Genomic DNA, 144,179 nt, shown 5'->3' on the forward strand with positions numbered 1-144,179 from the left:
TAAGAATGATCTAAATAAAAAGCATCTTCTGGCTTAATTAATAAGAGCGTGTAAATATCTGATCTGCAGAAAGAAGAAAGAAGCAGTGAAGGAATCATAGCTCTCCTGCTTTCCTCCATATTCCGTCTTTTCCTACTTGGTGTCAGGAAATTTGAGCAGCACAAAGGCAGCGCTTGTTGACATGTGTCTGCTAAGAGGTAAGGCAAACATCTGCTTCCTGTCACAAACCTTCAACATGCCTGTTTTCTGCCCAAGCAGCAGCGATGGGAAACCACCTTTCAGTTCAGAGATGACACTACTTTAAAATCTCCCAGCACCAAAATGAGTGAATGGCTTGAAGTGGAATTGAAAATGAACTTCTGGAGACATAGAGGGAGTTAGGATCAAATGTTAATTAACTCTATTTAACTCTACTGTTTTCAGCTCAAAGGCCACCCAGGACCTAATCTCTTTCAGTGAACGTCAGTGCAGCTGGACAGATCAGTGCAGGGAGTCCGTGGTCCATCGTACATCTGCTCCGTAAATCAAACTATTTTCTCATCTTCCTGTCCCTGGCTGTATGCACATTCCACTAATCAACCTGTGATGGGAAGCTATTGTTTTCATTGGATGGGCACTGGCAAGTGAATGAAATACTTCACAGATAATTTTTCAGGAATCTCCTGTTGCTGTAATGTGAATTTTTTTGGCAAAAATAATAAGAAAAAAAAAATGGTAAGAAGCTTTTCAAATACAACGTTAAAAAAAACTTACAATGTAATTTTATTGGTATATGGTAAAAATTTCTTTCTTTTCCTTTCTCTTAAAAATATTCACGTTTTTAATCAGAAGGGACCAGGGCCAGCTGTCTATCTAGAAGTTTAATAGCAATCTACTGACATTTTGGAAAAGCAATTGCAGTTCCCCATAAGTGGACCAACCTACAGGTTTCAGGTTTAACAGGTTTTCTGTTTTCCACACTTCTTCGTGTTTAAATTTAATTTTACATGTTTGTTCTTCAAAAAGAAAAAAAAGCCGTACAAATAACCCTGAATTAGTTAATTAACTCGATTAACTTCCTTACATGTGAACCAGAGTACTTGCAATTTTAATATAAAGTTAATCCTTCATTTATGCTAAATTTAATTACAATAGTATACAGCCAATGAACGTCTAAAAATCTTGGGGAGATTTTTCAACAGAATCAAATTGGAGCTCTGTATTGTGAAAACGTGAAGTGTTGTGCTCAATCATAGGAATGCCTCCTCTACCATTTTAGTCTACACCAAAAGCATAAACCACAAAACTTAATGCTAAGGATTATGTTTGTTCACAGAGTCCTGTATGCAAGCATATCAAAGGAAAGTTGAGTGGAAGCAAAAAGTGTGGTCCCAAAACATGCACAAGGAACGTAGGAAAGCACAGCCTTAACCACAGCCATTTAAGAGTTTTGGTGTGTGAACTGCAGTGTATCGACAGAGTGAACTACAATTGTGGCGTTCTTTGTGTTGAGCCACTCCAGAAACCAAGACAATGTTGGTTGTCTCATTCCTTTTCTCACCTATTTTTTTCTTCCGCTCAACTTTCCATTAACATACTTAGATATAGCTCTTGGTTTGCTCTTTTTGTGGTGGGTGTCAAAGACTTATCGGGAAAGTCTTCTATAATATTATGTAGGACATAGTGTGAAAATTACAAAATATTTCTGTGCTTCTGCATTTTGTTTGCAGGTATTATCTAATATTCTAGCTTTCTTAGAAACAGGATTTGAAGTTTAAGTTAAAGTTGTAGTCAACAGAATAATCAGAAATTAGTAGTTGAGAAATGTCACTCTGTGAGTTATGAATTTGTATCACTTATGTTTTGCCTTTTACCATAAATTCTTAAAATAAATAAACTTTTTGATGACACTAAATCACTGAGATGCACCCGGCATTTCATCAGGAAACCTCACAAGAGAACAGCCGCTTTATTTATTTATTAATTAGTTATTTTCAGAAATAAGCATCTGTACAATCACTACTACTGAAATATTTTTGTCAGATTAAGTTATCTTTTGTCTTTAAAATAAAAATTTTAAAAAAGTACAGTCTGAAGTTTGTGCTTTTCCTTGTGATGCAGCAATCTTTGATCAAAGCTGCAATGTTTTGTCACAGACTCCACCCAGACTTATTTATTCCCCTCTCTGCGATCACATTACTTAAGTGATACAGAATGCATTAATGGTTCCATGGCTTTCGAGCTTTGCCTGTGGTTTGGTGCAGTAGTCGGAACGCTTGCAAATGGAATCACATTCTACAAGAAAAAAAAACAAAAAAAAAAAAACAATATGTGACTGTGAACTTTTAGTTTAAACTTCACAGCAGTCTAATCTTGTATTAGTGGGAGGCAATTACAGCATTTTACGTTTTAATATAAACAATCACTCTATTTAAAGGTGGTGTAACATGGGTCTGTGAACAATACACTATGAGCAATAAATCAAACCGTGACAAAAATTACATTATATTTAATCTAATATGAACCCTACCTTAATAATATAAATGATATCTTTCTCTAATTTAATTGGCACTAGCTTGGTGCATATTGCTAATATAATTCTGAATTTCCATATTTAATGATGCATGCTTTTCACTGTGAATTTTACTTAGAAAATGTCGTCCTTAATGAACCTTGGAAAAACCTCTAATGGGCGTAATCTAGGAAAATGTAACTTCTTTATTCGAAAAGGTTCTGAGAGCAATTCTGCAGCGTACACCGCTTTGAATCCAGCAGTCCAGGATGTTGGGAAGCAAATGTATTTATTAAGAAAAGCAGGATAAGCAAACAGGCAGCAATGCAGCCAGCATGGTTTAAATTTACATTTTTTTAATTATTCCTGAATTGTCTAGATAGGAAAATATACAACCTGGTCTCTGGCAGACCAGGTTGTATATTTATAAATACATAAATAATGCATGTATTTATATTAAAAATAAATACATGCATTAAAAATATATTGACAATGAAAGTTATACAAGGGGAGGCAGGGGGAGGGGGGGACAATGTTTTTTAGGGTATTTCAAAAGCAGCAGAGTATTCCTGTTTAAACTGCCTTGTGAAAAATGCAGCTGGAGATCTGAAGCACGGATGTGTAACATTCAGGATAAAGATATGATTTCAAGAGAAAGGTGTTCAATGAAGTTCTGCACTGGTTGAGTGGACAAATGTGCTCTCCCGGGAAACCGTCTGTGCATTGCGCTTGAATTAAACTTGTGCTGTTACATCTCTTTTTCTGCTTTTCCCCCGCCGTCACGTTTTAAGATGAAGCCACATGTGTGCATTTGCATGTTGCTCGTCGCGAGAGGCAAAGTCCTATCTGCAGGAGTGGATTGTTTTTTTTTTTGTTTTTTGTTTCCTTTTTGACTAAAATTCAAGAAGGTCCAGGAATGAGTGACACAAACTCAGGACACAAGCTGAGAAGGGAAAGAGATGGGAATGGAGAACGCCGCTGTGAAAATGAGAATAAATGGATGTCAATTTCCATGTGGAATTGCTAACCAATGATCCATTAAGCCAGCCTTTTCACAACAGACGAACAAAATAGCCTGAATTAGAAGTGTCTGACATTTCAGTTAATTGCACTAACTATGTCAGCTAACCGTAGCTTCCTACCAGATCCTCATCCTCCATTCACACAAAGCATCCTCACACGGCGCCTCGCGAAAGTATTCACACCGCATGAGATTTTCTGCCCTTTGTCCTGTTAAAACCGTAAACTTTGTGAGAGACTAACGCATAACAGCACACAAGTGTGAAGTGGAATGAAATGGCATTTGTTTTCCGCAAATATAAACATGACAAGTGTGACGTACGTTTGGATTCAGCTTCCCTGAGTAAATACTTTGCAGAACTACCTCCTGCTGTGTTTACAACTGCAGTTCTTTTTTGTTTGTTTTCCTTTAGTTTGTCTCTAGATGTTTTAAACAACATGAGAGTTTATCCAATAAAACAATGTAATTCTTAATCAAATCTTTGGAGCTGGACTTTGACTGACTGTATTTAGCCACATACATTTATTTCTGCTGATGAAAAGCATCCCAGGACATGCTGCTGCCAACAATATGTTTGACCATTGGGGTGGTGTATTCAGAGTGTGTAGCATTGGTTTTTCATACATAGCTTATTGCATGTCTTCCACTTATTAGTTGTGTCCTCTTATTGGCTTGTGATGAACTGCAAACATGACTTCTGTGTCAACTGAGGCTTTCCTCTTCCAACTCCTCCATGGAGGATGAGTCTAAAGTCTATGGCAGGGTTTACTTCACTGGATTTTATTTGGGGGAATCAGATTGAAGGGGATATGCTACATTCACATGTCACACTTTTCAGATTTTAGTGTGAAAAAATTTATATTGTATCTTTCAATATACTACAAGTTTGAGATGGACAAAAGTCCCAATAAAATTCTGGCTTTAGCATAAAATGTGTAAAGTCTAAAGAGCTAAAAAAAAAAAAAAAAAAAAAAAAAAAACATCATGAAACTACATGATATGTGATGTACGACATCAATTTTTCTTCTAAAATAAAATAATCAAACATAATGCACCGTTTTGTTGTTGATGAAATGGTGGAACTTATTAACTTTGTGCACTTTCAGTATCAATCCGTACAATTATTTATTTTTCTGCAGGTTGGTATATGTAAAAAATACATCAAGCTTTCCCACTTATGCAACAAACAGACAGAAAAGTCCTTGGTGTCATGAAAGCAAAAAGGTTTATTCATGTTTGAAATTACACAACTACCACAAGGAAGACTTTTCTGTCCAGGGTGTAGTCTGGTTAGAAAGTAACACTAAACATCTTTAATACATTAGAATCACTGCCACAAATCATTTGTCATGACTTTTTTTTTTTCAGTTTCAGAATCACATACAATAGAAAAAGAAAAAAAAAGAGAGAAAAAGAAGTCTTGAACCCTGTTGAACAGAGCAGGAAATGTACAGTTCTGAATACTGAAACCTCTATGCATTACAGTTTTTATAGTGAGTTTTTTTTTCTTTTTTTTCTGAATGATTTAGTAACAAGATGAGCAACATTCAAAATGTTTTTTTTTTTTCTTCTTCTTCAGTATTTACAACAGTTTTACTGTTTGGTGTGTACCACCCCCGCCCTCAATAAAAGCCATTAAACCAACAATTTCTTCACCCGATCCCTGTCTGCGCCCCCCTTCCCCCCATTGTGTTAATATCATTTTTTATTTTTTGTTTCATTTTAAGTTGCAGCACAGCAACGCAATTTTATTAAAAGATTAAAATATACATTAGATTACATAGGGAATGAAGAGTTTACACTGTTGTGAGATGTAATCAAAAATAAGTAGATTAAACCATTAAATAAGGAGCAGAAAAGTAGAAAAGAAAAGAAAGATTTTATGATGGCGATATTGTTTAGAGGTAGTAAGTGAGCACTCTAAGCTACGGAAATGTTGCAAATGACTGGTTTTTATGAATGAGGTAAGAAAGTGGCGTATTGATTGGTTGGATGTTTTAATTACTCTTAGGCTATATTATGTACAACTTTTCCAGTGTAATGGGGCGGGCTCCTGTAGGCCGTGTCAGAATGATCTACTGTAGGGGAGATTTGTTGATTCCATAAGCAGTACAAAAGAAATGTTTACATATGTACACAACAAAACGTCAAATTATAAAATATGGAACCGCGTCACGTTTTCAGTCAAGCAATCAATTACGCTTCTTTACGTTCCGCGCTTCGAATAGTCGTTTTCTCGCACTCATGTACACAGCTGTGAGACAAAAATAAATCTTGGGAAGTAACCGCGAAGCTGCCACCGAGCTGTCAGCGTCGAGCATTGTCGAGTCGCCGGACAAGGCTGCGAGCACATTAGAGTCAAAGAAACAGCGGCATTAATTGAAGGAAACGAAAGAGCGCTCAATTATCAAAATGGAGAGCGGCTATCAAATCAAGAATCGAACGAATGGGCGTTTAAAATGTCATAAAATGTCATCCGGTTATTTTCGTAGCAGAGCTGGAGATACTCGTCCTGAAAGTTTGGAAGATTATGTTTGGTTTGGGGGCTTGTGGGGAGAGACTGCTTGTGTTTGTGTTTGTATTTGTACGTGTTTGTTGTGGTGCATGTTTACAAAAGCATGGTGATTACAGTCGATGCATGAAAGAAAAAGTCTGAGCGATCAGGAAACACTTAGTGTCCATAACGGAGGATGCCATGTGCACGTGTGCGCCGCGGTCACCGGAAATCTTAAGGAAAACTCTTGCCTTTTTTTTTTTTTTGCTTTTTAAGTCCTTGTCTGTTTTACAGGAAATGAAGAAGTCCATGCTGCGCTGCAGGGGAAGATGCATTAATCAGTTTGAGGTGTCCGAGTGCACACTTCCAGGCCCTTCTGTGGGAGAGATCACAGAAGATGGAGTCCTTGCATCTTGCCATCCTCCATTAGCCTAGGACACAAATGGAAAAACGTTGAGATCTCAGTTGGACCTGCTGCAACAAGAAAGCAGGTCGGCTTCAGAGATGGAAGAGAGCTACATAAATATTATTCTCACTAATGCATCCGGTCATACTGAAACCTTTTCATGGACACAATCTTAAATATACGACATAAGGATTAAGTGAAAATACACATTTCAGTTTTCAAATGATTTCATTAATTAATTGGAACAAGCTTCTTAAACCAACATGAACTAACGTTTACATAAGTATGACTAAGCACGTTTTCTTGTGCTTTCTTTGATTTCAGTAGACACAGCCAGGGCTGATTACTGCCTTGCAAGCCTTGCAGGTAAAAATCAAGAAATGAGTTAAATAGAACCATTCTGACAGCATGAAAGTTACACTTTGTGCCTCAATCTAAAGAAATTAAATGATCTATGAAAAATAAACTTAGACATTTTCAATTTGAAAAAAATTATAAAACCGTTTCTAAGGTTTTGCGACTCAGTGGGGAAAAAACATGGAGCAGTGTTGTACATTTTCTTTCTTGTCTCACTTAAGGTCTCTGTTCAGGATTCAACAATAAAAATTAATTCTCCTCTCTGCTAATTGTGAAGGAGAGTGTTTGGGCATCAGTTTGTAATCTTAACCCCAAGACTCGGGTTATGTAGCAGGATAACAATATAAAGACCATCAACAAGTCCACCTCTGAAAGGCTTAAAAAAAAAGAAAAAAATAGTTTTTTGAGTGGCCAAGTCAAAGTTCAAACCTAATCTGACAGAGATGCTGTGATGCATAAAAACTCTCCAATGTGGATGAACTAGAACAACTGCATAAAGAAGAGTGGGCCAAAACCCTTCCAGAAATCCGAAAGCTTTATTTTCTTGATAAATGACAACATTTTTGTAAAACATCATTATATATTTACTTCTATATCTGATAATAAAATAAGCCAAAATAAGCAAGACGTCTTTCTTTCCAAGAAGACATATTAAAGGTGGCAAACACATTTTGCGGAATTGCATCTCCAGACATGTTGATGCCATGTGAGTAGTCCAGTCATTGCAATACAGCGGCATCAGCAAAGAGACACCCCGGAAACAAATTTGTCTCTTGTCCGAACCAATGGGAGCAGTCCCTGAAATCAGTGTCTAAGCAGATTTCAGCAGTGGCCGACAGCTTGTCGCTACATATTCTCCTGTCAGTCAAGAAGAGGGAGGGCTCGGCCGGGTGAGGTGGGGAGAGCTGAGCGAAAGTGACAAGGCAGGGCCTCTCCAAGAGAGCCGGCCCTAGCCAGCCTGACTATGCTTTGCTCCAGGCGTGACCTAGCCTTTACTGGATCTCTCTACGTCACCATCAACAAAGCTAAAGGTTAGTCTCTGCAAATGCATGTAGAAGAAGCAGCTTGTTGCTGATAAAATAAGAGGGAGAAGAAAGGAGCTTTGCTACACGAGTTTTTACCTTTTTCTCTATCTTTTTTTTTTTTTTTAATATTCATATTATTTTCAGATATTAAATAGCGTTTACTCGGAGCATCAGCCTACTCTGGTGAACCATGAGGTCCACACGGCACATGGAAGTGAGAAACCTTGGGAGAACGTGAAAAACACTTGATCTTGTTCAGAGCTGACATGCCGACATAGCTTACAGCAATACAGCAACAGTAAAGCCAAAACAACACTAAAAGCCTGAACTCTGAAAAAAAACACAAAAAAGAACTGCCACTACTTGTTTACATAAAACACGCTCGTTCTGTTTCACAGAAATCCTCCTGTAATTTTCAGTAAGAAATAAATGTGTTATTTTATTTTGATGCCTCAACTCTGAGTGGTATTTGAGGGTGTGTGTGTGTGTGTGTGTGTGTGTGTGCGCATTTTACCCAGCAGGCATACAGTAACAATGTAAAGGGAGCGGCTCTGATATACTGCAGAGAGAAAGCTGTCGGATACCATTTCTCTCTCTCTCTCTCTCTCTCTTTTGCTCCCTCACTATTCTTCCTCCCTCATCAAGAAAATTAATCTTTACTCTAATGGCTTCAGATTATGCGTTGCTTTACAAAAAGGCGCCATATCAAACCTCATCAGGAAAGATGGAATTCATGTCTGAAAAAGGCTTTGGGCCATCACGTGTTCACTTTTTATAATGAGGAGAAGTTCATGGAAAATTCTCTGAAGCATCTCAAAACAGCTGAAATGCAGAGGAATATGCATCGGGATACTTATTTTATTCCATCTCATTCATCTTTTGAGACAAAGTGATGGTGAATACAATAACTTCAGGTGATGAAGTGACAACGCACGCTGTCTAACGTTACACAGATCATTTTTTGAAAGGGGAAACAAATGAAATTTTGCAGTTCTAGTTTTATCAAATTTATTCTTGCGTGAAACATAATAAGACATAAGGTGTTTAAAGTAGAACAGTGAAAACATGTAAAATAATATTTACTTGACTTTACATTATATTTCAGCACCTTTACACAGGAAGATCACTGGTGATGTTGGCTATACCAACTTTAATTTCCTGTGTAAATAATGCAAGGTTTCTGCGTAAATAACCACCCAATGCAAGATGCTTGATATCGTTGTCCAACTTTTTCACAGAGTATTTGATGATAAAAGCACTACTACAGAAGGTGATTCAGTTTAATCATTGGCCACTGGAGTTTAAACTTACATTTAGGCCATGAGGGCTATACATGGTGTTTCCTGCTAGAGCATCATTGTATCCTGCCGTCTGACTGATAACATGGCGCAGGGTATCCACCTAAAGGGACAGAGAAGGTGCAGAAACTGGTCAGATGTATGTCTTTCTGCAGTTCGGATAGATCTGCAAACATGCTAGGTGAAGCAAAAGGTGCTAATCAAAAGCTTTTGAAAAAAAAAAAAACAGGTTCCCAAGACAGCCAGAGGTCTAACTAGCTAACAGATTATCTTAAGAAATAAAGCATACCAATGTAACAAGCATGCTCAGATGTACTGTTCTGGGCTATTGCTTTGGGTTGATAAACAAGAAAAAATATAATCAAAGCATTAAGGAAAACAAAAAAAAGCACATACTTAATGGCTGCTTTGAAGGAATTAATACTTTCTAGGTTGATAATAAACTCACAAGATGGAAGACACTGACAATAAACGATAACACAATGAGACAGGAGGACAGCAACACGGCACAAGAAATAAAGGGGAAACATCGTACCAAAGAAACCCAATACCAAACCCAAGAGCCCAAGTCAAAGCCAAATGCATTCACAAAACGTTCGTAACCAGGAAACTGTTTCCTGGCATGGTAGCAGTGGGGTAGGATTATATTTTGATTGCCAAAATATTCCATCCAAAGCGAAATAGTCAGTAAACACTTCATACAGTCGGATAGCATTGGAGGCCTCACTGGGTAATTTGAGCTGCCCCTCGCAGGAGGGGCATGGTTTTTCCCTTATTTTCTATTTTTGGTTTTAACATGCTTCAGACTGCACTGTGGATGGCTCAGTACACAGGCAAGACAAGGACAGCTCTCTGTGGCGGCATCTCAGGAACTGTCCCTGGTTGTTGATCCTACCTGTGACTGTACATTGGCTCCGACTTGTGCCCCTTGGTAAGAATCCCCATTCAGACTCTGCATGCTCAAGAACATGTCCCCAGTGTTTGGGAGGCTAAAAGAACCCGAAGAACCTGGAGAGGGAAGATGTAAGTGGCTGAAAACATGAGAGGTCTATAACGGGAGAAGCACAAGACACACACACACACAGGCACACACACACACACACCCCGCCCACGCACAAGCGACACAGACTCGCAGCACGCGTGCGTCTGTGCAAACAAAACCCAACTCAGGCAGACGAGTACACAGAAGAAAGTCTCCACAGAGCAAGCAACTACGGGGGCAAAGGAAGGGAAAGCAAAGGAGCCAAACGGAGGAGGAAGTACGGAATGCAGCGGGACCAAATGTCTCATGACGAATGTGGTGAACACAAATGGGATGAGGATCACACGACACACAGGGGGACCGGCTCTACATGTGGTTGGGTCGCCTAAGCTCCCAATTGTTCCACATCAGCTACTTCCAGGCTAAAGTCTCACAGGGAGGCATCGTATGGTACATGACAAAGACAATAAGAAGCTTATGAAAAGAGCAGTACCAGTAAACATGTTGCTTAAAAGAGTGTTTTTGCTCTCTGCAGAATCCAGCTGAAACTCTTCATCTTTCATCTGGAATCCTGGGTGCAAGAAAAAGGGACCACTTCATAAGCTCGCCACATCCCCACGCAGGTCAGCCAAGTCCAATTTCAATCAAACATTGCTTACTAACATGGACGAAAGCATCCGGGCTCTATTTTGATATTTCTCATAAACATACAATGCTGTGGAAAAATATTTCTCCCTTTCAGATTTAGAATATGTAAGGGAAAATTTGTGTTTCTAGAAAAAAAAAATCAATAAAAATAACTAGAAATACAAAATATTGTTTCAGATGATGATTTCATTTAATAAAGAGAAAAAGCTATCCATGCCAATGGTCATATGTAAAAAACATTTTAAACTCTAAAATGTGTAATAGTTTTGCCAGCCATGTTCACATCGCTGTGGATTTCTGGTCTGCTTAAGGTTATGAAACGCTGTCTTACTCTGATTTACGTCCTTAAGAAGGCAACTTCTAATCTAATCTTGTTTACTTTTGGGTCTTTCATACATTCTTCACTTCAAGGTGACAAACTGATGAAATTATGTCTTAGCTTTACACCAGAAGTAACAGGACATACACCTTCTAAAACAATTACACTTTTTAAAAATAATTTTACATCAATCAAGATGCTCATAGGAAGAAACAAGAAGGGAAAGAAAAAAACCAGATGGGACGTTTGTGTTGTTTTGGTCAGCAGTGTTTTTTTGCATTGGAACTTTTCGACTGAAGCCTTTTTTTTTTTTGTCCAATCTCGATTCCGAGTTCATTCCCTGTTCCATGTTTCCTCCATTTATAGTTAATAACTCCCCCTCTGGTTTGCTGGATTTCCAAATCCTCAGAAATGGTTCTGTAACAATTTACTTGCTGACAGATGTCTGTGATTTTATTTCTGATCAGTAGTTTTATTTCTTTAGAGTGGAATATTTATGTCACAGTCTTTTTTAAGTTAATAAATGAAATCACCATTTGAAAACTTCTCTTGCATTCACTAGCAAAAACGATTTTGACGATCACAAATATTTAAGTGCAACATAAAAGCAAAAACAGAAGAAACACTTTTTCCTGCACTGTAAACTCCACATAGTTTCTTATTATTCTTGATTAGATGCCCCCAGAAATTATGTTTCATTTTATATTTTTTTTGAGAGGGGATATCAAACTATTCAGTGGAACTGCATACTATTACCTTACAAATGACAAGAAGTTGACAAAGTCAAGGGAAAACAAATCCCATGGCATCATTCTGAATACACTCACTTTTTTTTTTTCCTTCTTTCCCCCAAAAAACATGTGTTCTCGGTTCACAAGCCAGGAACGCTCTCTTTATGCATGAGTTTGCTTGGCATCAACTGTCTTATAGACAGGAGACACTGTGATCCCCAAGCTGGGAGCAGAGCCTGTCACTCTTGCCAGTGTGAATGGTGCATGAGTGAGTGTGGTAGAAAGGCAGCAGGTTTAGGACTGAGGCTGAGGGCAGATCTTTTATTTGATTTCATTTTTTTTGTTGTTGTTCTTTTTTAGACGTACGAATGCCTACCGGAGTTGGGAGTGGTGGGGGAGTTGGCCTGGCTGTTCTGCACCGCAGCGGCTGCAGCGTGTGCCGCGTTCACGGCCGTCTTGGCGGCGTACAGGTTGGCCTCTTCCTGAAACTTGCCGATGTTCTTCTTGTACCGGATCCGTTTGTTGCCGAACCAGTTGGATACCTGTGTGCGGGAGACAGCAGAGGGAGGAGGAGCAAGAGGAGTCAGACGTCAAGCAGCCACAGCAGCGTGCATTCAGCAGTGTGATTGTTTCAAGATGTCATGTTTGGGTCCATCAAGTACCCAATTCCCAGCCTCTGCGGTGATGTCCGCCGGGTACACAAGCTAATTAAGCCGTAATCAGGAGCCACTTGTGTCTTCTCATGGATAGGAGCATGACACACACCCACATCTGTCTCCTGACAAAATGAAAACACAGGAGGCTCCTATTGCACTAACATTAAAGTCGGTGTGACAGAGTTTCTCTAACGGGACTTTTTCCAGAGGCTGCTGAAAAGTTAGGAACGTTCAGATTTTTCTTCACTGAAGAATGCTTCCTGATCCCGTTTCAGTGACTAGTTGATTGACACCTTATGCAAATAAAAAAAATTCTTCACAGAGTAAATGTAATAAAGCAAGTTGGCAAATAAAGCTGGAAGATATTTAGCTTGTGTACGGCAACATGTCAGTACCAAAAAAGGAGGAGGGGGAGGGTAGGGGAGTTAGAAAAATTACAAACTGATCAACTTGTCTGAAAATATTATTGAAGCTTTAATGAAGACTCTTGTTCCAAACTAATTATATTTTATATGTAATGTGGCATGACATTAAAACAACAGAACATTTTTGTGTGTTTGCATGCATGCGTAACTGGTGACTTGGAGGATTGCCTTGGTGATAAAATAATTAAACATGTGCTGGAGAGTAAAGATGTGCAGCTATGAATAGCAGTCACATACAATGATCAATAAAAAACATAAATAAAATACAAAAGTGGCGTTAAGATTTTGTTGGAACATTCAAAGTTTTTACAAATGTACACATTGGCTGCGGCTCGTCATGGTAACCGATATGAAGGTTTAGAAACACAGTTTCAAACCAACTAAGATCTTCAGCCGTGTTGCTGCTACAGTCTAAGCGTTTTCAAAGAAAGTTCCAGAGTGACTTAAGTTTTCTTTTAGAAAAATAGTGCTGCCCCTCCCTCATCTGTTGCTGCATACTTCCAGAATTTCCTTGTTTATACACATTTCTTACTCTATAAAGACTTAGGCAATAAGGTGCATGTTTATTTAAATATAGAACAGTTTATCTAAACAACCCATGTTACAGATAAAATTATATGTTAGCTATTCCAAATGTTATATTATTTCAATGGCAAAAATAATACTTTCTGTTCTCCATAAAATAAAACCATTTAGGTTGATTTAACTCATTGTTGATGAGAATTTTTGAAGAAATTGTAGAAAATAATTGTAAGTCAATATTATCATATAGTGAGGATTTCTGACTCACCGGCTGAGATGTTTTTTTTTTTGGTAGTTTTACAGAAGGCAAATACTGTAGCATTTTTTTTTTTTTTTTTTTTTTTTTTTTTTTGCCAAACTTGCCTGCTTTATTTACTCATTTTGATTTATTTCTTTAGGAGAACGAGTTGGGGTTACATAACTTCCTACCAGCTGGACCACAATAATCCATGCACTACATTTTCAATGAGAGGCTCCTATATTTTCCACTAGTGAAATCCAGGTGGTGCATTTCTTCATTTGTTTCAGCATGTTTTAATGCAGAACCAAAATTTCACAAGGAAAAAAAACAACAAAAAAAAAAAAAACCTTCGGTCGCATTAGTGTCAGGATTTGGTTAAGTCCACGTCTAGTTCAGGCTTATAAGTGTTCATTTTATTGGAATGATGACATCCACAATCATACACTGAAAAGTTGCATGAGGAGTGAACCTTATGTGCAAATGCTGGCTCCGCAATAACAGCGGAATAATAATGAGATGACGCTTGTTTTTAATGGCCCTATAAATTAGAGTGTCTTGTCGCTGTGCTGCAGCCCCCCTCTCAGGCCCTTGCAGCCCACGGCTGGACCAGCCAAAGAGCAGCTGCCCCTAATGACGCTTTATTTAATTTCCACCCATGTGCTTAAATTTTAATATCCCTAGCAGTCCGCCAATGCCGTGGTGTAAAAACTGACTGGATTTGCAGGACATCAGATCATTTCTATCCTGCACGTCTCTGCGCTCTAAATCTTTAATATCTAGGCAATTAAAATTAATGACCATTCAGGCGAGGCCCACAGTTGGCAGGGCTTCCTTGACATCAATTGTTTGATGGGTTTACCTAGAGGTTAAACTAACAAGCAAGGTTTAATTGGAAGCAATGAAAGCCCTGGCCATCATCCTTTTTACTTAACCTGCTTACAGTAGATTGTAGGGCCAAACACAGAGCAATATTCTCGCTCATTTAGATAGCTCACATTGTGGCCACAAACCAACAAAAATCATACAATTTTCTTCTAATGCTCATCAGTCTGCTTAATTTAACAAAATGCTCATGCAGTGCACTAAACTAATCGACGTGTATGAAAAGGAAAATCTATATTTATATGTATATACATTTATAAAATCCTTTTATGAGTAATCCAGACACTGTTTTAGAACATGATATTACAGCAATATAGGAAACAGTCAGCAAATTCACTTCAATGCCAATTTTGTTTCAATTTTCTTTTTTCCTCCACATTTCTCCGTCTATTAATCCGGCTTCCAGGTATCCTCAAGTTTAGCTAAACAATGAGCAAATGCACTGCAGTGTAAGGTGTGGAGCAAAACCCAATCTGCAGAACTAATTCCCTTCAGTCTCATGAGAGGCAGTGCATTCACTTCACTTCTGTGTTTGAAAAAAATAAAAATAAAACAGTAAGACTATGAGACTGCAGTGACTAACATGAGCTGCCTAAAAGACACATAACATATACAAGTCAATGCATATATGTTGCAAAGGCATAATAATATTGTATAATTCTGACAATTTTACAGACTGGGAAGCAGTTGTAAATAATTAAAAACTATTGTTGCCTAATTAACTTGGCACCTGAATTCTCTGGGTAATCTACAGCAATAAAAGGTCCCTCTATTGTAAAATTTTATATACTTTTTTTTTTTTAAATCAGACAAAAAGCTGTCAGAGCGCTCTCTCCAAAATTAATTGTCACCCAGGATTAGAAAAGACATGCCCATTAATAACTAATGGTAGAACTGGAAAAAAAGGTTTAGGAATCGAATCTAGAGATACACTCACAAACTCGTATCAACTGTGGCCTCCAAAGTCAAGGATGAAAATACTCTAATGCCATGCTTTTGGTTGCAACACACAAGTAAGTCTGTAAGTACAGAGCCACTGAGGAGGTGTCAAGCTCTGACTGAACTTCAGCGATTTTGAAGACTGAGGCATTTTAAGAGTCCATGAAGCAAGACACATTTTAACTTGGCATTTGAAACCGAGGATCTCTCTCAGGGGTGACTTCTGCACATTACAGGCATTTTAAATGATCACTGCTAAACTGATGCCGGGTGTTTCATCAGCGATGATGCATCGAGCAAAGCCGCAGAGTGATATTGGCATACCATACACAACGGATGGTGTTTACTTAATGAACTATGCTCGCAATCAACAAAGCAGGACAAAAAAGAGCTACAGGGAGTTTGAAAAATGACTCAGCCAGGGCTTCAACGTGACCACAGTGAGTTTGTGACTCTGAAAAGGTTCAGCCACTGTGAGGAATTATCTATATACGCCCAGCATTGCATCGAGGTTTTCGGGTTTTGACTCGATACCAGTCAGAATGTAGGATGGTATTGTGATACGGCTCCGTGTCCGGGGCGTATCTCTGTCAGGGCATCACTGGCAGCTCATATTTTGTCAGTTGAACCTCACTGTATTTTCTATTTCTTATTTGCATGTCGCTGCAAGCAGTATAAACACGTTAGGAAAATTAGGTCTGGTTGATGAAATTGCCGCTAAAGTTTGCCTCTAATAATGCTAGGTGGTATTATTAGAGGTGGTAAATTAAAGGGAGATTTAACAGATTTGTTCATCACCCTGGATGTCCTTTGATTTTCTCTAGTTCAAACTATATACAATAGTAAGACCTTACCTTAAGATTTCTGTCAGTGGGATAATTGAAGGTCCTTCAAACCTTTGCTTCGCTATTAGCACCATCTCAGAATTAAGATGGCATAAAACCAAGTAATGTATTTGACATACACTTGTCAATGCAAAACTGGATTATTTTACCCTAATCAAAGATTGTTCAAAATATTGTTTGTAATATGTGAAAAACCTTTATTATCATTCTTGTTTTTATTTATTTATTTCAAACAGACCAAAAGAAAAAAAAAGAAAGAAAGAAAAAAATAAAATAATAGTCATGCCAATTGACATGCAATTGTACACAAATTATTGAAAAAGAAGCATATCTTATGATTCTTATGATTTCCTGCTCCTCTGATACAATCATCTAAGCCAGGCCACACTGCTAAAACCTTTAAAGTATCCCCACATTAAATGAAACTTAAAACTCACATTCACACAATTGACTGTACACCTACTTACACATTACTAACATAATAATCCCAGTTTTGCCCTTTGAGACGCCCATTTTATAAAACATAGCGTAAAATCAGTTCATTCTCATACAGTTTACTGAAAACACAATAAAACTGCTTTCTGAAAAGTGTTGCTAAAGTCTTGGTGTATTATTATTTCCCAACCAAAATGAGTCAATAGGATTGTCTGGTATGCATTCATCAAGAAGAACCCTATAAATAGTATCTGAGGTCAGGTACTTTAAAAATAAATAAAATATATATTATAAAATGTTATCTTCCACTCAAGTGCAAAGAAACAGAGCCCTGTGTCGAGAAACACGGAGAAAAACACAAACCAAAAATAAATTGGAGCACTAATTTAAAAAAAGGAAAAACATAAAAATAATAAATTATGATAATAAATGACTATAGAGGAATGTGACACATCGTTACACACAGTGATTACGTGGGTGTGATGCAGTTATAGATCTGTGAGACTTGCAGGTACATTGTAGGCAAATACTGGATATTGTCATTCACTTTTCAAAATGTAAAGTCAAACTTCACATTCTTTTTTTTTTTTTTCTCTCTAACATTAGCATTGGTCCATGTGTGAGAGGGGGGGAGGGGAAAGGTTCTGTGCAGTGGAGAAAACTGGAAGCCTACGACATTCAAAAAGAAAGAAAGAAACCAAAAAAAGAAAAACAAAAGGAGGTTGAAAGAACATGAAAACATTTGATCAGGAGAGGTTATGACATACCTGTGATACTGTGATGGTGCTTCCCACCCCCTGAAGGCAAAAAAGAATGGGCTTTTACAGTATCTGACTCTTCACGACTACACTCAATATACCCCCTCCCCACACACACAAAACACTGCAGATAATTGTATAGATTCATGTTTCCATGTTATTGTGTCTCATGAGGACAGCCACAGAACAACAGAGGATAAAAATCTTTATAGTACAATCACAGCAAAACAAAAAAAAAGAAAGAAAAAAGAAAAGGAGAGCACAGGATAATAATACTTTGGATGTGTAGGGGTTTGAGGGGTGTTAGATGTGAGGGATATTGCCTTCAGGTGTACCCAATGAGGAGGCTATGATATATAGAAAGAGGGAAAGCCTCATCTTTAAGTGTAAAGTATAACAGTGAATTAGCAGACTCCAGCCAGGCCACTTGAAGGGAAAACATTCGGATAAATACCCAATTTCACCCAGAGTTTTGAAGCACCAGCCTTTAACTGCTTTTCTTAAAGTAATGGATGATGCCATTTTTATCTCCCCAGCTTATGACCTGAACGACTGACCGGGCAACAGAGAGACGAGGAAAGAGGGAGAGAGAGAGAGCGAGAGAGAGAAAAGAAACATGGTGGATGGGAATGAGAAGGAAAAATGTCAGGGGAGCCACAGTAAGGAAGGACAGCATACTGCTATGATTGAGGCTAAGATGATATAGGCCTCCCTTCCCCGTGGCCCTGCTCTGACTGACTGGGACTGGCCTTGACTGAAGCATCATTAGGCAGTCACAATGTCAAGGTTAGCAGAGGACATTGTGTCTCGCTGGTGTGACCCACTGTAACGATCCCTCTAGGCTCTCCCACCTCGTTTTGCCCAGCAGCCCACTGTTAAGAGGAGCGCTACCCACCTGGGAAACGGTGATGCTGCACTTCTTGGCCAATTCCTCCTTAGCCTCCTCGCTCGGGTACGGGTTGCTGAGGTGCGAGTAGAAATATTCGTTCAAAATTTCCGTCGCCTGCTTGCTGAAGTTTCTCCTTTTTCGCCTGAGTGGAGAGAAAAGGAAAAAAAACAAAACAAAGAGAAAAAGGGCCTGTTAGCAAGACCAGCGTGAACCCGTCCATTTGTTTTTGAACTGCTCAATCAGTCTCACACATAAATGGTGAAAATAATGAGGAATTGTTCTTAAGGGCCTCCGGGAGAGGAATATCGTGTTCTGCTCATAAACCTCCCCCCCCCGTGAACTCGGACTTCAATGAGCTGACGCACATACAAAACGTGCGCTGTCTCAAAACACATACAATGTTTAATTTGGTCTGTTGGCCTCCAATCCCCAGTCCAAGCGTGTAATGTGGAGAGTTTAGTGCAGCGGATGGGTGGGCTTTGTGATGGAGCGCCAAAGCCCAGTCGTAGTGCATCTCGGAGCATTATAGAAATCACGGCATGCACAGTTGAGCATTGCTCCTGAAGTGCCACAGCCCTGGGTTCTGCGGCAGAAACAAGGAAAACTCTTAACTAGATCTGGGTCCCCTTCCTTCCCAAGGGCACTACTTATCATGTTGTTGAGCATTTGCTTATTTTGCCTTGTTTACCACGCTCCACACAGGCGGCGGCGGGCAGCAAATGTGCTTCCACTTGGCTTGTTTGGCCAGAACTTGTGCTGCTCTCGGCGCAGCTTCACACTGCACGGTTCCTGTTAGTGATTAGAGTAATCCACAACACCTGCCGATGACCTCCCCTCCATCCATTACGCATGACTCGGCCGCATTTCACTTGGTCTTAACTGCTTTCAGGTGTGGGGGTGTGATTGTCTTCAAAATGGATAATGCAGGGAACATGGATGTAATTAAATTCATGCATCTCTGCGGTGCTCATACTGTGTGCTGTGCTAGAAAGGCGAGAGAAACTTCAGACCTGCACGAAAAGTCTGTGAGAACTCCCCCCGCCCGCTGGGTTTTGCTTATGTGGGTCACACGGAAGCATAAAGGAAGTTTTTGAGTACCTAATGCACACGTACACACATCTTTGTGTGAGTGTGTGTGTGAATGGTTGTTTGTCTTGTATGTCTCTGTGTTGCCCTGCGACAGACTGGCGACCTGTCCAGGGTGAACCCCGCCTCTCGCCCGGAACGCAGCTGAAGAGGAACCAGCAACCCTCCCGACCCCATTAGGAACAAGGGTGAACAGAAAATGGATGGATGGATGGATGAACCATTTCTGAAATCAATCCATATTTAATGTGACACGTGACCTGTACTGAAGAACAAACAAATCTGTCAGGGGGAAACATAAGAAAGCAAAAAAGTTGCAACAATCTGGTTGCCTAAGTGTGTACACCTTTAAAATCATGTTTTGTTTAAAGTAAATACATTTTGATTTGATTTATGCATTCCGTCTTAATGCGTAGGAGTCAATCGGTATCTAACGTTTCTACTTGACAATGTTCGCCTGCAAAAGTTCTCCATATCTATCATGTTGTGAGGATGTCTCTTGTGCACAGCCCTCTTCAGGCGACCTCAAAGATTTTCTGTCAGACTTTGTTCTGGACTCTGCATAGACCATTCCCAAACTTTTTTTTTTCTCCTTATTTTCTTGTTGATTTGCGGTGCTTGAACATATTGCAATGCGGAAAAAAATGAAATCCCTCTTCTTCAGGTTTCCTGCAGACACCTGAGAGTTCAAAAACTGACTGATATTTAGAAATACTCATGACTTAATACAACGTAAGAAAAAAAGTCTAGTTCAAGTAACCTTGAGGCATGATGGCTGCCATAACCATGCTACACTGTTTCCTTGATGATGTGGTGTTTTCTTTTTGTGTCAAACATAGAACTGAGACTAAAGGCTCTAATTTGACTTTAATTTGACCATAATGCATTATTATTATATATATACACTTCTTTGTTACTTCTTTGTTACTCTCAGCCTCTCTGACAAGTTTCTTTCAATCAGTTATGGAGAAACATCCATTTTCAGTGAAGCCATTGTTGTGGACTTTTTGAACTCTTCTCCTGACTGATACCTTTGTGCAGCAAAATTATTCAATCTTTTGTAATCTCTATGCAAACAACGTCATTGTTGTCAACAGCAGTAAAATCTACAGCTGAACTGTATTAAAAGCTAATTCTCTTATATTGATTGCAGATATGCTACGATCAATAATTGCTGAAACAAAATCAAAAGGAGCTTCAACCAGTGTTATTTGAAGGGTGTGAACACTTATGCAATCAGGTTTTTACTTGAAATTGCTGTGTTTTTCAGTTGATTAATAAACAATAGAGATCACGGTACATGAGGAAAAACGTTCTAAAACGATTTCTCGTTATCTATTTCTTTTTTTACTTTGGGTCACAAAAACATGGTATTTCAACAGCCGCGTGGAGTCTTTTTATATCCACAGTGCACGCACGTACGCTAAACACACGCAATCCACAGACCTGGCATCAAGGAATCTGGAGCGCAGGATCATGACAGCCTCGCAGGTGCTTTGCTTCAGCTGCATCTGGATGGAGCTGAACTTGCGGTGGATTATTCCCACCATGCGCTCGATCTCTTTGGGCGAGATGGGCCGCGTGCGAGACTGTTCCCTCAGCAGGTTCATCACATGGGTGGTGAACTCGTTGCATGCCTGAAAGGGAACAGAACAGCATAACCGACCAAAGTGAGTCATCTGCACTCACACAAACGTGAGAAAGAAAGAAACAAAGAAAGAAAGAAGGAAAGAAAGAAAGGAAGAAAGAACGAACACAGATTGATTTTCCAACAGTTATTTCAATTTTTCATTCATCAAATTAACTTTGGCAGAGTGCTTTAGTGCTCATGTGACTCTGATGACATAGTAGATGAAGTCATCTTTCAATAAGTGCACATTTGCAATTTTTGCTTGCCCATAACACAGAGTGAATTCAAACAGGCTTCTGTTAAACCAGTAGTTCATACAAGATTAATTAGAATAACTCATTTACGCCGTGCATACTTTAGCTCATTACTCTAAGTAAAATTCGTTAAGTATTTACATTTAGATAATTAAAACAAGGAAACACCCTTAAGAAAGATGCATTTACTCCGGGCAAAGTGTGGCGTGCCCCCGCACCTCCTCTCGCAAAGCACAGAGTAAATTAGTCTAATTTAGCTCAGTGGCTTGCTGAGGCATCACTGCTACACCTTTTCTTTAAACCCATAATGCTTCAGTGCTTAATGGGAGGCTCAGAGTGCTAGGTGAAGGAGCTGATCATACCTTTTTTATTGAACAAAGATGGGGACTACAATCCTTGGAATCTCTATAATCATCTACAACACAGTGCATAATACTGCAATTTATTTTCCAGAGCTGTTCTCTCTCATCACAATGCCAGGAATGTTCTCTGTAATGGAGGGCATAAGCTGCTCTGAGTGCAGCAGGCTAAGCTCAAAAAATATATCTCAACATTTCCATCAGGAAGTCATGTAAAAGTTTTTGCAGTAAAAAAACAAACAAAACATGGCTGAAAATGTTCTATAGATTAATGAAATGAAAAAAAAAAAGGACTAGGAGCCACAGTAGCTTTCCTGCAATTAAAACGACTCTACGTTTTGTTGGGCTACAACTGCAAAGGTCAGTGTGTTTTATTGAGATTTTATCCAATTCACCAATAACAAGTAAAGCAAAATTGTGGTTTTGAAAATCTGTTACAATTAATGAGCCAACTGCTTGTAAAAGTCTCTTAATAAGTAAATAGATGACAATTGTCTAATTTTTTATTTTGAGAGCATCGTGAAAGCAAAGGAACCCAGCAGAGACGACAGAGAGAAAGTTGTAGAGAAGCTTAAGTATTCTTTTCAGATTTGTAAGAACAATTAAAAAAGATGTTTGTTTTTCCATCCCACTTTGACAAATTCAGAAGCATAAATGATCGTGGAAAGCAAAAGCCTAATCCTGACTCAAACTTTAGGGAAAATGACCCTGGAATTTGCAAAGATCCCCTCTTACCTGCTCATATTTCTCGAGCTCTGTGTGGTAGATCTGTCTGATCTGTGTGAGTTTGGCTCTGTAGTCAGAATGTTCGATGGAGTTGTCGGCCGCCCCTCCTGAGGCTGCAGCCGCCGCCGCAGCTGCCGCAGATCCGCCGCCCTTCTCCGGCCCTGCCACTCCCTCTGCCAGCAGCATGTTGTCTAAGCGCATGAGCTGGGGGTCCGGAGGGTCCTCCTCCTGGGCACCTCGGATGCTGAGACCTGCAGCAGCACATAAGGAAAGAACAAACCTTCAGCAAATGACATACAGACAAAAAAAAAACTGCAGAAAAAAAGACGCAAAACGATGACTGAACAGTCAAGTGCAATTAAATGCATTCTGTCTGCGGTCTCCCATGCTGTGAATCCTCCCTTGCAGGTATGAACTGAGCGTCTCCTGTGTATGTGTTGTGTTCCTGTCGCCCGCATCTATGTCTGTTCTCTTTTATTTACACACTGCGCTGCACACTGGGTGTACAGGAAAGCTGACATGACAGCAACATCCATAAACTGACAAATGCTCAATAGTGAAGTGGCACTTTTACTCTGTGAAAGGATGCTAAACAGGAAGCTATACCTACTGTAAATGTCTCTGTCTTCCACAAACCCGACTGAAGGGATCCCCTAAATCTCAGTCCGGTTTCCTGTTTTAATTTCACAAGATTATTATATTATTATTATTTTAACAATGGGAGAAGATGTAAATGAAAACAAAGCGAATGGAATAAAATCTTCATACAGCAAGATGCGCACTTAATCAGTCATATGCAAAGTGCCTATTTGTGAAATCTGTTCTTGCTCACAGATCCTGTTTGTTTCCATTGGTTGTCTGTCTCGGCAGCCTCTCAGCGCTTCGTAATCACACAGCAGATAGCATACATTCACACCTGGGTGCACTGGCATTGCAGCCACAGCGCCAGGGCTTTCCAGAGAGTAAACAAACACAAAAACACTGCGGGTCAAAATTACAGCTAAAAAATAAATAAAAAAAAATCAAGCACCAGCCAATCCAGTTTGGGTAAGTGGATAAAAAGGTGGCTCAATAGGCGGTAAATACTGAGAGGCCACTCAAACGTTATGATTGCCAGAGTTGTTTCGATTCAATAATCCCTCTCGCAATCCAGAGATTTTCAACAGCTCATTACAGCTTCATTAAGATACGGCCAGCCTCTGGATTCTGAGTAAGAAGATTAGAGGCTCTATTGTGTCAGCCGGTGGGAATGAAATAAGAGAAGCACTAACACCAATCTTTAACCGACTGACCCCTCCACGCCCAGGCCCTGGTGGGTTTTTTACATGGTTGATATGACTCACTGACTAACAAGTGGTCATCTAAATGGCCCATAAGGCTCCACAAATAGAAAGTAAAATTTGAACAAAGCTTATGAAGAAACAAGAAATCGTACTTTAACCTGTAGGTTCAGGTCAAAACATATTTGTTCTTCAGTCGGTGAACTTACTTGCAGTGGGTAGAGTACTAAGAAACTTTACTAAGTCATATTTCATCATGAGTCTAGTGACGTAAAAATAACAGCATGGTGGAGTAAAACTACTCTTAAAAGTTTTTTTTTGTTTTTAAAAAAAATCATTGTAGATGTATGTAGTTGCTAACCACCACCTCAAAGAATTTCATAGTTTATGTCCAAACAAGTGCTTACTCACATATAATGCGGTGATATATTGAGGTTGGCTGACGATGCTAAACAAGGTTGTGAGTTCACAGTTTTTTAAGGAATCTGGAATGTGATTTATCTGCTCTACTTCAAACTACTCCGGTTAAACCTGAGCTGGATAGTTTTATACAAAACTACAATTATATAAAAAATTGCTTGGAATTATATAGAAATTCCCAAAAATGAGGTACAAATACGCAAGAGAACCCAAAGTTGCACAAAGTCCTCTTAATTTTACACCCAGCATGTGATGTTTTCATCAATATCTTGGCATACATGGTAAAATAGAAAACAGATTGGTCTTAACACTGACAACAGGATATTTAAAACGCAGGTTGGACTCTGGGTGGGTGGTGCAAGATGCTATCCATGAAAGAACTGCCACTGTCCACAGGAGGAAATACACAACAGAAAACAACCCCTTTGTGTCCTGAAAAAAAAAATAAAATAAAATCTTGGGATAAAAAAAACTGCAGTAGAAAAAAAATCTAGGCAAACATATTGTGGCCTCCTCGCCTCTGTTGGTGTTTTCTTTGGTCACAGCCAGCGAAGAAAAAAACAAACAAACTAAAAAAAAACCTAATTTGCCTCTATTTATGGATGGGCTGGCTTCAAGTCTTTTAGGTGTAATGGTGTGAGAGGAGTGGATGAATGTGCCTATTTGTGTTGGAGACATTGAGATGCTGGACAGAGCTCCATCATGCTTGCAGAGCCAAGCCATCCAAGTGGACAATCTGCCGCTGCCCCACTAACTCCCCCCTCCCCACCAGTCCACAGCACACACCACTCCTGACTCCACCGCTTTCTGCTCCAGTTTGTTGTGCAGCATGAAACAAACAAACAAACAAACAAACAAAAAAAAAATAGGCACGCAGCTCAGACGTTGATTGACCAGACGACTGGCTACGTATCTCAACATGCTCTAATAGCTGGTGGTTTATCTGCCATAACAGTTCATATTTCCTAATTTGCTATTTACTCCCACTCTCGGAGCTCAGCGGGCCACGGGGTTCTCCTTTGTGCTGCGGGTGGTGGTAAGTAGGTAGGCACGTTTTTCATGTCAGGTATATTAAATATAACTCTGGGACGCGGCGCGCTATTCCACACCAAACCCAGTTGTCACTTTCACTCGGCTCACTCTACATCCAGGGGAAAACGCAGCTGAGGGTGTGTGGGGGGGGATTTACACAGCTTTTCAGCTAAATGGGCATAAATCACTGGTTTCATTCAAACTAAATAATCACAGACCATAAAAGAGCTACTTGTCTCTCGCCATATATGACCCCCCCAGAAGTTCCTGCATGCAATATCGCGGCCATTCGCGACAAAACATTGGAAAGTGACGTGTAATCCTGTTAGTTCACAGACATGTGGAGTGGCCGCGACACTTTTATCATATGTGTCCATTTCTATTTGGGGAATCAGCGGGATAAAAATGATTACTCCTCCGTTGCTCCGAGAGGCAGACGGCCCTGCAGGAGTCCGCCGAGGGTGTGTTTGTGCCACAGCAGCTCAGGCTGGTCATTCATAACACATGTTGGGAGGGACGAACGCACCGGGAAAAAAATAAAATAAAATAATAATAAAAAAATTTAAAAAAACGATACAAGAAGCTCTATCTCTGTCCCCTGCTGTGAACCTTTGTTGAAGGAGCTAAAAGATTTGGGATTCGCTGCTTAAGCTGAATATCATCGCACACAGCTTCCACAATATAACCTGCAGCAAGATAATATCTTTAATTTGCTGTGTGGCAGACAAATCTGTGAGCTACCTCGCGATTCAACAGTCATATTTTAGCTCCACGGAGCTGCTTTTCTGCTCAAAATCTTTATCCTGTTTTTTTTCTTCTTCTTCTTCTTTTTTTGTGTCTGATGATATGGGTATTAAAACAAGTTTGAGCTCTAATCCACCTCCACAGTCAAAGTGGGATTAATCTCGGTGCAAAGGGAGAGTCACCTTGCTAAAGCCTGCGAGCGACGAGAACTTAAGAATGAAAAATCTATACGTGCCGATGTGATTTCGCACTTGCCACGACGGCGACGACGACGCCGGCTCACTTAATTACCAGAGTTGCGTTTAATGATGTAAAAATGAAAAAGGAAAATCAGAAGTTATATTAATAATGACGCCACGTGTCCTTAATCGGCCTCATCCGTCTTTCAACAATGCAGGTGGGGCCGCTGGGAGAAACCCACATGCACGCCTGATTGTTCCTCATTCAAAGAGAGAATACTGTGATCAATCCCTGCCTATCTGTCAGGGCTGGTTCCCGCTTTTTATTTTTGCACAGGTTTTACCGCAGCTATCTGATCCGAAGAAAGAGCTAAATTTGACAGATAAAGACAATGCAGCTCTTTTCCTCTTCCACCCCCAGTGCTCTCTGTTTATAATCATTTCCGGTTCAGGGCTGTTGTCTCGTACATCACTCGCTGCTTGAAGCCCTGACAGTGATATGAGCAGTGCCTCGGGCCGCTCTCCTTTCCTTCCACCTCCTTTCCCCCCCCTTGTGCCCTCTTTTATTCTGTGGGCTTAGCTGACCTTTGGCCCGCTGCTTGTTTACTCTCATCACTGAAGTGTGAGCAGGAGAGCCATAAAGGCAGAGCCCTGCTGGGTTAATGTGGCCTGCTGAAGAGGAAAGGGGTTCCTCTGGGCTTCTCCACCTCATTCTGCTGCACTCGCTGCACTGTCAAAGCCTCGAGACAGCACACTGAAAGAGAGGGAGCTGCTGCAAATAAAGCCCGAGATTTATTTGGAACGTTCCTGTTTCGATACCTTAGCGCTTCTTCTTTTTTGTTTTGAGTCTCTCTGTAGAAGTGACAGGATTTTGTCAGCACTTCTTCCTCTGTTTCCAAAGCAGACAGATACTGGGCATGAGGCAGACAGAACCTCATCGCCACAAAGTGACGCACAAACTAGTAGCTGAATCAGCGAAAGCTACAATTGTGACCCTCAGATAGGGAAGTCGGTGCTTTAAGCTTGACACATTGTTAAATACCACTCCTAGTATTTACCATGCAATTTATCAATTTCATTAAAAATAACCCAATTTCATGGTTTTTGAATAAACATTTAAAACAAAATTAACACAAAATAACTGCTTTAATTTATACGTGAATATCATCAATTAAAAATGTTACAATAAGATCTACATATGCATTTATTTCTTCTTATTTGGGGTAAGAGTAACACTGCTGACATTAGTTGGTTAATTTTACTGTATACTATAAATACTGTATTATTAACAAGGTGTTGCTCTACCAAGAGAGATGAGTGGAGACCTTTTAGTTTCCACACCATTTTTATCTGCTTTGTTTTGTTTCTTTGTTGTGAAAGTGTAGAAGGACTCTTTCCACCAGCTGACTGGCAGTGCACAGAAAAATATGGAGGTGTTGCCGTGATGCATTAGCTGACGCTCGACACAAGCAGAAAAAACTCCAGTCGCTCTGGGACTTTCTGTAGCGTCTTATGAAAGCGATTTCAAATGGTAGAAACAGTAAGCCAGAGAACATTCACAGTTAAGAAGTCTTAGCTTTTGAAAGTATTTGATATCAGTATGTTGATATCAGTAATCAGCTCATGTCTGTCTTTATGCTCTTATTTTGACGCGAAAAAATAAAGAGGTCTTTGAGTTTATTACGAGTCTTGGAGTCAACTGATACAGGTTTCCTGTCAAAGTCTTGTTTTGTTTATTTAGTTGTTTTCAAAAGTGGTGAAGTAGAAGTCGAATTTGGGATTTGGTGAGAGGAAGACAAGGAGAGAGACACGGAGAAGATACCAGAGATTTCTAAGCACTGTGAGAAAACCAGGATGGGCTAAGTGTTAGTCGCTAATGAGGCTGACAGAGACGAGCTTCATAGCTTATTATGAACAAATGTAAAAAGGCCACGTCACAGCTTTTTAATTAGTCTGAACTTGGATGATGTCTATTTATACATTTAAAAATATTTAGACTAATCTTAAATTACCACAATTTGATATAAATATATACCGTATTTTCCGGACTAAAGAGCACTGCATCCACAAAGTATTAAAAAATAAAAACTGGAAACGTACATATATAGTATCTCCGTCGCTCTCAGTTTTCCACAAGGACGCAGCAGAGGGAGCGTCCTTAAAAAAATCTACTAATGACGCAGCCCTGCGTCTCCTAAACCGAACCATGGATTCGTTCACGCCGAGCTTACGTGCAGGGTAAGTACAGATCGATAGCAGCGGCTATCGATCTGTGCTGCCAGATCTTTGTGTGGTTTCCATGATGAGGGGGTATGAGCTTGAAAACATTTCTCCGTTGTGCTTGTTCTAAATGAAAATTAGCACTTTCTTCTTTGATTTTCAATTTTGACTTCCAATGATTCACTTCCTGCTAAAGAGCCCCCTGGTGGTTGAAGAAAAATCCACAGAAAATCCGCACCGGGCAATAAGCCGCATGGTTCAAAACGTGGGGAAAAATGTAGCGGCTTATAGTCCGAAAAATACAGCAACAACTTACTTACATTATTTACTAAAACTACAAAGAGTATTTTCAATTTCTTTTTGACATTAGGACCACCTTCGGGTTAGATGTACAGCATGGACTAGTCCAGTGCAGACTTCCACACCATTCACAGATTCTCAAGAACATTTTTTTGCAATTTATGAAACTTTTACATTTGATACAAGAAATTTTCAATTTTTCGTTTCCCCCGAAATCTAATTTTATAAATTTTTTAACCGAATCCAGGTCTTTTAACCTCTTGTGAGCTGGACATGTCATCACACCTCTTTTCATTACCAGTAACCCTGACCTCCTGCCGCTCCTCCCTGACCACGTGCCTCAAATGAACAGCTCCAACCATGTATCGACACTCTGTTCACCTAATTGCATTGATCCGCAAAGGTCTCCGAAAGCTAACTGATCGAAACAGAATTTATTTTCTGCCAATATTTGCAAAGGTCATCTCTCTTAAAGCTGTAGAGTGGACAGGGTGAGTGGAGAGGATTCTAGGAAGAGGAGAAAGACGTACAGAAGCACAGGATCCCTTCTGTTTCTGAGGCTCGTCCAAGGTAAAGCTTCAACTCCTGCTTGGCACTGAGCATCTGAGCTTTCTAATCCACCGTGTTATTAAGACCCGCTGCCAAAGCAACACACCAGAGACGACAGAGGGCTCAGGGTATCCATTTCACAAAGAAGCCAAGTGTCACTACAGCCGCGCTCTGCGTCTCCTTTGACTTTATATCATCTCCTTTGTCATGGCGCCTGGATCAGTAACCTTCAGCTGCAGAAGTCGGGAACTGGCTCACATTACCATTGAAAATCTTTCGTTCTGACAAATGAAACATAAGGATCCTCTTGTATCGACATTCTTAAAGGTTTTTTTTTTTAATAGAAAAAAAAAGATTGGCCTACATCCACATGGCACAAAGAATCTGAAAGAATGCCTGCAGGCACTCCCTGGTATGTACAGTAATTAACATGCCATTAACACATTAATACACATTAACTATTCCCAATGTTAATCGCAGAGTAATTACCATACCTGATACTGCACTGTAGGGAAGCCAAAGCACATTTGCCACTTTGTGTTTCACTTTCTTTGTTGAGCCAGCTGAAAGGAATGAATTGGTGTGATAGTCTGAACTGCTTTACTCGTCAAGCGCTGAAAAGCCTGAACAACGAACATCGTAGGAAGCAATTTCATACAAATAATCTGGCAGTTCTGATGTTATTAAAAACAGAAGAAAGCCTTTTTTTTTGGTCTTGGAGCAATGAGGCTGAAAGACTGGCATGGACAATCATTCTTTCTCCCGATGATTGGAAGCTGAATGAAAGAAGGCAGGGAGCAAGACGGAAACTGGGGAATCCCTGTCTGGAATGGTGATGTATTTCCTCCTAGCGCAGTGAGTGATAAGCTAATCAGCCAGCATGACAGTGAAGTGTTGCAGCCCCCCCAGTGCCAGGTCAAGACTTCTCCCATCATACACCAGCAGCACACACTAAACAGACAGTCGTGGAGCCATCGGTGGTGGTGGAGTGGTCGAGTGACAAAAAGCAGCTCTGGTCAGAAAAGAAGATCTCTGTCAGTTCAGGTAGCCTTTGTCCCTCGTCAAAGATGATGAGGCGCTCCTTCCCCCCACTAAAGAGGAGGATGTGACGGGTGGTGGCGAGGGGGCGTAAAGGACGGAGGAGGGGTGCTTGCCACTCTCGACCCACGACGTCAAGACGCACATGGAAGTGGGGGGAGAGGTGTGCAAGGGGGTGGGAAAAGACAACCCAAACAAACATCTTGAAGACATTTTGCCAGGCACACCAAAATTAATCACTGTCCCACGGTGGCACTGACATTTGTGGGAAGTGACACGCAACATGACAGACTAGAAGGAGAGGATGAAAGGAGGCTGAGGGAGGGTGGGAGGGCTGGGGTAAACAAGAGCCACTGTCACTCGCTGTGATCGTGTGTGATGTGTGTATTTGTGTGTGTGTGGGCGTGCGTGCGTGTGCACGTGTGTGTCTGTACGTGGAGTGCCCACTTTGTTTCCTGCCCTCCAAGACTTGGCGTGGGCAAACAGCCAAGTGGAGTAGTGATGGCTGACCAGACCTGACTGCGGCGGCCGCACGCAGCGGTCGGGGAGGCTGGCCAAATAAGTGGACAAGACCTCCGCTACAGATCAGCACACTGACTGACCCTACAGGACTTGTACAGCATGGGGGCTCCATCATAGGGTCTGCATGGTTCACATGGTCTGATGGTCACAGAATGATCCACAAAACATGGATGCTGGTGTTTCTTTTGTTTTTGTTTTTTTCAGAAGGACATGCCAATTCTTTGAGGGACACACTAAAAGCATTCTCAGTCTGTTAGAGAATATCATCCCTGCTCTGTGCAGACTCAGTTGGGGACTGTTATTGCACCTCATGTTTCAATATTTCATTTCATTCCACTTATATTGAATTAGCATGTTTTGCTTATTCCTTTTCTTCTGGTTCATTTTATATTTCACGTATTGATGGTCTTTAGCTGCTAGCCTCAATTTGCTGAAAAAGGTAGGCTGATTTGATATTCAGACCCGAAGCAAATAATGCAAATGTGGCACTGAAAGCCACTTATGAAATACCCAAAGGCAACTAATCACTCCTCCTCTCGTTCCAGCCTTTCTGCAGCCTCCTAATTAGAAGCTGGAGATTGCATGAAACCAGGTCACACAGCAGGTCTCGTACACACCGATAACCAGGCAAAGACGAGGGCAAAACTTCATCCAGACACCAAGCCAAGCATGCATTATTCTCAGGGCTGGAGGTGAAGAAATAATGTCATTCATGTTATTAATCCCATATATTTCACTGTATGCTTCAGAAGGATGGATTTAGGCTGGGAGCGTTGTAGTGTACATATGTCGTGTTTGTGTGCCTTTTCCCCCTTTCTTGTCTGCATGCAGTAGCGTTAAAGCAACGTGACCACATAAGCAAAGAAACGGCTTTGGTAGCATACAGCCAACCATGATCCACTGCCAGAGAGATTATTCTTTGCAGTGCCATTTCTGCATGAGACTTGACAGTCCATCATTTAGATTTTGCAGTGTATCCACAAAAAAAGGGCTACTTTGCCTGAAGCAGAAGGAGCTGCTCTTTGCTTCAGTGTCTTTTTAGACAAGATTTCAGCTCCAAATTGTAAAGCCAGAATTCTTTGCTAGCTGTGCGTGCGTGTGAGGACTCCACGACGAGGCGATTGAGATAATAACACATTACGGGCGCTGCTCTCGACAAACTGCTCTCTTTTTTTCGAGCACAGATAAGACTTTAAAAACACCCGTATATTTTCTTAGATATCACTGATGTTTGAAAGATATAGTTGATGTTTCTGAAGAGCAGGTTAGTGCTAGTTCTGCAGAGCGCAGTGCATGGAGTAGCCGGGCAGATCAGGTCCGAGCCAAACAACAGCTTGTGACAGAAGCAGGCCAAAGAGGATGTGGAGATATGCAGAGACTTAACAGGCAGCCGGCCGGCCATCCACTTTTTTTCAGCTCTCTTTATACTCAACACATCACTTCAGATCCATCGCAACTGTCTCCCGCAGAACACAGCAAGAATTTTGTTTCATGTGACCATATAAAAAGAGCAACACGACTGTCCGCTCTGTGTGATAAATGTACAGACATGCGAGCAATCAGGATTCTTTGGTCCATCTGAGAGGAGCGGACATTTTAAAGCCGTTCTTATTTGTGGAGTTAAGATAAAAATTTGAAATATTTTTATGAAATGCGTGAAGTTATCACTCACAAATTGTTTTCATTAGAAGCAGAGGTAACATCACATTATGTGTGTGTTATGCAGTCGATGTAAAACATTGTTTGTGACTTGGAGCATAACTAAAAAACTGGGGACATAACTAACCCATACTGTTATTTTAAGCATAGAGAAGGTTCTTTGTAAGTCCATATTTAGAAAATATAATAAAATTTCAAAATTGTTTATGAAGGTTTTCCTTTGATCACAAGTTATGTTCCATGGTGGCTTGTTCCTAATGAGTTGACATATTGACCAGTTTTTCACATCCCACATTGGCAATTAGAAAGATTATCGTTATGACAGTCTGTGTGTATTTTTAGAGAATGCTGATCTTTTCCTTAACTCTGAGATTTCCAAAAGGCCACAAGCATTTCTGAATGTAGCATGTTCTATACAGATTTAAAGCAAAGCTGGATAAAACAGAGCAACTTTTCTGTACTAACTTCCTGTTAGTTACTGAAAGTCTTGCTCTCACAACCAACCAAATAAAAATAGTCACATGCATCAACATGTCCAGTGAAGTTCTTTCGAGATGGCTTCCAATGTCGCTGTTCTTCCTCTGATTTCGTTTAGACAGTTCATTGATATGGCAAACAGATAGTTGTGAAGAGTTGATCTTCTCAACTCTTTAAAAGCGTCAACACCAAAGAGTGTCGTTGTGACCACAACCAGGTACAACCGAGGACTGTCGCATTAACTGACTAGAAAAACATAACATGTCAGAGTTTTTCGACCAGCCAATCGTCGATCAGAATCATGACAGGAGTCATTTGATTTCAGGTAAAGTACTGTTTTGGGAATATCATGTCTCCCGTTACAATTGAGCAGCTGAGTAGTTTTATTGCACACCTACAGACAATACATCACATTTTGTTGTTGCGTGCTTCCCCTACGAACAAGGTAGCAAAAAAAAAGGTTATTTGGTGCTAATTACTCCCAGCATGTACTTTACACACCATTAAATGAGTTAGACTGGAGGCGTGGCCGTTGGCTGTGACTTGCTTCTTCCAGTTACCCGGCATGAACCGTGCAATCTCCCTCACATCACCCCTGTCATGTGCACCTAGATGTGCACCCCCCTCATCCAATTCCCTGCTAGAGCTTCAACGGAGCAGAGACGAGGCCCCAGTGAAGCAGCACACCAGCTCCCGTAGCGTCTCCACACGCCATGGAGGGAGGGGCTTCAGAGGAGGAGGGTTTGGGGGGCAAACTGAGAGCTCAGTCTCATAATTACAATAATTAACAGTTGCAGATTTAATTGGAAGGGAAGACATTAACAGGAGGAACATTGTGGTGGCGCGTGCAGATGGAACCTTTTGCTGCAAGAAGCCTTTGTCTCCTCTGATGGTGCCTTGGTTGTGGTTGGAGTGCGCTGACACAACACAGCAAAACACAAGCCGAGCTGAGGGTTCAGACAGCAGGGCTTGTCAGGACTCAGACTGGAGGCAGATAATTAGGTGCCAGGTTAATGAGTGCGCAAGCTCTTGATGGCATTTGGTTACTGTATGTGGGCAATTAATGGGGTTTTTTTTGTTGTTGTTTTCGTTTTGTTTTGCTGCTTTCCTTTCAATGGCATGGTTGTGTGGAAAACACACAGTGCCAAGCAAGAGTTACTTTTCCACGTTTTGTGCACAAGGACCAACCCAATGAAATGCATTACTGACAAGTGAAAAGGAAGAAAAATACATTCTTCCATAATTGCTTTTACAATTAAAAATCTGAAAAGTGTCACAAGTATTCGTATTTAGCACAGCAGCAATACAATTCATCAATTCTACCTTCGCTGCAAACACAGGATGGTCTTCTTCAGTTATGAACACATGTCTAAAGTATTTAGCTTCATCCTGTGTTTCCCCTCCATTCCTATCGACTCTGACAAGATATTTATTTCTTTTTTTAATGTTGAAAAACGTATCATATTCCTTTTTTTGTGTAGCAGATTGTCACAGAAAATCCCAATAACATATACTGATCAATAAATATTGTGGAGGAGCAATAAACTGCAATCTGCTTAAGCATCACTCTGCGTGAACTCAAAACAATACAAACAGAGGTGACTTCTTATTGTCAGAGCGCATTGCCTCATGTTGTCAACGGTGATGTTAAAAACTCAAAGTATGTCAAGCAAACATCGAAGCTGCAGGTCAGGCGCAGGACAATGTCGCCGCAAAATCCATCAAAACAAAACAAAAAAAAACCCCTGTGTTCACAAGTGTACCAGTATTTCAACAAATCAAATTTTATAACTGCTTATTGTCAATCTGGCACCAAATGCTAACACAGACAAATCCTATATTCTGGAGTATCACTGCTGAAGCTATATCTGTCAACATTACATAAATAAGCTTTTAATGTAAACATCAAGAGTCCCACAGTGGGAGAGAAAAGAGGTTTATTCTAAAAATGAAATATCATGTAATTCATATATATTACACTCTTAGCAGAACAGAAAGCAACACTCAGACAGTGCATGGCTGATGTGTGCAAAAGGGTAAGGAGGTGTTGTGAATGCTTTACTGGTTTTTATAAAAACGTTATACATAAGAGATTTAATTTAGCCTACAAATGTTAATCTGCATTTTTGTTTGAATATTTTAGATATTCTCTTTCTCAAAACATGTTTCAGATTCTTCCATAAAGAACAAAGAAAGTCCACGTGATAATCCTTTACAGATTGGAGCTTACTTGTGGTAGGAGACAGAGCCAAATGGGAAGCCAATGACACAGACTCACACAAAATGGAAACACCATTAAGAAGGTAAACACTTCAGCGCCATAGCAGCTACCTGATTACAGAAAGGAGGAAAGCACGGCCACAGCTCTCCTTTTTTTTTTTTTTTACTGTGTCAACACTTTGGGAAAGCAAATACTTCAGTGACTACCCTCCCTGCGCTTTAATCCATATGATGCATTCTGTTTGTCACCTCAGATGTTCCACCACCAGGACGGGTTTCCAGAATTCGAGCGGCACTCACCGGCTCTGAGCTGCACAATGAACACACAGAGGTCACACACCGTATCACACCAGGGCCAGCGCCAATCCTTTATTAAATTACCCAGCTATCTTATTTTCTGTCACCACACTGATATGAGGGTTATCTTTTTCATTTATGCAGCGGATTTTCAGAGGATTATGCATTAAAGATTAAAGGTGTACATATATATATATATATATATATATATATATATATATATATATATATATATTACACCTCAGCAGAACAGAAAGCAATACCTCAGACAGTGCATGGCTGATGTGTGCAAAGGTAAAGGAGGTGTTGTGAAACAAATCTTTAGCAGCCACAACTGGACAAGGTTTATTCTCCTCAGACAATACAAGCTGTGACTATTCAGAATGTTTCAACCCTAAAATACTGTGGTAAGCAATACAAATCCCTTGGACAAAATGAAATGTATTAAACATGTGGATTTCATAAATCTCCCTTTCCTCAGTCTGGGTCAGAGGTATATTCACTGTTGAGCTCAGCAGGCATTTTTTTTTCTCTCTCTCTCTCTCAGTATTGTTGCCGAGAGTTGCAAGCGCTCCGAGTGGTTTCAAAATGAATGTCAGCAAAAGCTGCGTGTGTACAGCAAACGGCACATCCTCAAGATAAAATGGTTCGGATCACTTTCCTCCTGCTACTTTATTAGAGTATTACCGCGGCGTGTGGATTCAAAGGTGTGCCAAGGAAATATTACCTCTGCAGCAGTGAAGCAAGGTCTTCCTTTTAGATGTAAAACGCCCCAACATAAACAGCTTTGGATGATTCTTCAGCATCATCCACCACACATTTTTGGAGAGATTTCAGATGAGAGCACAACACTGTTAAACGCCCTACTGGGATCCTTTTAACCTTGAATAGCTCACCAAAGGTAGAGGCAGCCTAGGGCTATGGGGGGGACTGGCTACCACAAGTCCCAGTGCCATGCTGTTCCACAGTGGGGGCCCGCTCTGACCAGATTGCCAGAAAAGCCGGCAGAGGTGGTGCTACAGAATTAGCAGGGGCTAATCATTCATCTGCTGTCACATTTAGTAAAATAGCTCTATTATCTCGTCAGATCGCCAGAAAAGTTTATTCCGGTAGGCTCTGTAAGGACAAGGATCACTTCTGCAGTGCTTTAAAAAAATGAATAAAACCCTTTCAGTTTTTTAAAATTCTGTCGTGTGTTTCCACTTCAACCTTGAATGTATTTTAGTATAATTTGGCGCAATAGACCAACACAAATTAGTGCCGAATTGTGAATTGTGATTTTTAAAAAAATTGTACATAAAGTGTTGTGCATATGTATTTCTTCTCTCTTTGGAAGACAGTTCAAGCTCGGTCCAATTAGACAGAGGGCATCCTCAGTTCGATTTCTATTGATGTCCGAATGTGTCTGAAACATGGATGAGGTTGATCCACAAGTTTTAATCTCATTTTCAACTTATATATTTATATATTTATTTTTCTTAGTTTCTTTGTTTTAGACAGCCCTAAGGAACGATATCAACACATGTCCAATGCTTGAACAGTAGTATTTTACAGCTTCACACTGGTTTTCTTCTGTGATTTTTCTTGTCTTTTTAGTTTCATCCATCATCCTGTCAACTCTGATAAGTTGGCTGTTCCTGCTTAAGAAAGACATTCCCATAGCAGGATGCTGCCATCACCATGTTCCAACAGTAGGGTTTGGTGCTTCAAAGTTGATGTGCAGTGTGTTTTCCACCACACACAGCACGTTGCGTATAGGCCAGCAGGTTGTATTTTGGTCTCATCTGAGCAAACCATGTGTTTGCCATGTATGACCTGCAGCAAAATTCAAATGGGGCTTCTTATGGTTTTCCTCAAAAATTGTGGTTTTATCTTTAAATTCTTCCATGAAGCCCAGGCTATTGTGTGATGTCTGACCAAAATTTGCCCTGACAATAGATTCCTCTGCAGGTTTTTACAGCTCATCCAGAGCTACCATGGGTCTCTTACATGGCCATATCTTTGTATTTATGAATGACGGACTGAGCAGTGGGATATTCAAAGTCTGGGATATAGTTTTAAAAGCTCATCGTGCTTTAAATTGAATTTCTCCATAACTTTCTGCTGTGTTCCTTGATCATCAAGATGCTGTGTGTTCACTAATGTTCTCCAACAAGCCTTCGTAGCTTAGTCCTTCGTAATTCTGACTCTGACCAACTTTAAAAACAAAAAAAGCAACCCCACAGCTTAATGCCGCCATCGCCTTGCTTCGCTGTGGGGAGCATGAATTCAGAGATTAAATTAAACACACACTAATTAGGTGAAATCTGAAGGCAGACTTTTCAGATGTTTAATTGTGCAAAATTAAAAAGACACATTGTTTTCCTTCCACTTCATCACAATAATGTTGTGTGTGTTGGTCTTTCACATAAAATCCTAACAAACCAACCTGATGTATGTGGTTGTAACAAGGCACTACATGTTCACCTGCTTGTTGCCTCTAATTACTTAGCTGCACTCATGGGTAAAATAAGGATGAAGCAAAGAAAAAAAACAATAATTGCCGCCGCCGCACTATGGCTATGCTTATAAATGTAGGACTTGGGAGCAGCACTCACAATGGATACACAATCAAATGCGCTCGCTCTAGTATTTTGATTTGCCTCCAACTAAAAAGCTAGTAAACAAAGCATGAATGATGCATGAATGTCACACACGGCCCTGCTTCGTGTGGGGGGAGCCATTGAAACAAAGATGAATAAGAATGGAAGATAAATTAGTGTGTGAAAAGTATATTCTTCCCCCCGAGCTCACGCTGCAGATGAAGCAAAACAAATAATGAAGCCTACAACCTATGAGTCACTTCAGCCCTATTGTACACTTCAATCATTTCGCTGACAGCTGACGATTTCTTCATCATCACACAAAGACAGATTAAAAAGTTGTCAAATTAAATATTAAAGAGGAACTGCGGGCAGTTGTGAATTATTAAAGGAATAACACAGATTGGAGATGAAATGAGGCACCTATATGCATATTTTATGCCACCAGGACCAAATGCATATATTTTCCTCTCGGCCACCTACTTTGTAATAAAGAATAGCAAGTGTATAGATGTGGTAACGCGGCGCGGTGGAAATGATGTGAGAGAGGAATCGGTTTTACATAATGATGTCAAAAGTAATATTGCTCTTCATGGTCATGGAGGATAAAGATAAGATTTTATTTCACCGCAAAAGAATATTTAGCAAATGGCTTCTTTATTTCCTTTAAGAATAAAAGGGACCCGCTTTGTGCGCACCGTGGAATGTGGCTTCTGCCGAATGAAGCGAACATCTTATCTTTCAATGGCAGGAAAAAAAAAAAAGATCTGTTGAATATACGCACGTGTGTGTGTGCGGCGATGAATGCCGAATGTAAGAGCTTTGTCATCTCTTGAAATAAAGAGAAAGTGACAAGTGACAGTAAACGCTATCACATTTTCTGCAGAAGGAAGGCTTGAAGAGAGAACAAAGCTGTAAAAAGTGCAGTGCAGAGAGAGGGTTGAATCTCTATAAAGAGCAGAGTGAGGGCTGCATTTCACTAAGTCAGGATCGATTGGAGTAAACAATGACTGATCAATACGCACATAAAAGGCTCTTTCCAACAAAGACTTACATGTGGATTTCAAATATCATGCTCCACAGAGAAGGTTCTCTCAAAAGCCTGTTGAATTAGCAGCACTGCACCTTTTTCTCCCTTTCCCTTTGGATACATAATTTCTATTCAGCGCGTCTGCACAGATACACTCCGGTGTCCGCGCACACTTACTCATGCAATAAGCATCATTGTCACAGAGCCTTCCCTTCCAAATGGTTCAGCCTCCACCATCTGCAGGCGTTCCCAGACACACCGCTTTGAGTCTGCCATAATGATGCATGACTAAGTACAGTTAAAGTGTTGCAGTCTGTTGGCAAAAAGCAGTCAAGCACTTTGCTATAGTGTCACTACGGATAAACCATACAGCTGAAGGTTGACGATGGATAAAAGGCAGTGACAGGCCTGGTGATGCGACTCCGCATGTGAGCGCGAGAGCGTGTTTGTGTTTGTGAGTGTGGGTTCACATGCGGATGAGAGGTTCGAAACCATGGCACAGCAGATTTGTATGTGTACTTAACAAGGATGTGGAATAGGGTTGGACACGGTGAAAGAAAATGCTGTGCTGGAGTCTGCTGAAACTGGGACACGGTTTAAAAGTTATTCGCCCCCTGCTAATAAAAAGCCATCTTCTTCTCCTGCTGCGGGGAAATTGCAGCCTCATGAGTTTGCTGATATCAAATGCTGTTCATACGCACAGGTGCATCTAAGTGCGTTGACATACAAGTGGGAATGATTGAGATTTCAGATGGACATTTTCTTAGAAAATAACTATTATACATAATGCAAATAAAAAGTTTTTTTTTTAGTACAAATGTTCTATGTTTTGGGCGACATAGTTACAAGACAGTTGTCCAAAGATGGGAAAGCCATAAAAAATGGTTGCTAAATAAGCTGGCATTTCACGCAGTGCAGTGTCCAGGCATGTAACTGGATAGTTGAGTGGAAGGAAAGGTGTGCAACCAACAGGCATAAATGCAGCCACAAAAGGATTGTGAAGCAAGGCATATTCAGAAGTCAGAGAGAGGTTCTCAAAGTTTTGGAGTCATTTTAAGCTTCATTTTAAGTTTCTTAGGATCTGGATTTTGGTCTTTAATTGTTCATAAAAACCTTATGATTGCCTCCAAATAGGGATAGGCAGTGTCTATATCATTAATTGTTATTTGGGAAAAAATTATGATAATTGTTTTCATGATAACAATAAACACGATAATGTTTGCAAACTGAAAAATGAGCAAAAATTAGATAAGACTAATATTTATTTCTCTGTTGCTCCCAATAAATCTAAAAACATTTGATCCATCCATCTGTTGTAAGCAATTTGTCCTTAGGGGTTTGCTGGGTCCTTTCTCCAGCAGTCATTGGACGAGAGCCAAGTTACACTCTGGACAGGTAGCATAAAGTCACGTACACATTTACACTCACCCATGCAGACAATTCAGAGAAACTATTTAACCCAAGTCGTGTTGTTGGAGGACACTGGAGTACCCAGAGAGAACCCACATATGTTCAGGGAGAACATGCAAACTCCATAAAGAAAGGCTGGGATTTGAACCCAGAACCTTCCTGCTGCAAAGCAAATGTACTACCAATGGCTCCACCATGGAGCCAGGCAAAACGAATGGGAAGGAGTTAAAATGTTATTATGTTGTGTTGCTTAGTTATGCTATTGCACCACCGAAACACTGATGTATTCAGTTTAATGATGGGCAACCCGTTTTTGTTAAAGCAGCATTTGTGTTTCTGAAGCTCTGATTGGATGGAGCATTAAGTTTACGACCTTAAAACGGCTTGACTTTATTCTGACTACAACTTTTGGATGATCGAACTTTGGATTTTCATTCGCTGTACATCATAACCATCAAAACAAATAGTAATAAATGATTACAATATATTACTGTGTGTTATAACTTTATATGAGGTTCACTTTTTCAATAGATTTATATAAACATGAAGACTACTTTAAACAACTTTAACAGTCTTCCTTATTCTGAACATTATATTTCAGTGTTAGGTTAATTTTACAAGTCTACCTATAGCGCAGCGCCATTTATTTGGTTCGCTTGACCCTGCGCATCTTTCTGAAAATCAATCACTATCCATATCCACTATCTTTCCTCATTTCACAGTTTCTTCCTTCATCCTTTAAAGTAAGAGTTCAGCATACACCGAATACAGAGGAGACAAAGAACTCTCCCATTATAATGTAGTCTGTTTGCCAAAGTCTTTAGTGTCAAAACGCTGCACAGACTTTGCTGCCGCCTTGCCGGGTTCACCACTACAGCCGCTTTCATGTAAATGATCCTGAATGTTATTTTCTAAAGAATGCATTTTAAAGAGAAATTCCCATTTCTGCCTCTGCATCTTGTCACAAACCCTTTTCTCTTCTATCTCCTCCCCTCTGCCCCTCTCTCTCCGTCGCTCCCTCTCCCGCGCTCTCTCCCCTCTCCCTCCCGCTGCAGCCGTAGACTGCATAATTGATGCAAATACTGTCACATGTGTCAGGAGTGGAGGCTCTTCTAGTTTACTTCTGTGCTACACTTTATCGGGGAACATTAAGTGGAGAAAGCAGCCTCATGCCGGGGGTGGAAAATCAGCTTGTCAGTGGTCTCATTCACACAGCCATTTCTTCTGGATTGTTTCATCAAGGTGATTGAGAACAAAAAAGTGCAGCAGCAAATTCCAGCTTATGTTAAGGGGCCTTGCCACATGCATTATTTATATTTGTTGCCCACCCCAGTCTCTCCGTTCAGCCATCTGAATACATCATGTCCTAATTCTCAAATATTTCTTCAGATTTCCTCCTATTTGTGCGAAATCCCCTTCTACATCAACCTCCTTCAACCATTAGGCTTGTAAAGCATGCTTTTTTTTCCTCGCTCTCTTTTTTTTTTTCTCCCTGTGTGACACAGACCTGAAATTACAGATAGCTGCTTTCAAGGAGTGCTGGGGCAAGCTGTAATGGCTGTGGAGTGACGAGAGTGCAGTCAGAGACAGGAACAGGATTTCATTTACAACAACGATACAGGAGGAATTATGTAAAATGGTAACATTCCATGCCATTTAATGAGCCATATTCACTAATGTCTGAGTCTATGGTCTAGCAGTAATAAAATGCGCCGGCTGCCAGAGCTCTGCTGCTACACTGTTTCTGTCTATTTACAGCTCTGTGTGAAACAATGGTGCATAACAGAACAGGCAGACATTTGCAGTTTTTTACTCTGTGCGCTGAATTCTCTTCCTTCAGACAAAGCGAGGCGCTTGTCTGCTGTCCTTTCTCTTCTTTCTCCTCCTCTTGCGCTCCTGTTTTTTTTTTTTTTTGTGTGTGTGTGTGTTTTTTTTTCTGGCCCCCACTCTATGCCACAGATTAAGTGACTTGATCCTGCAAACATCTGAAGAATTCAGCTCCACAAAGAGGTCAGACAAAGGCCAGGGGATAGCCTTACAGGTCCTCCTCCATTAGCAGATCTACAGAGGTGTCATCGAGGTGGGGGGGGGGGGGGGGGTATCTGCAGGCAACAAAATGTGCCTTGAAAAGAGCAGATTGTGAACTGATGTTTATCTCTGCTTCTGTAGCTCAAACTAGATGTTTACATATGCTGCATAGAAAAGCAGTCTGCCATTAAGTCTGACACAGCTATTCATGTTTTAGGTCGGTTCTGGATGCCAAAATTATTTGTTTAGTTGCTAAATATCTGAATAATGAGTAAAATCTATATTTTTAATTCATCCTGTGAACTCTATTTAGGTCAAACGTTTAGATACATTTGAATTACTACAGCTTAGGACAGGCCGAATGAAGATGTCAGGACTTTGTAAGCAATTAAGAGAATTTTGTTATCCAATTAACGGGCTGAAAAGTCATTCGTATAGGCAGAAACCACTACTACAAAGGCAAGATTACACTTTTTCAAAGACATTCCCTTCAATTTGGAAAACTAAAATTCATGTGTCACAACCATTTTCGGAATAAAGGGAGAGGTTGAAAGAAGAGAAGATTGTGCCGAGTTTGAAGTACGGGGGTGGCAGCATCATGTTGTGGTGCGGTTCATGAAACACATCAAATTCAGAGGCATCAAGTGGAAATGCTAAAGCCACAACTCAAGATATCGATAAGGAAGAGCTTGGGCACCAAAAGATCTTTCAAATGGACGATGATCTTAATCGTTGTCCTAATTATTTACTACTTCATAACATGAAGTACACATCACAAAGTCCTGATTTCAGGTTTTTGTTCATGATAAGTTTGTGTAATGATTTAATGTCACAGAGTAAGGAAGAAATGTCTTGTGTGCTTTTATACCAGGTCTGTTTTTAACGGTAACCAAATTTTGTTTTTCCCATAAACACTGTAGGAAGTTAAAGGAAGAAACTAATTAGTCTTTCATATTGGAAGTGGGATAAGTTGAAATACATTTCTAAATTGAGAAAACAAATCCTTCCTTTCTCCCTTTTTCAAATCTTCACAGTTTTTTTTTCTTTTTCTTTTTTTGCACTTTTATTTTTTCATCTTTTTGCCCAAACAAGTTCACACTTGTGAACTGCAGTGCTTGTGCCAAGTAAGCCGCAAGTGCTGTCTCTTTGTTTACATGTTTCTTGATACAGACAAACAAAAATACCCCATATTTCCCAGGCAATAGCATTCACAAAGAATATCTGGGGCTCCTAGAAAAACATTTCAACTGTAATAAGCTTTCTCCACGAGAGTCTGAAGCATTTTCAGAGGGCTCCTTTGAAGCTCTCACTCTGTTGACTGCTCATATAAAGACAGTGCTTGGAAAGCCTGAGCGCCATATCGCTGTAACCTCTCAGTGCTTCTGCATTAATAATTAATTGGCAATGTGAGTAAACACCAGTGAAGATACAAGAATGCCCCCAACAACACCCACCATGCTGCTCCCACTTAAAGCCGTGCGCTCGACAAAATTTAGTTGGGGTTTGAAAAGATGCGATGTGGCACCGTTTGTTTGCATCTCGAAGAAAATTCTTGCAGTAACGTGGTGTGTATGTGTCACGGCATGAGGAGCTGAGCCACGTTTAGCCTATTTTTTTAATGCATGAACCTTCTTCGCACCACCTTGCAAAAGTATTCATAGCCGGCGACCTTTTTGCACTACTATGGTCCCAAATCTATTTGTCCTTTAATGAGATTTCTATGACAGACCAACACAAAGTAGTGCATGTCGGTAAAGTGTACTGAAAATATGAGCTTTTAAAAGGATTTATAAATACATATCAACATTATACCACATCTGGGCTTCCATTGGGCCAGTCTGATAAACAAAGAGGACTTGATTTAAACCCTCCCATTACAGCCCTGGTGTGTGTTTGGGGTTGGTTTCCTGCTGGAAGTTGAACTTCCACCAAAGTTCCTCGTGTTTTGCCACAATTAACAGGTTTTCAACAGTATTTCCTAGTTTTGGGCTTCATCCATGTACCGTCAACTCTCTGCTAAGGTGAAAAAAGACGCTGCTACAAATATGTCCACAAAGTGCATGGTACATTTATATTCAGAAAACTGTGCCATCTAGCCATGTCTCGGTAGGTTTGCAGATTTTGCATATTTCCCCCCATTTCTAGATGATGGGCTGATCAGTTATCTATGGGATGTTCAAAGCTTAGGACATACTTTCAAGATGAACTTCTCCAATATCTTATCCTTGACACGTTTGCTGTGTTCTTTAGTTTCCACAATACTGATTGTTCACTGATCTCTAAAAAAACTTCTTAAGCCTTCACCGAACAATGGGAATTATAATGAGATTACATTTTTGCTGTAAATTTGGCCTTCGTGATTGTGTTGTGACGAAATATGACAAACGTTTAAAGAGCATGAATATCGGGCCAGGCACAGCAGATAAACTCAAGCTTGTTATCCTTCGCAACACAGACTGTTACGTGTCGTCAGATCTGCTCAGGAGGAGATTTCGATATGTTGCTTTTGCACACTTACCCTTTAGCTTACAAGCAGCACGCTGCGAGTTCACGGCTAACTCAGCCTCATTTATATTACTTATGGTGAGGAATGAATGTGCGGAATCCGCTTAACATGCTGACCTTGTCACTGTTAGCTGTATCTCCCGGCGCCAGTGATGAGCCCGCTGAAGTATTGTTATCCAGGCACTCAAAGGTGTCCCGCTCATATTCCACGAGACAGGAAAAAAACAAAAACATGAATCCCTGGAAAACCGTTTGCTTATTGAACGGCACAAAAGAACTCAACACGCCTGCTGAGCTCTGATTAAAAGATTTTATTACATGTTCAGCATAAGCGCATATCGCTGCACAGTCTAATATCTGGTTTTGAACACGCAGCTTGTTTCCTCATAACAGAAAAATGCAATATGAAATGCAATGCGTTCTCTAATTACATCACTGCATCTGCGCACGGATCATCAATAAGCCTGATTCAGCTTTAGGTGGTGGAATATGACCAGATATTCAAAATTCAGGAGCTGGGAGAAACATCTTTTATCTTACTATAAATTCTCATTATTTCTAATAGCGCTTCTGAAGGCTGAGGAGTAGAGCAGAGCATGTTCTCTTTTATTCCTCAGTCACAGGCAGACATGGCCAAGCACTATGGGTTAATGTAATATCACAGTTGGATGCCTCCTCTACTCACTTACATTCCCTGTTAGCTTAAAAGTCCTTCAGTGAAAAGAAAGGAGGGGGAAAAGTCTGCCCTGCATGAAAGGAGGTGACGATTGGAGATGCCCATGATGAGAGAGTGTGGCAGAGAGCCTGAGAATTACACCAAAAAAAAAAAGGCCTCTCAAAGAATCCTTTTATGAGGATCCTGTTTGATCGATTAAATGAGCATTATCTGTTCTTTTTAAATATAACAATAACGCATTTGAAGACAACAAAGGAGTCAGACACCCACGTTCGTTTCGTTGTGTGGAAACGTTGGTCTAAGAATAGAAAAATGGACTGCGAAAAGTCCGTGGCTCATCTTCTGAGACTGGCATATCAATTAGGATTGTGAATAAGAGTGTAATTGAAAGCAACAGGAGCAGAAAGAAGCGGAAATTCATCAAGGCAAGCATGGAAAAGCACAAATGAGCTCGGAGAGAGACACAGAGAGCTTTGGCCCTCTATTCTCCTACTCTCTGTGTTTTTTTTTTTTGTTTTGTTTTTTTCCCGGCACGGCCTCCACCTAATCTGTCCCCACCATTACCAAACAATGAAATCAGCGACCAAACAACTCCGTTCGCTGTAATTTCCTTTAAGAATTCTAAGCCGGCTAATTGTTTTATTGGAGGTAGAAATAAATATTTCTAGGTCTGCCTCTCTATCCGGCACCAGCAGGTTCATAAGCCCTGCGTTAGGAGCAAATTGGCTGCACAAGTCTGCAGCCCGAGGCGGCCTCCAATAAATGGTAAATCTGGTTTTATAAAGAAAAAAAAGGAGTTGCCTCGTCATTAACCGGCTACTGTTGGCCCATCAGTCACAACCTGTTGAAGGTTCATCACCTCTTAGCGTGTAATTTTGTGCAAACTAAGAAATATACGCATGGCTGGGGTCAAAGGTCACGCCATTGGGACTTTAATAGGGTGGTTTTATTGGGCGTGTCTGTGCTCTGTGCCTGTGATTGCTTTACAGACTCCGGCTCGCGAGCCAGCAGCATCTGTGTTTTCCTATACCCTTATCTGTGCTGGCAAGCGATCACAGTGGTGCAGGCCTGCCACACGATCATTGTACCATGGCTCCACTGTCACTAAATGGCACGTTCTCTCAGCCCCATTCCTCCCTTTCCTCGGCACGGGCTTCTCCAGCTGCAGCCTAATTTCCTGTGACTTGCCTAATTACTGTAATTAAGGATTAATTGCCATTAATTATTCACACATAAGCTCATCGCAAATCATGGGGTAAATGTCTTATGAAAGCTGCCATACAAGCCATGTATAAACACACTAGGATACTACAGGCGGCTGAATCGATCACTCAGCCCTCCAACAAATCTCCACGCCGCACTAAGGGAAACAGCGATAAGTCTTCCCTAAAAATCAACAGTCCGTCCAGGTGATGGAGGAATCAATGCAGATGCTTTTTTTCTTCTTCTTTTTCACCTCAGCAACATTTTGGTCACAGACACGTCCACCTAAGCCTTACGCAACCAGATGGAATAAAAAAAAACAAATAAAAAAAAAAACGCTGTGGTGTTTTTAATAGACAAGATAATGTAAGGAAATAGGATAAGGAAATGATCATTTATTCCTACTTCAGTCATCAGATCTACTTTGTAAAGAAATGGAAAAGGTGAAACTCTTTTGAACTGACTAAAATAATCCAGAAAAGTCCCAAAAAATGCAAGGAGAACTTGAGACCATATTAGCTTGAGCAACCCTGACAGTGATCAGCCGGTCAAAAATGGAAAATTTGATGGGACCAAAGAACCCACCGTGCCTAAGTGCTACCAGGCCACACTGACAGCAACAATCTTTAGTGTATGTGCCGCTTGTTGGGGTATGAAATACATGCTGAAAACCTTCAAATAAACATGTTTTCGCTATCTTGTTCACAGGAGGTTGCGCAACAAATATGTAGAAGTACAAAAACTCTATATCATAAATCATATCATAAATACTGAAAAACTCAAGAATCTAATCTTTTTCAGATCCTTTAATAAGTGCTACCAGGTTGCGGTAATAGCAACGCTCTTCGGTGTGGATGTTGTGTCAGAATGAAGACGTTCTCATTCTCACAGAGAAGTTTAAAAAGATGGCAGCCAAGAGACGCTGGCTGTTTTAAGGGGAACAGATTTTGTGACAAGCTGAGATGGGTGTGGTTAATTCAGGCAGTGGGAGAGCAAGAGATAACAGGAAGTTTACAGTTATTACAGCAAATTTGCTCTGTTGTTTTCCCTTTTCAACATTTATCATGAAACATGGTGCATTTGGAAATGTTGGCAGCTTTTGGGAAATCAGAAAGAAATGGGTCAATATTCTCTAGGAACACGTAATGCTGCATTGAAAACTCTGAGCCGTGTCTTTGCTTGAAAATAGTAAGAGTTTCTATTAAATCCCTTGTTTTCTGACAGCTACGTCAGGACATTACCTCTGCTCCAGTTAATTTAATACATAGTTTTGAAATGCTGCTAGTATGTTTTTCTATATTATAAATGTCAAAGAGGACTTATTAACATAAACTGATGAAGGCTTTACAAAACCAAAGTCTATCCACAATATTCTTATCGATCTGTACATCAAATATATATATATATTTATATATATAAAATCTATAAAATCTAAATTTTAAACCTGATTTGAGAAAAAGGAGAAGGATGCCATGATGATCTCTTGGGAAAATCTTGGCAAGCCTGGGAGTTTCCTGGCTTCTCATGGGAGAAAAATACAAATGGAGCGCGAGCAAATATTTACACTCAGACAATTCCCAAGCATTTTTAGGGAAATACTTTTCAAGACTTCGGCATCATAAAATCATAATAATAGCTGTAATGTAAATCTGCTGAACATGAAATGTGTTTGAGGGACCTGCATGCAAACAGTTTTTAAAATGAGACATTTTTACAAGGCTCTAAATCAGCACTGGAGCCATGTGTTGATAGAGAGAGGGAGCGAGGGGGGAAAAAAAAGAAGAAGTAAACTGTCTGGTGCGTCACAGCAGGTCCGTGAGACCTCACAGTAAACTTAATCGTAATATACAAGAGCGAAAATTATTTTTCTGGATACCGATGGGGGTGAGCTGGAGCTGCTGCCTCAGCAGTGAGAACACGCCATATATTTGCTTCTTAGTGCCTTTTCTCAGAGAGTTTGGGAACTATCTGAGAAAACTAGATGGGATGGGAGGGGACTAATTGTTGGACCGAAGGCATATCTGGCAGATTAATGCAGGAAGCAGCTTTATTTTGGGCAAGCAACTTTGTGTGTTTGATTTAAACATTTATGGTAATGGACCTTCTGGCAGCTCTTAGATGCTCTACGCTCTCTTGTAAACAGCCACTTTGCAAATTCATCATCGGGCCATCCCACGCAAAAAATACAACCTAAAACCTGCACGAGTAGAGAAAAAGGGTGAACTCCGTCTTCTGATCGAGGGAGTAACAAGAGCCCAGGCATACTGAGGCAGTTTGAGCCGGTGCTGGCAAAATTTCACCTGATCAGCATTATTGCAGCCAGAGTTTAATTTATAGAGCTGAGCTGGTCCTGTTTTATGCGTTTGTTAGATTAATGTGCAGAGCCATACTTTTTTTACTGCCATGGTCTTTGATCAAGTTCAATTTATTGGGATTAACCTGGGGTTCAAGCACGGTCCACGATCCATTTCGAGTCATTATATGAAGCCTCCGCTCTCTCCAGCTGTGATTGGGTTCCTAGTCCTTATAATTACACACAAGTTTAAGCTGTCAAGTCTCTCCTCCAGTTGTGACGGTCCTCTAATGACCCTTTGCTAGAATGTATTAATTTCCTCTTATTTGGTATCAACTTTTATACCTTTCGACATTGCGACGTGCTCCTTAAATTAGCACATGTTAATTGTTACCTTAGAAGAAGTGCATCGCTGTGATAAATGCTACTTTTCACAGGGACACAATGGGAGTGCCTGATTGTGCCTCGGTGTTAATATGGAAGCGTGTTTTACAGACAACGTGTCACTGCGTCGTGCATCAGCGACTGAGTTACAAGACCCCACAGCCTGTGCAACTTTCTGTGCACCCTGCTGCCCCCACACATTTCACACTCCCACCTCCCTCGACGCGACACCTCCCAGGATGCGCATGCATCACCGCGCCATTGATGCCTAATTGATACTTCCCTATTTATTGTCACCTTCCCTCCCTGTCTGCTGATTTGGCTCTCCGTGTCGCTTTGCATTTATGGACTCCCGGTTGCCATGATCTCAGTAATTAGAGTTTATGTGCTAATTGGTGTAAATACAAAGATGGGAGTTGCAGGCAATCACTTTCACACCGCGGCCATAAATTGTGCCTCTGAAAAGTGTGGGTTGCAGGGCTGAGGGGATAGCAGAAGTGTCTCTAAGAAACTGATATTTCTGTCAGTTTTATTTTTTTACACACAGAGTGTTCCATGCATTGAATAATATCCTGACAGCTTAAGATATCTTTGCATCTTCTGGCTTGGCAAGTCTAATTTACCTTTGCATGGTAAATGTCACATTTATTATTTCAAGGCCAAGTTGTCAGCTTAATTGTCAAGACATGGCACTCTCCCTCAGTTTGAAATATATATAGACGTGTAGCTCTCCATCTCTGTAACATTCAACACTACACTTCTGTCAAATACTTATATTTAATTAAATGTAACATAAAACTATATATAGATGTTCACTTAGGTCCACAATTTTTCCTACTTGAATGGCAAATGTAGATCTAAAGTAATTTTCACTTTTCTCATCACCTTTTCATCTGAATGCAAATAATGTTAACATTATGGAGTGGGCTGACCAGAGTCTCGACTTGAAATTAGAGAATCTGGGGGTCAAAGCTAAAGATTAGGGTGACGTCAAAGAGGCTGAGCTAAACCAACCGAAACCACTTGCTGTAATATTAATATTCAGTTAAGAATTATTTTTAAGCATATGAATAATTTTTGACATGCCGATTTCTAAAATAAAATATGAATAAAAACTTTGTTTTCAATATTGACTCCCATTTTCAGTTATTTTATTGTTTTTTATTTTTGTTTTGATTTAGGGATCTTTTTTTCCAGATACTAGCCTCATTTTCTATCAAAAATAAATCAAAATGTAATTTTAATCTGAATTTGCCTGGAACATGAATACCTTAATCAAATATATAAAAATATTTTGCATGTAATTGCTTACAGCAGTCTGATAACCTAAATTAATTGGTGGATTCTTTGATGTAAACACAGGAATCTTGTCGAAGTCAATATGTCTAAAAAGGCAAATCATTTGAGACAGTGCCAAAAAGAAAAACAGAAGGAAAAAATGTATAAATTCTTCTTGATGACATCTTTGCAGCAAAAACTAAGCTAAAACAAAACAGAAGACTTAACCTCACAAAATATTGAGTACAGGTGTAATAAAACGTATTTGCTGTCACACTGAAACATGTCCTGCAAAGCAATGTCCAATTCCAGTTGGCATCTAACTTTATTTGATGAACTTATTACTGCAAGCCATAAATATGAAGACGTGTGCTAAAGTTTGACATCCTGTCAAATCTTTATATAGGCCTTTATTTTGAAGTAAAGAAAGAAGTAATTCTTGAGTTGACAAAGTTCTCCAATAAAGACGGATCTTCAGATTGGCAGGGCAAACAAAGCCTACTCTGCTTTTATGTGATTTATGTGGCAGCATTTTCGATACTCAGTTGGAAAAAGAAACTTACACAAACGAACCAATAATTCATAAAAATTGTTTCTTGACTGGCCAGATGTTAGCACCTAATGCTGCTGAAGTTGGCATCTGCATTGAAGCCTCCAAGCTAAACTACGATTTAATTTCTATAGACTGATCAAGTAGATAATTTGACATAGCTTTAAAAAAAATGTTGAATCACTCAGCTATTTAGTTATGAAAAATAAGACAAATCTCATCCGGTGAACCCAATATTTCATATTATTTCATCTCATGATATTTCATTCCTCCTTGATCAATTTCCAAAATGAGGCTGATGATGTCACCTGACACCAAACTCAAATCCATACGTGACCGTGTTTTTACGTTTTACACGTCAACAAGTTCAAAATGCTAAATTGCAATAAACAAGTAAGACACGGTTCGACACAAACCAAATTGCTATCTCTCACACAGATTAAAGTCACACTCGAACAATGTGCTTTTCACATGCAAACACAAAGATGTATGTCCCTCCGCCGTCTTTTCATTTCCAACTAGGTTCTTTTTAGCTCAGTCTTGTCAGCAGATGTCCTTCTAACTGAGACAAAGAAATTGAGAGGGGGCTGGATATCATCAGCATAGAAATGAGCCTTCCCGATGCCTCTTTTAAGGCACAGCTACAGTGCTGCTCCAGCCACTGCACTACCTTTTCAACTTGCAAATGACAGTGTCACCAAATGCTATCCTTCCATCAATCAAGTCGGGGGGGTCATGAATATACAAAAGGCGAAGCGGAGACCGCCTGCCTCCTGCAGCTCTACTTGGCCCAATTATACAGGCTCGGCTTTCGGCTGTGAGCTTCCACTTTTTGTTTCAGTCTAAAGGGTACATACCAAGGCAGCTCCGGGCTTAATCAAGGTAGGTCATGCATACTGGACCTCTCAAGTGGACTGCAAATGCAAGTTAAATGTGGACACCAAATGTCATCTTCCTTTTACATCACTGCCGCCAGGGGACAAAGACAGCAGGGGTCAGCTCTGCACCCCTCTTCCTGTGCACACTCTGCCACATCCCATGAGCTGAAGTCCTCTTCTTTGCCCAAGCACAATACGAGCACACTACTCTGCAGCAGCTCACTCTTCTTTTCTCTCTGCAGCAGCCTGCTTGGCCCCTTCTTTATCCTGGCTGTCAGATCATAGCAGTGAATTAGCATTCTAACGGATACGCCTCAACTCGGGGATGAATTAGCACACGGGCCTAACTAATGACCTCCCTGCTGAAAGTGGACCTTATAGTCGATGGCACAGCTGATCGATAAGGGAGCTCTGGCTTAGCTTACATTCTCTTCTCTCTTTTAAGTGCTCAACAGTTGCCTCTCACTGCCTTAGAAAAGATAATTAATGCAAGTTATTAAAACGTAAACTAGAAAAAAATCCAAAGTGCTGATGTGCGTTTGAATGTCAGCTATACTCAGGGATGTATCTGCAGGGTGACAGCTGAGTATTAGAGACACTGATCAACGGCAGCTTATTTTTTACCGAAACATTAGGGAGGAGAATACAAAACCATGTGCTGGTGTGTTCCAGTAAAGCAGCCAAGTATCATCAATCGCTAACAACAATAACAGTGTTTTGTGTTGACACAGCGTGACCTAAAAAACTGAGCAGTTTTGATGAACTGAAGCAAAAGATTGAAACAATCGTATTACAGCCTAACTTTATCAGGTTAACATCTGACACTAAGGAAGCTCCAGCGAACATCATTCAAGACTTTTTGTTTTTTCATAATAAGCCTCAGATACATCAAAAAGACAAAAGAAAATACCTCAAATTCAGTGCTGTGAAAATGCATTTCTTCTGTTTTGGCTTTTTTTTTTGTGATATGAATATTTCCAATCATGACACAAATTTTTATGTCAGACAATGATCACCTGAGTGAACCAAAGAGCAGTTATCAAATGATTATTTGATTTCTTAAGTGAAAAAAGTAAAACAGTTAAAGAGAAAGCAAAAATGTCCTCCTTGGTAAAAGTCACTGATGACCAAAAGAAAAAAGGGCCCGTCTCACATTTGCCAGAAAAACATATTAGTGATCCCAAAACTCTTGGAAAGATTTTCTGATGAGAAATAAATCTGAACTTGTTTGGCAGCTGTGCACCACATTACAACTGGTGTAAAACCAGCACAGCGTTAAAGGAAAAGAACAACCAAGAGTGGCCCAGTCAAAGTCTGAACTTAAATTCAGTTAAGATGATGTGGCAAAACCTAAAACATGCTTGAAAATCCTCCAACATGGTTGAATTAGAACAATTCTGCACAGAACAGTGATGACTGGCTCATAAAAACCTATTTGCAGTTGTTACAGGTTGCAGTTACATAAGGCCTGGTTGCTTTGGCCAGTTTTTTTCCTATTAATAAATGAAACCATCATTGGGGAACTGATGAAACATCTTCAGGTGTGACAGAAATACAGAGACAGAAGAATTGTTCAAGGGACCAGATACTTTTTTCAGGGAATAAAAGCAAAATAGAGAAATAGAACCTCATCCATCAGACTTCTCAGTCAAAATCAAATTCAAAGATAAGTGAGAACGAATGTGGAAAACAGCTGGCAGCAAGCGTTGATCAGCTGTTTTGTTGTCTTTTAATGCATCAGCAGACGCGCAGCAATCAAGCCACAATAATTCTGGGAGAGGAGAGGAGTTATGAATGCAAAGGGTTAATGTGAGCCTATGGATGAGAAAATAAATTACTCTAAATATGTAAGGGGAAGTTGGAACGGGTCCTGTAAGAACGGCCTGAGTTTTAGTAAACCAACAGTCTGTCTGCGGTAATTTATAGACAGCTATGATAAATACTATTTGTCCATGACAGTCACATGAAATAATAAACCATGGCTGGCTATAAACATTACTAAATCCTGACACTATTGATTTATAATGTCTAACAGTGACATCAAACCATACAACTGACAGAAACAATGCCAGGGCTTTAGGAGCAGTTTGTCAACTATTAATTCTGTCAAAGGGGGTTTTGCTCTAAGCCAAGGGAGCTTGTCTTGCAGTTGTCAATCCCTTTGCTGGAAATGACTGCAGCACGTCCACGGGTAAAGGCCCTAGGCGCCACTCCGTTAGCCCTAATTACCCACATCCCTGCGTTGGCAACGACAAGAGCAGCCTCTATTTAAAATGCATGTTAATTATGCAAATTATTAATTGGGCTGGTGCTTGAGGATTTGTGTTTATGCCTGGATTAGAGTTAATAACTGTATCAAGATACGTTCTAAGCCTGACCTATGACAAGTAAAGCTGAGGTGCTGAAAGGGATATTTTCCAATACATTACCCTCTCTTCTCTTCCAAATCCATTTTCCATTACAGCTGGTTGAGTAAATGATACAAGGATTTCCCCAATATCACAATATCCCATGTTTTTGATGTGCAAACTGTGCTGTGTAAAAACTCAGAACAACACTGCACCATGGCGCTACTTCATTAAATGTGCTAGTGGGGAAATCGACACTTTTAAACTTTCTGGAAACTACACAGAAAATGGCTACATGTTGTGACAGAAACAGTACAGGGTCTGTGTGCTGTCATCTCCTGACATGGACAAAGATCAACAAAAGTCTTTGCTGAGGTTTAGTTTCTCTGAGCAGGTTCAAATAGAGATGGCAAAGCAAACCCGTGATGCTTTATCCAGTTCCTGGCAGCATGTGACATTGTTTGGTAGAGTATTGTTAAGGTTATGAGTTCCAAATGAAAAGGCGTACATTCAAAGCTGAACACTGTTGTATGTCCGGTTGAGGCTATTATTTTGAAATAGTAAATGAAGCAGCTTCATTGCTGTGGAGTTGGTATTAGTAAACACTACATTTGAGCTGTTTTTGTTGTCAGATAGAAAGGATAACTTTTGTTTTCTTGCAGACTACAGACTGATTAACCTAGTTATTCAGCAGCTTGTCCATAGCCTGTGCTATTTTTGCCTATAAATTAAATCACCCCCCCTGGATATTTAACTCTTCCTGCTGCATTAACCATAATCAACAAACTTTGTTTTGTTTTTTGTTTTTTTTTTTACAACAAAAACCCTGTTTAAATTAAATGAAAATTTATTTCTACAAAATGATTGCAAACAAAATATGCAACATAAAATAAATTATAGCATAAATATTCCCCCTATTTCAGTCAGTAAACGCACCTTTAGCTGCAATCACAGAGTCTGGGTGTACAGATCTTAATTGGACTTGCACATCTGGACTCTGCAAGTTCACTCAGTACTTCCTTGCAAAACTATTCAAACTTTGGTTGTTGGCGTCGGATGTGAACAGGCGTTTTCAGGTTTCTATGGGATTAAGGACTGGACCGTCACCAATGTGATCTCCCTTCATTTTAAGATAACTAGCACCAGTTATCATTCAGTCCGAAGGGGAAGAATATATATATATATATATATATATATATATATATATATATATATATATATAGACACTGTATATTATCTGCTATATATATATATATATATATATATTTATTTACAGTGGTGACATTAAAATATTGTTTTTGCAAATTTAGTAAACAAAGTTCAATTTCGTTGATTATGTTGGGTTTGTGAAAGCAATAAAAAAGAGGTAAAACATCCAAGTGGATGAATACTCTTTAGAGACACTGTAAATTATCTGCTAAACAGCCTCCTACTTTAGATATTTTTATGTTACAACCTTAAGTAGTAAAAGGGAGAAATGGTTTTTCAAATAAAGACATTGATTTGAGGAACCCTAAACCTGAGTATACCCTATCTTTGTGCTAGAATCACTGCCAAAGGTACTTCTGCAGCTGTTCCAAGGCATATATTCATAAAACATATAATTCATTTAGCTTCATTTGATGCTCATTCACATCACTTTAAATACTTCATTACTGGTTATTATATGTATTTTCCAGAGATTCTGGCAAACTGCAGATATATACTAAACAAACTGCAGAGGATCTGTGTCGTGGCTGCTTTTCCACTTCCTTCCATGAATGAAATGGTTAAAGGAGCATTAAGCTATTTTGTTCAATGGCCCTTAACCAATATAAAGAGGTACTCAGATAGCATGTTCTGATTTATGTCCTGTGAAGACATTATCAATGCACGCAAGCACACCCATGAACAAAAACACAACGTAAAAAAGGATAAATAGATGGATCACGATCTGAATTAAAACAAACAGAAGAAAGATTACGGAATAAACCTAATAGAAGAGGAAAACCCTAGCAAAAGCAAATAGACTTCTCCTTTATTTCCAAGAAAACCTTTTGCTTGTGGGATCTAAATTATAGCTTGATTAAAGTCTAACAGAGAGCTACAGTAAATCCTGTGTGAATGTTTGCAGCAGTTCCTCTAAAATGGGAAATATTGATCAGCATGATTTCCCTGGGTACCGGGGAGCTGTAGAGGAAGAGTGAGAGACATTATTTAAGGGACGTGGAGCCCTAACTTAAAAAAAAATAAAAAATAAAAGAAAGAAAAAAAGGAAAAAAAAGTGATGGTTTAGCGTGTGCCTTGAAACATGACTTCGTCTGAGTGAGCTTTGATGGGAAGAAAAAAGGTAGTTCATCATTGTCTGCATGGGAACCACGGAGTGGTTGTCTTGTGTTGATTTTACATTATTAATCTGAGGCCCACAAGGTCACTGGGGCCGGTTTAGTCATGAGAACCAGTTGTTATCTTAACTCAACTGTCGAGCTGAATCTGCATTGACTGATTATGCCATTGATTGGTAAAATGGCAAAAAGGGACCCTTCAGGATATTGCTCCAAAATGTGGTAGCAAAGCATCAAGCACGCCCTGTTATTTGAATTGTGAGCAAGAGCTGCAGCTCCTGAGCGGTGACACCTTCAATCTGCTATAAGCAAATCAAGTGTAAATGTCAAACACATGTGCGAAACCCAAGAAAAACCTTGTATGCTAACGGGGTAGAAAGGAGACTAAATGGAAAATTAACATTACAAAAGCTGTGAAATCTTAAACAAAAGGGGGATTGAATCCCGAGCAGCTGGCATAGAATGAACTCTTCTGGAGAGGGAATGCCAGTTTCAGAGCGCCCCGAGCATCAATTTGGAGCCAAGGCAGTAAACAGCTTTTATCAGCAATAATGATGGCATAATCCCAGCTAAAGAGGAAAGTAGCATATGGTACAAAGCTTACAACTGCAATCCCAACAAAGTAGGGGGGGATTTCCATCACTGTGTCCACTTGAAAGACATCCTGTCAATTCTGCCTTTTCTTCTGTATTTTTGTCACCCTCCCCTAATCTACAAGTAGGAAAAGAATATATTATTCAACTCCAAATCTCTGTTATTCAGAGCCATGCAGTTAAAATAATTTAAAGAGTAATTTCCTTTAGGTGGAGAAAAGAAATGTTCCCGAAGTAGAGATCCAGCAATCAATTAGCCAGAGACTGAAATGTGCCGATCTTTCCTTGATCAGCTTTCATCGCTGATCGATAAGAGTGTTAATGCATCAACCAAACGCTTGTTCTTTGATGTACTTGTGTGAGGCTAATAAAATCCAATAAATGTTAGGAATATGTGCTGTAATGTGCAAATGGGGTTAATTAAGTAATCCATTTATTCATAGTTCCACTCACAACGACTGCCTTTTTTAAAGAAGCTGCAGCACATGCCAACAATTTTAAAATTTTAAAGTGTCAAAACTTGAATTGCTGAGTCAGACCAAAAAAAAAAAAATGGAAATTGGCATCAATCAAGAAAAGCCTGATCGGTGTATTTCTGTCCAGAGGATTCCAAGGATCTGGAAACCTCTACAAAATACTTAGGGGTTGCCATGAAATCTCACAGCAACAATGAAACGACAGCAATGAAATGCCACAACATTTCTGGTCTAATAAAGTAAGTGTCAGCTATCCTTACAGGTCCAAGAGTTGAAGATGAGTGTCTGAGGCTTTACACACTGTTATACTTAAGTTCAAAATTCAAATTTGGAAGTCAAAAAAGGAAGTGTTTCCGGGGTTGCCCTCTTGTGTTGATAAAGTCAACTAATAAAAACAATTTGTGGATCTGGCCTACACGATTCATGTTAAAAAGCACTGAAGAAGTCTTGCTAGTGGAACTAAGCTAAGGGGCTATTTAAATGCTTTTTTAGGCATTCAGTACGGATGATCATCAGCATTATAAAGACTAGTCAAAGCTGCACTGGGATATTTTATACAGGATACAGACTCTCCAGCACACAGATTTGTTCACGCTTTACTGTAATTATGAAAAAAAGGGAATAAAGTTTTCCCTTAAATATTGAAAAATCTTGTTTCATTCTCACAACCCATTATTGTCTTGTCTCCTGAGGTGCATGTATCGTTATGCTGCCAATAGACAAACGCGCGCTTGAAAAGTAACTTTAAAAGAACAATATCATGCAGCTTCAAATTAAAATCGATTGTTCAGCTTCATCCAAAACTGTCATCCGGTGCTGAAGCAAAATATATCTTGTCTGTACGCCATCCATTCGAACGTATCATCCCATCATCAAAAACAATCAAACCCCTTCTTTTGACCAGGACAACCCAGACTGAGAGACAGCTCTTTCTTTCAAAGCAACATTGTAATGCTGCCAAGTTGCACTCCAGACTGGCTTCAACCTCCGCCATTGATTTTCCTCCAAGCTGTGACCATTCATTGTTTGTGACATTCTCCTGTCGGCTCTTTAACACCCTTCAACCAAATCAATTTCATATTTTTGTCGATGTCTTGCAACGGGATGAGTCCGATGGGAAGGGACGTCGTATGATTTAAGATGTCGATTTTCTCGCAATGGTTTTATCTCCGGTTTTAACAAGACATGGATTGCACGACGAGTTTATTTAAACATGTATTATGCAGGAGACGTAGAAATAAGCCGGTGTGAATCTCTGCTGAGCTGAAACAATTAGCTATCGATCAATAATGTCTAACTTTCGCAGTTTGAAAAAAAGAATACATTTATGCAGTGTCAGAATGCTGTGAGCTATAACTCAGGTGAAACTTGTGTACATCCTTTCGTGAACTGAACACTGAACGTTTTTTCTCCCACTCTGATGACTAAATGTAGTCTTCACCTTTTCATATTTCCAGGAGACCACATGGCATTGTCCTCCATTATATTCTCAATATCACACGCTAACAATGACAACAATAATAGAACGGGTGACCTTGACTCCCTGTCTGGACTCCAGGAATAATATTTGATAGCAATATTAAGTGCAACAATAATGAGATGAATATTCCCCATTTATTGTAGACAGCTTTAGGACAAATTCTGAGGGGAGAGCCGCCTGCTGCAGCTACATGCTGGTCACTCTTAGTTGTCAAGGCTGATTTATTGCCTCCTAGCTGTTCAATTTCACATTTTGTCCTCGTCATATCCCCGACTCATGATCATTCTGCACTGACCCTTGTAGGGCAGGCAGGGAATATTGATAAAACAATTATCTGCTTGCCGTTCATTTGATTTTCCATTTCAATTACGGATTGGAGGAGGCAAAAAGAAAAGATTGCAGCATTGATTTTTTTTTCCCCCTACCTTACAACAGGATGGAGGCAGGCTTTGATGGGATGCTTGGGTGACAGGGGGTAGAGGAAGGAGAAGTGCACTAGCTGTAGGCACTACAGTTCTCTTCTGCATTGGCTGCAAGCTTCCTGGACCATTTATGAATTAAATACTTTTTCACATGAGCAAACACTTGCGATTTAGAAGAGAAGACAAAGTGTCTGCAACCCACTTTTTAAAATCCTTATTACAGACACATGCATCACATCCAGCATGTTTAAGCGGTTGCTGACCTGAGGTAAACATTTTATGTGCCTTGCACTGTGGAAGCCCAAAGGCCCAAAGGTCACAGCAGAATGTCAGTGACACTATTCCACTCTCTCCCCTTTTCTGATGGTCTGCCACTGTCTATTTGTCACTCTGAAATGACAACACAGTTGCATCATACTTGTTTTCCTGCAGCACTGACACAAAGCCCAACCACCTCTCCACAGTGCAGTACTGTACTTGGGTGAGAATGATGTCAGGCACCAACAATACCTCGCAAAAATATTCACTCCCCTTGAACGTTCTCAGATTTTGGTCACAGTAAAACCACAAAGTTCAGTGTGTTGCTAGGTTTTATGTGGCAAGGAGGATAAGTTGGCTATAGATTCTGTTTTTCTCTTTACAAATAAACATTTGAAAAGTTTAACACGTCGGTAACACTTTATTTGAGTGACATGACACCGTCATAAACATGAGTACGTCTTCACGAATATTTATGCCTGTTGTCATAAAGTGTCATTCGGTAAATCATGACACTTTTAATACAAAGTAGACATTATTCAAAATGTCTTTGTTATGACAACTTGACATTAACCAAGAAATCATGATCTGACATAAATTTGTTGTTAAAGTATTCCCGATTAAACTTTAGCTTTAATAACATAAAGCTACATCATTTTTAAAGTTTAATCATGTTCATGACAGGTGTTATGTCATGTTTATGAAAGTGTCATGTCAGTCTTATTCACATCCCGTCAAGTAAAGTGTTACCAAGAAGTCTTGTAATCAGACCTCCTAAGTAAATACAACAGATTCTCAACTGGATTTAAGGTCTGGACTTTGAATGGACCATTCTAACAAATGAATACGCTTGGACCATGTCCATTCTTCTCTCCACATTTTCTGCCACCGCAGAGAAAAAGCATCCCCACAGGATGATTCTGCCACCACCATGTTTATTTATGAGCAGAGTGTGTTCAGGTTGTCTGCCACACAAAGTGTTTTGCATTTAGGCTAGATTTTGTTTAGAGGCAACAGAGTAAAGATGTGCGCCTTGAACTTGTAAAGAAATGTGAAAACTGTTTCCTTTGCCTTCTACCCATCTGTGCTCTACTTCTGTTTCTTGCGTAAAATCCCAATAAATTACATCAAAGTTTGTGCTTGCAATGTGACAAAATGGCAAAAACTTTTGCAAGGCAACAAGATCTCTAGCAGATTGAAATAAATCAGGCATGGAAAGACCAGTAAATAAATCCACTGGAGTATGGTGCATGTTAAAAGCAAGACTTTCATTACAGAGAACTGTGTCAAATGAATCCATTACTACATAAAATAAATAGATTCTTCTGTAAATGATTTGGAACACTGGTAATGGGTAAAGACCTAATGGGAGTCCTGGTAAAATAGCCTTTGGGGAGCCTGGGAAAATCTGCCTCAGTGAAGTGCCCGGCTCTCAGCCAAAACCCTGAGTGGAGGGGGGAGGTTGGGGTGGAGGAAGGGAGGAGGGCGGGCAAAGACTTCACAGAGATGACAGAAAGTGAGCGGGCCAGAATGACAGACAGCGAGAGAATGTGGGGAAGAACGTGGTCTCCGGGAATCTCCAGCCGTGGACGATGTTAAGTTCCACTGTTGAGCCTAATCGCGTAAAAATGCTGAGGACTTGAAAGCGCTGATGATAATGCTATTGCTGTCCAGTGATCCAGCACGGTCAGAGGCTGTAGCAGCAGCAGCAGCAAGGCACAGTGCTGTACCACTTCCTACATCACGGACCACTTGGCCGCACACGGTGGCTCCCGGTAGATTTCACATGACTGACCTTAAATAAGTTTGGCTTTGATCAAAGTTTAGCGTTAGCATGATCAGGCTGCTTACTGCAGATCAGGGGGATCAGGGAGATGAGACCTGGGCAAGAAGGTCCTGGCAAAGACTCCTTCCCAAGGCTTCAGCGCACCCTTTCCAACACCAGATTATGTTGGGTAATTAAGGTAATGAACTGGCTAACATAACAACCATAATGATCCTTTTTATCCCTGTTCTCTAAGGTGCCTCTTGCAGCTCATCTGACACATCTCTCTTTGCATCACTTGGAAACAGAATCGGGCTCTATTTTTCTTTTCAATGCTGATTTGTAATACTTTCAGAGCTGGGATTAATACAACTGTAACTAAAGACAAACAAAATCCCCCAGATTTGGACAACAAGGGCATGCAGCAGGAGAAGGAGTGCACCTGTGTGGACATGTGCATTTTGCCTGCAGTGGTGTTCATCTGAGTGTGCGGTCAGGCCTCTCACCTCTCAGTGAGAGACCAGCTCCCCCCAGTCAACCTCCCACCCCATCAGAGCACGACTTGTCTGCCTGCTCCCTTTTCATTTGAACACATTTTCTAGCCAAAAATTTCACTTCAATCTCACCTCATCTCTCCATACTACATTAACCCCTGGCAATTGCCTTCCAAATGACCCCATTAAGCTGTAATTGCCTCAGCAGGCCTGCTCCCTTGCTTGTAATTCTGTGCAGCGAACCCACCAGACGTTCCCCCGGCATTGTTTCATGTTCTGGCTCCCATCAACCAGTTCAGATGCTGAAGCACCACCGACTCCCCGCCCCCTCGCGCTTTCCAAACCACTCACTACTCCCAATCTCCTCTCTGTCGTGGCCGGAGCTCGCCACTAGCGGTGCCACTGTAAGGTTCTCCTCATCTCCACAGTGCGCGCACTCAGGGGGAGCCCTGACCTCACTTCCCCGGCACCAGCCAAACTCTCTGTTAGATTACACAAACACACTCGAGGCTCGAAATGCACTGATCAAAAATTTTGTGACAGGTATTCCAATACACCAATTCTAGCCGATTAAAATTTATTCGTAAATACTCCTATATAAGAAAACATAAGATCTGTGTTTACTATATTTTTACTACTCTTCCTGTCATGAGTGGTCATAAACTTTTTTGCATTAGGACCTGAAAAGACATGACGGTTGGTGTGTTAGAGAGAGCTACCAATAAGGTTTTTAAAAGCTTTTTAAAAATGTTAGCTAAATGACATCAGGGATTAGATCCTTATGATAGCAATTTAAAAAGCATAGTACAGCTACAGCTAAGGTAGAAGTTAGAGAACTGTAGCTTGAAATGTCACATTATGTCACCTTACAAAATGTGACATTTCAAAAATTGTCGTGACAGAGGTTGAAAGCCAAAAGAAAACAACTCCGGTGCACCCTGTTCCGCCTTAGTGGTGTCTCCAGAAAGTCTTGCTTTCTCCCGCTTTCTCACAGCTTGAATGAATCTGAATCTCTCTATCTACGCATGTTGTATTTCAAGCACTGAATTTGATCCAGAAATTAGCTAACTTTTGGTTCTCTTAGCTCAGTAACACCTTCCACTTCGAAGAGAATTTCTATGGACTCAAGAAAAGCTCCCACATACATCAGCTGAAGACAAACAGTCGACGCGCAGTCACGACATTTCGATACGATGGTATTCGCATACACCTTTCACACAAAAGCGCAGGCCACCTGGGGCTTTTACAAAATGGTCCAGGAGCTAGCACCACACTTTTATGCAGACCAGAAGTTATTAACCATTTAATAATATAGTAGTTATTCAGTGAAGAATCCTATGAATTTCCAGAATTGCATCACCCAAACGTTCCTCAGAAGTACTCATGTCTCCTGCGGATATAAAAACTGGATAGTGGAAGCAGGCTAGTTAAAGAGAAATATTAACGTTGCTGCCATTTTGAATAAACACAACAACAAACTCCTGACCAATCACAGAACATAGATCTCTACAAACAATCAGTTTTTGTCACACGTCTATGTTGATGACAATCCAGGTGCATTCGATTCTCAAAACAAAATATTTATGTTCCCAACCAGCCAGCCAATTAACAGATTCTGGTCAGCAGCTGATTTCTCTCTGAATCTAGTCTGGAGGCCTTAAAACAATCACAACTGTGGCTTTTTACTATGTCAGACTTTTCATTTATATTTAACACTCAGCAGAGCATATTTGTGTGACTCTTTATAAAGAGACACCTAGCATGTTTGCTTTCACATCTTGTAATCCCCCCTCACGTGTCGACGGCTAAATTAATGGTGGCATAATATTTGTATGTTTTAGCATCGTTTCTCTCTCTTCAGTTGTCATTCCAATGCAGGTGGGTGCAAAGAGTACATCCTGCAATGACAACCGCCACGGCACCCTGAGCACAACTTCACCTTTGTTGCTCCCGCTAGGGAGCTGATGTCAAGACTGCTCAACTTTTTGATGAAGGCCTCCATGGATAACTAATGCACAAATTCGGATAGGTGGAGAAAGTGATCCTGACAGTGATGTATTGCAACTAGTTGAACGTGTCAAAAAGAAGACGCTCCTCCAGCCATTGGTGCGCGTACACTGTATATGCATGCATGCTCACATCTGGGCATTGCATGTGTTTTTTTTTCTTGAACATGCATCCTCCTTGTGCTCCCCCAGATATTTCATGCACATGTAACCATTCATGATGTTTCCTACATGCAGTATGGTACGGGGGAACTATTTATCGATTTAATACTCCCTCTATCTCAGCAGCACATCCGCCATTAAACTCACCCTTAACTTATTAAGTTATAAACTTTCTCCACTCACACCTTGACTCTTCCCAGTATATTGCACACACAGATTGCTTCTTAAAAAAGAAATATTACAAACCAAAGTAGCAATGGTTTTCTATTGCAGCTTTCTATTGTGATTTGAAAAGAGGTCCAAAATTAATTCCAAGCTTTGGGTACAAAAGCTTTTTCTGAACACCCAAACCTTCAAAATTGCTTTAGATCATCTCATTCTCTCATTGCCTGTTTATTTAAATTCATCCTTTTTTTTTTTTCCAAAGCAAATGTTCCCAGGAATATCAAGGTGTTTTTGTTGCAAAGCTCTAACTGATCCAGGGGGATTTGCTTCCAACAGCCTGTCTCTCCCTCGCCTTTCAACACAAAACTCTGTGCTCCAATCAAAATGAACCACCAGGGACCCCCGCTTCCCTCCCCCCTGAGCAACGCCTGCTCCGAGTGCTGTGATAGCAGCCTCTTTGCCATTGATCGCAGAGTTTAGCACAGAGCATGTATGCCACTGTTAGCAGAAAAACAAAGACCTCTCTCCCTTTAATAGCGGCGCACACTATTAACGCACCTAATGTCTCCTGCTTCCCTGTGCCCCGAAGAATGAATGAAAGAAAGCAAATCGCAATTAAAAAGGTTAACCGGGGTCCACGTCTCGTCTAAACTCATCTTTTTCACACAAATCATTTTCTTTTTTTTTCTTTTTTTCTTTTTTTTTTACCTCGTAAACAGACTGGTGTCTTTAGGGGGTGTACATACACTTGCCACAAGAGATAAAAAGTCGCATTCATGTCTTGCTCATAATTGCGTTCCTTGTTGCAAATCTAATTGTAGACACTGAATGCAAAAAGGAAACACAGTTTTATTGATCCTCCTAACACAAACCAGGAGGATCTCATGAATTAAGAATGAGATAAATTAAAATGAACTCCAGAAAAGCGTGGCTTGTGGTCCACTAGTTATATATATGTATATATACATACATATATATATAGATATATATAGATATATGCGTATATATATATATATATATATATATATATATATATATATATATATATATATATATATATATATATATATTCTAGATACATATATCTCCTCCATGAATACAGAGTGTGTCTGTTTATTTAATCCAGGGCTGATTTACTTGTGACAGAGAATAAATTCTTCTATTTTCCATGAGCCTCTATAAAATTGCCATCATTTTTAATTAATTCTTAATTAAAATATATTACACCACAGCTTCTACCCATCTCTCTTGATATTCTAACATAATCAATTCAGAACCATTTACATATCATTAATTAAAAGCTTTCCTCTCTCATCCTTAAAATCATAATGAGGGCCGATTCCTCATTAGTAACCTATAAGGGAGAAAATAACAATACAGCAGAGAATGGATGGCACATTCCTCTGTCAGTTCTTTGTCTCCTAGTTTTCTTTTTTTCTTCTTCTTCTTTTATTTTTAGTATTTCTCAATTGAATGTCAGAATTACAGAGTTATTTTTGCACGCTCAGTGGATACCATTGACAAAATGGGCCACTCTCGCTGCATGGTTGTGTCTGTGTGCTGATAGGCATAGTGATACAAAAGCCCATCAGTGTGTTTTAATTTTTTTTAAGCACAAAAAATGTCAAAGAATGTATTTGGATCATCAAAAAATCCAAATTGCAGTAATGCATGAATGCATTCTAAATAATTTACAGAAAATAAAGTTTTTCTCCATACGACGCACTCTCGCAAACAATTCCGCACCAAAATTAAAAGCATTTTCACTTTGATGCACACCCATAGATCATTTTGCTATAGTCTCACTTTAAAGCAGCCAGCGCATCTTTTCCTATCTCCCCATCTTGAGCTCTCTCTTAAAGACAAGAAATAATATCAAGTAATGATAGGTATTGTTATGCTGAGGATCAGGCGCATTCTGATTTTTATCGCTCGTCTCTCACAGGTGCTCCGGCGTTACTTGTCAGGACTGCATGTCTGGGTCTTCCACATGTCAGATAAAAATCGCTGCACTTGGTGTTTCGGCAGCCTGACAGCAATTTATTTGAATGTTTTGTCACACTGGTGTTGGTGCATTTTGTGTGGGCTGCTCACCGGAATGGCAACAGCTCAGAGCTTCCTGACACTCTCTAACACACTCACGCTCACGCCGAGACACACACAAGCACACACCCCTACACATGTGCTAGCACACACACACAGGGAGTCTAGCATAAAATCCCAGATGCATACTGTACTATTTCTGCCCTATAATTAAAACCAGAGTATGTAAAAAATCAGTTGTAGGCTAACCAGTTATTTATATCTAACACCTCATAAAACAGGTGACACTATATTATTAACACTGGATATCCTTTAAAAAAAAATAATTTACACCTCCATAACCACACACACTGACGTATATGAACCCAAAATAAAATGTCACACCAGCTGGTAAACAGGCAGCATTGAGGTGGATCCAGAAATGCAGCCGTGAAAATATTTAGTGTGTATATTGGCAAATCAGCAGGAGATACACCGACCACGCTTTTCCTTTTTTTCTTTGAGGATTTTGACCAATTCCACTTTTTTTTTCTTTTTGCTTTGCTGTTGTTGTTTTTGTGAAGGAGTATAAAATATAAAAGAGAAATACACACAGTGCAGCTCATCTGATAGAGGTAGTAGTTTTGAACTAAAGATTTATTTTAAGGGGAATCATAGTTATTAGTGATGAACCAATTTGTTTGTTTTTTGTTTGCTTTGGTTTTTTCTGGCTGATACAAATTTCAGTTTTTCTGATTTGGAAATTTCAGTTCTAACCACAATTTTTATTATTATTATTATTATTATTATTATTATTATTATTATTATTATTATTATTATTATTATTTATTTATTTTTTATTTTTTATTTATTTTTATTTTTATTTTTTTTTGAGGATGATAAAGAATAAAATATAACGGTAATATGGAAAAGGTGATTCTAACACAGATTCATCACCATGTTTTATGCATCAAAACATATGTCACTAAGCTTTATTTAATTTATAATAATCTGAGAAAATGAAAATCAAAGTAGATGTTTTTGGTACACCCATTAATAGATCGAAAATGACAGCAATTTATTATTTTGATGCATTTAATGAATAGGAAAAAAATAATCTATATTTTTAAATTGTTTGACTCAACGATCAAGATAAAATTAGATAAGTCTGATCACCGGACGACCAACCAACGACCAACCAGTGTGTCTTTAAGTTATCACACTTGTTTTTGTTGTATATTGTAATAAAAAATAGATGATTGTTTTGGGAGCATGAGAAGCACAAAACCTCCTGCAATCTTGTGATTTTCCAATATGCCATGGAATATTCAGGAAGTTAATCAAATTCTTTCAAAGACAAGAACTCTATTTTTACACTGCGATAATTAAAGTACGGCGCAGTTATAATTTACAGCCCTCGCTTAATTGCATAGGAAAAGTAAAATGGGAGAGCTCTACACTTTGAGATGAGATTAAATGTGTGTGTGTGCGTGCGTGCATGTGTGTGTGTGTCTCTCCGGTCGGGAAGGATGAATGTAAAAGAGCTCTGTGCACATCCAAACAGCAGGACTGTATCTTTTGACATCGTGGTACATATCAAAGATACAGTAATGAAATATACACTCGTCTATTTTTCCACAACCGAGCCCTTTGACAAATCGAGTACAATCCCAAATCTCCATAAATCACTATTAAAGACAAGTGTATCATCACCAGCGCATATATCTTCCCCAGCCTGACCTGTAGACTAATGAGAAAAGGCCCAGACTATCCTGTCTGATTAATTAATTCAAAATGTCGGCTGTTATTCAAATGTGAGGCTGGTGTTATTTGAATAACACTTGACAGCGACGCCTGAAGAAATAATTTCTGGTTTGTGGGGTTGCTGCGGCATTACTGATGATGGCTCATGGAAATGTTAGGAGCCGGGGAGTATTTTTCCCCTCTTCCTTAGTCCTCCTGCTTCCTCTCAGCTTCACAGTCATGATAGCTCCAAGAAGTATTTCATTACTCCGACCAGCAAATCACCCCTCCCCGCCCTTCTTTACAATTATGGCTCTAAGTATTTCTATTTCTTTTTTTCTCCACTGTCTGTCTTTTCCTCTCTGTTTGTATTCCCCCCCACAGCGAGCCCAAATCTACGGGGCAGCGCTTTGGCTCAGCGAGAGACATGCTGGCAAAGAGGAAGGTCATGGTTTTTACAACTGCAGCTCCTCAATGCTGACAGCCCGCGCTGCCAAAGTGACACACTCTGTTTGGCTTTCCCACGTTCATACAGCTCCACGGTGCTTCGTCTTTATCAAGAAGCACACACACACACACACGCACACACACACACACACGCACGCACACGCACACACACACAAATGCACATATTTAACCAGCTCTGAGCTGTGTTTTTTGCTGTCAAAGTGCAGCAAAGCATGCTCACATACGGCCATTTTCAAAAAGCGCCATGATAAAAAGTAGTGGAATTTTAAATTTTTGGTATCATTTTTCTGTTTTTACAAAAGCTGGTTGACAGAGGATCGGGAAAGCAGTCGCTGGAGGAAGAAAATCATGAATGTACGTGCTGAGGCCCAGGGGGCAGTGCACCCCCTACTCTATCGCTTCCTTCATCAAGCATGGATTCTAATCAGGGCTGGGGAAGATATAAGACGCTCAGTCATTAAATAAATTAACTCTGCCACTCCATGCTCTCCTTCAGCACCCGTGCGAAGCCCGCCGTGCTCTGCATACTTACTGGGGCTCACCTTCAACGCCGTACCCGAGCATGCCTGCCAGCACACACACACAGACCCACACACACACACGCACAGACGCATCTGCACGCACAAACACAGGTTAGGACTGAAATTTGAATGTCTAAAGAAGGAGAGGGACCACACCTCCTGTCCCTCAATAATGAGTTGCCATTCATGATAAAAGCTTTCACATAATTATGTTAAGAAACCAGAAACATCAGAAGAAAGCATATGAGATTATAACAGTGTGATAAAGTTTCTGCGTCATACTGTCTCAGTACCATGTAATAACAAATGTTTGACATCTAAACTGCCTTGTTGTACAGAAAGGTAAAAATAATTCCTTATGGCTGCTAAAGTATCGCAAAGTGTTTTTATAGTTACAATAATGTTTAGTTGTTGCTTCTTGGTAACACGGACTTGAACAAAAATGTAATTTACGAGCGCTTACTATGCAAAAATCTTGACATTTTACTGTTCTGGTCTTTACAGAGAAAAAAAACGTATAACAAACGGATGATCACTATTTAAATACTACGAATGTCTGCTTGGAAAGGTTTTGGCTGTTTGATAAAAATACTGCTCATAGCTAGCTAAAGTTTGAAAACTGTGCTAGCTTATTAAGAGGGATGGATGGTGTTCCTATAGTGTTGACAATGTCACAAGAAATATTTCCAAATAGCAGAAGTTAGCCTTTTTCTAAGCATTACTGTCATCGCCTGCTTTCAGCCAGCTGAGTGGCAGTGTCCAGCAACAAGTGGGGATGGGGGGACACTGCCTTACTCTATGCTCTAAAGAGCTGGAGAAAAAAACATTTTCACTTTGTCACATTCAATGGCCTAATTAAAGTTTTACACTGAAAGTTGTAACATAATATTTAAAAATATCGACAAACCTTGATTACACCATGTTGTAATCCTAATAAAGATTTCAGTCTCCTCACAGTTACTAGAGATGAATCAGAATTGTCTACATTTATCTGGATTGATAGGATTCTTTTGTTTAATAATCAGATTAAGTACAAATACTCTGATGCATAATCCCTTTATATATTATTTGATTCAAATTGATGCTTTTTTTTTTTTAGATGTTATGACCCTTTAAAAGAAAACTCTTAATTGATTAAAATCTTAAAAGGCAGGTCAGACTTTAAAAAAATATAACTTGATATTGTCCAATTAAAAGTCTGATTGGTGAATGTCTAATAAAAACAAATGAAAAAAAAAAAGGCAGAAAAAAAAATCTAAGTCTACACAAACGTTGACTAATCTCTCAAATCCAGTGTGAATTTTGACACTGACATGATTTTTTATTTTTATTTTTTAGGATGTGAGCAGCATGCTGCCATTCATCAACAGGAAGCCAGCATGGCGACGAACAGTAAGAGAGCTCAGTGTCGGCTCGGATCACTGACACAAACAATCAAAGCTGACACAGTGTTCGTATAGCACCTGCCACTCTGGCAACACAAATAGATCAATATGAGGGGAGCTCATTCACTGTTTAAAACTCATATCCTTGCACCCACATCATCTTCCAGAGCAAACCGCCACGTAAAAAGTGCATGCTGAATACATATCAATCACTCTGACAGAGGAAATGCTTATTTGAAGGAGCCGATGTGAGGCAAATGCACGGCGTCAGCAGAATGTCCGTTGTCAAAACTTGCCATTTGAATTTTTCGAGCACATCGCGCCGAGACGAATGTCCTCAGAAATCCCTTACGTCGCAATTTATGTCGTTTTAATGCGTGCTTTAATTCTCCATTACTTAGAGAGGAAGTACCTGGGAGGGTGGAAACGCATTAGAGAAAGTAAGAAATGAACAGAAGGGTCTGGGGATCTCTCTAGCAGACACAATTAAATATTCATGTGTCTCCTCCTAGGACACAACAGATACAGATCATTATCATGGCAACAGCATACCACCATTTTGTCCACACATTTGGCTCCAGATCAATGGGTATGTATTAAATTTCAAACAAGGGAGAAGGAAATGATATTGAATCTTTTGTTTTTTTGGTAAAATGAGCCACATAAAGGAGAATTATCAGGTTATATTTGCACGTAATTGTATCAGATCAAACCAGCTTTACTAAGGTATTTGGAGAAATGTCCTACAATTGTTGATGCAGCAGGACAAACACCTTGCCCGCTATGTTAGTTATTCATTCTGAAATTCATTACAGTCTGTCACCTCTTCCTCGTAGTCTTCTTGAGGAGAAAACAAAAGAGGAACAGCGGCTATGTACGCTGCATGACCTCCACTTCCTAAAGAGAGGAGAAACCTGGCTTTTTCTTTTTTGTTTTTTTTTAAGGTTTTCAGTCCCCATCAAGAAGAGCAAAAGGAGGGACGGCATTCCCCCGCTCGCCGTCATTAATCACGGCTTTCTGGGAGCAAGTGCATATTAATTTCTGTCATCCCAAACATCATTTGGTATTGTTATGCCACGGCTCAGTCCTCATTCACCAGCAGACGTTGGGCCGTTCCTCTTGGTCTGAGGCAAGACAGGGGCCTGTGTGGCGGCGTTTCAGAGCGAGAGGCCTTTATCCCTGGGGCTCTGACACCAATTAAGCCGTTTCACAGAGAGACGTAAAAAAATAAAAAATAAAAAAATAATAGGGACCCGCCGTTTTGCTGTAACATGAGCCAGCACCTAACTGCTGGCCCCTCGCCATATTTCCATTACTTCAGAAACAAAAATTAACTTCAAGGGACTTAAGAAAACATAAACCATAGCCAGCTCAGCGAATGGCTTTTATTTTAGTAAAACTCCCAAACAAAATTATAGAGGTGTTTAAGAGTTTGACCATTTAACACCAGCAGTAGCAGACCTGACTCCACCTCATGGGCTGCAATGAAACTATTATACGACTGGTTTATAATTCTATAAATTTATTTAAATGCGCAAACAAAATCAAGATATCTTTTCTGGCAGTGCACACACTCTAAGATCCCCTTTTTCTTTCTGCATAGCCTTTTAGAAAGCACCACAGTGGAGCTTGTCTTAAGGCTACAGCAGAATAATGCAAGGTTTGCTATGAATTAAATATTAGAAATCTTAACACGGCAGCCAATAAGAATTATTTGCCTTATTAAAGCAGCAGAAGACGCTGATTAAAATTTCATTGCATTGCAGTCTTTTTCCCATTTCTGGCGCCGATATATCATTGTAATGTACAAAAAGCAGAACAATGGCATCTGGAACAATGGCGAGAGGAGCTCAAATTTAAAGCTTGCAGAAGAAAAAAAAGACAACTCTCCAGGAAAATAATCTCATGAAAAAGAAAAGAGCAATTTCAGGCAACAGGCTTCCAAGTACAACAGTGACAAAGAGTTTAAAGTGCGATTTAAGACATATTTGTCAAAATATATCTAAGCTGCGAAACTTACCCATATATTGGAAAAACATAACCGCACTGTAAAAGGGAACTTTGGAAGTTATTAGATATTAACTAATATATGTATTTGCATTTTAATTAAGCAAATTAGTTTCATAAAGCTTAAAGTCTAATAACAATACCTCCTTTATTGTTGTAAAAAAAAAAGAAAAAGTTTAAAGACTTGTAGTTGAGAACTTGTATGAATTTCAGCCAGTATTTAAGTTTGTAAGCAGCTCTAACTAGTTTAGCAACAGCGCTAATGCTAACTAGCTAGCCAGCTGAGCTTAACCCTGAAACAGCTTATGATCATGAATAACACATCATATTTATGGTTATAGGGGGAAGTGTTTACATTCCACATTGATAGAACAGATTGAAAATAATTATTACTATTTCATTAACATTTTTCCCTTAATTAGTTTAGCAACAGAGTCAATGCTAAAAGTCAAACTTACTCTCAAGCAGAGGTTCTTAATTATGTTATCTAAAGTGTTTAACAAGAATAGTTATCCAAAATACACATAAAATATACACAAATTTAAAAGGCATATTTCTCTATTGCAGATAACAAACAGTCAATTTTGTTGAGTGAGTTTGTTTAAACTCAACTCAAAGTGTCTTTTAGCTCTTAAACTTACATAATATCTTTTGAGGAATATGATGCAAATCTGCCCAGAAAAACTGTATGCAAATTGCCATACTAATTTAATTGGTTACTTCTACCAGCTTATTTTATAAGTGTAAAAAAACACTCACACACACACACTCAAAAAAAACAAACATTCTCCACAGCAAATGACATAATGTAATCAAGATTATGTGTAGAAAAGCAGGAATATGAGCAAACGCCTGGTTTTTATCAGTGTTGCTGAACTTACCACTGATAAGTTGTCCACATGTAATGTGTACAGAGTAAATGAACATCATAGACTCCCATTGTCCCAGGAGGGAAAGCTCTTCCCTGAAACACTAGAACTAATGAAATAGAGACCTACAAATAGCAGTCATTACTGAGGGAGGACTTGGTTTGCACCAGCCTTTTCAGTCTAACCCTGTTTCCACATATAACCAGCTTCATGGCATCACATAGGCACTATAAGTGGCACAGACACAAACAACATGAGGCACTGGGACTACAGTCCCCAAACAGTGTCTTATTTATTTATTTTATTTTTTGCAAAAATAAATTCTGTTCAACGTAATTAGAGCTGGAATAAATCAAAAAAATAAAAATAAGTTATCTATTTACATATTCTGAAGTTTGTACAATCTTGGTTTATTTTTGCAAATGATTGCTGCAGAAAAACATGTTGACATCTCTTACTCTGTCCTTCTGTCAATAATTAAGTAAACAAGTAAGCGCAAATTGCAGTATTTTCAAAGGTTAAATCTCGTCAGTAAAATCAGTGTCAGCTACAGAAGGGGGCTTGTGGAAATTTTAGCTCCAGCATGTATTGCAAGTCAAAGATTTATTTATTTTTTTTGTACAGTTTTGACAACAGTCCAACTCCAGCGATGTATGAAAGTAGAGTCTTTGCAAACTTGCATCGGTATGACAAGCTCTATCACTCATGTCGGTTTTACTCTGTTTACAAAAACCACTACTTGCGATCGATACAACCGGACAAACGCTTTTCGAATGAAGTCCTAATTTTGCTCTACCTTCTCACTGTCTGCTCCAGATTTGTTTTTTGTTTGTTGTTTTTTTTTTTTTGCTTTTTTGTTTTTTCATGTAAACAGGCAAAAGGAGCCGACGACTCGCCGACAGGCCCTCTCCCACTGCTGTAGACTAATTTCAATCAATCCTTCCTTTTTGCATCCAAAGCAGCCTCTGCTGGCTGCCACCGCCTGAAGATAACTATTTCACCACCTCTGTCATGCCTAATTAACAACTCAGATGTACAATTTAGAAATTTCGCAATTAACCTAGTAAAATATTGTTGGAGGATGCTAATTGTTATGCCAGTTGCCATAAAGGCTCATTTGCATAACGTATGTGCAAAAAACAATTATGAGCTGTTGATCGCACAGGAGCCCTGCAGAAAACGCTTGGAGCGATTGAGTGGGAAGAGACGGGGTGGATAGGGGGGGTGGAGGAGGAGAAGACGTGTGCTCGAGTGTGCAGATGGAGGGACAGCGCCGGATCATTGTACATAAAAAACAGATTTGAGAGCCCATGTGCACAGCTACACAAGGCAGCGCCGCTGCAGAAACATTTCTCCCCACAGCACAAAAGCATTTACCCTTCCAAATGAAACTGATATGCATGCTCTTATTTTTTTTTTTCCTTTTCTACTCCCTCTCTTCCTCTCCCTGTCCTCTTTGTCTTGCTCTCCTTCTTATCATCCCGGCTGATGGGGAAATGGAGGGTATTTGGAAGCTACTTAGATAATAGCCACATCTTCCTCGGTCCCCCTTGTGCTTTAGAGGAGGAAGCAGTGGCCCTGTCATTGAGCCAGCCAGGAACCCAGCTGTGCACGACCCATTCGGCACAACCGCTATCTAGTGAGTACAGCCGCATCACTGGGGCTCCACGAGACAAAAAAGCAGCCAAAGTCAATTGTCTCAGCTGCTGAATAGCTTTCTGTTCTCTGTCATGCATTTACGAGGGCTTTTTTTTCTCTTCTGCGTGAAGAAAAGGGACCGAAATACAATGAATTAGATGTACAAAAATAAACTAAAATTATAGTAAAAGTTTGCTATATTTATTTGCGTATAACTATACATATATATTTATATACATTTATAAAAATATAATTTTTTAAATTTACATTTTTTGTATGAAGGAGGCTCAGTATCTTTGTCTAGGAGTAATAAAATATTTTTTCTTTCTTCAACTTCTGTTTGTGACTTATGCTAAACAGTATGGTGGGTCTGGTTGCTGTACAGTGTTGGGGTTAACTTGCTTTAAAAGAGTATTAAAATCAAACATCTCCCCCCTGTTGCATTACTGAGTTGATTAAATTAAAGGCACAGCAGATCACATCCGGTTCAGGAAACAGATTTTTTTTTTCTTTCTTTTATGCTAACATGCTTGGCCCTAACTCCTTTTTTTTTACTCCTGGCAAGTTTTCTATATCTCTATATTGAATGGTTTTTCTTCAGAACTCAGCAGAACATGTAACACAGACAAACTCCTAAATACAGCAAATAGACCTCCTTGCTTTTTTTTTCTTCTTCTTTCTTTTTCTCCTTCTCAGAATCCAAGTCGGACACATCCAGGCGACATTCTCTTGGCCTCCGAGTTCAGGCTCTCCCTATAATCCACAGCTTCGCACACCGGATCACAGCATTTATCAGCCTGAATCTGCTACATTCTCTCCCTCTCTTGGTTACCTCTTTAGACCACCTCCCCGTCTCCCTCCCCACACACCCCCCATTTTCTGAACCTGACGAGTCAAAGGTCAGGAAAACAACAAGTCAATACGCAAGCAAGACGAAGAAGAAGCGCCTCGCCGCTGAGAGAGAGCCATGGTGAGGGGTAAGCCCCTCTGCAGCGCGCTGTGATTTAGCCTGTAATAGTTTTCTGTAATCTCTTTCTATTGATTAAACCTCACATCAAAGAGAAGTCTTGCTACAGAACCTCTCTTTTCCTGCTCAGAAATACCATATGGAGGTAATCTTTCACCTTTGTTATTCTTGCCGCTCCCACCGCTGCTGCTGCTGCTGCTGCCCCTGCTGCTGGGAGCTCCTTCTCCCAAGCATGAGGAGGGGAGACCGGTGGGATAATACAAACCCAGCTCAGGGGAATAACTGCAAAACTCATCTGAATCGCACACAAATTCCACTCAATGCACCCATTGTCACCTCGCGCAGCTTGAATGTTACCTATTGTCCTGAAGAAAGGCAGAATTTTGCTTTCAGCTCTGATATTGGGAACCAAAAGCAAAACCCCTCGCCAGCCGAGGGACAAAGAGCGACACATGCGAACCGAATTTCACTTTTTAGCTTATCTAAATGCAAAACTAAGAAGAAGAAGAAAAAAAAAATGAGGTTGGGGTGGGCTCCTGCTAAAAACACTCAATTTAGTGACAGGCAAATGACTTCATGCTGCCACTTAATCTCATTTCTTGCATAATGCTTTCTAATTAGCATATCAAAGTGAATTAATACTTCTAGGGGCATTAGCTATGCAGGAAAATGCTGTGGCTCTACAAAAACAGTTAGAGGAGCGCCATAAAGTTCCAAACACCCTGACAAGTGCTCAAATGTCTCACTCCACTTAGAAAAACGAAAAAAGAAAAAGAAAAAAAAAGCTATTTGACATGACATGACAATAAGTTCTAATCACAGCGATTACAGCAAAGAGTAAAAAAAAAAAAAAAAGTGTTGCTCAGGCTGCACCAGGTTCCTATGGCTGAAAAGCAGCGGTACAGTGTTGTGATCTGAACAGATAGTGTGAAGTGTGAAGGAGACGCCAGCGAACGATGTAAAAGGCTCGCTGCGTGCGCTGGAGGAGCGGACCGGTCAACAAGGCCAGCAGACCAGCTGAGTTCTGTCAGACTCAGAGAGGGACAGACTGGGACTCCACAGCACAGGTTAACCACACACACACATTGCATGAAACGCACGCACACGTGAACTCAAGCGTACAGAAAACTTGCTCTCTAATATCTCATCTCTTTCACACACATTTATTCTGAATCTCACACAGCCACGCTAACGGCAAGCACGTAAAACTTTCGTTGTTTCATCTGAACTTAATATTCCATTCTGTTAAAAAAAACAAACAAAAAAAACAAACAAAGAGATGTCTGTAAAACATTCAATGTCGGAGTTGTAAATTCAGAGAGGGAAGCGCAGTGTGATTTCAGAAATAAATCCACTAATCTATTTCTGTTCCATCCACATATCAGATACGCTTTTGTGCCACTAAGCACTGCATCAGATCCACCACTGGTGTCATTCATGTACGTTAGTCTTATTTGTCTATATTTAAATTCTCTAAATTCAGCGACAGCACAGCCACAGAGCCTTCACAAGACCGAGGAGCCCGAGCCGGTCCCTGTGGACGCCACCTGTGTTGAGGAAGTTCATAAAGTTTTATGATCTCCTAAAAGCTAATTTCCTCATAAAGCGCACAAAGGTCACAAATCTGGCACGGAGGTTTCCTCATTAGACTTTTTCCCTTTTTTTCTAATTATTTCACCACCAGAAACACACCACAAACTCCTGCATATTTTGTGCTTTCAACCTTATGAATTGGGTGTTTAAATAAAAGGTTTTTTGGTTGGTTTTTTTTTACCCTGGTCTTTAAAAAGAAAAGGATCATTGATTGCTTCACTTACAATCTGAACAAGAGGAGTTTATCTATTTCACTCTATTTTATTCAAATAAAGACATCATAGAAAGAGCTCTGTAGCAGGTCCTGCAGGCTCTACTGTTTTGAAAAGTTTTGATCTTTGGACCTAAAATTCAGTTCTCAGCTCGATTATGTGTGTCATCTCTCAGACATGGCGAATGTTTTAAATTATTTGCTGTAAAAATAAGTGAATTATTCATACAAATGCTAAGAAATTTTCTGCAAATCAATTTTGATTCATTTCAGCAAAAGTAACTTGACTATTTCTTGTTTTTGTTTTTGTTTTTTTCTTGCTTCTGTTTTCTCCAAATCAATGAGACTCCATGGAGTAGCACTCTAATTATAGACACGCAGACTGTAGTCTGCTTGAAAGTGTGGGATTGTTTTCATGTTATAAAGCCTGAATTTCTGTGTGATCTTGGCTGTGTAGAGCATATGCTGCGGGATTTCCCCGTCCTGCTCTGTGCCAGGGGTAGGGAAGCACGCTTTCTGCTCAAATTCAAAAGACAAGACGCTCCGGCAGGAACGAGAGCATCTTCAGTGGAAAGTGACAACACTTACTGTTTCCACATGGCACACAGTGACAAATTTAAAAAGGTGATTGATTCATTCGGGCAGAGGTCTACCCCCCCCCCATTCCTGCCTTTCTCTCTCTCCTCTTCCAAAAACCCTTGCAACCTCAACCTGCATAATGCCATTTCATCTATTCTTCTATTGTTTTATTTATTTATTTTTTTTGTAAAATATATAATTTTTAAAATGTCAGGCCATTGTTTTATCTGTAGCAGGAAAATCTTACCTGTCTTTTCTTTGATTTCACAGAGAACGCTGAAGAGTGCTGGTTTCATTCTGTGACAGTTCAGTCCATGTTTCCTGTTTCAGTATAAGAAAAGAATAAAACACTCAAATAAGGTCACAGATAGAAAAAAACATGTTAGACATGAGCAAGTTTAAGCCTCTACGCACTTCACCTCACACACTCTAATAAAAAAATAAAAAAATAAAAAAGGTTACCTGAAGTTTAACATATAATATGAAAATTACTTATTTCCTAAATGATGCTTTTGTGGTTGCATCTGTATGGGACTGAATTTTAACAACAGTCTTGGCTGAAATCTAACATGTGTGCAGCACCAACTTTTTTTTCTTCTTCTCCTTCTCTTTTTGCAACAACACCACCTCGCTCGGGTTCAAACAGGTAGTTTAAATAAAACTATGTTGATCCCTATTGTGACAACTTTCACGTGTGTTAAACGCTTCGCGAGGCTCAGCCGTTGGGCATTACTATTCTTACAGCCAATCCGGTCTATTGTTAACACACTGGGACTTCAGGTAATCAGGGCCAACAACATCCCTCAACAAAGATGCGTCCAGCGATTTGCTGGGTGGGCGAACTTAACAAAACATATAAATCAACCAACTTTGCTTGCGCCTCGTCCAGACTCTGATCGGTTATGGTCATGATCTGATGCAGAATGTCACCGATGTCTTGCTTCCTCCCGTCCCCGTCCGTCCCGTCGTGTCCGTGCGGAGGCGGCAGCGGCATGCCTCCCTGCACCGAGTGGCCGGCCAGACTGACGCCGCCGATGGACTGCATGATCCGGGCTTGATCGTCCATAGTAGCCGCTAAAGAGTCTGTGCACTGAGCCACACAAATTGAAAAACTCATATACGAAATCGGCTAGAGCATATGCCGTAGAGACTAGGATGGATGCAAACGCAGTGTTTGTTCAGCGAAATAAAGACGCGTGTTTCTTGAATAATAACTACAGTAGGTATATGTATCTATCTATCTATATCTATATATACATATATTTTAGTGTGAAGTAGTCCTCTTGATGCTTTCTTTTTTTACGCGCGGGTCCAAAGTGCCCAAAAACGCGTGGCAGTGTTTTGCGTGAGAAAAAAAAAAAAAGAAAAGAAAAATTTTTCTTCTTCTTAAAACTTCTTCGTCAAAATTGACGCTCCATCATATCCCCGCTCCAAATCCTCGCACCGATCAGTCTTTTTTCTCCCCCTCTTTCTCACTCTCTCTCTCTGCGATTTAACACCGGCAGTGGAGACAAGAAACGGTCCTTGGTGGTCTCTTCACCAGAATCCCCGGCGCATGTCCTCTTGAAAATGTCCAAATCCTCCTTTGCGAAAATTATCCAACGTGGAAATGTGTAAACAAATAATAGTGGTAAAAATTTAAAATTAAAAATCTCAGGCTAAATCTCAGGTAAACGTGGAGTAATGTTCCCTGTATTTTTTTTTAAATCACAATCTGCAGCAAGGTGTCCAAAGGTCACTATTAAAAAAATATGAAATGTAGAAAAAGTTGAGATATTTGTTGTTTTTGTTGTTGCAAAAGAAAGGGGAGAAAAAAGCAACGGCGAGACGAAATTAATTAGGATAGAACGCTGTATAAAAGGCGATGCGCAAAAAATATCTTGCCCTGCTGAAATTTATGAGCTCCAGCCCTCTGCCTGTGTGTGTTTTATGTTGTTTGATGGCAGCGCTAGTGAGCGATTGACAGTGTGCCAATGCCACTCACTCAGTGCAGACGTGTCAGAGCAGGGTACAGGGGTAGGAAGGAGGGGAAAAAAATAATAAAAAAAAAAAATACAAAATACCGAAATGAAAATGCACGCTCCGCCCTGCAGAGGAGGGGTCTATACTCTTGTCACTTCTCGCCCGAACAGCGAAAAACAAAATGTTAAGAGCGAGCACTTAGGATGGTGATTATAATGATGAAAGCACGGCTGAGTCTCCTCTCTCTTTCTTGCAGCGGCTGCAGGCAGGGTATCCTCTTTCCTCGCGCGTGCACGCTGCAGCTATGTGCATATTCTCTAGCAATGATCGAGATTTAGCTCTGCAGCACCGCAGGCAAATGCATAATGAGAGTTTTTGCACAGTTTGATGAAGAACTGCATAGCCGCTTGCGAGCCTCGGTTCGAGCCAGGCAAAGCAGCCAGACATGTTTATATTATTGCAAGTAAAGCTCCGTGGGCCAATCCGGGACCGGAAGGACGAAGACTGACGAGCCGTCCGTCCTATTGCTGGCAGATGCATGACGCCCAGAACCCACCCACTCCATCCCTCCATCTTCGAGCCCGCTCGTGCAGAAGGATGGGAACTTCTGATTGGTCGTTGCCACGAGTGACATCCATTGCACAAGCAGGCGGCGCTGCTCGGTGCTCCTCCGCAGTTGCTATGGCAGCAGACAAGTTGTTAAGCTGCTGGATGCGAGGCAACAAATATACAGCGCACTCCTACAGCTTGCATCTATATTCCGGGGGAAAGAAAGAAGGAAAAAAGCAAGCGGGCTGCTTTCGGTTTGAGGCCGTTTTCGCACATTATCTGGCAGTACAGAAAGTTACTGGGGAATAAGGCTGGCGTTTTTATTCTTTAGTTTTTGTTTTACTGAGCAAGAGTTTGTGGAAAGACCCCCCACCCCTCCCACACACACACACACACATACACAAGAGAAGCTTGGTGTTATGCACGGTCCTTCAAAGCCTAACTTTTGACAGACATTTATTTTTTATTGTTTATTTTTGCCAGTTTTTGTTTAATTACACTATATCAGAGTAGTGAATTGTATAAAAATAACATAATTGCTAAATAACTATGGGACTGATTTCATTACATTATTTGTTCAAAAGACACTAAAATAAATACAAAATAAAATAAAAGTTTAATTTCCACCAAAACTACGTTTTAGCACATGAAACTGGTTTGTAAAGCACATTGTATCTCTATCTCAATAAGTTTTATTTTATTTGTTGTTGTTGTTGTTGGGTTTTTTTTAAGATATGAGGAAAGTGGACATATGGAGCGCTCTGTGACTCACTATCTGTCTGTAGCTTTAACCAGTTACATCTTAAAACAAAGAATCCAGAAGATTTAAAACTCATTTTGTTATGTGGGATTCTTTTGTCTAATATTATTCAGTTTCTGGCTCTACGTGGTGAAGAATTAGCAGTTTTATGATGGGATATTTTAACGTGTCCCTAAGTATTCCTGGTCATTTTTCTTGTCTTGCAGGTGCAGATTTTAAGCAGACAATGATGCGAATGCATTTTCAAAAATCTGATGTGTTTCTACAAGTTTCAAGTGGTTGTTAAATATAGGACTACTGGATATTCATCGCATTGCAATTTCTATATTACCTCATAATATTGTAAAGTTGTAAGTGGCATTATAAAAAAAATAAAAACATAAATAAATGTAAATTAAAAATGTAAATAAATCTGTATAAACATCAGAGTTAAAGTAAACCCCCACAAAATGTAATAAAAATGGGTTTTGGCAGCATTTAATTTTATTTGCTTTATAACGATCATCTCGAGTTCGTGCAGTGATCTCACACTTAGTATTTTGTTAAATCTTGGGACTTGACAGCAGGAAACAAGTAAGTGCAGTGGCAGTTCTTCTTCTACTGTCCCCAAGGATGCTTCTTTTTTTAAGTTAAGAAGTTAAAAAGACAAAGTTTCTCTACATGTTCCACAAACCAAAACTGAATTTTACAGAATCTGCAATTAGCTTAGTATGTTTAACCAGTACGGGTTTGACCTCTCTGTACATCACAGTTTTTAAGCTTTTGTGCCAGTGTGTGATTTTCTTGATGAAGAGTGCAGAAAAATGTTCAATTTGTTTTCTCATTAATTGGGTAGAGATTTCAAAAATCTCAAACTGTGTTTTGCAAAGCTCTTCCATTTCATTTCAGGTTTGACCAGGAAATATGTCTTTTGTTTTTTTTTTAGATTTTGAAGAAAAGGCGATTAAATGCCAATCCCTTAAATTCAGCACTGCATTTATTAAATTCAGCCATGTTTTCTCACTGTGCTTAGCCTGCAGAGCACAGTGACGATTCCCTAACTGACTGGAAATCCCAATAAGCAACAGAAAAGTTCGGAGGGCACAGATTATAGACAACTTTATTTGTTTGCAATTTTTTTTTGAGAACCTACTTTTGTCACTCCTGCGTCCTGTGCAAAAAGTCATATTGCACATGTCATAAAACAGCTAGTATATTCTTTGAGCAGGAGCCAGTCATTGTGATTAACACTTAATTCTCTATGTTAATGACTTGAATGTGTAGAAATGTATCAGTGAATTCCTGAGCTGTGGTTTGCTCATGCTGGTCAAAACAGAGAAAAGAAAATGATTCACAAATGATTCATCGTCAACAATGACAGCTGAGTGACGAGACTAATCTTCAATAAAGGCAGAAAGATTTTCTGAAGAAAAAAATCTTAATTACGATCCATGGTGCAGTGACTCATTACTTAAAACAATAGTTTAACATCTGAACTATTGACAGCAGGAATAGTTTTAGCAGCAGGGGGAGGACATCGTCCCACTGTTCTATTCTGCACTTCACAAACTACAGGAGGATGAATCAGATGTGCTTCACATAAATGAGAAGATTCAGTTATCAGGATGCGATGTACAGCCAGAAGCCGTGTACCATAAAGAGAAACTCAAATCTCACAGAAGCAGTGAAGGCATCAGAATATTTCATTTTGCTAAAAAAAAAAAAAAAGCAGAACTTGACAGACAGAATGATAAAAGGTAGAACAAGAGCAAAAGTCAGAAAAATAGCAAGAGGCATTAAAATACATTCCAAAATGTACTTATTTTCATAAGTCGTGTATTTCAGATTTAATCTAACCCGATTCTCAGACAAATTTTTAATATGTAAATAAAGTCATCACGGACCGACTTGCCGTTTTGCGTTCCTCTATTCATCCGTTTGACCTTGAAGGAGGGGAGCGACGCAGTCTTTAAGTTTAGTGAATGGGAGTCCCAGGACTACTGCATTTATCATGGAAATACTGAGCTGTCAAGTCACAGTGCATACCTGTCAGGAAAGGCTCAAAGGTACAGCTCGGGCTCCTCTCCTCTCTTGCAGTGCATGATTCTTCATTGCATTGCATAGCAGGCCTATTCACCGTTGTTTTCAGCCATATGTCAACATAATCCATTTCCTTATGTGACAGCTCCTAACAGTAAGACATTGTTGAGGGGAGAGAGGGAGAGGGGGCGGCACTGGTTCTCTCAAAAACGTGTTTACATAACACTTCTACAAGAGGTTTTTCCTTATTGGTGGAAATGAATATTCCAAAAAAAAAAAAAATCCTGAATGACAGTTTATTTGACTTTCTGGTTTCCTTCCTGGTTAAATTAGGAGAAACTGTTTTTGCAAAGCGAGCACAGCGAGGAGAAGGAATAAGCACCTACGAGTGGCAGAGACAACACTTTGTCATCATGCTTCTCATTGTGACATCTGAAAAGACCCACAGGTGCTGTAGAAAGTGACTGTGTTGTCATATTTCATTTAGGCATCCTTCTGCAAAGCAGTAATTGCCTAATTAGCTTGTTAATTAGGAGATTAGCATTTACTGATAGAGTGGCTTGCTCTGTTGTGATGAGAGTAATACAGATTAAGTGAGAAGTTATGGGTGCGTGAGTTCACAATTTCTCTGTCCACAAACGGGTCACAAATCATTAAAAGGTTTGTGGGGAAAAGCTGCATGTATCGCATCTGACGACTGCGCTTGCTTTTGTTTGCAGCCTCCCTGCATCAGAATCACACTGATGGTAAGGGAGGAAAGTAGAGGGGCAGCCTGTCACACGAATCCCTCCCGGTCTGAGTGTCGCCTGCATCATTCCTCGTTGCTCAGGGAAGTTGGAGGAAATGACCGAGCTGACGGTGCCGGAGACATTACTAACCTAATTATCAGCAGTCTTTCTTCTGCTTTGGTTACTTTGTTTTATTTATATCCTGATATTTGTCGCTGCTGTGCATGCACCTTGTCTCCATTACAACTACACATGTGAGAGGAGAGCGCAAAGTAGAAAGAGTGGCGGCTGAATTTGACCCAAGGTTTAGTGGGAACTGTTTTTTTAATAAACAGTTCCCGCTAAAGCCTAATTTCTTATTTTAGGCTTCAGCAGCTCAACTACATAGTTCAGCAGGAAGTGGAAATACGTGGCTAATTTAATGTGACGCAAGACGAATAAGTACAAGGACACTTCCGTGTTACCAGAAAAAAGTTACTTTTAATATGAACATCATCTCTCATTATAGTGGTGCATAAACTAGATCTACTCACAGTTACATTACTTTGTGTTCACACATCGTATGATTTCCCTTGATTTAGGAAATTGTGCTATTATTACGTTCATTTCACCGCTGCAGGTCCTAATTTTTATATAATCTAGTCAGTAAAGAATATGTTGTATTCACTGAACTAATTTCTTATTTTAGATGTCAAATCTTAATCTTCAAATGAATTTGTGACTTTGGGATTGTTGTCAGACTGATAGAAATACCACGACAAAATATTAATCTAAAAGAAAAAAATGCTGTTTCTTCTTTTATTAACTAAACAAACAAACAAGAAAACACTTCTGTTTTGTGTAACAATGGATATTTTGCTAAAACTTAACTGATGGTGTATGTTATGTCAGTGATGCATCCTAGACTCACATAGCAGTTGTCTGGCAGAAGCCCTCTGTATCTCCATATTTATTGATTTTTGTTTTCTTGTGAAAATCAGCTCTATTGATTGCTCTTCAATTTAAATTTCCATCTGGAACAATTTTTTTCTTGTTTTTTGAAAAGTTGTGCTTTGGGGAGATGCACGTTTTTTCTTTTACCGATTTATTTTTTATCTATTTTTTTGCCTGACAGCAACAATATAATGTGGGAGTATTAGCATAAATATAGTACATATAATTTGCACCTGTGCAAAGAGTTAGTTATGTTGTCAGTTAATCTCCTCTATCAAATAGTATGAAACTGTATTATTACATATAAGTTAGCTTAAAAGTTTGTATGTAATTAATTATTCAAATGGTGCCAACACGGTACAGGAGATGTGGGGGGGAAAAAAGCTCTAAAAACGCCGTGAATAAGAAACAGATATTTAAAAAATTGTTCTGAAGGGGAAAAGCTTTGCTTTACAGCTTATTTGAAGCTTTTAATGATGAAGATAAATAAGCAGCTGTTTTCAATTCCATGAAAATCAACAATAATGAAAATATGCCCTGTAATAAGTTTGAGTGCTTCTACAGTATGTAGCCACTCGTTTTTTATCTGGTTATATGAGGCAGCTCATTTTTCTCTGCGACCACAAGGAAATAAAAGACGGAAAATAAAGACGTCTCCTCAGAATATCAACGTTTCAATAAGGTTTTAATTCCGAGGGCATTATGCGAGGATCCTGTGTCTTTAGTAAGTCAAGACAGATGTGGAGGATCAGTGGCAGGCAGTAATCAGGAGAGGAAGGTGAGAGGTACACAGCTATACTGCTCACCACGATCAATCATACTATACTTGTCCTCCCTCGACTCTCTGGCTGTTACTGTCTCCAGTGAATGCGCTTCTCTCTTTGCTTAAAATTATTACACAGGCCATAAACTCAGAGAGGTGAGTGTCCTGCTAATGTGGGTACATGTAGTGGTTGCAGTAACCTTTAAGAGTGGCCAACGGCCGGCGGTGGCTTGGACATGGGCCATATATTCTGGTCAATACCAGAGCCACGGATTGACTTGAGGGGAGGCATTTTAAGGCCTCACGTTTTAATTGACATTGAGCCTGCAGTTGAAAATTGATTCTCAAGAGCAGAATAGAATCAGAGCTTGATTGCTGCGTTTTTTTGTTGCAAAAAATCTTAATCGATTTGAGGGCTTTCTTAAACTTTCAATTTGCAGAAATGCTGAAAGAGGTTAGTGAGGTGGCGGTGGGGGAGAGACGGCTTCTCCTCGAGACACTGATGAGGATCTTCTCTTGTAAATTGATAAAATATCTTCTTCAAATATAATCTGGTACGTGTCGTTTCAGCGAAATTGTTTAGTTTCACTTCGGTCCAGCAGTAATTTCATTTTGTGAAACCATATGCAAAACTGTCACTTCTGTTGAATCTAAACTCTTCATCTGGCTGCAGATTTCTCTCAACACCACAGTCTGGTGTGTTATTAATCTCTTGCTGCGTGCAACTATTCAGATTAAAGCATAAACTTTCACAATTTCTCTTCTTTGAACATCAGTCGGCCTGGTAATGAAGAGAAAATCTCTGAAGAGGTCAGACCAGAGCGAGTCTAAATCACTGCGGCCAGACTGCCCTCAACTCAGCTTGAGTATTGACGTTATGCCAGCTCTGACACCATAACTCAACCCACTGCGATGGTCATTTGATAAATGGTATCATAAATTGTTGACAAAACAATTTGTGATGTATTATGTTACTGATGGGTTGTACTGCTTATCAAATCAAGTAATCTGGCAGGACTTGCCATTCATCAGCATAATGCAAGTGCTAGCTGCAGCTGGTGATGACTCTGTTGCCTTGTCAACATGCATGTTGCAGGAAGCAGCGTCTGTGTTTCTGAAGGTGTGACATATCTATCTTTTGCTCTGTCGTAACAGAGTTTGACTGGACTGTAATGTTCACAAGGGACTCATCTTGGTAAAAATTAAATGTCATTTTAAGAAAATTTAAAAAATACAATTTTTTATGAAAAGCACCGGAGGAAAAGCTGACATGAAATCTTCGATGCTGTGATGAACTGAAAAGAGGAGAATTGCTCTCTCCAAATCAGTTGTTTTTTGATTTTTTTATGGGTTGCTTTCGTAATTTTGGTAAACATTCTATAAAAAGATTAATACCATAGTTTAGCTACGGCTCACATTTTCCATTGTACAATAATGGAAAATGGAACAAGCAAACAATATTTGAGATGTTACTGGAATAAAATATACATCTTGGGTCAAGTAATATCAAGTCACAACTGGAATTTGATGGAAACAGATGTTCTGAGTAAGTAACCACAAGGAACTATATGTATTTCTATGTTAATAGCCCTCTAATGAAATGTGAAGGCAGTTACAAGGTTTGCAGAATTGTGTTCCCATTAAACAATGTGTCATTTTCCATACTGGTACTGCTCTACCCAGTATCATTTGTCCCCGGAAAACAATAATCAGTTTTTATACTAACATGAGGATGCTGGAAAAGTTGTCTGGGGAAAGTAAATTATTAATTTCTAATAACCTCTCAAAGAAGCTTAACGTTTTATTGCAAACAAACAGCACCATCATCAAATTAAGGGTTACATGTTTTGATTCATCCCACAACACATAATATGCTCTACATCATTTTAAACATATTATTAAAAACAAGAGATGCTACATCTCTGTAGCACTGTGCAGCAGCAGTGGTGGTGCAGTTCTTACAGGCCGAGCTTCTCGCTCTGTCAGCATGGCTTTGTCCCATAATAGACTCGTCTTGTGCTTTCTGTAAGATGAATTAAAATTCACTCCTTAAATGTTTGCCAGAAATGAGAACCATGTCACTCTACTGTGAATACATTTGAACATTTGTTACAGACTTTCTTAGCCAATGTTTCTCTGAATGTCTGAAGTTAAATCTGTTGAAATCAATAAACTTATAAGGGGGGGTCATACAGTGACAGGAGCATAATTCAAACATAATATGTCCTTACTATGACACCGCGGGTTGATGTAGCTGTGCTTGGCTCTCATGAAAACCAGCATCAAAATATTTTCTTTGCAAACCAGTTGCTTAACACTTTTCAGAGCTGACAAAAGAGGAAGTTCCATATCTTGACTTTAAACATGGAAACATTTTTCTTCACAGAAATATATATATTTATATATATATATATATATATATATATATATATATATATATATATATATATATATATATATATATATATATATATAGATCTATATAGATCTACATATATATATCTATATATATATAGATATAGATATATATACACATACATACACACATACATTTGGAGCGAGCCAGTTTGACTTTAGCATTAGCACTCTCACATAACAAGCTAAAGCTATGTACAAAGTTCTATTTTTGCTCCAAATACATAGAAATTAAAAGTCTTACAGTGGTTCTTAACTTTTGCTGAATTATCTTATCAGCCTTACCGTTCACTCTTGGCTCCGTAAAATGAAAATAATAGTCTACAGACCAACATCAGTTAGGTTTAGGGAGGATTTGTTACTAAATTCAGGTGATGTTGTAATTTAACTAATTTCACATTTACAACAACACGGTTTATTATGATTTTATTAGTTTTAAAGGCTGACATGAAATACTCTTCAAAATCTAATTATGGTTCATTCATAAAAATAAATAATGTTAAAAAAAGAAAAAAAAAACGTACTTCTTTTTATTTTTTAACATGGTCAGACAAATGAACAGCAATTTTCACAGCCAAGTAAAGATTTTTGTGACAACACTTCATTAAAAATAAACTTTAAACTTCTAGTTTATCTTTTTGTCCAGACTGGCACATATGTCACGATCTAAAGCAGTTATTTTTAATCTTTTTCTGGAGCTTTTGTTCTTTATTCCTCATAAAAACATGCCAGATAGGAGATAATCCTCAACAGCGAGTTCATTTGTGAAGGGTAAGTGACAAGCAGTGTTATCACTGTGACCACTAGCTGTCTTTTTTTTCCCTCTTAAGTGTACAGTATGGTGAGAACATTTAAAAGAAAAATGAAAACAGCAGTCAGCCTGGTTTGAGTAATTAGGAGGCACTATAAAACAAAATGCAAAAAGCAAAATTCTTTATTTTTAGCTTCAATGAAGTCAAGAGATTAAAATTGTCATCTTTCTTCAAACATGTTGAGGAGGTGAAGCACACGGTGCAGTATTTATGAAGTGCACCACCGTATAGCAGGCGCTACAGCCAATTTTCATCAGAAATATTTGATCTTAGCAGACAGTGCCGAATGGAAGGCTCCCGCTCTTGATCAAGACGCAGCGCTGCACCTTTTCATCATACCGTTCTTTACTGGAAGTTGCCTTTCCATCCTCTCCCTGACAGTGGCTGGCATGAAGTGACCCATTGGCTTCAAAGAAACATTGAAGTTCTGCAAACAATCTGTCAATGAAGCACGGAAACCAGCCACTACGACTACATCTGCCCAGAAACGTCTTCATGGAGGCATCGTTTGTTGTAGATGTGATGGAGGACGTGTGTTGTTAGCATACAGAGACCATTTCATGTCGCATTGTTCACCTCTTAACGTGGTATTAGTCAGGTTTGTTGAGAAAATAAGGATCGGATGACCCACTAGTTTTTGACATTTAGTATCTCATGGAGGAGGCAACAGGATTTATGAAATGGGTCGCACACGCACGCGCACACGCACACGCACAAACACACACGTGAGTCTTAGCAAAGACTCCAGTTAAAGCCACATGACCTTAAGAGAGAAGAAAACGTATTACTAGAAAATGCTAATGTGGTTCACTTGGTGCACATTAATTCCGTGCATGAACAAGACGCATATTTCATTTCAGCAAAAATAAAAATGTGGCTTTAGAGTGATGAGTTTTTTCATAAATCTTTAAAAAAGCTCCTTAGCAATTAGTAATTCCCTAATTGTTAACATCAGAGTTCCAGTTATTTTTCTTGTGAAGACACTGGAATTAAAGAAAACTGCTGATTTAGAAAGTTTCCAGAATAGGTGAAGAGTGCAATGAAACTAAGTATTTTGTGTGCTAGTGGCAGTAAATTAAAGAAGGGTGTGACATAAAAGCATCTAATTTCTAAAGTTTGGTTAATTTACAGCACTTTTTTATTTTTTATTTTTACCCATCTGCAGCAGTGACTCTTCTGAAAAGTGGGCCGTACTGAAATTTCAAGGTTAATGCTCCTCGGGAGAATTTCCCTTTGGCCTTCAGCGCAGATCACTGCAATTAGGCTTTTCACTTGTGAATTTAAACAGTTTGAAATGAGGGGGTCAGCTTTCATTATTTGACCCCACGGCCTCAAACAGAAAGATAGCAGCGAGGTCAGATGTGTCTTGTTGGAGGGCTGGGATAGCGGTGAACTCCGAGCTGTGATTAATTCTCTGTTGTGTTCTGAGTTTTGGCTCTTTTTCCCTTTTAAAAGGTCTGCACAGTTTTTGGCAGTTCAATTTAGTTTCTATTCTGCAGTTGCTGTAGTGTGGAACCTAATCTCAAATAAATTATTTATGCATATTACTTTAAGCTCAATGTATGATTCGAGTTGTGTGGTTTGCGTACACGGCGTCTACCTCAAACACCACTTATTGGCTGAAGCCGACCTCGTGAATCTGGTACTCGGTTGATTCAATCAGCCGTTTCATTGCAACCAGAACGAGTAAGACGATGTTCTAATTTCATTTCGTAAACAAAGCTACATTTCAACACTGCTTTGGGTCACGTAAGGCCGTAAATTCAAAGCAAAAGATCCGACACAGACATCATTTACAAGACATCAAATAATTAATACTCCCTTGTATTGTTTAAGTTTTTTATTTTAGTTTTTGAGTTTAAATGATTTACCCAATAAGGCGGATAGATGAGAAGTTAAAAGCCTGAATCAACAGTATGAGGAGAGTACGTAAAAGTGGACCAAATATTTTTCTCCTTGCTCTGCTCCTACACAGTCAGCTTTTTTTGTGTGTGTTTAAATGCTCAGTGTGCAGATTTTTTTATTTATTTTTTTTACTTTAAATAGGGATGTCAAGCTCTAGACTTTGAGGGTGGGTGTCTGGCAACGTTTTGATGTATCACAAATCCAATAGGCTAATATCAAAGCACAGAATGACTTTCTCATGCCCTAGAGCTCAGCAGAGTCCTGCTAATGACCTCGTTGTGTGATTCAGGTTTGTTGACCAGGAGACACATGTAAAAGTTGCAGGACGCCGTTCAACAAGGACTGCAGTCTGATTCTGTTGCCTTAAGTAATCGAACAATCTGCTCAGTTTGCAGTCAGCTTCTTGTAGTTTATCAGCTTAATTTTCTAAACTTTGCTACTTTAAATGTTTTCTTTCATTATTTTTGAAATAATTAGGTTTATCGTCAGTAATACTTCCCCCACTTGTAGCACAAACATGTCATATTTCTGAGAGCTTGTTAAAAAACTAAATAAATCCCGGTTGAAGCCAACAAATTCTGCAGTTATGGAAAGTATTTCTTGTTGGTTACTATTCATGGGAATTTTTAATCATTATAAAAAATTTTAAAAAAGGCATTTATGAGGTCAGGCACTGATGTTGGACACCAGTTTCATACCAAAATCCTCCCTTCATTAATCTCTACTCTCAAGGAAACTGACAAGTACAGACTGGTTCATTAATTGCAGGACAAAGAAGGAGAAGTCATCTTCCCAAGGATCACATCCAGTTTCCAGGGGTGGTCTGCTTCACATGACTCCATTCTGCACATTACTGTGTCATGGTTACGGTGTAGCTTCTCAGCCATGGACATTCAACCATGAAGCTCTCTATGCACTGATTTGGAGCTAATCTGAAGGCCACGGAAAGTTTAAAGTTTGGCCGCCTCTGGCTCAGCAGAAAGTTACCGACCTCTGCACTTTACGTGACTCCGCTCCTCCTGACTCCACTCTGCAAATTTACACCACATAAATTCCTTAACCACATCATGGCTGAGTTGTTTTCATTCCCAATTGCTTCCACATTGACGTAGCACCACTAACGTTTAACTGTAGGGTATTTATTTTTAGTTTAGTTAAATTTCATGGCTGGACTAATTGCATACTTGGCATCTCTTCACAGGATTGGATTGCCTGAGCTCCTGAGAGCGACTCATCCTTTCGAAAATGTTTACAGAAGGAGTTTTCATGCCTAAGTAAAAGATTTTATGCAACTTTGGCCTTGGGATTGGCAGGAAGTTTGGAATTTGATGACTTAAAGGGGTGAACTGATACCTTTGAGGAAATGGTGTATTTGCTATTTAATTCTTATTTTTTATGAAAACATAAAAGAACAACACAGATAAATTAAGTGAGTGAAGCAAAAGCAACAAATGTGTTTGCTGATATATATATATATATATATATATATATATATATATATATATATATCTATATATATATATATATATATATATATATATATATATATAGATATATATAGATATATATAGATATATATATATAGATATATATATATATATATATATATATATATATATATATATATGTATATATATATATACAGATCTATAGATATATATATATAGATACATATCTATCTATATATATATATATATAGATATATATATATAGATATATATACATATATATAAACATCCAGTGATTCTAGAGATGATTTTCCCTCTCTGTTTTAAAAACTGTAAGCAAGCACTGTCATGTTGTCAGGTTAACCAAATAATTAAATTTCTTACAAAGCTAAAAATATTATAGCAAGAAGACAAGTTACATGCTAAGCTTACAGGTGTGATGTGACAAGCTAATTAAGTGTAAGTTGTCATTATAGTAAATACGACGGTGTGTAGTTTTCCCTCTATATAAGTTCCTTCAATTACAAGATTCAAAGTAAAGTAATTAATTTAAGTGTACTTTAATTAAATTTTCTTTGATTAAAGTCAAGGTGAAATTAAAACAATTTGCAAATAGAAAAAGAAACCATCACCACTTATGATGAAGAAAGAAAAAAGAAAAGAAATCAACTGAAAGCATGTTTGTGTAGTCAGGAAGTCACTGCGTTTATTTTCTGAGACTCTAAAAAACAGAGTAGGTGATGACATCAACGCAAACTCACTAAAAAGAAGATTAATGACGACACCTTTAATAAGAGTTGGTTCTGTGGCAATTAACCACGCCGACCATGAGTCCACTGACGCTCTGAGGAAGGAGCGCACGTTCAAATTCAGGCTGCAGACGGAGGAATGTCGTGTGTGAGCAGAGGCAGAACAAAAACGCTTGTGTTGACTGGGAACAATTTTTGTCCTTTCAATGCATTGCAACATATCTTTCATTAAGGTTTAGGCATTAGATTAAACTGGAACCAGTATCCAATAGTAATTAACTTGAGTATATCGGGAGGCCATTATTCACATTAAAGTAACCTTTTAATAGCGGAGCCTTTAACTCCACTGCAGGTAATGACTTTAAAGAGTGCTTATTAAAAGAGAAATGGTAATGAGCTTTAATAAAGCAGAACAACTTTGAAATGAAGAGCACTTTTCAATAGGAAAGGATGAAGGGATTGGACCTGTGATTCCATTAACGAGACTAATGATTCCTTATCAGCCCTCTTACGTGTACATGGAGTTAGCATTAACAGTGATTGAGGACAGGTTTCAGTATAAAGATGGGCCCTTTCATTGCCCTTTAAAAGATCAGATAAGAGAAAAAGAACTCGAGTAATTTAAATCATTGAGAATTGATAACACAAGTCCTACGACCTCCAACCCAGGCGACTGGAGCTCGGATCTCCTTCACCGCTCCTGGAGTGAAATAATACAGGACATTTGTAATTATAATACAGATTTCTGTCATTATGTATGAAAATGAAGCGAATGGATAAAAAGGATTAAGTGATAATTGTGTCAAAATTTGGTTCTGGAAAATGTAAGCCAATTTTTTGACACTTTTTTAAGTTTGTGGTTTTAAAACTATTTAATAGTTTTGATGAACTATTAAATAGTTCATTATTTATAAAGATGCACCAATTAGGGTGTTGACTTGATACCAATTATTAGCTTTTAATGTCATGTATCAGTTAGCTCACCCTGTCTTTTTGAAGTAATGTAAAGGCAAATGAGGGCAAAATCAGCAGTTCTGAGTTTAGCTGAATTTAAAGGAAAAACATCATCCCCATGTATGCATCAAAACTTTCATATACGCTTTGCAACATTTTTATTTATTTCCAAAATGGTGTGTGTTCTTTTTTTAGTGCATTTAATAAACATGAGCAGAAAATGTAATTTGTAACAATCAAGGTAGAATCGGGCATTCGGCATCGCTCCCCGTCCAATCGGTGCATTTCCTGCTCTTAAATATGCATTTTATATCCTGCTAACTACTTTCATAGAGAAGGCACAGGGTTTGAAGATGGAGAAGACAAAGAATTAAAGAAATGCAGGGACAGAGGGAAGTGAAATAATTAAATCAGTCTTTGGCGAGCAGCTGGAGCAGGACTCCAGCTGACAGCAGCACCTGGGTGTGCAGCACCGGCTGCCTGGGGCTTCCACCCCCCCACTCACTGCCAACCCTCCCTCATCTTTTCAAAGCCATGTAACATCCCCCTCCCACAATCCCCAGACTCTGTTGGAGCTCTAGCTGGTGCCCCCACCCTGACTGTTCGTGTTTTGAGACAGAGGTGGCATCGTCATAGTGCTGCTTACAGCTAATTACAGGGATGATTTGTGGAATGCCGCGTTTCTATTCAATCAATCACCAACATAAAGGCAGAAAGCCCCATCATTTAAAATATTCCTTTTGAACTGCTGTTTGCCTTTCAGATTATTGTGTATGACAACAGATGAGTTTAGTTTTTTGTTTTTTAAACTGCTGGCAAAATAAATAAATAAATAAATAAATAAATAATTGTCCTGCTCGCAGCATTTCATCCCCGTCAGTCAGCCGGGTGTATCAGCAGCTCTCTGTCAATGGCGTCGCTATTAGTCTGTGTTCGTACGTCACGTTGCTTTCTTTAAAACAGAAGCCAAACATATATGTCTAAATGAATCACTGTGCTGTTCCCAAACAAATGCTTCCCTTCTCCCATGCTCTTCCTCATCTCAACTTGTTTTAATTAGTAGTGAAAAATGAGTTCATTTGGAAGACAAATGATGGGAGATGTGTATGCGTTTGGTTAGTAAGGCTGAGGGTGGGATTTTTTCTTTTTTTTTTTTTTGTTGCCTCATTTATATGAGGAGATGATACAGTTTACTGCTTACAGAGCTGAACAAAAGACTGTCAATGATTTGAGACTTTTGAAAAATATATTAAAAACTCTTTTTCCATCGTCAAAGTTAAAGTGAGGACATAAAATACACTTTTAAACAATCAAAGCCCAACTCGTACTGTGAGCTAAAAACTGCTGGATTCTTTTGTATTAAAGCTTGTTTACTCTGATACTTTCTAAATTCAGACCAATTTTCACATTTGATCTAATTAGTAAATTAGCTCACCTGTGTGTATTATAACCTAAGCTGTTCCATGAAGACCTCAAAGACTTCTTGGAGAACATCAGTGTACAGTCAAACACATCATTCCACCCTTTGACACAATGAAGTAAAAGCAGTAACAAGACAAGTATGCAAATAAGTAGCTAAAAATTATTTATTTTTTATTTTTTATTTTAGCATGTAAAATGTTGTGCCTGGTGGAAAATTAGGACATGACACCATTTCCACAGTAAAGCTTTGTGGTGGCAGCATCAGGCTGCGGGGAAGCATTACTTATTCTGCAAAGAAAAATGGGATGTTGGTGGAGACATGCCCATAAAGGTTTGTAGCAAAAGGTGCTTCAACATACTTCTGAGAGGACAGAGCAGATGTACGCGCCACACTTTTCAGATTTGTATTCATTTATATAAAAATATGTATTGTTTTCCTTCTATTTCACAGTGATTAACTAATTTGTGTCACATAAAATCCAAATAAAAAAAATATGTAACAACAATGTGAATAAAAATACAACATTTCAATGGGAGTGAATACTTGTGGACGGTATGGTCTTCGGTTTCTTACTGTAAAACTTTTCCCATTTCATCTTTATTTTCCTCACTAGCCACTCCTGTCCCGGAGAAAATTACACATATCAATAAATATTTATTCAGTGTTTGTGATGAGCAATGGGTGTGAACTCAGGTGTAATTTGGTTTCAGTCTATCAAGATTAATTTTGTCAGGAACATGATGAATGCGATGCGGGGCAACGCTCCGATGAATCAGTGTCATTCCAGATGAGATTTTTCACAGGAGTTGAGAGTTTCCAAGATTAAGTGCAGTATTAGTCAATGTTTTTGGGATAAGGCTTCACACTAATTTAGTGAAGAGCAACAACCTGCAGAGGAGGCTCCATTAGCAATGACAATGAACTACGGCTCTGGAGGGGAAAATCTGATTAACGCCGCTCGCTGGAATTGTGAAGTCGTTTCGGTGGTTGGGCGATAATTCCACATTCGCAGGGGATGCCAGTTCATAAAGTGCTTTTGTCCGTGTCAAAGTCTTATTTTGCTGCCGCATTGTCATATTTCACAAGAACCGGGAGGAGTGTAAATTTAGAAAGAAAACTATCACACGACGACTCAAAAAACAAACAAACAAACAAACAAAAAAAGGATCACAAACGAGGTATTTGTCGATAACATCTTCCAGATGGTATGGTGCATTAATATAATACGCCACATTTCTTACAGCAGCAGTGTTTGCAGGCAAAGTGGGAAAATGCATGTGTCCTCAATGCTCACTTACTGTTGGGAGCTTCCTGTTGTTTTAGCAATGTCCTCAAAGCAGGACCAGCATCTTTCTACTAAGTATTCTGTTATTATTTCCGTTTTTTTTCTCAGGGAAATTTTCTCTATTGAGATCAAATGTCCTGAATATATACCAGTGACAAGCAGCTGTCAAGCCTGATTTCCATTTCTCCCAGAAATACGGTGCTGAAATCCTCTCCAGGCAGATAAGTATCTTTACACATGACTGCCAGATTTGATTGCCTTCTGTACAGGAGGTTGTATTGGAGTCGCTCACAATGCTCGCCGCACTACATTGTATTCGTCTTCTGTTATGCTATACTGTGCCCCTCGCCGAGCCCTCATCTAAATAAGAATATTTCTTCCATGCTTGGCTGTTCTTAGAGGGATTGGTGAGCAGCGGGGCTGAGATGTTGGACTGGGGTGGAGGGGGGGAAAAGAGGGCGTTTGGGAGGATGGGGACGCTGAGCTTCGACTCTCTGCTCACTGTAATGGAATATGTGACCTTACCAAACCGGAGATGTCGGTTTAAATTGCCTCAAGAAGTGATTTTTTTTTTTTTTTTTTTTTATGTACTGTGTGGTTTGGATGTCTGTTTTACCCCCCACACCCTCAAAGTGGGAATTATCACAATAAAAGTCTATATAGACAATCAGATGGAATTACACACATGTAAAATTGAATGTTGCATTAAACTATGTTAAGAAACATAAATAATGAGTCCCTAATTTCTCAAACGTCTATCCAAAGACGCAATAAGAGATCACAAACATCTGAGGTGCAAAGGAAAAATAAAACAGAAATCTATACATCAAATTAGAGAAATGCAGCAAAAAGTGATGTGCAAACAAATCATTTATTGTAATCTAATTTAAGCAGGGTGATCAGTCCTGGTTCTCGGCAGAGCAAAACGTCTTGTTCAGTTTTTCTCTCTCTTCATGCCGATCTCTGCATTCTTCCAAAGAGATCTTCATGAGGACCTGCTCAGCCTATCAGAAACTAACTTCATGGAGTAGTTTGGCAGCAAGTGAATGGACAATTCATTTCTGGCACATTTTTAAAAATACGTGTTGGAAAGAGAACAGAGGTCAAACTTCCCAGTGGGATGTCCCCAGAAAACTTCCAGAAGGAGCCATTCAGGTGGGATCCATCTCAACTGGCCCTTTGCAATGCCTGAAAACACTGAGGGCCCCTGGTAAATGACGTGTGAGCCCAATCACCTTACAGAGGAAGCTCATAATGACAGGTGAATCTTTGCTTTCTGGTTCAGCTCTTTCCTTGCTTCAAAAGACTGGAGGAGGTCCCACATTACTGCAGCCCCAATCCATATGTCCATCTCTCACTCCATCTTACTCGTGAACAAGACACCTGGATATATAAACTCCTTCGCTTGCAGCGAAGACTGACCCCCAACGCTGATGTGTTCTGCTCACAACACACATCACGCTAGTAGGATTTCTTAGCTGTCCCCGGATTTCTGTAATTGGAGGTTAATTATAAGACTTTATTAAGTTATGATACTTTTTGCAAAGGAGATGAGGCTTGTCTTGATTAATTTTATTATTATTTGTTTTCCATGAATACAATATGAGATTGTAATATCTTCTTTATAGAGATCAGGGTGTGTTTGCCATCGTACGAGAGCCGTGATGGGTTTGGTACAATAAGCTGTGATGAGGTACACTAGGTTTGATGGTTTCTGCTTCACACGGTGCAATAATAAATTTGGAGCTATGGGGGTCTGACATTGTCTGCGCTCAGTATAATTAAGCGGTGCATTAGAAAGAGGCCTGGAATAAAACATGAGTATGTAAATGCAGCCCGGAGCTGATGTTCTAGTGATTATTACAATGCAGATAAAGCATTTCTCACAACTGCCTGTGTCTACTGAAGCCTCCAAAAACATCTGGACCTTTTAATTGAAAAATGGCGTGGTGTTTTGCTGTGCTGTTCTGAAAAGACAACAATTAAGTCAAAAACGTAACTGATAAGAATTGCATTGCTTAATTATTTGGCGTTCCAGTCAAGAAAATTGATTTATCAATTATTTACAGGTCACAAAACAGAGGCCATGCATTCCTGGTTTTCATTGCATCATCATCTGAGAACATACAGTAATGAGCTGACACAGTCTCCAAAGTTCGAATTAATGAAATCTTTCAATTTGTGCATATTATAGCCAAGATTAAATACTTTGTTCTGCTCTACATACAGACAAAAATTTAGAATTTGGTTCTTTCCAAATATTATTTAGATATATATCATGACTTATGTGTTTGAACTGGTGATTAAATGCACCACATTGTGAAGTCTGCATTTATTGACACCACTCACTGAGATCAGCAAAAGACTTTGAAATAAATGTTATCAGCGGCACAACTTCACATAAACATTTTTGATAAATGCAATCCTTAATTTTACCACACACTGTAAAACATCTGAAGGCGGTATAACTTGAAAATGAAAGTCCACCTGCTGCCTAGAAAATGTAATTTAAGTCAAGCAGAAAATTCCTTTGGTTTTAACTCAGAAATGAAAGTTCATGAGGTTGATTTAACGACAAGAGATTAAGTTGAAGTTCATTGATCTTGAGTGTGAGTTTTAACTTAATGCTGCAATTTAAACCGAATAATTATTTCAAAATATGTGAGAAAAAAACTGCCCTCATCTAGTTACAGAGCACACATTTCTCTATTACTTTTACTGACAACATGAAGTTATTGCTTATTTCACTTTGGAATCATTTAAATTCTTGTTTCAAATTGGATGAAGACAATTTCTGGTCTTATAATGAACTTTATTAAACATCAACATAAATTCTGCCCAAAAACATTTGGTGTGAGCAGGACTTTATCCTCAAGCTTTTGCAAACTGTCAGCTGCATTAAAATGAACATCTGCCTTAATAACACATAAGATTCAGATTAATGTAACATACTTCCATCTTACTCACGGTGCAACACAGGATGCAAAAACATGCCGCTAAGCACCCAGGGAAATAGTTCTAACCTAAAAACTAATCCAAAGTTAATAACAAATTCACACATTTAAGTTCAGAATGTAAATCTCGGACTGTGTAACAGTGATCTGACGAAGGCTCTGACTGAAGAATCGCTGTTTAACAGTGTCATAAAGTGATGCCACTCTGTAGAAGACATGCAACATCTTGCTGCATTAAGTGAAGGACTTAAGCTTCCTCAAGAAATACAGTTTGCTCTGTTGCTGATTGTTTTCTGCTTTATTGTTGCATCCCCAGTGCACTCTGTTGTCCAGGTGAACACTGAAGTATTTATATTTCTCAACCATCTCCACTTCTTCTCCCGTGATATAAACGGGTGTTTGAGCATAAACAGTCTCAATCAGTCTGGACTTTGACTGGACCACTCCAAAACCTTTGATTTGGATGGACTTGCTCATCTGCTTTGGATCAGGGCACTTAAGCTTAAGGTCACCTACTGATGGCTCTCCTCTCCATCAGTTTTCTGATAGAGAGCAGAATTCATGGCTCCATTGATCACAATAAGTCATCTGGGTCAGCCCTGGACCTTCACACTACTGCTATTATCATGTCAGAATAATGTTGTGTTAGTTTTATGCCATGAAAGTGAATGCATGTTACACAAAACATCAAAGTTTTGTTTCATAAAGCCACTGTGAAAATTTCCCAAGAAGTTGATTTCTGACAAATGTGAAATAGATTTGTTTGTTTTTGAGCAGCAGTGTCCTGAATTGTTGACTTGCTGCTTTTAGGATCAACTTAATTCATATTATACAACAGATACTGTATAAGTAATGTACAAACTCTGTGGGTCTGGCAGTAACCAGGTTTGCTCGTGTGTGTGGCCAGTGAAACTGAGCTGAACAAAATACAGTTAATCAGAGCAGCTTATATTATTTTAAAAGGTAGGCAATTATATCTCTAAGCATGGTTGGGTAAATTTGGATATTTTCTTTCCCTTAATAAATAAAATCATAACTTGAAAATTGTGCTTTGTATTAACCAACTTATCTTTGTAGAATATAAGAATTTGTTTGAAACATTTAAGCTTGACATAAAAAGCAAAAACAATAGCAATCAGAAAGGGAGCGATTACTTTTTTTATGACATGTACTCTTTAATCTGTGCCAAAAATACATATTCCTTTTGAAAAATATAGTCTTTTCCTCTCACTCCCACTGCTGCTGAGATTTCCACATTTTAGCCGAATAAAAAGAGTCCAGCGTTTCTGACTTTTCTTCATCCTTCCTGTCTGAACTCTGCAGATTAGTGGGCCTGGGGCAGAGGCTGTTCATCTGCCAATATGGCACCAGCCTGAGTGATGGGCATGTGGCGATGTCACTAATGATCAGACCATAATGATTCGCTGACAGGGGAGGAGAGCAATAGATTGTCACTGGGGGTTGAGTTAAAGAGGGGTCCTAATGATCTGCCTGCAAACACTGCCAGAGCACCTCCTTTATCACTCCATCTCTTTCCTATACCACTCATCAGGTTCCTCTCCAATGGAGGGAGCCACACCGTTGTGTCTCAATGCCATCTCACAACGCACTGTAAACATCTGTCACCTCTATATCTATATTTCATGCCATTACCTTTTAGGCCTTGGGCTGCGTGCTGTAAGCCTCAGGGTACTTGATTTCCGCCAGCATGAGCTTTCGGCGGAGAATGGATCAAGCCATAATCATGTAACAGCACGGCAGTGTTTTAGCAGCACGTGGCCTATATAGCAACATCCCAAGTGATTCCACTTCTGTGGTACTCAGCAAAATGAAGAATACCTTATGACCTCTATTTTTTTATCAACATCTACTTTTCCTCCCGATTCTCTTTTCAGTCTCTGCTGTAGTTCTTTTAAAACTATGAGGAAAAAAATTAACTATCAATGCACATTATGTATCAGACAGGTCAGACATTTAAATTGCATTACATTTTTTAGTTTGTTTTTTTCAGCAGTTTGGGCTTAATTGTACGCAGCAGATCTCCGGATTTTGGCTATTACTTATTAATCTCAGTAATTTGATGCTGCTCGTTCTTTAACATTTCAATATTGTGTATAATCTAGTCAAAATGAGTGCACTCATATTACATACATTTGAAATTTACCTTTGATCATAATAAGAGTCAAACTTCAAGCCATTATTTGTGTTCATCATGATGATTTTTGAACAACAGCTAATGAAAATTTGATCTCTAAAATTAAAATTTTACATCCAACCAATAAAAAATATATCTAAAAAAAATAAAGATGTGGGTTTATTTACATATTTATTGAAAATATGTTCAATACCTGCATAACGGTTGTTATTTTCAAAATATACTATACATCTGACAAATGAACCTCATGGAAATATACATTCTATTTAATTGAATATAAAATAAAACGTTCTCAGATGATGAAACTGAGCGGAGCAAATAAATGTTAATAAATTGGAATTAGATCAATTTTCACTGGTGTTAGGTAAACTAAAAACCTCTCCCTGTGAAAGACAAGTCTACATATTATGAGTTCGGGTTGCTTTACTACCATCAGGTCTCAGAAAAGTGTATTATAAACTTTGTTTTGAATGCACTTTGTAGCACTATAAAGATGCTTATTCTATGTTGCTATAACCAGCAATTTGTTTAAGTAATTATTTTTTATGAAGTGATAAAACACAGTATATAAGTCTCATTTTCTGGCACAGCAGTGCGTTTCCCAATTTTGTGCTGCCGTTTTGTGTAGTTTGTGTATGTTTAGATGGGTGTAGGATGTAAATTTAAAGTAGGATTTAAGAAGTAGGTCTGTCAGATGAAGCCGCTTGGACTTATATTTTGAGAGGTGAGTGAATCTTCCTGAACGCAGAATGAGTGTCTGCACGGCATTATGTGAGATTAAGAAACAGTAATATTGGGTTTGTGATACATTACCAGAGTAGCACTTGTAAAAAAATAATACTCATAATATGGAACAATGTAATGTTTGTTGCGTGTTACGCTTCTGTTCTGTAAAGCTCTTTGAACTGCCTTGTTGCTGAAATATGCCAAACCAAAATACTTGACTTGACTTTTTTGTTATATGGGGAAAAATGCTAAACATTTCAGAACAAAACTAAGTCTTTTTCAGCTACTCATAAAATTTACAAATATCTCAGTCTCTTGTGCTTATATATGTGGTTTTAAACCCTTTACTGTCATGATAACTTTGGTGCGTTCATGGACCTATGACTTGCATGTCAATGAGAGTTTTGAGGTTGTCAGCTATGAGGTTTTAAATTGATTCAACCATACTTCCTTCTTCATGTGAATTTAGTTTTTTTTCACATTTAGTATTTCTAAAAGTTGCTTTTCATAAGATGTGTGGCTGCAGAACATCTTATAGAGGATATTTTCATCTTCAGCTAAGTATTGCTGTTTTTTATGTGGTTCACACATAAAATTCACTGTCTTACTTACGCAACATACTAACAACTCACGCCTTTACAGCGATCATAATTCTTGCACCTCCTCATCAAAGCAGTCCTGTCTGCACAGAATTTTGGTGATACTTCATGTGGGATGCTTTTCATATCCACTACAAAATTTAAAGTCTTTAAAAATTGCTCATTATTAAATGTACTTTCTGGCTGTTTTACACTGTCCCTATGTTCAGCAGAGCCAAAAAATAGATTCTAATTTTTGATGCGATGACATAAAATGCAAAAGATGTTTTCTCCTTAATGTCTGCTATAACCCAACATTACCCTAAAGAGCTACAAATAGTAAAAACTCACTTCCTATTTCAAGCAGCTCAGCTAATTGCTTAAATAATTGCGCTTAACATTCATGTTTGACGCTAACAAGAGACTTTAAGACTTTTCTATCACACTCCCACAGACAGTGGTGGGGACTGAAACTGAAGTGTGAACATGCAGCTACATTAACAAACACCACCACCACCAGAGGATACTTTCACCCCGTCAGAGCGTTTAATTACGGTTTGGCTTGATTCAACTTCTATCCTCTCAATATTATTTTATCTCATTTAAGAGGGAAGCAATGAAAGATGGGGAGGGGGGAAAAAAGCAGTAAGTACTTTCGTAATTTAAGAGAGTGTTAATGAGTGGCTGCTAACCTTTCTCAGTTATCTATCATCCAGTAATGGAGGCAAGGATCCCTTTTCCAATCTGCTTCATTAAAAATGTTCTATTAAATCTAAATATGACGCCACACACTGCTGGAATTAATAGAGTTTCTAAATGTCTTGAACATTTTAGCCACATTGATTTTATGTTAATATTATTTAGAATGACAGAGACGCTAATGGCACTTATGAAAAGTAAAATTTGGGGGATTTTTTGGTAGTTTCAGGAAATGAATTGGTAAGGAACTCCATTATGTAAAATGTGGAGTTTTACTGTAGAAAAGAACAAACAAACTATACATATATATATTTACAAATATGTATAACATTTTGACACATTAGAAATTTTCATTCAAAAAAATCTTCTGCTTTCCGTTGAACAGCAATTTCAAACCATTGGAGACTCATAATGTGCACCATTATCTCCAAACACAGAAACTATGGAACAGTGATGAACCTTCCCATGAGTAGCCTTCCTACCAAAATTGCTCCCAGAGAAAATATCCTGCAGAAAGACAAGGCAATAGTGGCACTTTTTGGAAGATGAATATCTACATCTGGCGTCAAACTGACTGAGCATCTCAAAACCTTCCTATCTCACTCTCTCCGTCTCTCTCTCTGTTAGCAGTAACACTTTTATGTGGTAGCCTTACAGAGAAACAGCATTTAGTAGTAAATTGTATTCCAATCAGGGTTTCTGCACAGCAGACGGCAGATGTTATTACTGCATGTGAAAACATATCTTGTCACTTTAATGGCACTTATTTAAAAGAATGCCAGAGAGGACATTACTACTACTTGGACTTAGAAAATGTTGGACAGCAAACTCTGAGAAACAAAGTTGTAACTTAATTATCTTTTCCACAGATATTATCCCCCCCTGCCTTATTAAACAATTTTTTTTTCCTTTTTTCACCTTTTTTTTTCTGCAGATAGTTGCTGGCCTAAAAATAAGCTTGAGTATATGGCCAAACCAGATGTGTGCAGCTGCTGTGTCAATCCAATACCCCTAAACTCCTCTCGGGCAATATAGAAGTGCAGGAGGGCAAATGTTGAAGTCACAAGATTCCTCCCTCCCCCTTTTTTTTTTGTCATAAATCATATTTGGCAACATGAAATAAGCTACTTGTAGCGATATTGCTACTGGCATATTACCCATTCTCATTCATCACCTCAGAAGAACTACGAAAAATGTAAAAAAAAAAAAAAAAAGATCATTACAAGTGCCACATGTGACCTCTGGACCAAGAACACCAACATTTGCTTATGTGCATTTCTTTTCTGAAGACAGTGCGATGTTTCCCACCTGTGTAATCATCCCTTTTCAGTTCAATCATAACATTGTGGAGAGCTTAGCTAGGCTAATTGCTTCCACTCACTCACAACGATGGACAAAATGTAAATATGAGCTACGAAAAAGGAATTTTTCACAAAGAACATTTTTGCAGAGATGAATGTCTGTCTGAGAGCTGATAGCGTGTGGGTTTTACAGCTGTAAAAATGTCACACTTGTTTCTTTCTATAAGCTGGAGACCATATTAAGCTTTTATAAGTTCTGTGCAATCAGATATAAACGTGTTGGGAGTCTCAAAACTGGAGCCGCTGTTTGCATTTTGGCTTCAGTTAGAACAGAGACACTAAATTGGGAGACATTTTATGAAGCTTCACATTTAGCAGTGGTATGCAGCATGTAATACAGAATATACTAGCAAGGGAGACACAAATACAGAGAGTGATGTGCCAGACTTTATAACCTACCCTGCACTTTAAAATGACTGCTGTTTTTCATTTCCCTCTAAGAGATCTGACATGCACGGCAGTAATGGCGCTGAAGAGAGCCAGAATAAACAGAAGGTGGGAGACAAGACAGAGAGGAAGATGAATGTGTCTGAAAGGTAGATTTTTTGGCGGTTGTGATTTCAGAGAAAACCTGGATTTCATTGTTGGAATCTCTGTGTTTGATTGAATAAAATGTCCAGTTCAGGAATTTTACATATTTTCTTTAAAGCTTCAGTCAGGTTTTAGTCTCCGTGGGAGTCAGCACATGCGCGAGTTTGTGTTTGTCACATGGGGTTTTTCACCAGGTGTCGCTATATAAAGGTGTTTTCATAGCTGTTTAGTTGAACTTTGTCATTTGGGAATAATAGTCGCTCGAATGTCAACATTCAGCGAGGAAAAGAATCACGGCATGATTACCTGTATATTTTCTCTGTGCATCTTATAAACACTCTACCAGCAAAATTATTCAAACCCACTTTTCCCATTTTGTCACAAACATTATTGTGTGTTATTACGTTTTCATGTGACAGATCAATACAAAGTAGCACATAATTTTCGGAGGGATTTTGATTGGGCTGTTCTAACTCATGGATAACCTTTTAGTCTGAGCCATTCATTTTTAGTTTAATTTGCCGCTCGTGTTGCTCTCTTGCCTCCTTTCGTTCTCAAGTATTTTGGGGCCTGGAAAGGTTTTTTTTTCATTATTATTTATGTGACCCCTTCCAATAACTTTAAAACTACTTTTAAAGTCTATCAAATCTGACTTCCAGAAGCCCTCGAAGCATATTTAGAAGTCCTGATGAACAGAACTACAAATCTGAAGTTGTTAGACATGTAGTCCATGTCAGAGGTTAGGTCCTCTCGGGGGCCCCCTGCTGGACTGAAGGGTCTTCTCAACACCTTGGGACAGCAGAGGCTGTAATATTGATAACAATCACTCACAGACACACTTAAATTCCTAAATAAAGAATCTGGAGAACGTTGAATAACATTTGTTTATCACTGACCTAATTAACATCTTGTTTACGACTACAGTGGGCTCCTCCAATTCATGGTTCACTATTCGCTGAAAAACTGCCCCCGGGAAGATTTTTTGAAATTTTTATTTAGAGCATATCTAAAACATTAAGAAGAAAATGCACCTTGGGGAGCTGGAACAAGTGGGCACAATACTACTGGACACACAGTTAGCTGGTATTTGTAAAGCAACCAATCCAGGAGCCTCATTTGTGTTCTGGCTGAACCCTGAAGAGCGGACACAAGGAAGAGTGTTGGCATTAGCTTCTGCGGAAAAGCTAAGACAGTTTTCAGTGTGTCTGCTAATTTGTTGTTTTTTTAATTAAAATAGCCAGTTCCAAGCATTTTTACAACAGGTCTCAAGTACACATGGGTACCTGTGGTGACCCTTAACCCTGCAAATACTGGGGTTGCACTGGATTAACAGATCCTCTGTTTCAAACAACCAAATAAAATGTTTAAATTTTGCTTGCTTTTTTTTCCCCTTAGTTTGCAGAATCTCTTCTAGCAGCATAGAATAAAAACAAGCAACTTCCTGATTCAAATACCTTGCTACAGCTTTATTTGTAGCTCATTCTAATTTCTGAGTCATACCTTCAGCTTTTAAATCACATCACATCTTGTCTAGTTTGAAAATCTATCATAATTTAGATTGAATATCATTAATGTTTCCTGAGTGTTTTTTTATTATTATTATTTAATATAATCTGCATGTAACGTACAGGACAAAATAAATAAAAAAAGAAACAAGAAAAAAAACAAATCTAGTTCTTCTCACTTGACCTTACTCAGAGCCTACACTTCAGTTTCCATTAAAAAAATGTAAAATATGGCTGCAGTTGTGGTGACAAATGCGTTTGGATTGGTTTCTGTAGAGCGATATGAAAATTTACAGTTTGCATTAATATTAATGCATCATTATCAGCTGTCGGATTTCATAAATAAGTACAGCCGTGTCAGGTGTGGTGTAGATCACTTGGATGGGCCACACTTTGCAACATCACACTCTTTTTAAGAGCTTTGCAACTTTAATTGGGAAAATAGCAAATCAGGTAGTCAGGCGTATAACTCATTGTCACATTTAATCAATACACTTTCTAAATCAACTCATTTATTCTATAAATGATCTTATATAGATCAGGCGACCGATTAAACAATTAGCATATATTTAGTAATTAATTAATTCAACCATTAATCACACCATCACCGTTCAAACTTTAAGCCAGCAATTCTAGGAGCAGACATGCAGGCTGGTGCTGGAGCAGTACATCATGCCTGGGGAGTGCAGATTGTGACACAGCTAGATTTACTGTGCTAAAAAATCAATGCAATTAGGAGAGAGGGTGGAAGCTGCCTGGTCTTTAGGAAATTTTTGACACACACACACGCACACGCACGCACACACGCCTTCACACGCAGGCATCTTTCCTTCTGTTTTTTTTTTTAAACTTCTCCTTTTTTTTCTAAATGATGGATTCAGTAAAGTAAAAGTTTAGAGATAAACATCCGCACTCAGAGCTTTTGCACAGGCTGCATTTTTTTTTTTTTTTTTTTGTGCCAGTATGAAATTATTCTTTAACCAATTACCAGAGCTTATAACAATTAACAACACATGAGACGGTGCCCCAGGTGATTGTTTACCCTTGCCTCACACCTCATTTCTAAATGTTAGTCAGTCTAGATACTCCATGAGAACCTTCTCACATCTGCTCCAAGGTCCAGATGTTGGACAGTGTATTAAGTCTGTCAGAGTCAAGTCATTAGAGTATCTCATGATTAAAGAAACTGCTTATCTTTTTTTACCTCTTCTTCATTTAGCCTTATTAGACTTATATATATATTAGATTTAGAAGTGTACATGTGCTTCCTTACCATTTTGCCGAATTGCTCTTTAAAAATGTAGTTCAGTTCAAACATTTTCAGGATCCCTCTAAAAGCTTCACAACATTTGTTGAATGTTTTTATGTCATCACACTGCAGGTAAGAACCAGTCTGAGTTAACAAAAGCAGCAATAGCTTATCACTACTACTTTGTTAATTATAGACTAAAACCTTCACCCAAACAAGCTCTTTGTACTCCCATAGTCGACAGTAGTTTTTCAAAGCTTACCTTTTTTTTGTTGTCAAAATAAAGTGCATTGCCCGCTATATATGTGCAGCGTTAAGGGTTAGCAGAGTGCATCAAATATCTGTAAACACTTCACATGTCTGTTATCAATCCAAAGCAGTGGCCAGCAGCAGAGAGAAAGGTGAGATCAGCTCGGAGATGGTGTGGACAACCTGCCCTGGAACACAGGATGCAGGCGGGGTTGAAGCGCTGTCCAGGCCTTGGCTTGTTGATTGTCTCATCTGTCTTGGCTAAGTCAGCAGGATGTGACAGCCGCCTTCTCTGTGTTACCTGCTGACCACTGGGCTTGGCATCCTCTCCGCTCACCTGCCCTATCACAGTATCTCTATCCCCACTTCATTCTCGCCTCAACGTCTTTGCAGCGGGAGTGTGAATCAAGGCATTTGTGTCAAAGAGGAGGAATGAAGGCTAACAGTTTCTGACTGCATGCTTGCAAGGAAAGGTTCAGGCTGCTGACTTTGGTTTGTTGGTTTCTGAAAACTCTTTGCAGCCTGACAATAGTGATGAGCCCTCAGTTCATATCCATGTAATCAGGCATCACTGACTTTACAAATCTTTAACATAGGTGGGATTTTGACTGGTTTTCTATCGCTGTTTCTTCCCTGTCCCTTCTTGCACACATCACATATTAACAGAAGGTATTATTGTCTGCAGCTACTTGGAAAAGCATTCGTGCTTCTCAAATATTTTCACATGTTGTCATTTTACAACCCAGCTAGTTGAAAAATGAGATTTTAACAACACACAGCATCACATATATTGTCAAGTGCAAGAAAAATGACACAGTGTGGGATGCTTTTCTTCAGAGGGCCTCGATAAACTAAGTTGATGGGAAGATGGATGGAGTTAAAAACAAGAAGAGGAAAAAAAAAAAAAGCCTTGAAAGCGGAGTGAAGATTCACCTTTCACTGGACAAGCCAAAGGTACACTGGAATTATTTAGGTCATAAATGGCCACTTGTGACCCTTGAAATGATTTTATGTGACCCTTAACTGCAAGCCAAAAATGGTACAAATTTGGCCCAGAAGGCAGCTGATAGATATGGACTTTTTTTTCTTGCAGAATTTTTACTGACAATTTAAAATCTTCTCCAAAAGGAAAATGCTGAGTACTTGTCTTTTCTAGTTTTTTTTTATCATCATTATTTTAACTTCATAACTTCAAATAAATAAATAGTCCGTCTGGTAACATAGGAGAAAAATATATACATGGGAAATTATATCCACGACTTGATAACTTGTGGAAACAACTTATCTCATGGATAATAACTTAATTATAACAAGTCATAACCATGAGATTTTTTTGTGTGTGTTTTCTCCCATGTCACCAGATTGGCTCTGCAAAAAACTGCTAATTCAAAAATTTCTAGAAAATCTATGCATCTATTGAAATAAGCCAAACAACTGGGACTATTTTTTAAAATTTACAATCAGCGACATTGTGATGTTTACAGTGTACCCTGTGTTTCTTGTTCAGCCAATCCAAGTCACGCCCCTCATTTCCGTTATTCCTCGCACCTGTGTTTCTCCCTAATTGTCTCCCTTCTTAAACCTCCCTCAGTCACTACCAAGCTGCCAGATTATCGAACGCTTTCAGCTAGTAGTTTTCCAGCACTCTTACCTCGCCCTTATAATCACGACCACGCCTTGTTCCTCGGACCTGTCCCTTTTGCCTCGCCCTTGTCGGACTATTACTGATTGCCTTTCTGGATCTCGACCCACGCCTGTTACTGTAACTCCGCTCTCGCCCACTCCCACGGATTCTGTTCTCTGTCCCGATCGTGTATGACCTCCGCCCGTCTGACTAGGATTCAGGATCTGGATTTGGTTCGTCTGCTTCCCCCACAAGTTGGCACGCTGCCCTGCATCAGCGCTTCCCTCCCCAGGCACTTCGTCCCGAGCTCTGCATCAGCGCAGCATCTGCTCCACTCCTTGTTCCTCAGCCGATCCCCACATTTACTGAACGCCAGGTTAGTGTTTCCCTTCACACATACGCTAACTGATCCCTTTGTTGCTATTTCTCCGGTCATCAACCTCTCCTTTTCGCCCCCCCTTCGCAGTGCTGCAGCTGACGATCCTGTGCCCGGTTCAAGCTGCCTTTTAATAAATATCAGATTTACTGCTCACTCCTGTGTCGTGGCTGAATTTCTGGGTCCCTCTAGTGTACCATTACAGTATAATCTGGCCACTATGGACCCATCGCACGCACAGGAATGGCGCGCTACAGTAGAGAAATCCATTATTAAATTGGAAGCTAATATGGAGGAAATGATGTCTATGCTGTCAAAGTTGACAAACCCCACAGCGCCTCCTAGTGCCTCGGCTGCCCCACGACAAGCTCCTCCTCAGCTGGTGCGGTTACCTCTTCCATGAGGAGCCCGTCTTTCCCCCCCTGAGGTTTTCTGTGGTGAGCCTAGCCAATGTCGGCCCTTTATTACCCAGTGTGAGATTCATTTTGAGCTTCAGCCCAGCTCTTTTCCCTCTGAGCGAGCTAAGGTTGCTTACATGATTTCTTTACTATCTGGCAAAGCTAAGATTTGGGGTACGGCTGAATGGCAGAAAGACTCGCTCATCTGTTACAGTTTTGATGATTTCTCCAAGGAATTAACGCGTGTTTTTGATCCTTGCCTCCCTGAGAGAGAGGCAGCTCGAGGGCTCTGGAGAATAAAACAGGGCAAGAGGCGTATTAATGAATATATCATTGACTTTCATACCCTTTCTGCTGACAGTGATTGGAATGATGAAGCCTTGTGTGATGCCTTTTACCAAGGTCTGAGCGAAAGCATTAAAGATGAACTCTCAACTCGTGACCCCCCTAAGGATCTGGCTGACCTCGAAACCATGGCATCACGGATCGATCAACGGATGCATGAAAGAAGGCTAGAGAAGGCTTCCGACCGACTATACCCGACTACATCCTTGGGAGTCCCCTCCCGGCTCACAATGAGGTCATCGTTGCCCAAACCACCTTCCTTTCCCTCCCAGGACCAACCAGAACCTATGCAGATTGGTCGTTCCAGGCTGACACCCGAGGAGAGGGAGCGCAGGCTCAAGAAGGGCCTTTGTTTCTACTGTGGCAGTGATGACCATCAACTTCGGCAATGTCCCTCCAAGAGGTTAGTTCCTTCAGTCTGTAGCGCTCTACTTAACCAACATACAACTACTAAATCTTCATTAATTACCATCAATGCCCAGATTTCTATGTGTGGTCGCTCCCACTCCTTAGCAGCTTTTGTTGATTCTGGAGCCGACACTGAATTTATGGATGCGGAGTTAGCCCGCTCACTCAATTTGAAATTAAGAGAAAGTACTCGGAAGACTGAGGTCCAGGCTATTGACGGTCATGTTTTACACCAGGTCAAGCTGGAGACAGAGCCAGTCCGACTGATTGTGGGAGGGAACCATCAGGAATCCATCTCTTTTCTCATCATCAACTCTCCTAACCTTCCGTTAATTCTTGGTGCCACCTGGTTGAGACTACATAACCCACATATTGACTGGGTCCATGGTTTGGTCCTTGGATGGAGCACTCATTGCCTGTCCACCTGTCTTCAAGCTGCTAATCATCCAGGGCCAGTTCCCTTGGATTCCCCAGTTCAGGACCCTGACCTTTCAGGGATCCCCAAGGACTACCATGACCTTAAGGAGGTTTTCAGTAAACATCGTGCCACTTCTCTGCCTCCACACCGCCCCTATGATTGTGCCATTAACCTGCTTCCTGGCACCTGCCCACCCAAGGGTCGTCTATTTTCACTCTCAGTCCCTGAAGACCAAGCCATGCGAGACTATATAAAGGAGGCCCTCCAAGCAGGAATCATTCGTCCTTCCTCATCCCCTGCTGGTGCAGGATTTTTCTTTGTAGGAAAGAAGGATGGTTCACTTCGCCCCTGCATCGACTACAGAGGACTCAATGACATCACCATCAAGAACCGTTATCCCCTCCCACTCACAGACACTGCATTTGAACGCATCCAAGGCTCTACCATCTTTACTAAATTAGACCTAAGGAATGCGTATCATCTGGTGCGTATTCGGGAGGGAGATGAGTGGAAAACTGCCTTCAACACCCCTACTGGGCATTATGAATATTTAGTGATGCCATTTGGGTTGACTAATGCACCAGCAGTCTTCCAGGCCCTTGTGAATGATGTTCTTAGGGACATGATTGGTCTTTATGTCTTTGTCTATCTAGATGACATCCTGGTTTTCTCTAAGGATCTACCCTCACACATCAACCATGTCCGTTCAGTGCTTCTTCGTTTACTACAGAATAACCTGTTTGTTAAACCTGAGAAGTGTGAATTTCATGTGTCCCAGACTTCCTTCTTAGGCTTTCTAGTCTCCCCCAACCAGCTATCCATGGAGGACCGCAAGGTTTCCGCTGTGCTGAATTGGCCTACCCCTCAAGACCGTAAGCAACTCCAGCGGTTCCTGGGTTTTGCTAATTTCTATAGGCGGTTCATTCGCAATTACAGTTCTATTGCCTCACCCCTTCATGCTCTAACCTCTCCCAAGTCTCGTTTTCAGTGGAACCCTAATGCGGAAAAGGCTTTTCAAAGACTTAAACACCTGTTCTCCACTGCACCAGTTCTCCATTCTCCTGACCTGAATAGACAGTTCATTGTGGAGGTCGACGCATCGGAGTCTGGTGTTGGCGCAATCCTTAGCCAGAGGTATGAGGATGATAAGGTTCATCCATGCGCCTTCTTTTCTAGAAGCCTCTCCTCTGCTGAGTGCAACTATGACGTGGGGGACCGAGAATTGCTGGCAGTTAAACTAGCGTTGGAGGAATGGAGACATTGGCTAGAAGGAGCTAAGGAACCCTTCCTAGTGTGGACTGACCACAAGAACCTCCAGTACCTCAAGTCAGCTAAAAGACTCAACACCAGGCAAGCCAGGTGGGCCCTCTTTTTCTCTCGTTTTGTATTCACTTTGTCCTACAGGCCTGGCTCCAAAAATGTGAAGCCTGATGCATTGTCCAGGATTCATGAACCCCTGAACGAACCAGTGACTTGTTCAGAAGAATTTATCCTTCCAAAGTCTGTTCGGCTGGCGGTAACTCGGCTAGAGGTTGAGAATCGGGTCAGGGAGGCCAACCAACTGCAACGGCCCCCCCCAGGCTGTCCTCCCCAACGCCTCTTCGTACCTGACAATCTTATCCCTGAGGTACTAAAGCTTTGCCATGTATCTAAATTGTTTTGCCACCCTGGTGTAGTCAAAACTCTAAGAGTGGTCCAGTCACGCTTCTGGTGGAGGAACATGGGCAAGGATGTCAAAGAGTTTGTCTCTGCCTGCGGGTCTGCTCTCAGGCTAAACCTTCGACCCCAGCAGGGCTTCTTCACCCTCTACCTGTTCCCCACCGGCCTTGGTCGCATATTTCGATGGATTTCATCACAGGATTACCCACCTCAAACAGGTACACTACCATACTCACGATAGTCGATCGCTTCTCCAAAATGACACACTTGGTTCCCCTTGTGAAATTGCCCTCCTCTAAGGAATTAGGTGAGATCCTCACTAGAGAGGTGTTCAGACTTCATGGGCTTCCCAGGGACATTGTCTCTGACCGTGGCCCTCAATTCGTCTCTCGTTTTTGGAAAGAGTTTTGTAAGCAGCTGGGGATCCAGGTGAGCCTCTCCTCAGGTTTCCATCCACAGACGGATGGGCAAACTGAGCGTCTTAATCAGGAAGTGGAGATCAAGCTCCGCATGCTCTGTGAACAGGATCCAACCAAGTGGGCACAGAACTTGCCCTGGGTAGAGCATGCCATCAATTCCCTTCCCTCCAGTGCCACTGGGTTGTCTCCCTTTCACACTGTTTATGGTTTCCAGCCACCTGTTTTTTCCTTGCAGGAGCGGTCGGCCATGGTTCCCTCTGCCCATGCCTCAGCGAGGAGGTGCCTCAGGGTGTGGAGAAAGGCCCGCAGGGCTCTCTTAACTACGTCTGCCATGTATTCCAGGTCAGCAAACCGACACAGGATCCCGGCTCCTGCTTACCTTGTAGGTCAAAGGGTGTGGCTGTCAACCAAGGACCTTCCCCTTCGGGTGGAGAACAAGAAATTGGCGCCACGTTTTGTCGGACCGTTCCCCATCTCCAAGGTGGTGAATCCTGTGGCCGTCCGCCTCCAGCTGCCTTCTTCTCTGAAGGTCCATCCCACTTTCCATGTCTCACGCATCAAGCCTGTTGCCACTTCCAGATTCATGCCCTCCTCCAAACCCCCTCCTCCCGCCCGGTTCTTTGCTGGGGGTCCCGTCTACACTGTGAGGCGTCTTCTCCGATCCAGAAGGTGGGGCCGTGCCACCCATTACCTGGTGGACTGGGAAGGTTATGGGCCGGAGGAGCGCTCATGGGTTCCTTCCCGCCACATTGTGGACAAAACCCTTATCAGAGATTTCCATCGTGATCACCCCGACCAGCCTGGTGGTCCTTCAGGGGCCGGACCTTGAGGAGGGGGTACTGTGATGTTTACAGTGTACCCTGTGTTTCTTGTTCAGCCAATCCAAGACACGCCTCATTTCCGTTATTCCTCGCACCTGTGTTTCTCCCTAATTGTCTCCCTTCTTAAACCTCCCTCAGTCACTACCAAGCTGCCAGATTATCGAACGCTTTCAGCTAGTAGTTTTCCAGCACTCTTACCTCGCCCTTATAATCACGACCACGCCTTGTTCCTCGGACCTGTCCCTTTTGCCTCGCCCTTGTCGGACTATTACTGATTGCCTTTCTGGATCTCGACCCACGCCTGTTACTGTAACTCCGCTCTCGCCCACTCCCACGGATTCTGTTCTCTGTCCCGATCGTGTATGACCTCCGCCCGTCTGACTAGGATTCAGGATCTGGATTTGGTTCGTCTGCTTCCCCCACAAGTTGGCACGCTGCCCTGCATCAGCGCTTCCCTCCCCAGGCACTTCGTCCCGAGCTCTGCATCAGCGCAGCATCTGCTCCACTCCTTGTTCCTCAGCCGATCCCCACATTTACTGAACGCCAGGTTAGTGTTTCCCTTCACACATACGCTAACTGATCCCTTTGTTGCTATTTCTCCGGTCATCAACCTCTCCTTTTCGCCCCCCCTTCGCAGTGCTGCAGCTGACGATCCTGTGCCCGGTTCAAGCTGCCTTTTAATAAATATCAGATTTACTGCTCACTCCTGTGTCGTGGCTGAATTTCTGGGTCCCTCTAGTGTACCATTACAGACATCCCTTTTCTACAAAAATGTCATCACATCCTTTGTTTCATTAAATATGCTCAGTTCCTCTTTGATATGATAAAAATCAACTATAAAAACTATAGTAAATTTTATTGTGCAGTTTAATGTAATGAAGTTATATTACACTTTAATACTTACACACTGGCAGTTTTGGCCTGCATGAGACAATGTTTGGACACCACAGGTTTACCTCACAGCATATTTATGGAGAATCTCTATAAAGACTTCACATTCTAAGAAGCTCTCCATCCAATCAGAGACACTGAGACTGAGCTATTTCGGGAAGAACTGGAAGCAATTTCAGTGTCTTGATGTGAAAAGCTGGAAGAGACATAACCCACAAGACCTGCAGCCGAAGGCTCAACAGAGGGACTGTAAATAAATGCACAGCATTGCTTTTGGACTGTAAAACATTTAGAGAAATTACATCCATATCCTTTCATTTTAGAGTTATCCACTATTTTGTGTTGATCCCATTAAAATACACTCATGATCTGTTTTACATAACAAAAATGTATAAAGGTTCAAGGCATATGTTTCATTTCCATGAAACTAGTTCTGCAAAACTGCCTCAGTAATTTATATGGACTTCTTTTGCTTTCAGTTGTTTGGGAGAAGGTTTTGGAATAGGTGGCATCTTATCTTTTTTTTTTTTTTCCCCTCCTAGGGGTCTTTTGTGGGCTCTAGTGTCCCTTATTCGAAAGTAGGCTGACAGGAAAGAGGGAGATAGAGAGGGAAGACATGCGGCAAACGTCAGCTGGGTCCGGGAATCGAACCCGCGACCACCGTGTCGAGAACTGAAGGCCTCCAAATGTGGGTCGCGCTATCCCCTACGCCACCACAGCACACCCGTGGCATCTTATCTTTATCATGACCTACTTCATATTTCTATTTTCTGTTCAGTTCTTTTCACCGTGTTTCCTTCATCTACTTGAATATATACAATATTGTATAAAATAATCTTAAATTGTATTATCTCTCTCTTCTTTCAGCAGCCAAATATTCAATGTCAACATTCAGTTTCAGTGTCAGACAACATATTTTTATGGTGTGTCATGTATGATTACTGTTCAGCAACAAATATTTGTATGCCATGGTAGAGTTTACTTTGTCAGACACCCATATGTGTCAACTAAGTTTATGGTGCTTTTGATTTTTATCTGCAGGTGGTCCATCAATTTTGACAAAAAGCCCGCTGTAGATGCTACCTGCTGTGTATTCTCAATTCGGTCTTACGCTAACAACAATGTATTTACGACGAGCGCTATATTTAATCCTCGAGAAAGATGAAAAACAACCAGCTTCTAAATGAGATTTGACGTTTCGCTTCCTTTAATGTTTTGTCTTTCTGTATTTCATTACAAGTTCCTCTTTATTCTCCGCTCAGCACAATCCCGATCCCAGACTTTGAGCCGCGACCAAAGCAAGGCTCTTCGGGGATAACAGATGAGCGCAGATGAGCGGTGTCAGGTAAAGTGCTGTGAAAGACATTTAATGTGTTTTATATCAGTGTGTCTGAATTGTCCAGGAACACTTGAATCACTCAGTGTCAGCCAAATACGGCGTAATGAGACTCGCCTCCTCTCATCTGAAGACACATGTCTCTCTGCTGTCACTCAGGCTAGCGGTGGAAAAAGGGTCCTTTTCAGGCTTTGTGAAGCACACAGGACTGTATGATAGCACTCCTCCTTTGCATTAGGGAGGGATATTTCATTATGAGACTCCTGGAGAGAGGACAAAGGTCACACTGGAGCTTATTTAAACACTTGCAGATTTTTTTAAGATACATAATGAGGTTAGGTTAAGTTAGATTAAGATATGAACTGTGTTTATAGAGAGATCATCAAACGTTTAAAGGCTGAAAACTAGACTATGTAGTCTACATACTGTGTAGTTTTGTGGAAAATTTAAGATCTTTTGTTTTTGATCGACCGATATTGATTTTATTGTACACATGTTGTCCACAGTTTCTCTGAAGGGTCTTAATGAAAATTGGATTATCTCAATTTTAGACCTTACAAAGTCTTTAAAAAAATCTAAATTTTCCATAATAGTTATATTTTAAATGTGATCATTCAATGATTCTTTGATCTACATATATATATATATATATATATATATATATATATTCCTTTTTTAAAAATTTACTAAACTTTAATATTAGAATTGCTGCCATGAATTTATTCCATTAGTTCTAGTCTTCTTGCTTTATGCAATTACAAACATACAAACCTGGATATTCACTCAACCTTAATGAACATTTGAAAGAGGTTCTACTAAAGCCCTAATTTTTTTCCAGCTGTGGAGAAAAGAAAAAGAGGGGTTATTTGTATTAGTCTTTCTTGGGTTAGGTTTCTTAAGTCAGGTTTTGTTTTCAACCTTATGATCCACGACACTAACTCACAAAACCAACCTAGACAGAAGTAGTTTCAGGCTTACGTCATTTGTGACAGGGCAGCGCCTCAAGGGCTCACCTGCTGCTTGTTCCCAGAAAGTCATCGAAAGTTTCCAATATCATCCGATACCGATACAGTCACTCTTTGTTAATAGCAGCGTCCTTGAGAAGGAGCTGACAGAGGGGTCAGAGTAGTTGCCAAATGCAGCACAGTCTCACTCTGCCCACACAAAATCTCCCTCCAAATATGAAAAGTGGTTGCACAATGCAGGAAGACAGTTTTCCACACGACTGTGTGTAATTTGTTATTCAATACAGAGTGGTAGTTTTATTCCCTCGCATCCTGCAATGAACTCTAGACACGCTTGACTTTTATGCAGGATAAAAATTTTCCTCTTCCTACACGTGTTGCTTCTTCTTACTTTATTTACTATACTATATTTTCTGAAATAATTTAATTGAATTAAATAAAAAGTTAGCCAAGGTCTGGTGTGTTCATTGGTCGTAAAAAGATCAGATTTGTGATTTGAGTTGAGTTTCAGTGGTCGTAAAAAGATCAGACTGCTAATTCTAGCTAAAAGCTGATCTTATTCAACGTATCTGAACAGAAAAGAAAACCTTTAAAAAATAATTTGCTTCCTTTCTTTCAATCTCTACTAAACTCACATTGTTTGTGCTGAGATATTTAACCTTGCTATGACACTCTGCCAACATCTTCTCACTAAAGGACTATGACGCTGTCTCCCCTGAAAGGAGACATTCTGTTATGGGGCTTTTTTTTTTTTTCCCCCTGGTGGGAAAGTTCTTGGTGCCTATTTGGAAAACTCTCAGTTTTCTCAAGTTTTGCCAACACAAACCTACCAGTGTCACAAAGCAGTAAGGGAGCCCGGACAGGGTTGAAGCTGTCAGGGTCGAATCCCCCTGTGAGGGGAGGGGAGCGAGCTCTAATTATCCCCACCTGTGCCCGGCTACAATGGGAGGGTCAAGATGAAGCCATTAGCTGTCTCTCCACTGGCACCACCAAGAGTTTGTATACATCTGTGTCTTATTTTCTTTTCTGGCACAATCAGTCCAGTAAGCTAAGCAGGCATGACCGCATTTGGCAACTTCCAAGGACTCTGGCAAAGTTAGACAAGGAGGAAAGCGGTGAGACACAGAGAAAGGGGGATGAACTGTTTTTTGTTTTTTTTTTTCCCCCCCAATTCCTTTTTGGTTGGTACTCAAGCACAGCGTGTTTCTTAGAGAGTTTTCGTGTTGGTCAAAACAGTCTGGCAAGCACAAAAAAGAGCACATGTTGCAGAGGAAGCTACATTAATGAGGCTGTGTGTGAGTGGGGACAGAGGGGCGGATTTAGATGAAACTGACTTCTGTGCATGCGGGATCTTCTCAGGTTGGTTTTGTTGTGGGGCTGCTGTTCAGCATTACTGCTCTTCTTAAAGCTCACCTCCTATTTGACTCGCAGCTCTTGATATAAAAAGGCTCATTGTGATTTCAGAACTGTCAGCTTCGATTAACTGAATCAAGCCTTCCTCTGGCCCAGCAAGTGTGCATGTTGTCAGAGCTATTTACGAGCAATGACCAGATATGAAGCCCAGACTATTGTGGTCATGTAAACAGCCACATCTGTTTGAACCCACCTGCTCCCCGGTGTTTACTGGGCTTTGTAAATAATGAAATGAGTCTCTCTGTTCAGAAATATTCCAGCAGTGTGGACTTTTGCATTAAAAGTGGCACGCTAATTAATCAGGCCGGTGAAAACAAAAGCACTTGGGAATTGCACGTTTCTGCATAAGAGCAACGCAAAAAAATAAAAATAAAAAAATCGTCCACATATCTGGGTGTTTTTCTGCGGCGCAGCTTCACCCATTCATTCAGCGGCTCGTTCATTCATTTATGTCTTTTATTTATTTATAAACCTCCATGAGTGTTTGTTTTCATTTTGGTCCCTTGAACCTTGCCACCCGGCGTGTGACACCCGGGCTGCGAGCGAAGACGGAGAGGCGGGCTGGTTCAGAATGATCACTATCATTAACATTCACAGGGGGTTCACTTATCATCTCTGACTGGAGGGACATGGCAGCCATTATGAGACGTCCGCAGGTGGAGTGCCGTGATACATATTGCATCTTGCCACAATGGATTTATGTATTCCGTAACAAAAGAAAAGTCTAATGAAAAAATACAGACGGCAATCCTTTATTCCTCGCTCGACTTCAAGTGAGGCCACAATGTCCAGTGATGAGGCGGCGTGCGGGGGGAATTCCAGGGCTGTACACTGACCTGTCTGTCACTCAGGCTGCGTGGGAGCAGACACACATTACCTCATATTATGGCACAACATTTCTTGCCTTTTAACCCTCTGTGTCCCTCTACATATAATCAAATGTTTTCATGAAAGAGTTGAGACCCGTTTTAAAAGTGGATGGTATGATGGTTTTGGAAGGAGCAGGTGTAGTTCTGGATAGCCACAATACAATTGTAAACAAAACCGTTTTAGCATTAGCATTTATAGCGTTTCTATAAAACTGTGCAGCGGTTACAATAATGTAATGCTGTAGAGAGTGAACAAGTCGTTACACAGTCTAGCTTTATGTTTAAATACCAAGTGTCTGCAGTTGGCAGAAAGGTAGACTGGTAACATTTTGGTATATTGGTGAAGCAGTTCTATACTGTCTGGACCAAGGTTAATAAGAGTTGAACTGTCCATGGGGTGCGGTGCACTCAGGTGGGTTGAAATGGGAATACTGGAAGATTTATTAATACAGGTTTAGTAGAAACAGTCGTACAGTGTTGTCAAGGGTTTTTTGGTTGACTTTAATCTTCGCAGCTTTAACTTTCTCCCCTAACAATTCACATCCTGAACCTAGAGGGGCTGTGCTCAGTCCTGACCCCATCTTTTGTTTTACCCTCTTCTTTCATGACCATCCTATCACAGTTATTCCATCAAAGTAATCACATTAGGGCCATTTCCTCCCAGTCTGTTCAGTTTCATCAGGCACACATTGTGAAAGAGTGGTTCAGGGAGCATGATTAATATCTGGTACAGAAAACTCTGTTTGCCAAGGCAAAGGTCAAAATGTCAGTTTTTGGCCAGGTTTGCACACATTGCAGAAGATTTTGATTCATTCCTCGATGCTCCTTGATTCTCTGGATGTTTTAGGTTTGGGGACTGTCATTGGGCAACAGATTTTCAGCTCCCTCCAAAATTGTTCTATTGGATTCAGGTTTGGAGACAGGATTGGCCACTGCACAATCTTGAAATGCTTCTTGCTAGAAGACCCAAGAATGACACACCTTCAATCCTCTTACTGAGGGAAGGTACTGAGGGAAGGTGTGATGTTTCCACCATAAGGTTTCATGGTTGGGATTATGTCCTTGGGCTTGTACTCGACATTGTGGGAAGAGTCTTTTCCATAAAATTATGTCTTGGCCTTATCTGACCACATGACCTTCTCCCATCCTTCCTCTGGATGGCCATTGGCATACTTCAGTCGGGTCTGGATATGTGGTGACTTGACCTTTGACGTGCTGCAGGATTTTCATCCATAATACTACAGCATGTTATGAATGGTAACTTTTGAGACGGCGGTCCCAGCTCTTTTCAGATCATTGACAAGGTCCTCCTTCAAGGTGATTCATCACATTTTTTATGATCATATATATATGCAATGTGTTCAATCAGGCGTAATTAACACATGTAATGAATGAAGGACAAGAGGACTTAAAGATGAACATGCAGGTCTGTCAGAACCGGTGTTCTTGTCGGTTGCTTGGTGATCAAATACTTATTCAATGCAATAAAATGCAAATTAATTATTTTAAAAATCATTTTTCATTTATGTTCTGTCCCTCATAGTGGAGGCTTGCCTATGGGGAATAATTACAGACTTCTTAATCCTTTGTAAGTAACAGATTACGAACGGTTTCTAATATGTTTAGAGCTCAAATAACCTTTTTTTGTTTATTTGTTTGCTTGTTTGTTTTTTAATGCTTGGGATCTTTTTGGGAAGTGTGTCAGATATATTTAGGGGAGACTTAGATGTTATTAGTGGAATAAGGTTAACAGTAATTTAGTGACAAGAATTTGGTCTAATTCATAATAAGGTTGAATGTGCTCAATATCTTCTGGCTCCCACATAGACTGTGCAGTACTTACCTGCTTCCCTTGCAGTCCTGCTATTGGAACCAGACATAAACCAAGTGATGCAGCATTTCTTTAACAAAATAAAACAGACACTGTTCCACCTATTGAAACCAAACAAACAAAAAAACTAAACCCGTATCAAATAATTCAGCCTGACTAAATAATCCTTTTTCATCCAGCATTGCTTTCTTATCCTCTTACCTTTTTTTATCTATTCCAAAACAAAGAACCAAGGCATTCATTAACAACTATTGTATTTCCAGTAAATATTCCTTTTGTATTTCCTCCTCAGCTGAATAATAATAATAATAAAAAGATATTCACCTAAACTAAGCAAAGAGCATTAAACTACTTGACTTAAAACTCCAAGGAATAACCTTTTCCAGGATAGATTCTCTTCAGCTTGATTAAAGACATATTTTTCACTGTGAAATTGTCTTCAGTAAAAAGACTCCCAGACCAGTAATAACCTAATTGGAGAGAAGCCTCTAACTAGTGTTTCTCCTTTGTGTCCCAGTGTATAAATAGAGTCTATAATGGACTAAGGTGTGATGCCATCATTCATCTCTGCTCAGAAACTCTCCAGGTTCAGGTCTTAGCTCATTTTCCTAATGATGCTCTTGTTTTAGGTATGTTTTCACTTTGCGGTTTGTAAGATTCCCGCTTAATGGATTCAATTCATCACTTACTTCTGCACCCAAGTCCAGTTCACTCTGCAAACCTCTTTGAACTGCAAAAAATACTTTCCAATGAGTAAATCGGTGTAATGTTGAAATCAGTTGGTAAAAGAAGAAGAAAAAAACCCCAACATGTTTTATCATTTCAGAGATTAGTCTGAGTTTTTTTCTGTTTAACTCTGTGACTTTGATGATGCTATGTTCCTGACAAATTAATCTGTTTGCTAATGTATTTAACATGGCTTTGTAAAGCGCTTTTTAATTCCAAATGTTAATTGACCACAAAAGACCCTTAGTGCCAAATTCCACTGGCACCAAATAATGGAGGCTTTCCGCACAAAATGATGCCTTTTGGGAAGCGTATCCCATATGATCGCCCCCGGTTACACCATGCCTTTATGTGGTAGATTACTCCTTGGCTCTGACCCAATAAAAAAAAGCGTGCTTTTTAACCACTGCTTCTCCCATTTGCCTCGGGATGCTCATGGGCTGGCAGGTTTCACAACACATTACCATCCTGCTGCAGCGCTTAAAACACATTTCAGTTTTGAAACGCAGCTGGCATCTTGGCCAGCACTGCAGCGCTGGGCATGGCTGGACCAAACGTTAGGATGTCAGAAATAAAATGCAGCACAGTTGTTGACAATCAGAGTGGATTGACATTATGCTGCTTTTTTATTTTTTGTTCTGTTCTGTTTTTTTTTTTTTCACATCCTTTGCTGGATCCAGAAAGTCTTTCCAAGTGCAGGCTTTGATTATCATAAGCTCATTTGAAAGCCACATTTGTGAAATGCGGATGCCGATGTAATGCAGTGTGTGAGAGAGCGTTCAGAAGCCTGTCTTATCCTGTGAGCATGGCTGTGTACTGGCTCGTGCCAAATGCCGGGCTCTGTGTGCAGAGTTATGAGAGTTATGTGTTGCTAAACATCACTAAGATCCAACAGCCCAGTGTGATGCCTTTGGTTTCCAATCTCATGCTTCACGCCTGCTGCCCCTCTATCATGGATTCTTATTTACAGACAGGACCCTCACTGAATCCCCTGAAGAGCAGATGATGTGCAGGTCAAGGCAGGGACCATATCCCATGAATACTGTCTGTATCCCAAGAGCTCGAGTAAATGATCCAACTGGTTCCTTCATGCACACGCCTGTCAACTTCAAAATCTTTTATACCACAGAATTAGGTTATCTCACACGTGAGTAGATGTGTATTGTCTGTTCCAGTCAGTCATGACTGAACTAATGACATTGACTAATTCCTTTTCTATATCAGCCTCCTGTGGGTTTATTAAACTGAGCGTGGAACTCTGCTTCGTATTGCCCCCCTTTTAAATGCATAATAAATTATGTCCTATCTTTGAACATGCCCAAAAATGAAATGTACGGGAGGAGGAGGTGGTAAATACTGTATGAGCTGTCCATGTCATCAAGATGACTGCACTCAAATGCAGCTTTGCTGATTTCTGGTCTGTCTTTCTAACGCTTTGACCGTCCTAAAATGTTTTTTAACCAATTTGGACAGAACTAGAACTATTTTCAAGAACTAGCTTTCAAGATGTTGATTTCAATTCAGTTTGAAGATATTTTATTATCCCCAAGGAGACTTTAGATGTTGTAGAACCTCTGACATTTTCAGCTTCTTCAGAGGTGTTTTTTTTCTGCCTGGCCTTCCTTCCATTAATGGTTCATTTTTGAAAAAGACAAAAACAAACAATTATGCCAAATTGACATCTTGAACTCTTACATTACCAATCAGTACAGTTAAATTTGCTGTGATAACAATAAGGGGAGTTTCTTTGGTGGCTTTATCTAACATCATAATACTGAGTGTGGCCATATTGGACGTGTAAGACATATAAAGAAGCAAGTGCAACAAATTAAAAATGTGTGAATAATTTAATAAATATGGAAAAAATGTGATCAGCTGTTCCCATCCATGTGACCCTTTCAGAAAAATAAATTTTTACTTTACGACTGGCAAGAAAAGAGATTTTGTTTTTACAAAACTGTCAGATTTCTGTGCATCTGCTAAACTCACCTTTGTGCTCCCACTACTTTGTCAGTAATAACTTCCATTCAGAAGAGTGTTATGAGTAGTGCAAACTGGTAGCATTTAAAGTATGGTGCATCTAAAAAAGGTTGGATTTTTGAATTCTCAACTGGTTGTGCAAAGTGAAAATCGCCAGCTGTTCGTTCAGTTCATCAGCAGTTTTATCTAAAATACATTCGCACTCACAAGACAGATTCTTATTTTCAAAGCGGCACTTTCTCAGTTTGGCAAATACTTTTTTTCTGCACCATAAAACAAATAAATGTTGATCTTTTTCTCCTCACATGTGCAAGCAGAACAGCACGCAGTGACACAAACTGCATCTGGAAAGAGACATTTTCCTTTTCTTATTGTTCTTTTTTTCAGTTTAGAGTCAATAAAGTGTTGTAATTCTCTCATGTCACTGATAAAAAAAATAAAATAAAGCGAACATCATCTGCCCTGATGCATAGAGAAGAACTTTCCCCGAGTCAAAGTATTTAGCATTCAGATGGATGTAGGAAGTTTGTTGAGGTAACCTGATGTGATGGGCTAAAGGTGGGTTTCCCACAATGCTGCAGCCTGCCACCTCCCATTGTCTTGATAGGGGAGCAAGAGATGTACAGCGGCCTCAAATGGAGGTGGCATCTGGTGCCCAATTTGTCATGCCTGAATTACCCAGGAGCTGATAAAGGCTGAAGTTTTAATAAAAGTTGGGAGCAGCAGATAGCAAGGTGAAGGACACTGATGAAGTGTCTTGAGGCCTATTTCCAGCTAGAGATAAGAGCCTACGGAGAGAGGTGGGTCGAGGGTCTAGCGCGGTGTGATAATGCGCTTAAGCTGAGGGGGGAAAAAGTGCTATTGAAATGCAACACAGCGCACATATTGGGAAAAAAAAAATAATAAATAAGCAAATAAATAATGATGATGATCTAAACGAGGAGAAGCCAGGGTGGAGGCTGCGGAGTCCTGAAGCGTCTCTGCCTGTAATTTGGCCACCCGCCAGCAGCCATTGCTCACCCTCAGCTGCGACGGCAAGCTCCAGATGTGCCAACGGCACGTTTTGGATTTTGCCAGCTGACTGCACCGTTTGATAGCCCGCTCTCTGGATGCCCATCACCGGCCGCAGAGATAGAATTAAATGATGATGATCTTCCCACAAGTTGGGTGAGGAAACAACGCATATAAATCTTGATTTCATCTCAGCGTGAGAAGTCTTTATCCATCATCACTCTTAATGAACAAGTCATTAGCCGCGATGAATGGCGCTCTGGGCTCCCGCTCGCCACTGCTGCTTTTGTTTGCAGCTTTAAGGGGGCAACTCCCTGTGCCCTTTGAGAGGGTCAAACTCATTTCTCCAGATGTGGGGTAACCTCTGCGCTCCCCGGGTGGATGCACATCCGTGTACTAAACAGGGCTTGAAAAAATGAGGATATTCGGATCATTTTGGGGCTTGTTTATTTTTTTCTTAGTTTTCTTTTTTCTTTTTTTCCCCCACTACATTGTCAGTTCCTCAGCGAGTCTCTGCATGCCCTCTCATCCAGAAAAGCACATTAGCAAACTCCACGGCTGCCTATTATGGTAATTTTATGTGCACAATCCTCCACTTGATGCAAGCTCGCTATGTAAACAGAAAAAGGCTTTTTGTTGTACTGTAATAGAAAACTACCAAAGAGATGTAGAACCACGCTGTGAATCGCTATTATACAAACACATACCTTCAGCAATCCAACAGCAGCAGATTTTCCCCATATCTCCTGAACTCAATCATCCCTCTATCTGAACTGATAATCCTCTCTTCTTTTTTTTTTTAAACGAACAAGACAAACATTTCCCGGGAGCCTTCGCCTTCATTTACACTCATTGTGCCGTTAAAAGCATTCTTAAAGAATTTAGCTGTGTGCACCATGTACCCCTGGGCTACCAGAATCTGAAACACTTACATAAAAGTTAGATGAAACAGTTGTGATCTCCCTCTTCTCCGTCTTCCCCCTTCTGAAGTACAACTGTGCGCGGAATATGAAAGAAGGAAGGCATCAATCCAGCTGCAGCGCCGTAAATGTGAGGAGATAAAGGTTGACACGAGATAATTGAAAATATCTGGCACTAATACTCCCGAGTCTGTGTTTGTATTTGAACATAAAGGAGGAGAGTGGCATGTGACTTTCCTTGTTAGTGACAGCTGCCATGTTCGGATGTCTGCGGGGACTCACTCCACTGAAGGATTCGTCTGACTTCTACTGTAGGTCGGAACTTCTCCAAATCCCCCCAACCCCCACTCTTCACCCTTGAGACGCATTTGTACATGTTTAATGATATTCCTGTAGAGAGGTTTCGGCTGAGTCTCTTTTAGAAGTTTTTCACCGCGAATTCCCAGAACGTTTAAGTCCAAGAAATAACAAAAGCAAGCACGAGGAGATAGTGAATTTGTGATTGTTACTGTTTTACCCATGGGATCTCTTCAGCTCTTTTAAACCAACATTATCATTTCAGTTTCCACCGGCGGGCGTGCGCAATGAGCGGCCCCGCAACCACACCGGTGATCACTCTAATGCCTCGGTTGATGAAATAGAAATTTACTGATGTTGTGGATGCGCACCATATTTATCTATGTTTCCAGTTTCAACGCACGCTCAGTATAGGCGCAGAAGTGAAATACCCATTACTGCATGTGTCAGTGTCATAAACAATAGCTTTGGCTCCATGGAAGGAGGCAGGGCGATAATGGAGGCAGTGCATCAATGTTCAGCACAAGGTCTGCAATTCACACCAGCACAACACCACTCACCTGAGCATCAGGAATGCTGCTTGGAGATGGCATTAGCAGGAGCAGATGTTGTGCAGGGAGGAAGGCCCACCTGTAAAATGAGCTCTGCACGCAAAGTTAAAGGATCGTTTCGCCCAAAACTATTAAAAGAACTTTTTGTCTGTTTTCCTCCAGGGAGTCAAATCTCGCTGGCCACAGAGTTTCAGGTGCGTTTGCTGAGGATGTGATATAAAACACGTAGTTCATTCACTACGTCATTACAATGAACTCCAATGTGAGCAATATCCATCCGTCCATTCATTTCCTGTACACGCTTGTCTTTAGTGGGTTCAGGAGGGATTCTGGTGCCCATCTCCAGAGAACCTTCTGGGCGGGAGGCGGGGTGTGAACAATATGAAAAGTACAAATGGAAAAGATATTGCTAACTGTATCTTCAAAGTATTGTAGATTTATATTTTAAAGAAATCGTTGAAAGACAAATTTCAGGTTTAAATAAAGTTTAAACTGAAATGTGTAACAGATTTGTTGCTAACTCTACTGCATGCATGCTTCAAGGTTAAAATATCTGCATGCTGTACAGCAGTGAATATTCCATATTTATTACCCCATCAAACCAATGTATTTTAATTGTGCACAATTATAATTGGGTCTTGGTGTTTAGTGATCCAGCATCGCTTTAGTAAGCACCTGACAGGGTAGCCTACATTACTAAGTCCAAAAGCTGCAGATCTGTTTTGCCAAGTTCTCTGACAATATCCTTGACCGACTAAAATCATGACCTAAGTTAAGGCCTAAAATGATGAGGAGTCACTCACCCCAGGGTGCTGAGTGTTTGAAGTGTCTCTCACAGGAGTAATCAATTTTACTTTTTTATTTACCAGATCAACAATGAACTGAACATATAATATTTCAGTAGAACGAACCAATCTGAATTTTATAGAAAGGATTCTGCAAATCACTACAGATCTAAAACTTGAATGAGGAGTTCCATGTTTGCTGAATTTGTTACTGTTATTGCCACTTGAGAAGTGATTTTTGTGTCTGTAAAATTAAAACATCCAGTGGAGCTCAAACCTGTACCTATATACAGTTGATAATTTGAAGGTTTGTAGAACACCAATGACTGTATTTTATTTTCTAAGGGAAAAGAACATGAAAGCATCTTTTATGGAACTAATGAATAAAAAAATGTTTAAAAACTCACAAATCATTCATAAAACATAAATTGGACTGAAACCCTCTGAGTGACTCTGAACAAACAGCCCCCAGGAGTCGTCAGGGAGAGTCAAAATAGAAAAATAATTTTTGTTATGACTTATTTTGATATTTATTTGACAGGATTAGTGCATATTAATTTACAAGTAAAGTAAATGCTCAATTTTTCTATCAAAAGAGCGCAGTCTGACCTATTGTTTGATTATTTTGACTAATAATTAGCTGACCACTTCAGGGCATTCAATGTTCCAAACATTAAACTTTCTTCCCCAGATGTTTGAACAATTAATTATTTAGAAAGACTCACGTTTGAGGCTGAAACAACTTACCCAGTTCCTATGCAGTTGCACATAGTGCACTTTACACCCCTTGTTTTTAACGCCAGTGCACATCGCAAGATCAGGAACAGCTTCAACTAAGAAAAAAATCCCAAAGCAAAGAATTGTGAATCTCATAGCTGCATTCACATTATTTTTAGATTTTGATTTGGCACTTATTTTAACCCTTTAAGTGCATCTAAAAGCAGTCTGGCCATTTGATGATAAATAATGAACGTGGCAACACTCTTCTACAAGCTTAAGAGAATAAAGAAGTTATTTGTGTCTCTCACAATCAGTAATGTGAAAGTGCCTTAGGCAGAAAGGGCATTTACAGTATAAAAAAAAAGAGCAGAGACTCCTTGATCAGTTTTTTTCTTTCTGTGAAATCTTGAAATCCTCACCAAGTTTATTCACTTAACTCGAGGTTAATTACTTATCAATATAATAATTTATATTTTTAAAATACAGCAAAGAGCATGTAGGCTCATTTAGTTGTCTTTTTAATCATTTAGCTAAAAAAAAGTTGAAAAAAATCACACAACGGCAGGTAAGAAAATTTGTGTCAAATGAGTGCACTGCAGTAATGCTTGATGGTAGAATTGCACTGTGCTTTGTTGGATGTTGCTGCACTGTCTTGTTCACATGGAGGAATAACTTAACCACTGCATCAAAAAAGTATCCTGCTGTTGCGTTTTGATACCATCGTAAACTAGATTTCAGCAACTGCTCAACATTTTCATTGACAAACGTACCATAACTAATCCCTGAAAGAAAAAAAAGGACAGAAATAGGTAGAACAAAAGAAAATGTATTCCTTAATGGCCAATCAAACATTTAGCTGTGCTTAAAATAAAAGCATTTGTATTGATGTATTTGTCTCAGAAAATGTATTAATGTATTTTTGATCTGAGATAAATCCCAAAAATGTCCTGGCAGGTTAAATGAAATCTGCTCTATGAAGCTTTAAGTCAGTGTTGACTTAAACAGTAAGATGATTGAAACTTTGACAATCATCAAGTTGTACTCATGGGCCACAAAAACTGTAATATTTAGTTAAAAACCTTTATTTAGATTTTTTCATATCTTAACTTTTCAAACCAGGACTTCATTTTTTAAGAGAAGAATAAATCTATCTCAATTAAAGTGGGATTAGGTGAAACATGAATGCCCTTTAAAACTCTGTTCAGTTTGAACAGAGTTTTATTGTTGCCAAGTCTGTGGAATCCAGAAATCACATAAATAGAAGCTGACAACATGAGGTACACTAAAAGGTTTTAAAATGCACCACATTAAACCTAAACTTAAAGAAAGTTAAGAATTAAATAATTGCAATGCCATTGTTTGTGAACGAGTCAGCCACAGTGACAACCATTAACCACAAATGAAGAAAACATTGAAGACTGGACTACCAAAATAACTCCTAGAGGAAAGTGGTGACTCATCCAAAAGGTATGAAAAACACAACAGAACTGTGGACCCAATTTTCCTCTGTTAAAGTTCATTTTTCAATGTTCCTAATTCAACAACAAGAAAGAGACTGAGCCTAAAAAAGTCCCAAAGCAAGAAACAGTGCAAACTAAAAGGAACATCCCAAATTTTACAAGCAACATGATGACAATCCACAAGATCTTTGGCAAAATATTCTGTGGCCTCTCAAAATAAAAATTGCTTCCTTTGTTTTTTGAAGGTGTGAGTTACAGATGGTGTAAAACCAACACACTGTTTCAGAATACAAATATTATTTAAATGTTCAAACACACTTAGTAGTAGTGGAATAGTCTGGGCCTGAGAACCATGATTTCTGCTCTCAACTGGAACATTTTGATGAAATATATTTAGTCATCAGTTTGTGGAGCACCATAAATAGTTAGTGACTCAAAAAAGCAAGAAAACAATAAGAAAACTTGGTCTGGATTAATTTCAGGCCTCCAATTTGGCTGATTTCAACTCTGCAAAGAAGAGAGGGACAAAATTTGTCCACAGGGATTCCAGTTACAGCAGTGAGTCCTCAGTTTCTGATAGCAGTCGTTGCTGGTAAGGATGGCAAAAGAAGTAATTGGGTTTAGGGAGTAAATTTCTTCACACAGGTCCAGGTTGACTTTAATATATTATTCCCCCACACCCTTAATAAGTGATGTAATTATTTGAAAACTGCACTTTGATTTTCTCGTTTTCCTTGTTTGACAATAATAACTTACCCAGAACAAAAAATAAAAAAATCACAATATCTTTAAGAGACAAATACCTTTTCACAGCACTGCATGACAGAATATTCTGGAAAGAACAAATTGATTTTAGTAAATTCACAACACGAGGGCATAAGGAAATCTTTTATGTGCTTTTCTGGGTCATAATCTTTTGTAGAGCGAGTCAAACGTTCTAAATTCTACTTTTAATGCACAGACAAAAAAAACTGAGATGTCAAGTAGATATAAAGATCATGCAGTAAGAGTTGGGGGAGCCTCAAGCCTTTTTTCTCATATGGAGGTGTTATTTCTTTGGCTCGAGGTGAATGTAATACAGTTGCTATGGGTGCTGCTGGAGAGAGGCAGAGTGTTACCATGATGACTGTTGTCTTGTCAGTAATTCAACAGATCAGATGACACTTCAATAGAAGAGCCAAAGAGTGGGGAGGAATTTGAAAATTGAGATGACAACACCAACCATAAAAGCTTTATGGTCTCTGGTATTGGTCTTTAAATGGCTGGTGATTTTGTTGTTGAACAATGTGCTTCTGTAAGACTGCTCTCTGATACAGTAAGATTATCTCCTCCTCTTAAAACTTCTGGCTTTAGGATTTTTTTAGCGCAAATTGGATGACCGAAGACATGCTCTCTAAACACTGCCTCTGCGGTACGAGAAGCGCTCATATTGTTTTTTTATCTGCTAATTCGTCTGCAAATAAATCAGGAAGAGGCATTTGCATTTTCATCAAACAGTAAAATGCCATACACATTACCATTCTGTAATGATGCAATATATTCAGGAAATGGAAGAAATGTGGAGGCCTTGGATTTAAATAAAATCAGCTGTGCTCTGGTTGTCCTGTCAAGATTTTCTCTTAAAGAGGTTTTTTTTTTTTTTTTTTTTTTTTTTTTTTTTTTTTTACCATCACAATAATGTCTGGTTTAAAATGGTTTGGAGGAACAGCCTGCAAATCCTCCTTGAGAGGATTAAAGTTGAGGTCGGAAAACTCGAGGCAATTTCATGTGCTTGCTAAATGGCATTTATATCACTGAGTCAGAAACTCATGGTAGTGCAAAAGCCTTGTCTCTGCTTAAAAAAAAAAAAAAAATGCTCTACGACATTTGTTTCTTCTGTAGGCCCTGTTAAACCAAAGTGCTAAAGTGCAAGTGTTTTTTTTTTAAATGGTTGTAAACTATCCTGTTTAAAATTTATTTAGATTTTACACTCAACATATTTGCCAACTTCTGAATGAATTAGAGTGAAGAAATAAAAAGATCCTAATGTTTACTGTTTCTTTCTTCAAGTCATCTGGTTTGTTAAGAAGAAAGCTAAATATACGGCTGACAATGTAGCAAGTAAATATTTTTTCTGGCAACCACATCTAAGAAGCATTGCCTATTGCCAACAACTGGCAATAGGTAGCATGTTTAAATTAAACATGCTACCTACATGTAGCTAGCTACCATTAGCTAGCATTAGCATTAACTTTAAGCTACTGAAAGATGAAAACAAACCTTAATTCCTGCTCCAACACAAAAAACTTTGTTAACCACAAGCGATATATATCAGTGCTTATTTAATATATTCAATCAAAATATCACCCATGTAAACATATCTGCCTTTTTGTTTTCTGCTGGGCACAACTCATGATTCATAAGGACTGACTATGCTCATGCTCAAGTAAATCCTACAAAAAATGTTTATGCAGAAGTCATTAAGGCAAAAAGAAATAGTTAATTTAGTTAAAGTTTAACCATTACTGAATTTTACATAAACTAATAATTGGATTTTAACTGAAATCATTTCATGTCTAATCTTTAATACTCCAAATTCCACTTTACACTGTGAGCTGAATTTGAAAGTTCATCTCAGTAAGACTTTTTTTTTTTAATTTAGCTTTCATTAGACATGGTCAATGCACATAATTATCATTCTACACATTTGTTAAAAAACACCAGCTCTGTGCTTACCCGAGCAGAGAGTATTCTTCATGTGCTGCAAGTTGAAATTTTCTAAATAAACCGCTTCAGTGCCTTAACCATGCCTTTATGTTTCTGAACGGGGCTCTTTAGCACACATTCCTGAGGAGGCCTGTCAGCTTATGGCATATTAGCCGGATGGGTCTGTTTCCCAAGGGATCCAGAGGTGTAGCTTGAAGGGATGCAATGGAAGAAATGGAAGAAAGACAACGTGAAACGCTTTGCTCTGTCATTTCCTTTCAGCACAATAAATATCAAACCTGCCTGGGCCATAGTGCACAATTTCACCTGGAAGCTTTCTGTCGTAAAGTGCCAGCCTCAGAGGCTGTAAAACCACCGTTGGACTAAACCTGAGGAACTAACATTTTCCTGGACAGCTTACTCCAAAGTCTGGAATCGCCATATGGACACGAAAAACTATTATCCAAATTATTAGTAGTAGTTATTGAATCCAAATTTAGCGTTGTCAATTGTAGTTAAAGGTCGTGCTTTTCCTTTAAAGCTTTACAGTATTTGACAGACACGGGCTCCTGATGTTTCTGACTGACTAAAGGGAAGCAACTTCCACTGCACCGTTTGTCCTCATGGACCCAGGAACAACAAAAAAAAACAACAACACAAAATCAATACTGTATGCATTACAAGCAGAAAAATTCTGTTATTGAGTATACTGCTCTATAATGGTTTCTATTATTGACATGTATGAGTTATGAAATAAACCCTAATGTAATGTGGATGAGGAAAAAATGTCGTTTGAGGGTTTTTATTAGATCAGTTTAAAGTCAGGTCTGAGCATTTTCATATCAGTAAAATGCTAATCTCAGCTGATACGCAGAACATGTGGGAAGGTTAGAAAAGTGCAGATAACAGAAACAATGGCACAAGAGAGAAAGAAAAGCATCCTCTTTATGACAGAAATTCAACTTAATTTTACGCTAGTCTTTGCTTTCAAATCAGTAAAAATCATGTTAATGGAGTGTTACTAAGAATGCAGCTAGCAATGTGGTCAGAGTTCCTCTATGTTTTTTAACCACCTTTGTTCCTTACTAGCATTTGCTTGTATTCTGTAAAAAAAATAAAAATAAAAAAATTAAAAAAAAACCTTGAGAACATGACACAGATTTCCGAATTGTTAGATTTAGTTTGCAAGTTAAAACTACTGGTTGAGTGTTACATAAAATAAAATAAAATTACCCTGAAATTTTCTTTTTGGGGAGAATCCTGTATTTTTGCTTATTGCCATCTTGTCTCAACTCACTATGATCTGAATGACCCAGATGTTAAGTAAGAAGATATAATATGTATATGTTTTTTGGCTTGCTGATTTTTGTTGGTTTTGTTTATTGTTCTTTATATTTCTTGTGATACCTGCATTGGAAATGTTGTTATTTTTTATTTTCTTCCATGGGCATCCTGTTGTTGAAAGAGAAATGGAGTTTTAGCAAGCTGCTTCAAAGCTAATGTGATTAGCATAAAATCTGATCGTGTCCTCTTTGGATCTGTTCTTAAGCAATCTTTTTATTTCTCTTTTTCTCATCACAATGAATAGCAAAATGATATTATAGATATGATGTCTTACTGACATCATCTTGGTAGTATATTCCTAACGAGTCACTACAAAGTCATATCTTCATATAAAAAATATGACTGATTTGGTTTGAAACACTTAATTTCGACGAGCCCCTAAACTTTAGAAACAACAGCGCTTAATCCTCATAACTACTGTGGTACGTGCAGCATTATCTGTCACACAACAAACGGGAAATTGAAAAGAGAGGAAAAAAAATAGCGCTGTTGATGCAGCCGTCTAACGTAGCCGTTCTCAGATGACCCTTCCTCTTTTCCTCCCCAACACCCATCCACAACCCCGTTCACCCTTTCCCTTTCTTATCCATTACATGGGAGCTGAATGATGGTGATTTGGTTGAGGCCCAGTGAGTGCCTGTAGAAAATTGGTTGGTTGATAAAAACCCTCCTATCAAAGGGGGCTACTTTCTCATTTACATTTAGATGAGTATTGATTATTTATTTACTCAGTAGAGTGGGATTCTTTTCCAATCTTATCTCTCGTCTGTGCCTGTCACCTGGAAAAAAAAAAGAGATAGAGTTCTTGACACCGCACTAAGATAACGGCATTTTGTCGAGCAGATAAAACTTGGGACGGTGGTCTCCAGCTCTGCATGCTCTTTTTCCGCCGACCTGATTTTGATGGGAAAGAGGAAGTTTGTAAAATTAAAAGTGATAGTCCTGTTGGAAAAAAAAAAAAAGACTGGGAATGGAAAGTGAAGGAATCTCAATTTGTAGTGAGGTGGGGATGAGTGGAATTGGGTGTCCAGGTATGGTTAGGAGAAATCTTATTCTTCCTGTCTCGGTAACTTAAGATTTCTATCAAATATTTCCTGAAATGCTACAGTCTTAAATTTGTAAAAGGCAAACAACGCCGAGGGTTTGATGTGTTCCGAGCGTGGATTCTGTCACAGGTTGCAGGGGTTGCGTATGATCTGAGTGCTCGCAGACTGTGTGGAAATGAAGCCCCTGGACATGTCTGTCATGTTCTAAGTGCTAAACTCTGGTGATGTTTGGCTGGTTGAGCTGGGGATTGGTCATGCATTGCCAATGAGTCTGGAGGCTTGTGGCAGTGTGAGGAGCTTTGTGAGACTGACTAAAGGTGTTTAGGGTGGGAGGTGCAGCATGTGGGTGCTCTGTAGGAATTGGGAACCCTTGACAGACCCTGCCGCTTCTTCTCAGCTCTTTGATGGAGAGTGAAGAGTCTCTGGAGGTGGCCTCTGTCAGGTCTACTCCTTCTCAAAGCAGAGACAAGACTTCAGCGCAACACTGCCGCGCCTTCTCACCCTTCACCCCCCGGGCCACTCCCATCCTCTCATGGTCACTTTTCATCTCTTCTGTCTCGTCACAGATAATTTTGCCACATGCAAATGAACTTGTAGCCAAGCTATTTAAAGAGGATGGAAGATGCTGTACATGTAATTGTTTTAAAGATGGCAGCCTTTTGAATGTTGCCATGGTTTTTGGAGAAACTGACTATATGCATCTGTCTCACACCAGGTGAGATTTTAAAGACTTTTAGGTATTTCAGGATTTTTCCAGGTTGGCGAGACTTTAGCCTTTATACTTAGCGCTTTAACATAAATGGATACGTCTGGGATTTGAAAAAAAACATCAAATACATATATAAATAGTTGAAATTGTTTGTCCCTTTCTTTGTAGGTTTGATTTTTTTTTTTGTGGTTCACATTTCCCTTCAAGAAATGGAGCTGGGATGTTTCACACCAGCCATGCAGAAATCAATACCTGTAGGGTGAATGATACCTGATGATCCCCACTTTGACAACTGAGGATTTAAAGTAATTTCCTTCATAGTACAATAAATGATATAAACTAGCATAAGGTTGCACAATTATTTTGGTTTAATCAAGGGTCCAGAGGATCAGAACCATAATCAATGAAAATAGCATTTAGGATAAATGGATAGAAATTGGTTGTTTTTAGAAATGGAAGAAAAAGGTGATGAAACAGGGACACCAGCTATAAAAGGCACAAACAAGAAAACACACTGCCTGTAACAAAGTCAATCAAAACCTTTTGAAATGCAAACTTGTCAAGGAAATGCCTTAATTTTGCCCTGCCCCCAGCACTCTTTACTCCACCTCAGGGCAACCCTTCGAATGCTCCACCTGTTGCCTCTGGTATAAATTGGGCCCATTTTGCCATGTTCTAGCATACCAATGACAGCGGTGGGGCACAAGTGTCTGTGTAGGGCACTTTTATATCATTTGTTGCTTAGTGAGCAACGACTTACGACTGACAGGGTGTTTCATAGGAAGAACCCCCAGTGTTATAATCTGTACTAGAACTTCTCTTCCTTCTTTTTATTCAGAGGCTGTGTGCGAGGCTTAGCAAATCTGTGAACACAACGGATTTGAGTCACCTGAAATACCTCCACCACCAAATCAGTATGAAGGAGGAACAACCTGCAGCTTCAGCTACTTCTTGTCTATGAAAGCACAGATGTTTCACACTCAAAGAAATTGGCAAATTTCTGATTCTTGAAAAAAAAAAAAAGTTAAAAGATTAATTTTGACCAACAAAATAATTAACAAATTATTGCGATATTTGTTAATTAAAGAATTGCCTAACCTTTACATCAGAAAGGAAAGCTTTGTTTATTTTTCAATGCCCACATTTGGGGGAATATGGCGCTTGACACACCTGGATACAAAACATCTTTTAGAAAAGATTATTCAGCGCAAGAGCAGCTGGGGGCTTTTGGAAAACTGTGATCAGAGCAGGCGAAGATCAAATCACAAATAGAGGGAGCATACAGGTCCACTGGCTTTCATATTCTGTGGTCATAAGAAATTAAGAAAGTGTGGATGCATTTTTGACCTAATGTGGAGTTGGCTTTGATATGGAAGATGCTTTTACAAGCAAAACTTGAATGTGCTGTCCTATTAAAGGAACTGAACTGTCAAAGTTAAACACAGTCATCTCTCCAACAGTGCTATTCAGTGACTTACCAGGAATATTGGATATGAATATTTTACTCAGCATTTTTGCTTCTAGCCATGGTCACATCTGAATAATTACTGGTCCCTATTAGAAAAACTTTCAGTGTGCCTCAATTGTTTTGTTAGAAAATGAAGGTGGTGTTGAAACAGAACAGCAAAAAGGTAATTTAAGCATAAGATTATTTCTTAAGCTTTGTTTTTTTTAAATAGCTATTTGTGATGAGCAAGGTGAGGCATGCCTTACAGTGGCTCAACAAAAGTGGCAATGTACGGGGCGTGGTGTGGTGGTGCAGAGAGTTAGCACGCCCCACGTTTGGAGACCTTAGTCCGCGTCGAGGGTTCGACTCCCGGTCCTGGCGACCTTTGCCGTATGTCTTCCTCCTTCTCCTCACCCTCCCTGCTGTTGCAAAAAATACGAGCCACTAGCGCTGCAAAAACTCTTCAGAGGGAAAAAAAAATTTACAATGTATTCCCATTTTTAGTTATTTACTTATTGTTCTCTATTCAAATTATCCGAAATGGTTGTATTGCACATGGGGTAGTGAAATATTGTATTGTTTACTATAATTTTTCTAGGTTTCTATGTTTTTTGTACATAATGTGATTCAATATTATTATTATAAAGCAATAGTGCCCCACCGTTTTGTGAGGACAAAAGCACCAAAGAGAATCACTGTGATTCAAATCCGGTTTCTCATGTGGTAAAAATGAGATGATGCTATTCATCCATTTATAAGTTTAGTTTTAAAGATTTTTTAAATTAATTATTTTTAAATTCCCCTTATTTTAATATATCACATTCTTTTAGCCATAATTGTATTCATATTTTCCCAATTTTGCTGCATGTTGTATTTTATTAAATAGCTTTTTAAATGTTAGCGCAGTCAAACTTTTGACAGCTCCAGCTATAAACTCACAGGAGCCAGAAAACTCACCTTCATTTCAGACTCCCACAACCGTTTCTCTCCCTGCGTATGAGCAGGGCCAGAGGTTGGGAAGAGGACCTGTCTGAGGTCTGACTGCATCTGCCAGAGCTTCCTCCCACCTGTCTGATGCTGCTGAGATTTATATGGCTGTATAGGAAGAGGCCAATCCAGCGTGTGGGGGCCATGTGTAGGCTTCCCCTTGCGCTGACAGTTGTGTGCACGATGCTGTAGCTGGTTTCCAGTGAGGCTTGGCCCAGTGTATCTGGAATCTGTCATAAGTGAAAGCTTGAAAAGGTTATGACAGTTCAGGGAAGATAAATGGTGAACTGGGAGGACAGCTGATGTAGGAACACAAACACTTCAAGACGACGGAGCGGACCGAGGCCAACCGCTCCCCGCCGACCCCCACCCTCCGTCGACAACGCGCTGCGGTGGTTCCTCATTCATCCCCGGTGTGATCCCCTACCAGAAGTTTCTACAGACATGAGTCACTCTATTACTCTCATCAAAACAAATGATAAAGAATGGTTATTAGGTTTTCACAATGTCTTTTTGTGTAATAAGGCTCGTTAACTGCATTGTGCAAAACAAATGGGCAGAATAATCAGTATGCTTATTGACATTGTGTCATTTCTGGTTAGAGCAGGAAGGGGACGCTGACTGTGGCTCCGGGCTTCGCCCTCTCAAGAGGAAGAGCACTAATGACTTTAGAAAGCAGGGATCGAAGGAACTCATAAAGCTCTGCAGGACGAACGTTATTAATCCTTTTTAATTTGAATACATAGCGTTTCGTTGACTACAGCATGCAGACTTGAGAGCAGTGTTATGTCGCATCACAATAAATAATTGCATTCGGCTGTCAGTGTGATGCAAAGTTGAAACACTAATGGGATTTAAGATAAACTTTTGTTTTTCCTTCTTTAATTCTCTCCTCCCACCAAAAAAATGAGCAACACAACCGAGCAACAATCCAATTACACCCTCATAAACCCTGGAACTGAACTTTTTAGAAACTCTTGCCTGATTGCTGACAACTTAGAAAAATCTGATACTTGGATTTTAACACATGCGACTTTACAACATGGAACAATGACAATAGATTTGACTTTAAAAATACTTCTTTAAATTAAACAAAAAAAAATAATCTTCTCACGTCTCTGCTGCTGGAGAAGCTCGGCCATCAAGAAGGTATCCACGTTCATTTTGAATTAGCAGTGTGCACTGAAAATGAAATCATGCACTAGTTACACAACACCTGATGACTTTAGCTATTTAAAGGAGAAACATGTAAACTGCATGTAGAATGTTGGCGAACAACAGCTATAGTGGACTTTCCTCGATCTTAACCCTTCTGCTGCTACTCTTTGTATATTTACGACGATAACATTAATGGTTGCTGTTAGTTTTTCTTCACATTGCCAGAGGTGTTTGATATATTGTTCAAACACTCATATTTGGTCACATCTGACCACGGCACTTCCTTCCACATGTGTGCTGCAGAAAACATGGATCTTGTTGCCATTCCTCCAGAATAAACAGAATTCTAGAGTTCCTGACTAATAGCTTGTTCTGCGGACAGAACGTTTATTTTTGCTTCTGTTTTTTTTGTTTTTGCAAAATATCTTGGAAATCACGTTTCATTTGCTTTCCGCTTCACAATTGTGCATCACAATACGGATGTAGAAAAGTGTGTGCACTTACTCAAAGTAGCAACCTGCTTAACACCCAGCAGGATTATGTAATCCGTTAGTCGCTCTATTGGTTTTTGAAACATCACAGGATGCTGCTGTTTAATATTTGCTTTAAAAAAATGAAGCCTGTGTGTGTGTATGTGTGGCTTCACAGGTCAAACCCACAGCAGCAGAGCTGCTTTTCCTCCTCTGTTATCAACAGATGATTGACAGCTGTCATGTCTTCCTCAGTGCAGAGTGATATTTGTCAGAAGCCATCCCTCTGACAGAGGATCTGAGGGTCTCCTCAGCCCAGAGATGGTTTTCTGCTTCAGCTCCCTGCAAGGCTGCGCCTGCATCAGAGAGCCGCCTGTAATCAGCCTGCACACGCGAAATTATGTCTGTGTTAATTTATATTGTGTAAAGTCATAACGAAGAGCAATACACCTTGGGTTTATTGTTATTATTACTGAGTATTGCTCTTTATTATATCATTTCAGAGAGTTTTATTACAGCAAAGGCGGTGCAGCGTGAAGACACCTGGATTTACAGTAATGATTATTAACTTCAACTTTATTATTCACAGGGAAGACAATATACATACCTGCAATCTGTTCTGGCGTCAAGCTGCTGTCGGATTTTCATCGTTGCATACTTTATAATTTATTTAAAAGTCTATCGTTCACCGCTCGGGTGCGTTGGGTGTTTATCATCATTTATCATCGGCATCAATCTGCTCTCGGCTATAAAGAACCACGCTGAGCGAATGAGTCTCCGCTGTAAACTGTTGCTTTGTAACCGCCGCCTTAACAACCCAATCAGCTGGCCTCGCTCTCACTCCCCTCATCAATGCGGGCGTTGTAATGTATGATACAAGCCGTGATTTATAATCCGCGCTCAAAATTAAACAGCATAAATTACTCTTATTTACTCTGCAGGTGATAAAGATCCCGTCAAATAATGTCACTTGAGCATAATTTTTATAGAACAAATGAAATTTGTTATCAGGGAAAAGCAGGTCAAGTTCATCAATTAAAAGTCTGCTTTTTTCTCTCTCTCTCTCTCTCCCGACCTCTCTCTTCCCTCCCTTCCTTTGCTGTAAATGGTCCAGAGCTATTTAAGATGATTGATTTTATTATTTCTTCATTTATTAAAGTACTACGTGGAAGCTGTGGCATGAGCAATCAGGACAACAGAAACTGACTCAGCACGAATGTCTTAAATTCCCATTTCAGCGTCTCCTGTGTTGATTAGATCCCCGAGTGAGTCAACAAACGGGAGGTTTCCCGATAAAATTCACAAGGAAGCCGAAGATTGTGTTCAAAAGTGCTTTATTTAAGGGAACCTTTTAAGCAAAGCACAGATGTTAAGTGCTTTGCAGCGTGTGTCATAGGCCCATGGGAAATGACTTTGTGAATAATATATACAGCCGAGGGAAGCGGAAGGACTTTTAACAAATGTCTTGTCGCCAGCTCCAGTCATCCTATAATTGAGAGGGATTCATTTTCATGGAACAGATTTCAAACTTTGGTTCTGTTTTGGCTCCACATAGAAAGGTGAGACCTAAAACCTGGCAAGGGTTAAAATCTGTGCTACTCGGAGTGTTTCCCCCCACCGCCGCCGCCACCTCCAAGAAAAGGGATGAGGTCCCCGGGAATGTTTTACAGATAAAATAAAAAGAATCAGGAGGAGAATGAGGAGAAAGAAGAGAAGTTGAATATATATTTTATGTGATAAGAGAAAGATGAAGCGAGAGAAAAAAGATTCCATTACAGCTGCGACAGTTACAAAACTGCTGCTGTGTAGAGTAGCCTCTGTTGAAAAGATTGATGCAATAAGGACTGACCTTGGCTTGGAGCAGGAGTCGGTGATGTATGTATGAGCATCTCCCTGCTAAATGGACCCAGATTTGTAGCACTAATATACATGGAAGCCCAGTACCAAACTCGCCACGGCTATAAATCAACAGCCACTTTGGATGTCATTTCTGGTTTATATTCTACTATTGTTCTGTGCTTTTAATTCGTGTCACTGCCATCTGTTCATTTGATGCAGTTTCATACTGTATGATTTGGCTGCAGAGATCCTGTGCAGACAATCCCTGTTAGACCATCGGAGTGGATTAACTGCACTGATAAATTCCACTCAGGCCGTCTCAGAGCCGCACCCAAATGGAATCTAGATGAAATCTTCGGCTGTAAAAAAAAAAAAAAGAAAGGAAGAAAGAAAGAAACTCCAACTAAAAACTTTTATGAGTTGTCAAGTCATTATTTTTTCCCTTCTTTCTGCAAATTTTATTTCTAGATATTTTTTGAGAAATGTGACGTTTTATCAGCTCATCAAAAACAGGTGCAGTCAGGAAGCACACTTGTAAAGCGAGCAGATTGAATTAAACCAATGAAATGGGTGAAAAAATATGGATATGTTTTTTAACAGCTAAAACACACTTAAATGAGTTAAAATCGAGGTTTTAACATTGGAGTTTCCCTGGTTCACTCTCCCATGTTAAAAAGAAACAATCCTAGCAACTGGTTTGTGATTAAGAGAAAATATGCTAAACATGGGAGAGTGAATCAGAAACTACAACATTTTAAACTGGAGGTCAACTAATTCAAGTGTATTTTATCTGTTAGAATAAATCTAAGCAAAGTTGTATGTGTTCTACTGATTTGGTTAGTTTAGTTTTGCAGAAGCCAGATCATTCTGGGTGTGATACTTACCCATTT

The 144,179-nt window shown here is 39.7% G+C and overlaps 1 protein-coding gene and 1 long non-coding RNA gene across 10 annotated transcripts; one reads left to right on the forward strand and one right to left on the reverse strand.

The window, feature by feature from the left end:
- Window positions 1–4,718: 4,718 nt before the first annotated feature.
- pbx3b (pre-B-cell leukemia homeobox 3b) lies at window positions 4,719–81,064 on the reverse strand. 9 transcript variants are annotated; one of them, XM_044110801.1, is made up of 11 exons: window positions 79,539–81,064; window positions 78,917–78,996; window positions 22,429–22,670; window positions 20,897–21,087; window positions 18,371–18,506; window positions 17,485–17,514; window positions 12,149–12,314; window positions 10,568–10,645; window positions 9,988–10,100; window positions 9,106–9,195; window positions 4,719–6,437 (listed from the first exon to the last, which is right to left on the reverse strand). In XM_044110801.1, exons 1-11 carry the CDS (start codon window positions 79,784–79,786, stop codon window positions 6,345–6,347), a joined length of 1,467 nt encoding a protein of 488 aa, XP_043966736.1. In that variant the 5' UTR covers window positions 79,787–81,064; the 3' UTR covers window positions 4,719–6,344. The 9 variants fall into 9 exon arrangements, with proteins under 9 accessions (XP_043966736.1, XP_043966739.1, XP_043966737.1 ...); XM_044110804.1 differs by having other exon boundaries at window positions 78,917–78,990; window positions 79,539–81,062; XM_044110802.1 differs by lacking the exon at window positions 17,485–17,514 and having other exon boundaries at window positions 79,539–81,063.
- On the forward strand, window positions 9,212–12,314 carry LOC122827797. The gene is made up of 3 exons (XR_006370125.1): window positions 9,212–10,524; window positions 10,610–10,697; window positions 12,133–12,314. It is a non-coding gene; the product is annotated as an uncharacterized LOC122827797 (long non-coding RNA).
- Window positions 81,065–144,179: the final 63,115 nt, after the last annotated feature.

Source organism: Gambusia affinis, linkage group LG03, assembly GCF_019740435.1.
Source record: "Gambusia affinis linkage group LG03, SWU_Gaff_1.0, whole genome shotgun sequence".
Lineage (NCBI taxonomy): Eukaryota > Metazoa > Chordata > Actinopteri > Cyprinodontiformes > Poeciliidae > Gambusia > Gambusia affinis.

Bases quoted from the DNA above. Each gene is read 5' to 3' on its own strand.
- pbx3b (XM_044110801.1), bottom strand. From the start codon at position 79,786: ATGAGTTTTTCAATTTGTGTGGCTCAGTGCACAGACTCTTTAGCGGCT. The intron at 78,997-79,538 runs GTTGGTTGATTT...TTTCTTATACTG, and splicing joins CTGGACGAGGCGCAAGCAAA to AAACAGGAAACATGGACTGA. The intron at 12,315-17,484 runs GTATGTCATAAC...TCCCGCACACAG, and splicing joins GCACCATCACAGTATCACAG to GTATCCAACTGGTTCGGCAA.